At 38.3% G+C, this 138,982-nt stretch overlaps 6 protein-coding genes and 1 pseudogene across 13 annotated transcripts; 3 read left to right on the forward strand and 4 right to left on the reverse strand.

The window, feature by feature from the left end:
- Positions 1 to 9,082: 9,082 nt before the first annotated feature.
- Positions 9,083 to 23,117, forward strand: LOC149836423 (uncharacterized). Of its 2 annotated transcripts, XM_090005339.1 has the most exons (13): positions 9,083 to 9,393; positions 10,121 to 10,194; positions 10,587 to 10,670; positions 10,871 to 10,951; positions 12,955 to 13,035; positions 16,795 to 16,887; positions 17,715 to 17,894; positions 18,082 to 18,149; positions 18,274 to 18,325; positions 21,204 to 21,257; positions 21,347 to 21,439; positions 22,468 to 22,534; positions 22,804 to 23,117. In XM_090005339.1, the coding sequence occupies exons 1-13, from the start codon at positions 9,255 to 9,257 to the stop codon at positions 22,890 to 22,892; spliced, it is 1,155 nt and encodes a 384-aa protein (XP_089861465.1). In that variant the 5' UTR covers positions 9,083 to 9,254; the 3' UTR covers positions 22,893 to 23,117. The 2 variants fall into 2 exon arrangements, with proteins under 2 accessions (XP_089861465.1, XP_089861466.1); XM_090005340.1 differs by lacking the exon at positions 22,468 to 22,534.
- Positions 23,118 to 27,283: 4,166 nt separating this feature from the next.
- On the forward strand, positions 27,284 to 62,786 carry LOC149836424 (Chaperone DnaJ-domain superfamily protein). 2 transcript variants are annotated; one of them, XM_090005342.1, is made up of 3 exons: positions 27,302 to 28,088; positions 61,747 to 61,816; positions 62,567 to 62,786. In XM_090005342.1, the coding sequence occupies exons 1-3, from the start codon at positions 27,697 to 27,699 to the stop codon at positions 62,630 to 62,632; spliced, it is 528 nt and encodes a 175-aa protein (XP_089861468.1). In that variant the 5' UTR covers positions 27,302 to 27,696; the 3' UTR covers positions 62,633 to 62,786. The 2 variants fall into 2 exon arrangements, with proteins under 2 accessions (XP_089861469.1, XP_089861468.1); XM_090005343.1 differs by lacking the exon at positions 61,747 to 61,816 and having other exon boundaries at positions 27,284 to 28,088.
- LOC149836425 (uncharacterized) lies at positions 46,240 to 49,768 on the forward strand. The gene is made up of 4 exons (XM_090005333.1): positions 46,240 to 48,648; positions 48,755 to 48,873; positions 48,959 to 49,283; positions 49,375 to 49,768. Exons 1-4 carry the CDS (start codon positions 46,965 to 46,967, stop codon positions 49,542 to 49,544), a joined length of 2,298 nt encoding a protein of 765 aa, XP_089861459.1. The 5' UTR covers positions 46,240 to 46,964; the 3' UTR covers positions 49,545 to 49,768.
- A 5,508-nt stretch (positions 62,787 to 68,294) lies between the features above and the next one.
- Positions 68,295 to 70,278, reverse strand: LOC149836426 (F-box protein At4g18380 pseudogene; annotated as a pseudogene). 2 transcript variants are annotated; one of them, XR_016431792.1, is made up of 2 exons: positions 70,042 to 70,278; positions 68,295 to 69,636 (listed from the first exon to the last, which is right to left on the reverse strand). The product of XR_016431792.1 is annotated as an F-box protein At4g18380 pseudogene, transcript variant X2 (transcript). The 2 variants fall into 2 exon arrangements; XR_016431791.1 differs by having other exon boundaries at positions 69,721 to 70,278.
- Positions 70,279 to 83,056: 12,778 nt separating this feature from the next.
- Positions 83,057 to 91,810, reverse strand: LOC149836427 (membrane steroid-binding protein 2-like). The gene is made up of 2 exons (XM_090005323.1): positions 91,427 to 91,810; positions 83,057 to 83,647 (listed from the first exon to the last, which is right to left on the reverse strand). Exons 1-2 carry the CDS (start codon positions 91,726 to 91,728, stop codon positions 83,332 to 83,334), a joined length of 618 nt encoding a protein of 205 aa, XP_089861449.1. The 5' UTR covers positions 91,729 to 91,810; the 3' UTR covers positions 83,057 to 83,331.
- A 9,424-nt stretch (positions 91,811 to 101,234) lies between these two features.
- Positions 101,235 to 102,340, reverse strand: LOC149836428 (NDR1/HIN1-like protein 13). Its single transcript, XM_090006986.1, is given in 2 exon segments — positions 101,235 to 102,140; positions 102,143 to 102,340. Coding segments are annotated over 2 exon segments (810 nt in total). The 5' UTR covers positions 102,265 to 102,340; the 3' UTR covers positions 101,235 to 101,452.
- A 13,697-nt stretch (positions 102,341 to 116,037) lies between these two features.
- Positions 116,038 to 121,539, reverse strand: LOC149836429 (uncharacterized). 4 transcript variants are annotated; one of them, XM_090005327.1, is made up of 4 exons: positions 119,692 to 121,539; positions 119,440 to 119,619; positions 117,761 to 119,295; positions 116,038 to 117,664 (listed from the first exon to the last, which is right to left on the reverse strand). In XM_090005327.1, exons 1-4 carry the CDS (start codon positions 121,397 to 121,399, stop codon positions 116,510 to 116,512), a joined length of 4,578 nt encoding a protein of 1,525 aa, XP_089861453.1. In that variant the 5' UTR covers positions 121,400 to 121,539; the 3' UTR covers positions 116,038 to 116,509. The 4 variants fall into 4 exon arrangements, with proteins under 4 accessions (XP_089861453.1, XP_089861451.1, XP_089861452.1 ...); XM_090005325.1 differs by having other exon boundaries at positions 117,761 to 119,619; XM_090005326.1 differs by having other exon boundaries at positions 119,440 to 121,539.
- Between the last annotated feature and the right edge of the window lie 17,443 nt (positions 121,540 to 138,982).

Here is a 138,982-nt window from a genome sequence, read left to right on the forward strand (position 1 = left end):
AGAAAATCATCACGTTCTTCCCTCTCCGAAGCACTTGTGATTGAAAATTAGGGGAAAAGAAGGAGTAAGAGCAAAACTTCACACTATCGTGACAAATCCAGAGGTCACTCACACTCGAGTTCAAAGAAAGACGTCGAGTGTTATTATTGCTACAAGAAAGGGCACATGAAGCGGGAGTGTATGAAGCTCAAGTTCAATTAGCAGAACAGAGAGAAAAACTCAGAAGAAAAATAAAGTACCACAACCGCAGTCACAGATAGATAGCTTATGGTTATCTGTAATGGTACTCTCATCAATTTGATCAGTCAAGAGACTAATTGGGTAATTGATTATGGAGCTTCATTCCATGTTACATCGCAGGCTGATTTCTTCACTTCCTATTTGCAAGGTGATTTCGGGAATGTACGAATGAAAAACGAAGATGTGTAAAAGATTATTGGCATAAGCAACATTTGCTTGAAAATAAATATTGGCTGCAAATTGTTGCTCAAAGATGTTAGGCATGTACCAGGCATCCGACTGAATCTGATCTCTGCCAGAAAGTTGGATGATGAAGGCTACACCACCACCTTCAGTGACGAAAGATGAAAGCTAACCAAAGGCTCCTTGGTGGTAGCAAGAGGAACAAATACATGCTTCTTTTACACTTTGCAAGCAAAGATTTGCAAGAGTGTTGTGAATGCTGCGGATAATGGATTATCCACTGAATTATGACATAGAAGGCACGGGCATATGAGTGAGAAGGGGTTGCAAGTCTTGGTCAAGAAAGAGCTCCTAGCAGGGGTAGAAGGTACATCTTTGGAACCATGTATTCATTGCTTCTATGGTAAACAGAATGATGATTCTTTCCATATAAGCATTACATCTAGAAAATCTCATGTTCTAGATATTGTATATTCTGATGTGTGTGGACCTTTAAAGGTCAAGACACTTGGTGGTGCATTATATTTTATGGCTTTCATAGATGATCACTCTAGAAAAGTCTGAGCTTATACTCTGAGAACTAACGACCAAGTTCTAGATTTATTCAAGCATTTTCAGGCTATGGCTGAAAGAGAATCTGACAGACAGTTGAAATGTGTTCGCTTGAATAATGGTGGTGAATACATTGGGCCATTTAATCAATATCACATCAAGCATGAAATAACCATTAGGATGACGCCTTAATATAATGGGGTTGCTGAGAGAATGAATCACACTATTCTTGAGAGAGTCAGATGTTTGTTGTCACATTTTAAATTACCAACATCTTTCTGGGGTGAGACAATGAGGACAATAGTTGATCTTATCAACTTGTCTCCTTCTATCTTCTTGAAGGGAGATGTTCTAGAGAAAGTTTGGACTGAGAAAGAAGCTTCCTATGATCACTTAAGAGTGTTCGACTGCAAAGCTTTTGTTCATGTTCCAAAGGAAGAGAGGTTTAAGCTTGATCCAAAAGCCAAGCAGTGCATATTTCTTGGCTATGACCATGAAGAATTTGGCTACAGACTGTATGACCCTGCTGATAAGAAGGTGGTCAGAAGTCGATATGTTGTCTTCTTGGAAGATCAAACCATTGAAGACATTGGTAAGTCTGAGCCTTCAGAGTCTAGTAAAGGTGATCTTATTCACTTAGATCACCTTGATGCACCGGATGTTCATGATTTTGTGGAGGAGATGCCACCTTCTTATAATGATGCAGATGATAGAAGTGCTGAGACAAAAATTGAGGGGGAGCCAATACCCCAAGAGCCACTTCCTCAGACTCTGGTAAGGAGGTCCACTATAAAGAAACAATCATCTAGAAAATACTCATCAAATGAGTATGTGATGATTACAGATCAAGGTGAGCCATAAACTTTTCAAGAAGTTTTGGAGAATGAAAACAAGTATGAGTGACTTAAGGCAATGAAAGAGGAAATGAATTCATTGCATGAGAATCACACCTTTGATCTGGTAAAGCCACCTAAAGGGAAGAAGGTGTTGAAGAACAAGTGGGTCTTCAGGCATAAGACTGATGAGAACGTCTCTCAGCCTAGATTCAAGGCACGACTTGTCGTGAAAGATTTTGGTCAGAAAAAGGGAGTTGACTTTGATGGGATCTTCTCACCAGTTGTGAAGATATCCTCCATCCGAACTGTGCTCGATATAGAAACAATAATGAACTTAGAAGTTGAGCAGCTTGATGTAAAGACTGCATTTCTGCATAATGACTTAGAAGCAAAAATTTATATGGAGCAACATGAAGGCTTTATTGACAAGGGCAAAGAACACCTTGTCTGCAAGCTAAAGAAGAGCTTGTATGGATTGAAGCAAGCACCAAGGTAGTGGTATAAGAAGTTTGATTCTTTTATGACTGAGCATGGATATTCAAAAACCTCCACAGATCATTGTGTGTTTGTGAAGAAATTTCCAGATAGAAATTGTACCATTCTCTTGCTTTATATGGATGATATGTTGATTGTGGGCCAAAACATCAGTAGGATAAGTAAGTTGAAGTTGGAGTTGAGTGAGACCTTTGCCATGAAGGATTTAGGTCCAGCAAAACAAATTCTTGGGATGAGAATCATTTGTGACAGATCACATGGGCTGATCTGGTTATCTCAAGAGAATTATATCAAAAAGGTTCTTGAGAGGTTCAACATAGATAAAACAAAGTATGTTAATTGTTCTCTTGCAGAGCATTTCAAACTTAGCGCAAATCAATGTCCTGCAAATGATGATGAAAAAATCGAGATATAGAAAATTTCCTATGCTTCAGCAGTAGGTTCTTTAATATGTGCTATGGTTTGTACTCGACCGGATATTGCTCATGTTGTTGGAGTTGTTAGTCAATTTCTGTCAAATCTAGGGAAAGAACACTAGCCAACAATGAAATAGATTCTAAGGTATCTTCAGGGCACTTCAAAGATGAGTATGTGTTTTGAAAATGGTGAACTTATTCTCAATGGGTTCATAAATTCTGATATGGTTGGTGATGTCGATAGTAGAAAATCTACTTCTCGGTATTTGATTACTTTTGCAGGGAGAGTTGTTGCATGTCAGTCAAAATTATAGAGATGTGTATCTCTCTCCACCACAAAAGTTGAGTTCATTGCCATTATAGAAGCAAGTAAGAAATTATTGTGGCTAAAGAAATTTTTGTAAGAGTTGGGCTTGAAGCAAGAAATGTATGCTCTTCACTGTGATAACCAGAGTGCAATTCACTTGAGTAAGAATTCCTCATTTTATTCAAGATCAAAACATATTGATGTTCGATACCATTGGATTCGAGATGTCTTGAATGAAAAATTGCTGCAACTTGAGAAAGTTCACACTGATGATAATACATCAGATATGTTGATTAAAGCATTGCCCATGGACAAGCTTGCGAAGTGTTGATTACTAGTAGGAATGGTTGAAGCCTCCTCATAAGTCAGGAAGAGGGAGAATTGTTGGGTTTTCCTCCTTATGGGACCCATCTATCTTGAAAATGGATCACCTAATAACTGATCATTTATGGCATCATCAACAGTTTGATGCATATTCATTATCGCGACAGAATTCACAAGCACAATGCTTGATCTTCTCGAGGATAATTTTAGAGTATTTGCTGGATAGCGATTTGTAGAAGTCCTCACAACTGAATGACGATTCAGCTGTTCAGAGTTTTGAGGATCAGCGATTTGTTGATGGCAATTTGTGGTTAGTGCTTTAAGCTACATAATGATTTGTTTCAGTATTCGCTGAATAGCGATTTGCAGTATTCGCTGGATAGCGATTTGTGATAAGTCGATTCAGGCGCATTATAAGTTGTGCAAGACGTTTAGTCTTCCACATTAAATGTAGGTTTCATCCTGTATTTAAGGGATGGATGAGAGAGAAAGAAAACTGAAAAAGCAGGAAGAAAGTGTGAGAAACACTTTTAGAGCACCGAAAGGGTGTGAAGAGAACAACGCAAGAAGTGCTGCTACACTTCAGTGAGGACAACTTCATGAGGTTGGTTTTTTCAGAGCATTCGTTCTTTGTTCTTCAGAGATGTATATCTTATTTGTTTGTTTATTTTTTTTACACCTTCGTGTGTTTGTAAGGTTTATGCCTTTTGGCAACTTTGTTATCTCTGTTTGAAGATAGTGGAAGGTGCTGACCTATTGATCGTCATGGACGTACCTCAGTTTGAGAGGGAACCACGTAAATCTTTGTGTGCTATTTTTGTTTTCGTTGTTGGTTTACCTTTCAGTGGTTTGGACATATTCGGCGAAGGCCTAATAATGCTCCAGTTAGAAGGTTGGAGAAATGGGAAAATATATTAGTTAAAAGAGGTCGGGGTAGGCCTAGGAAGACTTGGATGAAGATGATAGGAAAGGATATGAATGCTTTGAACCTCACCAAGGACATGGCGTTGGATAGAAATGATTGGAGGAAAAGGATTCATGTGGAAGACCCAAAATGAATTTCTTTTTTGGTTCATATCGCTGACCCCAATTGTTTTGGGATGAAGGCGTAGTTGTTGTTGTTGTTGTTGTTGTTGTTGGTTTACCTTTCTTCCACCGTCATCGTTGTATTGCCTCCATCGATTCACACTTGTGGAAAAGCCAGTTTTGTTCCACAACACATTCAAGAAACTGGATGACTCAAATTTGAATCGTGTAGAGAGAGAGAGAGAGAGAGAGAGAGAGAGAGAGAGAGAGAGAGAGAGAGAGAGAGAGAGAGAGAGAGAGAGAGATTGCCAATCTTATAAATGCTTCACCTGCAGCTAGTTTGGCTAACTCCCACAACTAGGCACATACAAACTTTTGCTTAATGGAGAAGATTTGTATTTTTCAAGCAAATTGGAGCATCCCACTTTGACAACATCCCATTCATGTTCTCCTCTGAGATGCCTTTGCTCACATAACCACAAATAAACTTGCAATCACAGTTTCAGATGACAAAAATACTATCACAGTATAAGATGACAGAGGCTTGCTAGACCCTTGTCAATGACTTCACCAACAATTGGACTTTTAATCATCCAAGCATAACAATTTACAACTCAAGCATCCCAAACACATAAACTAACATAGAAAAATATAGACCATGGTAACCCACAGGGGTCTCCGAAGTGGCCAGCAGTGTGGTTGTGAAGGGTTGAGTTGAAAATGCAGGATCAAACCCCACTGGGGTGCGGGTGTGTCTGTACCTTTCAGAGATGGGCCATGTAAGGCAGGGTGATCATGGGCCCCACACAGTGTTTTCCTTGGTTTAGTGAGGGTTACTCATCATCTCTCTCTCTCTCTCTCTCTCTCTCTCTCTCTATATATATATATATATATATATATATATATATATATATATACATACAGAGAGAGAGAGAGACCATGGTAGCCCACCAAGGTCCACCAAAAGCAGATCTAAGCAAATAACTGAAACATGATTATCTCCAAGATAGTCCTACAAGAACCTCCATAGACTTTAGGTTGTAGTATTATGATCCATATTAACTCGTGCCACCAAGTTGGCGCTCAGTTAGGTTAAAGTCAAGGTCTCTAAAGGAGGTGATAATTAGAAAATTATAAATTGTTTGACCAGGTCACAACTAATAAATGCAGTTCAAGCACTTAACCTGTGAGATATTGCAGAATCTCTCTCCTCAGCCTTATGATTTTAGATTCTAATGGAACCAACAGAATACAATTACACTATAAACACTTTTAGTCCAATGATATAAACCATTAAACAGAATCCACATTATAAGAAATAGCTAACAATTACAAACTGACATTCGCAAGAAAGCTAGACAAAACCTGCTATCCCTCACTGAAGATTCTAAACTGAATCTAGTACCTAAAGCTAAAGTTGCTCAAGCTTCGGTTAAAACAAGAGGTTCCAATGAACAATTTTATCACAACATTGCACAATTACGAAAGAATCATATTCAACGTTACATCTCCTATAACATACTCTTCATTAACAGTTTCACAAAACAATGAGTAAACATAATACAACATTGCACAATTAGTCTTGTTTTCAGGAAGACAACCTTGTCAATTCTCGCAACTTGCTCTAACATGAATTTGTAGACATTAACAAAAAGATCTTCAAATCAAAACAGAGGTTCCAATCCAGGAGTCACAATCAAATCATGTGTTGCAACTACATCCGATGCTTCAACTACTTAATATTCATAATGTTTTCCATCGATTCACCAAGCCCGTTGAGATTGAATAAATTGAAGATATCCACCCTTGAAACAAGTTCAGAGTCTGACCTTTTTCTAGGACTGAACTGCATCCCCTTTTTCTGTATCAACCAATCATACAAATAAACAGATGAAAGCAGAAGCAAAATAACAGCTATCAGAGTACTTTACTACCACAAGTCAGGTGTATATTAACATTATAGTTGTTTCGTTCAAAACACAAAAATCTGTAAACAGGCTTACTTACATATAGTACAAGTCAGACACAAAACCCCGCAACTAAACACGTTCGCATATTCATTCTACATTGTCTCCGCAGCTTGACTCAAAATGTTGTAACTAGACAAAGGCACACCCAAGTAATGAACCGATATAAGGTTTGCCATTTTCTTGAGCCATAATCAAAATGCTGCACCTACACCTGTGAAAAACAATGCCACCATTGTTCTGCAACCGTTCCACTCGAACACAGAAAGCTGTAGCTAAAAGCGCTTGCATAACCATTCTGGATTTGCTTTGCAATTCTTTGTGCCAGACGCGAAGATGGACTCAAGGATGGGTTGAATTAGAAGTTAGAGGCTCCTGCATCTCCAGCAACTTACCGATGAATCAAAGAAACAAACACGGAAATAGCTAAAAGAGAAAACAATCAAACACGAAAATAAGGATTTTACGTGGTTCGATGAAAAGTGCCTACGCCCATGACCACACTGAGCCCCTTTCTTTTATTGATTGGAATATACAATATAGAGGAGGATGCCTCGTTAAACAGGAGTCTACCAATTTTACATGGAACCTATTAGTGTTGCTGAATATAGAGTTTATGGTAAAATTATAGAAAATGCCTTCAAAAAAATTTGCCTTGGAGTTATTCCCTCCAAACCGACACCTTACAAGCAGGGGGCAACCACCCTGCAACCCACATCCAACTTAACATAAAGTTGTATTTTCGAAAATTATGAATTTATATATGACTAGGAAACATACTCCACATTCCTCTAATAATCTCTCACTTGAAAACTAATTTTCTTTCAACAAAGCACACCTTGTGACTTTTTTCATTCAATCTAGAATCTCAGTGATGCCTCTCTCTCTTTCTTTTTCTTTTTTTCTCTCTCTCTCTCTCTCTCTATATATATATATATATATATATATATATATATATATATATATATATGAGGAACCATCCAAGCAAAAGGATGTCCAAAATCTACAACAATCCACGATGTTCCTTCTATAACAATTAAGTTTTTCATCAATTATCATTCATTTAGTGAGCCACAAGTATTGGATTATGAATTTTTAATGTTTAAATGTTCTGAAATCGCTAAAAATCAACCGAACATAATACTTTGTATTGTAAAGTTTTAAATGCATTGTAAGCCATCAATTTTTCATAATTAAAAAAATGTCTATATATTGGAAAGTCTCGTGTAAAACATATTTCTTACTTAACAAATATATGAAGTTCTATCAATGAGATGTTCAAGCATTGGCCAGAGAGAGAGTTGTCTCATCGTTGTTGGTTATAGATTTTAGACCTTCTTTTGATTGAATAGTCATCCTTTCCTATATATATATATAATCACAACATTCATACCCGAACCCTTTTTTTTTTTTGGGGGATTTCAGGGTCAGGGTATGGCGTGTCCCTCATGTTATGAGCAGACACTCGGACACGTACATATGGATAATGTTTTAATATTTTTAATTATTTCAAGTACTATCAGTTAAAACCTATTTTTAATATTAAAATGTCAAAAAATAGTTTTTATTGATTAAAAATTTTCTTGTCCTCATGTTCCATTTTTCAAAAAAAATTCTAAACTTGCATGTCTAGTCTGCATCACGCATCCTTGTGCCCACGTGTCATTGTGACATAGGTACCAACACACCTTGTGAGAGTCAAACCTGATACTAAGGCGACCTACCACTTGAGCGACCTAGGAGGGTGTGTCATTAGGGGTGGTCATCGGTCCGGCCCTGCCCGTTAATGGATCGAGCTGGCCTGGTCAACGACCTCACCCATTTACTAACTTGTCAGGTTTTGGCCCGGTTTTTAACGGGTTCAGGTTTGAGGAGAAGCTAATGGTCGGGCTCATTTGCTGTTTGGGCCAATGTAAAGCGGGCCAGGATGGGCTCGGCTTGGCAAGACCCAATCTTGCATAAATGATTGGTTAAAATTATAGGTTAGTGAGAGAATAGCAAGTTCTTATTCAACTAATTCTTAATTAGGGCAACTAATTAGGTAAATAATAATAATTAACAAAGAGCAAGTTTTCGTCCACCTAATTAAGTAAATAATAATAGTTATCCAAGTTTCTATGTAATAGTTAATTTTAAAAAAAATTATTATTACAAAATTAATAAATAACTCAAGCCCATCCAGCTGGCCCAAGCTTGATAGCCCACGACTGGCCTAAGCCCAGCTCACATATATAACAGATCAGGTTTCTGTTATATATGACCCAAACCTGTCCTGAGCCGGGTAGGCTTAGCCCATCAAGCTGCTGGGCCTGTGATGCCCACCCGTATGTACCATGGTCATCTCATGTCAAATGACAACTATTGTAGCCCCTGGTCAGAAAAGGATAGCCCCTGTGAACTATGTATATGGTTTTTTAATTAAAATAGTATATTTTAATACTTTTTATTTTCAATTACGTGAGACGAGTTTGAGCTGCCTTAAAGGTCTCCTCTACCCGATGTAATTCGAACCCGAATCCGAACCTTTTTTCGTGTTACCTGGGAGCTCACACCTTCCAGTGTCTGAATCGGATATCCGACCCACCAACCAAAGACAACCGTGGTCACGACCCATGGGTCCTTAGACTTGACCTTTGGATGTCATACATGGAGCCCGTCACGGGATCGTACCGTTCGGAAAAATGCCAACCCTCTTGCAGAAGGCAAATAATAAATAAACCCCCAAAATAGGAAGGTCCGTATGTAAAAAAGGACAAAAAAAAAAAAAACAGGAGAAGGAGAGTATTTCACGGTAGCTCTGCCGGCAAAATAAAGAGGGAGAGGAAGAGGGTTGTGGGGAGAGAGCGGAAACCCTAGATTTCCTCGCCGGAATTCCCAGCTTGCCTGTTTTCCGGCGGCCGGGAGGACCATGGAGATGATGAACAAGCTCCGGAATCTCGACGCCTACCCGAAGATCAACGAGGACTTCTACAGCAGGACGCTCTCGGGAGGGCTCATCACCCTCATCTCCTCCATCTTCATCTTCCTGTTGGTCCTCTCAGAATTTAGTGAGTTTTCCTTTTTTCTATCTTTTGATCGTTTTTCGCGAAAAAGTTTGGGTTTTTTATTCTTAGGGTTGTGAGCATGGATGGTTTCTTTCTTTCTTTTTTTGTTGGTGTTGATTCTGATGATCTATCTGGATTCCTTGGCCGTGTAAAACCTAGGTTTTTTTAGAGTGAAGAGTTTGGGTTTTGGCGGGATTTGTTAATTAGGTTTTTTCTTTTGGGAGTGAAGAGTTGTTTTTGTTTCCGAGCGGTTGTTAGAGAAGAGGCGGATTCGCAACTAGGTTTTTTGTTCATCGTTTTATGATCCATGGATTGATATTGGTTTTATCTTTTGTTTTCTCTTGACAATACGGTAATGGTTTTAACGTAGAACTGTTTTGGGTCCGATTCGCAGAAACCCACTTTGTGATTTTGGCTACGGAGATAAGAAAAAATTGAAATTTTACGAGATATTTGGAGTTTTATCTTCCGTCGATAATCTTTTGCTTCTTTTTCTTTGGGAATAAGATGGTATCTTTTGAAGAAGTTGAGATTCGTGGTGTTTTTAAGAAAAGAGAAGTGTGGCCCATCCTTTTTATGGACTCATTGTGTTATTTTTTATTGGAAAACAATTGAATCATGTATTTTTGCCCTCCTCTTCTGTTTTTTTCCTTTTTCTTACTTGGGAAGCGAGAAGAGTAGGTCCAGTTCGTATGATTCTCGTTGTTATTCAATCTTTGTGGTTTTGCAGGGTCTTATCTTCATCCTGTTACCGTTTCCGAGCTGACTGTCGATGTGTCAAGAGGAGGAACCCTTCGAATAAATGTTGTAACTCTGTCTTTACCATTGTTTTCTTAAGCACTGTTTTTTTTTTTTTACTCATGAATGTTGCGTCTATGACTTTTCTGCTAATATGCCGAGGGACTAGTTTTGAGGGATTTTCCACGTCCTGTATTGCATGTCATTTTGTGAACCTCAGGGATCTTATTTTTATTTTCTCCCAGCTACTGGAAGTTATTTTATACCGTTCCCTAGCTTGTTTGTTTTGTTATCTATTTACATGCACTAGTTTCAGCCTATGATATAGAAAAGGGTTTTGTCAGCTCCTGTGATATTCATTTAAATGAAAGCCTAGGTTGGTTTGACAATTTTTTGTTTCTTGTTGATTGTTGAAGATTTCTAAGTCCGATATGATGTGCATTGTTTTGTTTGTACAGTTCGATGTAACTTTTCCAGCTCTTGCATGTTCTATCCTCAGCGTCGATGCAATGGATATCAGTGGAGAGCAGCATTTTGATATTGTAAGTTGGTCTGTTGCAAATATTTGATATATATTTCTTTAATCCAGTGGAATATGCACACCTATTTCTTTAAACAACTCTTTTGAATAATGATATAGTGGGGCCTACTAATTAGTGCTTCATATTTGCACCTATTTCTAAATCGAGCTGGCTTTGGCTACTATTTAATCATCCTTTATTTCTTTTTTTTTTTCTTGCAGAAACATGACATATTTAAAAAAAGGATTGATCAGCATGGTAATGTCATTGGGACAAGGTCTGATGGAATTGGTGCGCCCAAGGTACTCATCTTACTGCTATTTTGTCAATTGAACGAATTGCATATTTGTATGCCTAATAGTGGTCATGAAATTTTAACTGTTGACTGCGAAATTGTTATTTTATCTTCAGTTTCTTTTGTTTTTGTTTTTTGTTTTTGTTTTTTGTTTTTGCATTTGGACCTTTTGGATAGAGAAGCTGGGGGGATAACCCTGGTGGGGTTCAAAACTGAGGAACCCCCAGTTCAGATAGTAGGACTCTGAATAACTTGCATATTTTAGAATTTTCATATGTATATATATGTTTCCTTTTATATGATGAATATGATATTTTAATTTGATTTGTCCAACTGATGTCTACAGACTTTGACTCTGTAAGATGCGTCAATGCATATGTGACATACCTGATCTACACAAAATGCAAAGCTGGTGCAAGTGAAAATAAGGCCATAAATAGTTAACATGCCAAGGTCATCATACTTTTACCATGTTTGGTGAAAGAACTTTTGAATACAAAGTGACTACTTCCCATTGGATCAATGGTAAGATCCTTTGACTTGAAACATTCAAGCCTAAATCAGATTAGTCCATCTTAAATTGAGGACTCCTGGTTGAGCCCGAAAATACGGAGGTGTGAGGGATTTAACAAGCTCCAATGAAAGGAGCGGGCCTTGCCCATCCCATCCCTTCCTTAGGTGTTCTAGAATCGTTTTGCATTAAACATAGATACCAGTGACCTGATAATTATGTCTGGCCGAAAACAGTCAGTTTGATTTTAACGTGTTAGCATTATTTGGGTTTATTTTTTCCTTTTTTCTTTTACTGTTGGACTGCAGATGTGATCTGATTACTATCTTATCAATGCCATTAGATTTTGACCACTCCCCATCCAAAATCACTAGTAAGACCCTCGAAAATCCCTGTACCTTCATACCTGATCCTTCACTTTACATTTTTTTTAAATTCAAAATAAAGTGGAAGGTCGTCTTCTACTTCATCATTGAGGTGTTTTCTCATAAGCAGAGGTTTTTATAAGTTGTTTTTCCCGAATTCCTCTTATTTTTATTTTAAATTTCCAAAAATGTTCAATATATGAACTGATTCAATGCTTTCTGATCAGTCAACCTTGGAAAACAATTCATTCACTGATTTGGTTTTGGCAACATTGCTATCTATGAAAATTGTGCTAATCTCTATGCACTTTCTCCTACAGATAAGAATCACAATTTGTTTATTTGAATCTCTTACGCAATTCTTATTTAAAATTATCACATTTTTCAATTCTCATTGTTGCTTTTATGGAATCTTATTCTGCATTATTTATTTAACTTTTCTCATCAAAACAGAGTTCTTTCCTCCTAAAGGATCTTGAACACTTGGACCTTGACGATTGTGCATGAGTAAACATCTCACAAAGAACACAATTCTTTGACAGCCATGTTTATATATGTTTAAGCAGAAATTCGAATATTATTAATCACAGCAGTTTTCTTAACTGCATCTTCGCATTGGACAGGCTCAAGCGATAAAAGGTCCCATTTTGGGTAATTTTAGACCAGAAGCCAATAAAATGCTTCCTTTAGTAGCACTGATCTCTGCTAAGTCCTATTCTGTTCCTTTGCTTGACGGTGGTGTTCAAAATTTCTATCTCCAACAGATTTCTCCAACGTCAAACACTGCATACATGCCTGGTTGGATATCAGATGGCTCTATGTTTTTGTTTTGGTTTCCATAAACCAGCTTATGTTGATATTTTTTTTTTCATTATGCGTTTAGGTACAATTAGATATATAAGTATGATTGCAAATCTCAAAGGGATCACAATGCTAGGTTACACACCCTTTGTTCTATTAGTCGATGCATCAGCCCATAACTTAATTATGTTTTACAAATCGAATCTCCCCTTTTCTGGTGTTTGATTATGCCAAAATCGGTCTCATTGATTTTTTGTTTTTAAAAATTTGACTCATTCTTTATGAACCATCAATTATCATGTAAGGATTGTTATTTATCTCCTCTGGTTGCAGATTGAAAAACCCCTGCAGAGACATGGAGGAAGGTTGGAGCACAACGAGACATACTGTGGCTCTTGTTATGGTGCAGAAGCGGTACGTTTCCTGTGAACATTTGTTTCAGTTTAGCCGAATCTTAATGCTCAGTTATATGCTGTCACATGGGTGCGGGTGCGGCACTTTCAAACAACTTGGGTGCGGGGGTGCGGCAATATATATATATATATATATATATATATATATATATATATATATATATATATATATATATATAAAGTCCAAAAGTTGGACATAAATGACCCTGGGTGCGGTCAACGCACCCAGGGTCAGGTTGACGGCACCGGGTGCTGCACGTGCACCGGCATCGATGCGACAGGTGCGGCACCCAGTTGGCCGAGTCCCTGTGACATAGGTTATATGTTGTAAACCAATTTAGAATTTGTGGTACTGCTGGTACTTACATATTTGAATTAGTCTTATACCTAATCACATAATTCTATATTGTTTCATCTTTCTGCCTTCCCTGTACATTTGATTGTGGTAGATTAGATAACTTTACATCTTTTGCTGAAAAATATCAATGGAGTTCATCCCTTTGTTAGAAGCTTCACAATATGACAGTAGTTGTAAAGGGTAGTAACGGTAGTATCTATTGATGCATCTACCTGTGTATGCACATAGGTGTGTGTAACAAATGCTAGCAAGCCTTCAAGCTGAGAGATTTAGGGAGCTTGAACACATGCTCTTGTCTCCCCTTTTGGAAGACCTTAGCAAAAGCATCGTAAGTATATGTGCAAAATGCAGCATTGTGAATAGTCTAGCGTCATCACATTCAATTGCTTGGGTTGTAGTTGATAGTTCTTTCTAGTGGTTGTAATGAAATATGTGGAAAATATAAACAAAGGTCTCTAAGGGCTTACAAGATCACAAACACAAAGTGCACAAGCACACATCCACTATGGGACAATACAAGAGCCAACAATAGTTTGGTGAGAGTAGCCATGTGAGCATTAGGCTCCCAAATGTGCCTTTTTGCTCCAGATCATTTAGTTTGGTGATCTGGAACTTTTACTATTTAACATGAATAATTGTAGTCCAACTTGTAGCATTGAAGATTATATAGGCTCTACCGAACCCTCTGACTGCTGAGAAGCATGCAAGTTCCCCAACTTATATATATATATATAAGTTTAGAATGGTTGACAAATCTTTTTAACAAGATTTGGCGGACAAATAAGATGCCTAATGAGTGAAGGAAGAGTACTTTGGTGCCTCTATATAAGAATAAGGGTGATATACAAGATTGCACAAACTATCGTGGTATAAAACTCATGAGTCATACTATGAAACTTTGGGAGAGGGTGATTGAGTCTAGGTTGAGGAAGGTTGCCATGATATCAGAGAATCAATTTGGTTTTATGCCTGGAAGATCTACTATGGAAGCTATACATCTTCTTAGACAACTTATTGAGAGAAATAGAGAGAGGAACAAAGATTTGCATATGGTTTTTATTGATTTGGAGAAGGCTTACGATAGAGTACCTAGGGACGTTCTCTGGTGGACAATGATGAAGAAAGGTGTTTCTCTCAAGTACATTAGTATAATTAAAGATATGTATGAAGGAGTAGTAACCAATGTTCGCACTTGTGGAGGGGTGACAAACAATTTTCCTATAACGGTTGGGTTACATCAAGGATCTGCTTTAAGCCCTTTCCTATTTGCTATAGTGATGGATGAGCTTACGAGATCAATTCAAGAAAATGTGCCGTGGTGTATGTTGTTTGCTGATGATATTGTTTTGATTGATGAGTCTAGAGCTGGGGTTCATGCTAAGTTAGAATTATAGAGACAGACATTGGAAGCAAGAGGTTTTAAGTTGAGTAAGAGTAAGACATAATACATGGAATGCCGGTTTAGTAAGCAACAAAGTAGTGATGGGAGTGTAGTGAAGCTTGGTGAGCAAAAAATACCGGTGGATGACTGTTTCAAATATTTGGGATCTATCATTCAAAAGGATGAAGAAATTGATGGAGATGTAAAACATAGGATAAAGGTTGGGTGGATGAAATGGAAAAGTGCAACTGGAGTGTTGTGCGATCGTAGAATGCCATTGCGGTTGAAGGGAAAGTTTTATAGGACGACAATTAGGCCCGCTTTACTATATGGTATGGAATGTTGGGCTGCCAAGAGACATCATATTCAAAAAATGAGTGTAGCTGAGATGTGTATGCTTCGATGGATGTGTGGAAATACAATAAAAGATAAGATTCGAAATGAGGAGATACGTAAGAAGGTAGGCGTTGCATCTATTGAAAATAAGATGAGAGAGAATCGTTTACAGTGGTTTGGACATATTCGGCGAAGGCCTAATGATGCTCCAGTTAGAAGGATGGAGAAATGGGAAAATATATTAGTTAAAAGAGGTCGGGGTAGGCCTAGGAAGACATGGATGGAGGTGATAGGAAAGGATATGAATGATTTGAACCTCATCGAGGACATGGCATTGGATAGAAATGAATGGAGGAGAAGGATTCATGTGGAAGACCCAGAATGATTTTCTTTGTTGGTTCATATCGCCGACCCCAATTGTTTTGGGATGAGGGCGTAGTTGTTGTTGTTGTTTGTTGTTTGATATATATATATATATATATATATAGGAAAGGAAAAGTGGTAGGTGCATGATCACTTTCGATCATGACCAAAACGAACTTGCGCTGAGCGTCCATCGCACACAGCAAATGGACCTTTAGCGGCGCTTTTGAAGTGCTGCTGAAGGTTTGGGCAAAAAAATTGACTTTTAGAGATGCTTTTTAAGCGTCGCTAAAGGTCATGGGTGAAAAAATGGTCTTTAGCGGTGTTTCAAAAGCGCTGCTAAAAGTCAATTTTGACATGGACGCGCGCCAGCTCTAGTTCGTTTTGGTCATGCACCTACACACTACTCTGTCTCTCTCTCTTTGCATGGAAGTGATGGAGAATTGTGGAGGCTGTGGAACATGGGTGCTTCTGGACACCTGCGGATGCCGGTGCAGCACTCGACACTAGTGGGTGCGGCTCAACAAATGTTGGGAGCAGTCAACCTTCTGAACTTTGCCTTTGTTTTTGGTTTAATTTGGTTGGGTATTAAGGGCTCCAGCAAGCACTCAACATGACTTTCAGCAGAATCTGAGCCAGCTTCCTCCTATGATTCATCTTCTGTCTTGATAAGTTTCTTTCTATTTATTGTTAGCTACTTTTGTAGAATTTCTACTTGCAGAACCTGTTTCTTCCTAAACAAACGGAAGGTGAATATTGCTGATTTCGAATTGGCTAGATTCGATTCCTCGACCTAGGCACACAAACAAGAAACCTTCCCCACAGAGCTAGGAAGATGTTCAAAGCCCTTTGAATTGAAACACTTCCCCGGACCAACAAAACAACTTGAAAGCTCAACCTCCTTTCGTAACAACTTCACTTCCCTGGTATAATCTTCCTGAAGAATAGAATGTCAATCATTTGAATCTAAACCTGAATCGGGAAACCTACCTGGAAACTTCCTCTTTTTATACACCTGCCGGTCCGGTAACAAAGCCTGTAAACCAAGAGCTGAAACATCACATTTTTCGTTCATTGTTAACCCTAGTTATTTTGTCTTTTTTTACCTCCTGTAGGAAACACTGAAATTTCTGGTTTTTATCTGTTTTCTAGGCCATTCAAAGGCTAATTATTTCAATGATGTAGGAGAAAATGTGTTCTTGCAAACAATTGCTTATGATCCTCCAAGAACTGGTTTACTGATCGATGAATGCTCAGATGTTTCATAGTAACTGTTGAATGCCTGACTGCTTGGGTTGTCGTGATTTGCTACTTGAATACAGACAGATGATGATTGTTGTAACTCATGTGAAGAAGTTCGTGAGGCTTACCGAAAGAAAGGCTGGGCAATGACAAATACTGACTTGATAGACCAGGTACTTCTGTGAATCTGTAAGTGTTATTTTTTATTGAATCATATCTTGTTAGTTTTAGGATGTTTGGCTTTACTCAAGAGTGAAGATCATGTTATCTCATGGGAATCATATCATAGCACCTCTTGTTATGGTCTGCTAGATGATTAGTTCTCAGACACCAATTGACCTTTCCACTTGATCTGAGATTCTGAATCATGCAACATTCTCGTTATGGTCTGTTAGATGATTAGTTGTCAGACACCAATTGACCTATCCACAACACTTCATAGAATAATGCTACTTCTGTTTTTTAGATGCCAGCAATATTGTTAATAATTAAAAGCATGTTTTCCACAAGCTGCAAGTAGCACTCGGTTCATTATGTGTTCTAAATTTCTAGCATTTTTTCACTTTTTATATTATTACAGTGGACATTAGTATCATTTTTCTCTTAACTGATCACCCTCCCCCCTTTTCTTCTACTTTTTTTGTATTATGTTCAAGATTCTTCCTTGGAAATTTATTGCTTTTAAATCCTCCCAAGTCCTTGTTGAAAAATTGCTAAAATAGATATTGGTGAACATGGCTGTTGCTCTTTTTTATTAAAATCCTAGAAGAGTTTCCATGTTCAATGATCTATACATGTATCAGTGGTAATTATCTTTCTCTTCTCTTCTTCACTGCTATGGTCTTGAAATCTCTTCATTACAGAGAGTTTTCTCGTGAATCTATTATTTCTCATTGTTGATTTTGTCTGTCCCTTTTTTGCCTCTTTTATGAGACCATTCTACTGTGAATCACTTATTTCCTGTATTGAACCTCTAGTCTTGTCTTTTGTTTTTGTTCAGTGCAAAAGAGAGGGTTTTCTCCAGCAGATAAAAGAAGAAGAAGGCGAAGGCTGCAACATTCAAGGTTTCCTGGAAGTTAATAAAGTTGCCGGCAATTTTCACTTTACCCCTGGAAAAAGTTTTCAGCAATCGAATGTCCATGTGCATGACTTATTGGTCTTTGAAAAAGACAATTTCAATGTAAGGGATTATTCTCTAGTAACATTTGTTCAGACATGACTATGGTAGTTTGATAAGAGGTTGTTTTAGGTTCAGAACATGGCTGAACATTAAAAAAGGAAAAGAGTAATCATATAAAGTTTGGTGCTCTGTTTTTTTCCTAATTAAATTCCACACTGTTTAAGTTTCTGCATACTTTTTAAAACAGATTAGCCACAAGATAAATAAGCTGGCTTTTGGAGATGATTTCCCAGGTGTTGTTAATCCACTTAATGGGTAAGTCTATGGGCAGTTTGATTTAACCAGTTTTGTTTGACTATTGTGATTGTGGGTAGACCACTGTGGTTCTGTCAACTGCATGATACATAAATTCCTGATTTTCTGCTTCTGGCACTTGCAGTGTGCAATGGGTACAGCAATCTTCTTCTGGGGCTTTTCAATATTTCATTAAGGTAGATTTTTGTTCTTTTATTTCCAGGTGTATAGTACTTTAAATACCTGTTGGTTACTGCAGTACCTTTTATGTTTGAACTGTTGGGCTATCATGTTGGAGTTGTATCAAAATTTTAATTATTTAAATCTTTTTGTGCTGAGACTTAGATGGAGTCTCACCTAGTAACATTTAAAAGTGGGGTTAATACGAGTCAGATAGATTTTTTCCTACTTAGAAAGAGAGATATCTTATGGAGAAAAGCTTTTCATCGGCGGTGACCTTAATGGACATGTAGGAATTAGTAGGGATGGATTTGAGAATATCCATGGAGGCTATGGTATAGGAGAAAGAAATGAAAGTGGAGAAAGGATTTTAGATTTTTGTTTGTCCTATGATATGATCTTAGCAAACACTTGGTTTAGGAAGAGGGAGTCTCACCTAGTAACATTTAAAAGTGGGGTTAATACGAGTCAGATAGATTTTTTCCTACTTAGAAAGAGAGATAGGGGTTGTTGCATCGATTGTAAGGTTATACCAGGAGAAAGTGTAGCTACACAACATAGAGTCTTAATTTTAGATCTTAGAATTAGACAATGCCGCAAAAGGGATAGACATAGGATAGATCCTAGAATTAAGTGGTGGGCACTGAAAGGAGCTAAACAAGGAATGTTTGTAGAGCAGGTAGTTAAGGAAGTTGATTGGTGTCTCGAGGAGGATTCAGAATCAATGTGGAATAAGATAGCGGGTGGTATGAGAAAAGTAGCTAAGGAGGTATTGGGTGAGTCTAAAGGCGGTGCACCACTAGGTAAGGATACATCATGGTGGAACGAGGATGTCAAATTAGCTATTAAGGTTAAAAGAGAGTGTTATAGAAATCTAAGTAAGAGTCGTGATAATGAGAATTTGGAGAAGTATATGATAGCAAAGAAGGAAGCTAAAAAAGTTGTTCGAAACGCGAGGGCTAAGGTATATAAGGAGGTTTATGACAAGTTGGATACCAAAGAAGGCGAGAAGGATATTTATAGGCTTGCAAAGATGAGAGATAGGAAATCGAAGGATTTGGGTATGGTTAGATGTATCAAAGATGAAACGCAAAGGGTTTTAGTCAAAGATGAGGAGATTAAGGAGAGATGGAAAGATTATTTTGATAAGCTATTTAATGATAGTCATGCTCAAGATCTTGGAGACTTCTCCATTCCTTTTCATGAGATAAATCGTGACTTCATGCGCAAGATTCAAAAGAAAGAAATTGCAGAGGCTTTGAAGAAAATGAAATCAAGAAGGGCAGTTGGCCCAGATGGTATACCTATCGAGGCTTGGAAATGCTTGGGAGAGAAAGGTTTAGAATGGTTGACAAATCTTTTTAACTTGATTTGGCGAACAAATAAGATGCCTAATGAGTGGAGGAAGAGTACTTTGGTGCCTTTATATAAGAATAATGGTGATATACAAGATTGCACAAACTATCGTGGTATAAAACTCATGAGTCATACTATGAAACTTTGGGAGAGGGTGATTGAGTCTAGGTTGAGGAAGGTTGTCATGATATCGGAGAATCAATTTGGTTTTATGCCTGGAAGATCAACTATGGAAGCTATACATCTTCTTAGACAACTTATTGAAAGATATAGAGAGAGGAACAAAGATTTGCATATGGTTTTTATTGATTTAGAGAAGGCATACGATAGAGTACCTAGGGACGTTCTCTGGTGGACAATGATGAAGAAAGGTGTTTCTCTCAAGTACATTAGTATAATTAAAGATATGTATGAAGGAGTAGTAACCAATGTCCGCACTTGTGGAGGGGTGACAACCAATTTTCCGATAACGGTTGGGTTACATCAAGGATCTGCTTTAAGCCCTTTCCTATTTGCGATAGTGATGGATGAGCTTACGAGATCAATTCAAGAAAATGTACCGTGGTGTATGTTGTTTGCTGATGATATTGTTTTGATTGATGAGTCTAGAGCTGGGGTTAATGCTAAGTTAGAATTATGGAGACAGACATTGGAAGCTAGAGGTTTTAAGTTGAGTAAGAGTAAGACTGAATATATGGAATGTCGGTTTAGTAAGCAACGAAGTAGTGATGGGAGTGTAGTGAAGCTTGGTGAGCAAGATATACCGGTGAATGATTATTTCAAATATTTGGGATCCATCATTCAAAAGTATGGAGAAATTGATGGAGATGTAAATCATAGGATAAAGGTTGGGTGGATGAAATGGAAAAGTGCTACTGGAGTGCTGTGCGATCGTATAATGCCATTGCGGTTGAAGGGAAAGTTTTATAGGACGACTATTAGACCCGCTTTACTATATGGTACGGAATGTTGGGCTGCCAAGAGACATCATATTCAAAAAATGAGTGTAGCTGAGATGCGGATGCTTAGATGGATGTGTGGAAATACAATAAAAGATAAGATTCGGAACGAAGAGATACGTAAGAAGGTAGGTGTTGCACCCATTGAAAATAAGATGCGAGAGAATCGTTTACGGTGGTTTGGACATATTCGGCGAAGGCCTAATGATGCTCCAGTTAGAAGGTTGGAGAAATGGGAAAATATATTAGTTAAAAGAGGTCGGGGTAGGCCTAGGAAGACTTGGATGGAGATGATAGGAAAGGATATGAATGCTTTGAACCTCACCGAGGACATGGCGTTGGATAGAAATGATTGGAGGAAAAGGATTCATGTGGAAGACCCAAAATGAATTTCTTTTTTGGTTCATATCGCTGACCCCAATTGTTTTGGGATGAAGGCGTAGTTGTTGTTGTTGTTGTTGTTTTTGTGCTGAGACTTCCGTTGATATTGTAAAACTTATGAAAGTATATTCTCTCATTGTATTTAACTTTTATAGTTACACTAAAAATCAAAACTTAAATGTGTGGTTCTTTTTTCTAGGTCGTACCTACAATGTACACTGATATGAGGGGGCACAAGATTCAGTCAAACCAGGTAATTATGTTTACAAGTTCCAACTCAAGATATACGGTTGAACTAGTATATGTAATTTAACTTTACTACAACGGTATCTGTTTTTGCAGTTCTCTGTAACTGAACACTTTAAAGAGGCAGAGTTTGGTCGGTCTCAAATCCTTCCAGGAATTTTCTTTTTCTATGATCTGTCTCCAGTTAAGGTGAGTACAAAAAAAAAATCCTATCTTGAAGCTTCGGATGTCTGTTTAAGGTCTTTACTTTCTGTCTGGAACAACCAATCTACTAAACTTGGCCATCTCCATTCTCTTGTATGGTAGACTACCTTTTATTAATGGGGAATCAGGCCTTAGGATGCCAAGTTGCAACTCTTGCTGAACTTTTCTGTTGTGGTTGGAATGGCGTTCCATATGTGATGTGGTTTCATTATCTCGTCATCGGTGGAATATGGGACAAAATAAGTCGTAGGGGGAAAGAAAAGAAACAAAAATTCCAGTGGGATGTGTGTCATCTAGTTAGCGATACACTTGGGAGTCACTTACATTAACTAATATTCATGTAATTGCTGAATCATTAGAGAAAGTAAAACAAAACGAAATTTTGAGTTGGAGATATTTGTGTGATGTTGATGGAAAGTTCCAATTGATTATATGGCATCAAGACAATCCTTGTGCCGTGGTCATGAAATTAGTAGAAGCTTTTGGTTGTATTCTATTCATCGACCTCTTTATCAGCAGTAGGGGTTCGATAGGGAAAAAAATCTTGAAGGTAAGAAATAAAGATCCTGCCTCAATGGCCAGTTCTGGTAAGAGGGGTTGGAGAATACACTATTTTAGTCGTCGGCTTACCAGGATTGGGGGGTCAGCAGGGAAAACTACCTTCAAGTACTTAACTTGTCCATGGCAGCTAATAAAATTTCAAAAGGTAAAAATAGGTGGGCCCTACTGGAGCTAATAGCTATAGAAACTTGTTTGTCAGATATCCTGGCTTACCTTTATTTTAGTCTGCAAATTGTCACAGAATTTTCTCAACCAGTTGAGCCACAGCTATGCTGCATTGTTAATGACACTCAAAGATGCAGTTGTTGCATAGTTAGAATTCAAGATTTCCTTTTACTGTTGGTTTTTGCCATTCAATTCCCTTCATGCTCAATTTTGATCCCAAAGTTTCATGTGAGGCATTGAGTTTGTAATTTATTAACCTATTTTGTGATTCTCCATCACAATTGCAGGTGATTTTCACGGAGTCTAAAACATCATTTCTACATTTTCTGACAAATGTTTGTGCCATAGTTGGAGGTACTGAATTCTTAAATCAAATTCGTCACTATAGTTTATTGCAGTAAAATTAGAAAGCTTGTGCCTTTATGCAACCAATGTTTGCACAAGTTTTTTTTGATATTTACATGGAGAAACCGCCCCCAGGAACAGACCTAGCCGTGCTGGCTTTGCCTGCCGTACTTACGTTAACTGTCCTGGCAGCGTAAAACTCTGTGAGCTTACCCCAATGTCTGCACAAGTTGCAAGTAGCAAATTGAAGGTTTTTGTTTTGCTGTCCAAAATTTCAGGGATTTTCACTGTTGCTGGGATCTTGGATGCCTTCATATATCATGGACAAAAGATCAAGAAGAAGATGGAATTAGGCAAGTACAGTTGATGTGGTCAGACAACGTTCTAGCTGGTGAGACATTCTGATTGCAATTGGTCAGGGGGGCGTTTTTACCCAAGGACGAGGGTTGAGTTGAACGCTGAGGCAGGGGAAAGCCCTCGGTCTCAGTTTCTTTCTTGTTTCCATTGTAATTTATCAACTCAAAATTTCCAGTTGTGCTTACTGATTTTTTGACAGATTTTTATATATTTATATGAGCTCTTGGAAAGTCAACTGGTCTCTCTCTCTCTCTCTCGTATGAACAATATACTTGCCAAAATTCATCTTTGATGTTGCTAAACTAAAACTCTTTTAGTATGCCAACTTGATGGATTTAGTTTGACCCCTCAAGTTACTTGATTGCTTTAAGCATTCGTTGGTCCAGTTTAAATCTCTCCATATCATGTTGGTGTTCTGCTCTGGTTTAGATGTCTAGCACAACATTCTTCTTTTGGTCTCTCTGGGTGTTCTAATCTCGTTGTGGCTTGTCAGTGTCAGAATTGCTCTAGGTTTTGGTTCGAATGGCTGTTTGACAGAAAGTACGTTTGTGTTCTTTTGGTTCAGAAATGCATTTTGTCTCTTCTCTTTTGCTCCTCGTTTTTTGTTACTGTGGCCATTTAATCATGAATTTTGAACTTTAAAAACTTGGTCACTTAATAGTGTTCTATTTGATGAGGTGTTTCTCCTAACATGGAAGCAAGCCTCGACTAATTGCACCAAGTGGTTTAAAGTTGGTTCTCTCAGCTCATCCACATTTTATAGGCTGTGTAGTTGCTGTCTGCCAAAAGCTGGGCATTGTAGCGAATGCATCTCTCTCTCTCTAGGTTATGCCAAGGGAAACACCAAACCCCTTCCCATCACCAACCTCAAATTGACAGGCCCCCAATTGTTAAAAGTTGAAACTCTTGAGGTCTCTTAAACCTATCGGGGAGTACAGCTAGATTTGCTCTTGCAGCAAGGGATGTTTCCTGTGGCTTTCAAACCATGATGATCATCTCATGTCCATTGATAAACTAAGGTGGCCCTTGGCAATGTGTGGGCATGAGTCTACTTATTTGGAAGAGTAGAAGCCATCGATTCTTGTAGTTGTCAGTTCAGGGCTTCAGTGCAAATACAAAATGAACTGTCTCACCTCCTTTCTCATTTTCATTAACTACCTTTCTAACGATCATTCTCTCATATGATCTTTGCCGGAGTAGTTTGGCTAAATTTAGACCCCAAATACAACTTCCATTCCAGCTACCAGTTCTTGCACGCAGCCAAAGAGCTGCGTTGATTTCGACTACCCAAAAGATTCTTCTAAAGTTTATGCCAATCTGTGCTCCCCTTTAGAGGTAAAATTGGAAAGTACGACTTTCTGGAATCACGACACGTTGAATATTGTAATTTTTTCCTTCCTTTAATTTGGTTTTCCTACTGTTTGTAAACTTTTTATCTACTTCATGGGACATGGTCACAGAAAATCCATTGGTTACTTTGTTGAATGCCACCGACTTGTCGACATTACATGCTATCAAATCGGTAGGTTGGCTTGCTCTAGAACCAAGTCGCCTAACCGTCAACCCACTTGATAGGGTGCAATTTGGATTTTAGGGTTTTTACATAAATGTGATTGTTTTTTTTTTTTTGAAGTTTTATCTATTCATGCTTTATAAACTTGGCAATTAATTAGCATCTTTGTAGAGTTTTAATATTTGGTAATAATGAAGGTACAGAACTAGGGCTGGTAAATGAACCAAGCTGTTAGTAGCGGTTCGGGCCGTGTAATGTTAGCAAGCCAAGTATGATCAAGGGTTGTTCGTCTCCGCTAAGCTCCTTTACATGAGTTTATTTAAAAATTTATGTAACGTCTTTTAAATAATAGCATGGTAAAGGACCTTTAAGGCAATATTATCATTCAAGGACTTTCCAGGCTAGTTTCTCTAACCCTATTGGACTCAAGGTTAGCCAAGATGAAAAGACCACAAAGCCCGCGATTATCAATGACTTGGGCTAGAAGAGTTCATATGACTGCATGCATTTTGGTTAGAGGGACTGAAAATTCCGACGGGTGGCTTCCCTTGCCGTCGAAGCTGGGTGTACTCCTCGGTGAAACGGGGGGGACCTTAAGGGTTTTACCAATCGGAAGCCAGCCAAGGTGCGGTCGGTGATGGTTTTTTTCCCTTGGATTATCCAACAACAACAAAAAAAAAGACATTTCTTCTGTTAATTATGAGAATTACGTGAAATACGCGGTCTTTTTCAAGGTCCATAACCTCACAGATCAGATGCAACAAGTTTACTTGATCCTCTCTAACCGGTCCATATTCTATTATAACCGGGTCTGAATAGGATCAAATGTGTAAGAGCATGTATAGATTTATTCATCACCAACCTCACCCACCAAAGAAAAAGGAAAACTATTTGGCAATTCCTTCATAAAAGAACACAAAATACTCAACATTGACAGAGAAATAATAAGTTTTAAAAAACGAGGTCTGAAAAAAGAAGAAGAAAGAGCTGTCTACCCGAATAAATGATTGGATTTTTTTGGTATTATGTAAGGGGTGGATATCCGCCAGCGGCTCGGCCGATCCATGCCCTAACCAGCCAAAAGCACAACCTAGACCTTGTTGGGTTTGGGCTTCAGTCCAGGGATTCATTGGGCTGTGTTCAGCTAGCTCATGTCAGGTTGGGTCCTTTAAGCTCAATCGGTAAACGGGCTGAGCCGAAACAGCTTCAATATTAAAGTATTGTTTCAGCCTCCAAGTTCTATCAGGTTTTCGGCTACCTAGAGAGCAGAGACCCACCAACCGGGGTTACGCATGGTTGATAGGAGTTGTCAGTGCATGTCTCCTTGTGGTGGGACGTTGCAAGTTCAAAACCCGGTGGTACATTCAATAACTGGTAGGGGTCTGCCTAACCCCATATTGCCTTTAAAAAAAAAGAAAAAGAAGGAAAGAAGAGACCCAGACCATCTCAGGTTGGGTACCCAACTGATGTCCAACCATTATGGTTGGACGTCACTTGGTGTAACATAAACAGAGACTAGGCATGCTACAGTGATCGGACCGAGTACCCTACAACATGTTAAGTCCAATTATCGACCGCCATGCTCCCATCCCCTTTGGATGGAGGAGAGAAGGTCTGAGGCATGGCTGCCAATGATTGGATCCAGTACATTTTGCAAGGTACTTGGCCGATCACTGAATCTGATCGTTGAGACTCGCCCTTAGGCACATGGGATTGATGCACATGTCCAACCAAGACAAGGACCCCCTACCGGATATATCCAACTATGAGTGTTGAATCGGTCCATGACAAGCTAATGCTGGTCTCGGGTCTGGTCAGGAACTCGGTTATGATTGCACTATTAACTAATCATTTGGAAGATCCATCCAGATTTTGCTTGGTTGCATTCAAGTGATTTGAAATCTCATGCAAATAAGAGAATGAATATCATATTTTCATCTCTTCGCACAATTATATATGAGATGTTATAAAATAGGCAGATTTCTATATGAGCATAGTATAAAAGCAAAGCTTGGGTTTCATAGAAACTAGGGTTTTTATGGTCTCCAACAAGTAAAAATTTATAACTATTTTTGCAAGGCCAAACATCGATGGTGAGAAGATCGACAATAAATTATGGTCGATGAGTTTTTCTAGTAAGCACATCTTATGGTACAAGTGAGATAAAAAACAAAAGTCTGTAAGCTGTTCTTGAGTGCTGTAGTTGATCATTTGAAAACCTGTTGAGAACATGAGTGATGATAATGTAGAATCGATGAGGGGTTTGTGGTTTAACAAATGGTAATAGTTAGATAGATGTGGTCAGCAGGGGCCGTGTGTCAAGCTGCTGGCACATAGCGGCTACTGTTGCTTTGTCACAGTTGGGTACGTGAGTAAGGCTGAATGGTTGTGACAGAGGCGAGCCCCTTAAGTGACTTGGTTAGGTTCCTCATAAAAAAAATGATCTTCAAGCATCTAAATAATGAAAAGCTTACTTTTTCAATATGAAACCATTCTTCTTTGATGTTGGAAGTAAAAGCACAAGATTCATCTGCTTCTGTTTATATTAATATACGTTGTCATCACTTCTTAATTGTCTCTACTTATGCTAATAAAAAGCTTCATACTTCACAATTCACACATTAAGACATCTTTTCAAACATTTTGTTTATGCTGTTTGCGTCATTTCCTGCACTTCTCAATTTTCTGACTCAAGGCCATATTTGCAAATGGGAAAAGAAATCTCATATGGAAAGAATTCTCTTTTTGTTTGCATGACATGCGAAAAACGAAGAAAGGGAGAGAAGCTTGTCATTTGAAATTTAGATTCTTAAAAACATTGTAAGGTGAAATTTTTTCTCTTGTTTGGAATAATTAAGTAAATTATACCTTTTTCTTTTTCATACATTTTTTCTATCTTTTCCCACTTCCGAAGGTGCTCCTTTTTGCTCTATCAAATCCATATCCCCCCTCGCTATGGCCAGATCCAAATCCAAGCAAAGATCTACGAAATTTTTGGACACCAAGGTCCAAACCCGACTTGCCCATAGCCCTGTTGAGCGCACCATTGGCCGACGCGTTGCAAGTTATGAGGACACACGTAATCCATCTTTTCTAGGGACCAGATTTAGCCACGTGTGAGTTTCTCAGGCACCAACAGGTAACTTTGTCCCCAGAGAAGAAGAACACCCTTCTTTGTCAGCTCAACACCAACATCTCAAACAAAAGAAAGAAGGAAGAAAACCACAATCCTCAGAATTGGGGAATCCCCAAAGACCATGAAATCCGATTCCTTCCTTCATTCCCTCCCTTTGTGCAGGAGATGGATTACTATGAAATCCTTGGTCTGAAGAGGAACGCAACCAAGAAAGAGATCAAGGAATCTTTCAGGAAATTGGCCCTGAAACTGCACCCAGATAGGCACGTCCAGTCCTCCAGAGAGGTCAGGGACAGGGCAACTCACAGATTCAAGCAGGTATCGGAGGCCTACGACGTGTTGATCGACGACCGCAAGCGCGCGAGCTACAATTTGAGAAGTGGGGGATCCTTCTATGATGGTGGGCCTTATTCGGGAGGTGGGTATGGTGCAACATACAGTAAGGAGTATAGGCCAAGAAGCGGACGGAGTTCTGGGAGAAACCCTTGGTTTGATTTGGACTTCCTGTTTCGGTTCGCGACGAGGCGCGGTTTCCTGCTTAACGTCGCATTTGCCAGGTGAATTCTTGATGAGTTTTGGTGTTTCGGTTAATAATGGGAGTCTGGCAGTTGTTTTTTTCCGGTTTTATCTTCCTTTTCCTGAAATGGGTGACTCGTTTCATTGATCTTGAGAAGTATGCTTGCTGCGACTATGCAAGACTGGATTGGCAACGAGCTATGTGGCACTGACGTTGTTACACCATAGGATTGGTGGCTTCTTGATAGGAACTCCCAATTCTTGGAATAAAGACTAAACCCACGATACCTCGCAGTATCATTGACAACGGCACTATACTAGGCCTCGGTGCTTGACCGAGCAACAACATGTTGTTTCTTGGAGCTCCATCCTTCTGTCTCACCAAACCTACCAACTCTTCCTCCACCGTCCCCTCACCGAACTCCTCCTATGGTGACACGTGCCCAAGATGACACATTTAACCTCATTTGTTTCAAGTCACTAAGTATCCTCTTCTGATTGCTCTCCTAACTGAACTGTGTACCAATGTTGAACCCACTTCCTTTAAGCAAGCCCACTACTGGTGTGATGCTATGCAAGTGGAGTTCATGGCCCTGCATCAGAATCATACATGGTCCCTCGTACCCCTCACCCGTCTCAAAATATTATTGGTTGCAAATGGATTTATCTTATTAAAAGACAGGTAGATGGCCCTCTTGAACGGTATAAAGTCTGCTTAGTTGCCAAGGGATTTCATCAGGAGGAAGGAATTAACTATTTTGAAACGTTTAGTCCTGTTGTCAAACCTCGAACCATTCAGTTGTGTTGACTGTTACTCTTAGCCAAAATTGGTCTATCTATCAATTGGATGAAAACAATGCTTTTCTACATGGGTCCCTTAGTGAAGAGGTCTATATGTTGGCGATACCCTATAAAATCAACATGGACAGGGAGCGTGTTAAAATATGTGTACTCCTACACATATTTGTTGAAATATAATCCTTAATTGTACATATATATATAAAGATACGTATACATATATATATATATGTATACGTATCTCTCTCTCTCTCTATATATATATATATATATATATTATCTTCCTAAAATACCCTCAAAGGTATTCTTGTAATTTATCATTTTACGCATATTCCAATTGGAATATTCATTGTAATTTTTCCTTTAAATTTCTGTTTTTTATTTTTTATTTTTCGTATTCATACCACATTGGGGGCCTCCCAATAGAGACGTTGGGAGCCCCCAACGGTCACAAATGTGACCGTTGGGGGCTCTCCAACGTCTCCCTTGGGAGCCCCCAAGGTGGTCCCTTTTGTGCTTATAAATAGGGGCTTGCTCCCTTTGTATTCTTCACTCCTTGGAGGAGCTTATGCTCCATTGTATAGGGTTTTTATCTCCTTTTTCCTTTTTCTTCAATAATATTCAACTTATGACTTTATGTCATATTTACCCCTTTTATGGGTTTATGTATTAGCACATGATGTGCTTGTGTTGTTCCCTTGAGTGGGTATATTTGCACTTAATGTGCATGTGTATGGGTTCATTATCGAACCTAAAGTATTTAAAGCCACTTTCTAACATGGTATCAAAGCTCAGTTACGATGAGGTTGTCTCTTGGCGCAACGGAAAGCGTGGTGCTCAAGAAATGATGAAGTATTCATTGTTCCTCTCTTTTTTTAGAAGTTTTCGGTATGTATCTCTTTTCTTAACATATTTTGCATTATGAAACTATTTTTCTTGCACATTTAGTGTTTTTGATAAGTTGAATCATTTCCTTTCTCATTTCGCGTGTTCGTATATTTTAAAATATCTACTTTTAAATTTGGTAAACTTGTTTATTGTTCAAATATATAATTCTTGGCTATATATTTATCGATTCCTCATCACATATAATAATAATTTATGTTGTTAAAATTGTTTTCAATTATGTGGGATTTATGATGTTTACATAAGTATTTCATGATTAACCTATAAATTAACTTTTAAATTATATATGATGTCTTGATTAATGATCTTTGTTTAAAACTCTTTTCTCTCGTATAAAGCCTAATTTGTTTTAAGTTCCTCTCTTGTTTATGGATTTTAGTGCATGTTTTTTTTTGAAAATCTTGATATAATTCTTGTATAAGAATCTCTCACATCTAAATCTTTGTTATGAATCCTAAGTAGTTCTTGTTAATGATAACTATTTATGAGAACTCCTAAAAGATATTTCAATGTTTTTGGTTTATTTAAAGGATTTTTGATAAATAGGTTGTTCGAACCATTGTAAAAGATTTTTTAAAGGGAATTTCCCACACTATATAGAATGAATAGTGTATCTATTGCATCCTTTGGTATAAAAGATTTCATTTATTTTTTGATTTTTCTTCTAATGATGCAACTTTATAAACGGATTTTGTATTTTTCACATAAGGTTTCAAAAACCTCTTGATTGTATCTCTAAGGATGCCTACATTGACCATAATATGGTCTTCTTTGCCTTAAATTACATTAAAGCTTGAGAGTCTCAAGCATTTGCATCTTTTATGAAATACATGCATTATTGCATGTTTGATGTTATTACGTTTTTTTTTCGTATTTTGTTCAAGTGTTGTGAGAGTGTCTTCGTACACTTCTTTTATAAAGTATTCATGCTTGTATGCGTATTGTCTATTCATAGACATTTTCTCATGATACTATCTTTTCAATAAAGAGATGTTTTTATTGCCTTCTTTAGGGCTTGTGTTTGTCTTTTTAATGGACTTGTAAGATTGTTTATTTTATCATTCCGCAATATCTTGGTACATGTTGTCATAAATTTGCACTTTTAAGATTATTACCATTTTACATCTTGGTATACGTATAATTGCAAATTATAAAGGGCTGATTTGTTTTTTGGATTATTCCAATTCCTTTCTCACACATGACATAGCTTAAATATTTCATGTTGTGTTTATTAAAGTCCTTTTTTTATATAATGATCATGATTGAACATAATTTCGTATATATGCAACATTATTGTTATATGACATATTATTGTGATTAATTTGGACCTTTGAATTGGCCCTCTTTGTAAAAATCACATATTTGGAAAATGTTTTCCCTAAGAGTTCATTGTCTTTTTATGGCATTTTATCTTCTATCCATCAATGTTATATGATGCATCAATCTTTTTCTTATGGCCTTATTATTATATTAAAGATGGTTGTTGAGGTGAGTTATGGGCACCTTGTGTTATGTCATTTTAGATTGTCCACTTGCCATATTATAGATGGTGATTGAGGTGAGTTATGGGTACCTTGGGACTCTAAATTAATTTGGTATATGATCTCTAATTATGAGTGTGTCACTCGTTTGTTTTTGGCCATTGATTTTATGGATGCTCTTATTTATATATAAATGTAATGGATATATGATGTTTGAAACCTTAAATGTTTTAAGGTATATTAAAATCAAGGTTTTTGGGATTATTGCCCAACCTTTTATTGTTTATAAATCTTATGAGTGCATTTGCACATTTGTGTTTTGTGCTTTTGTGCACAAGTATTCTTGGTGTGTGTATATTCACACATTTATTCCAAAACATTGTTGTTACGGGTATTCTTCTTATTGTTCTATTAATTCAAGGTTTTATTTATATGTTTGTCATTACAAGTTTTATTGCCTCAAAAGTCTTCTCCTTTTATAACCCTTATCTAAGTGTCATCATATGTAGACAAGAATTTTATTACACCTTTGTGTGTTGATAGCCCTTTGTTGGCTTTATTTCTCGTGTTCTAGTAGCTAAACACACTTGTCTTGAGTGTTATCATATGTAGACAAGGCACGTTGATTCACACCATGGTGTGTGATCTTTAGTCCATGTTGTCATTTGTGTCCTTGTTCTAGTCGCTGAGATGTATGCCCATTGTTGGCTTCTTTCACTCAATTCAAGTGCCATTTTATGTAGACAAGAGATGTATTATGTTTTTAGCCCATGGTTAGCTTGTTACTCTTGTTCTACTAGCTGAACATACTTGGTCTTGAGTGTATTTTTACATAGACAAGAGATGCTTTTAGTCCATGTTGGCGTGTATTCTCTTGTTCTTATCGTTGATACACTCATTTCAAGTATTATTACATGTAGACAAGAGGTTCTTTTGCACACCTTTGTGTGTGTTATTTGGCCTTTAATGACATTATATTTATATTCTTGATCTAGTAGCTTATACACTTGATTTGTGGGTTTTAGAGGACTAATGAGGTAGTTGCTTGTAGTTGATGAACTATTATTGAAAATTGCAAAAATTTCATTCATAACTTGGGTTTTTAAGTAAATCATATCCATGATATGTTTTTAAATCAAATTGATATTGTAGCATTTAATCTATATATTAAGTGCTTTCAGTTTTTCGACGACTTTTTGATATGCACAATGAGTCTTTTGTCTCAAATGATATTCATTTTTGAATCTAGGGTGAACATTTTAATATACTTAGTCAAATCATGCTTCTTATTTATGACATTTGTTTGACATAAATCTTCTCCCTAAAGATGTGAAAAACTCTATTATGCGTGTTAAATATACCTTTATAAAGCCCCTCTTATTGAAAATCATATTCGTCATGCCTTTAAACATTTATATCCGTGTTCTTTTAAAAACCTTTTGAACTATTGTGTTCATTTTAACTAAAGTATGTTTGGAGCATGGTCATTAATGATTTCTTTAAGTGTTAATTCATTTTATGATAGTATATGATATGCTCATTATGGCCTTTTAGGCCCTCATTCAATAAAGCATATGTAGCCTATGCCTCTTCGTAGGCTTATTGTGGTGTCCCTTAGTGAACCATTTTGTTATTCCCCATTATGGGGTTGTGTTTGTCCAATGTTGGACCTTATGAATGCATTATGCATTCTTGCATTCTTGCAATTCGTTTCCGCTCACTCTTTAACATGATATTTGATTTTTGAAACTTTGGTTTTCTAAATTTTCTTTTCATGCTAAAGTAATTATCCTATTATGCATACATTTTTGCACCTTGTTAGGAATGTTCCATTTGAGTAAAGTGCAAAGATATTTTTTACTTGTTCTTTGTTGTTATTCCACAAGAACTTAGAGATAGGACAAAGAGAAGTACCCTGGATGGTTCGGGAAATGTGTTCACCATTTGAAGACTATTGGAGGAAGGCATTTTCAAGTTTCAATTGCATCATTGCCGAAGCCTCTTGGAGTCTTGCCCTTTTTTCAATCTTTTCGTTTCCCCGCAAGATTGAGGGGGGTGTTAAAATATGTGTACTCCTACACATATTTGTTGAAATATAATCCTTAATTGTACATATATATATATATATATATATATATATATAAAGATACGTATACATATATATATATGTATACGTATCTCTATTTATATATATATATAAATATATATATTTTATCTTTCTAAAATACCCTCAAGGGTATTCTTGTAATTTGTCATTTTATGCATATTCCAATTGGAATATGCATTGTAATTTTTCCTTTAAATTTTTGTTTTTTATTTTTTATTTTTCGTATTCATACCACATTGGGGGCCTCCCAATAGAGACGTTGAGAGCCCCCAACGGTCACAAATATGACCGTTGGGGGCTCTCCAACGTCTCCCTTGGGAGCCCCCAAGGTGGTCCCTTTTGTGCTTATAAATAGGGGCTTGCCCCCTTTGTATTCTTCACTCCTTGGAGGAGCTTATGCTCCATTGTATAGGGTTTTTACCCCCTTCTTCCTTTTTCTTCAATAATATTCAACTTATGACTTTATGTCATATTTACCCTTTTTATGGGTTTATGTATTAGCACATGATGTGCTTGTGTTGTTCCCTTGAGTGAGTATATTTGCACTTAATGTGCATGTGTATGGGTTCATTATCGAACCTAAAGTATTCAAAGCCACTTTCTAACAGAGCGTACCTGAATTCGCCATAGTTCGTGTAGGAAGTTCGGCGTTTTCCTTAGCCGGTCGACGCCCACAATGAGCCCAGGCCTTAAGTTGACGGTGAGCAGGACCCTTTCCGCAGCGTTCGAATGCGGAACAGTATTTTGGCAGGTTAATGCTACGAACACTCATCATCTTCGCAGCCTCCTAACCCTTTATATAATGGGGAAATAAGGCAGTTACGTGAATGTGGTCTCTCTACATTCACGTAACTCCCACCCACTAACCCCATTATTTGGCCACTAATGTGACCCACTAATGGCTGTGTCAAACCGAGTCAGACTATGGGTTGGACCCTTAACCCATAATGTTCAACATTCTCCCACTTGACCCATTGACACCAAAAGTGTACTAAATCGAGGTGTATACCGTTATCTCGATTTAATTCTTTATGTGGATTCACATGCCACCCTTTATCACAAGGATGAATCGTATGAGTCAAGGATATGAACACTCCTTTATGAAATGTCATATTTCCTTGACTCATACGATTCATCCTTTTGATAAAGGGTGACATGTGAACCCACATAAAGAATTAAATCGAGATAACGGTATACACCTCGATTTAGTACACTTTTGGTGTCAATGGGTCAAGTGGGAGAATGTTGGACATTATGGGTTAAGGGTCCAACCCGGTTTGACACAACCATTAGTGGGTCACAAACAAGGATTTTGGCATACGGTTATAGGGTTTTATGAACTTTTGTTCATATTAAGTATCGGTTTATAAGGTTTAGAACCGGTTCAGACCCATAGATGACCGGTTCGGGGCGGTTTCAGACCGGTTCAGAGTGTTTTTAGATCGGTTCCTACTTGAGGACCTTGGGTTTTACCCATATGAACATGTTTTTGTTATTTTTCATGCTTTATAAAATATTTATTTTGAATAATGCATGACTTATGCATGTTAATTCATGTATTTTGCGTTGGTTAAGTTATGCATGATGATTTTAAGCATGAATTGTAACTAAATTTATGACAATTAGTTTATGCATTTTTGTTGAAGTATGAACTGATATTATGTCATGAATATACATGCATTAAAATGTGTGCATGAGCGTGCTTCATAATACGAATAAGATTTTCGGTAAAAGATCTTGATTGATCGATTCATGTAATCACCAAAGTGATCTGAGTCGTATTAATTAAGGATTCTTTGGACCGTATTAAGATTCGTTAATTATGATTGTGTGTGAATTTATGAAACATCGATTCTACCCAAAGGTAGGTCGTTGTGTTCCAAATTTACACAGGGTGTGATAGTAGATGTGTATTCCAGCTCATGAAGCATGTTCGTACCCAAAGGTACAGTGCTGAATTGCCTCTGGTTACATGATCTGCTAGTTTCACCAACTGAAGTCAATTCTTTGAGAATTGAAGAGACAGAGCAATTATGAGTATTATCGTTTTCACCAAAGTGGAACGATAATGACTCAACTATGCTTGTCTGAGAAAAGGTGAATAATAAGTGGGCCCATAACCTAATGTTGGCGATACCCTGTAAAATCAACATTGACAGGGAGCGTACCTGAATTCGCCATAGTTTGTGTAGGAAGTTCGGCGTTCTCCTCAGCCGGTCGACGCCCACAATGAGCCCAGGCCTTAAGTCGACGGTGAGCAGGACCCTTTCCGCAACGTCCGAATGCGGAACAGTATTTTGGCAGGGAAATGCTACGAACACTCATCATCTTCGCAGCCTCCTAACCCTTTATATAATGGGGAAATAAGGCAGTTACGTGAATGTGGTCTCTCCACATTCACGTAACTCCCACCCACTAACCCCATTATTTGGCCACTAATGTGACCCACTAATGGCTGTGTCAAACCGGGTCAGACTATGGGTTGGACCCTTAACCCATAATGTCCAACACTATATGGATCAACCTTTAGGGTTTCGGGATCCAAAGTTTTTCAACTATGTGTGTCGTCTAAATAAGGCTCTTTCCAGGCTTAAACAAGCACTCTGTGCTTGGTATCAAACCTTAAGTACCACTCTCCTCTCATACGGATTTACAGAGTCTCATACTGATGCCTCCTTGTTCATTCTGATGACACCAACAGTTGTTGCTTATGTTCTTGTTTATGATGATGACAATTTTGTTATTGACAACTCCAACACTTGTGTCCAGACTTTAACAAGCAAGCTCAATCAATGCTTTGTGTTGAAGGACCTTGGGCCTCTTTACTATTTTTGGGGTATTGAAGTTGTTTGTAATCGAAAAGGACTTCTTCTCTCTCAAAGAAAATATATCTTGGACTTATTATATCGGACATGCTTGGTGCTAAACCCATCAACACTCCTATGGCATCTACAAGTCAATTATCGGCTGTTGGCACTACTTTTCATGATCCAACACTCTATCACAGTGTTGTGGGGGCCCTACGGTATGTTACTCTTACACAACCAGACTTGTCATTTGCAGTCAATTGCGTTTGCCAATACATGAACAAGCCCATTACTGATCACTGGGGTGCTGTCAAGCATATCCTTTATTATTTGAAGGATACTATCAATTTGGGTCTCCTAATACAACCTTCTCAATCTACCATTCTTTCGATGTTTTCAGATTGATGCTGGAGGAGGAAGTTGGAGAAAGAGGGAATTTGTACTAGGGGAAAGCGGGTCTGGAGTGGTAGTAACAGAAGGTTTCAATGATGGTTTAGAAATTAGACACGGAACATCTATGGTCACGGTTGGAGAAGAGATGAACAACTGCAATGGTTTAGCTATTGTGTCCCTAACATTGTTGAAAGGGAAGGTCTGTTCATCAAACACTTTTTGTGTAGCCAAGAAAGATGTGAAAGGAAGATTTGAAATCCAATTTATGTTTGTGGTAAGGTTTGAAGTAAGGATAACAGGCACACCCAAAGACACAAAAATTCATAGTTGGGTTTTTTATTGAATAAGCTAAGGGAGATTTTTGGTTAATATTGGGTGTTGGCAAATGATTGATAAGGTAAACGGCAGTGGAAAAGGCATGGGGCCAATATTGGGTAGGAACATGACCGTGAGCCATGAGCGAGAGTCCGGTTTCAACAATGTGTAGATGTTTTCTCTCGGCAGTCACATTTTGCTCCTGTGTATGGGGACAAGACACTCTGTGGCGAATGCCTGCATTTTTCAAAAAAGAGTAAGGCTTTAAATTCACCCCTCCATTAGTTTGCAAGAACTTAATTTTCTTTCCCACAATATTTTCAACATGCACCTTGAATTTTTGGAAAATATCACATTCATCATAAAAATCCATGTGAACTTTGAAAAACCATCAACAAAATTTATATAGTATCTAAAACCATTCACAACAGAGATTGGGGCTGGCCCCCAAACATCAGCAAATATCAACTTAAGTGGTTCAGAAACTTCACGAACACCATAAAAAAAAACAGTTTATGATTTTCCCCATCATGCAAGCATCACACACATATGAATCTACTTTGTCAAAATATGGCAAACTAAATTTACGAAGAACTTGACGAACTATCCGAATGGCCTAGACGATAATGTCATTGTTTAATAGTGGTTCTCTCACTTACATGAGTCTCCTTGTTACTGCTATTCAAATTGCCTTGATAAAGTCCATTCCTACTCATTCCTCGTAGAAGTTTTTTCCCCTTTGCCGGATCCTTAACAAAACAAAAAGAACGATAAAATTCAAAAATTACGTCATTATCATGGGTAGATTTCTGAGCCGAGAGTAATTGCTTCTTAATGTGAGGAACGTGTAAAGTTTTTCTCAAAGCAAATTTAGATCCATCATAAGAAAAGATGGAGTCACTGATGTGGGAAATAGCCAAACCTGTACCATTACCCACTTTCACTGTGTCGCTGCCCTGATATTCTGAATGATTGGTGAGAGAATTTAAGTCTGGTGTCATGTGATGAGACACACCAGAATCTGGAAACCAACTGTCATCGGAGTAATTAAAGGCTGATGCATGATACGAGAGGGGGATTATCAGCTGCTGAATTTTCTCTTTGTAAGAGACTTCACTAACATGCAGAGTGGCTTGATTTCTCGCAATATTGACACAACAGTTTGGTTGTTGTTATTAGGTTCCCTGCTGATTATAAAAAAATCCTCCTTGACGTCCACGTCCTCTACCTCTGAACCAACCTTGATTGAAGTTTCTGTTGTAACCACGACCATGGTTGAAGTTATTTGTGGACGCTGGTTTGCATTAGCTTCAGGAGAAATATCGTGTTTGATCATAGTGGATTCAGCAAGGTGCACCTCTTGAGTTAATAATAAACTGTGTAATTCAAACACTGAAGTAGGCTCTCTACAAGTGGTTATGTTGATTCTAAACACATCATATTCATAAGGTAAAGCTCTAAGAATATAGTCTTCATGCTGGTTTCCCAGCCATAAACAATTGATGTGAAATAGACTTGGCTTTCTGAAAAAGATCATCAATAGATTTTTCACCCTTTTTCAAAGAGTGCAGCTAATCTTTGAGTTGTAACACTCAGGAACGAGAGTGGGCTTCAATGCAGCCCAGACTTCAAAGGAAGTCTTCAAGCCAACTACTTGTGTATGAACAGTTTCTATTAATGACGAGATAATCCAGCTTAGTAAATGCTGGTCCTGACGCTTCCATGATATAAAATCAGGATTGACAATTTGTTTTCCTTCATAAGTAATAAACTTTTCAGGACATGGTTTTGATCCATCGACGAAACAGTACGAGTCATATGAGATGAGCAAGGAAATGAATTGCGATTCCCATAGAAGATAGTTGTCGATGACAACTTGGTGCTCAAAAAATGTTGTAATGTAGTCAGTGCAGGTAACAGAGGGAGAAGAGAAGATAAACTTAGCTCTGATATGGCTGCTGATGCACTGGACTGTGAACTCAATGAGGTTGAATGCGCCATGTTGGCCCAGGGACGTGATTTGATACCATAAACGAGCATCAGACCAAGATGGAAGACAAATAAAGAAGAAAAACACAGAACAGTTTACGTGGTTCGTATCAGTGTGATCCTATGTCCACGGTAAACCTCACCAGTTCTCTCTTGATGAGGATTTGTTTCTATTGCACTCTTTATAAACATGCTACATGGCCTCATACATACGCTTCCCAAGCCTTAGACCAAGGCATTGGAGAAGATAAAATACAATAGGAAACGTTAGCTGCACTTTCTCATTTGTGGACTCCTTTTCCTTGTAGACTTTTCTTTGATGGAAAGACATTCTATTCTCAGTCTTTCCTCTGTGAGACGACCTTTGTAGACATTTATCTTCTAGAGGCTTCTCATTTGAGCTTGAGTCTAGACTCTAGAGTCTTCTTATCAACAACGGTTCCAGGAACTGTAGCTACTTCCAACATTCTTATTAACAATGAATCCTGGATCTGGAGCTACTCTAATACTTCCTTTAGATGGCTTAACCTTGTTGATCTTCCAAACTGATTCGCAAGAATGTGGGACCATCCATATATTATCTATAGTATTGTGTACATACTTTTGGTTGTTTGAGCCACTAAACTTGAACCTGCTTATATTCAGACAAAAGTGTTCCAAAAACTCTAGCTTGTCTCTATCAATGCTCCCCTAGCACTCTGCTGAATGTCCTTTTGGATTGAAGGAATCATCATGGTGCAATTTGACCCAATTGGCTTGAGGGTGTTTTCCATCAATACCTGCCTTCATTTGTATCTCTATTGATCATTTTCATGCCTCAAATCCACAATAGTTCTTCACGATGAGTCAGTGTGTTGGATGTCGTAACATGGAAGTAGTGTCATTCCTTATCAAGATTATGGCATTCTGCACTGTGGTCTTTCAACAAGTATGGACTATTATTCTGCCTGCATAGCTAGATCCAAGATGCCACACTGAGTTTTCCTTTGGTATCTGGATAAATCGCAGCTTTTACCTTGTGGGTGAGTTTGGCACTGGGAATTTGAAAGCATTTTCCATTGTGTGTATCCTGGCAGGAATTCCATAAACACCTCCTCTAACGGTAACCTGATTCTGGATTTGGGCAGAGCTACAACATTAGTTATGCAATTTGCTGTGAAATTTGTTATGGTCAAATTGTAGAGGCTACTTACGCCTAACACCAGTTACAAATACGGGATTTGATAGGAATTGAGATTTCCATAATGCATTAGAGAACTTTTATTTGCTCAGCTTCTCTAATCAGATTTGTAAAACTAATCCTGTGGTAAATACTTCATGCTTAGGACTATTTCATGCTTAGGGCTTAATAGATGATGAGGCTTCATACTTTTAATCATTGTGCCTTATCTATTCTGATGCCCACAATATTTTCTTTGGTAATCAACCTAACCACACCTTCTGCTCTGAAAATTCTCAATTGATGTGGAACTTAGACATGCATGTCATGCCATGAGGTACTCCTACTATGTTAGCAGTTGCAGAAAGATATGCATCTGGATATCAGCAGGAACTTTATATTGTAGTAGGGAAACTTGTTCTGGAAATAAAGAAGTAAATGCTGGTACCTCCCATCCTTTTCTGACAACTCTAGTTTGTTTTCAACTCTGAATGATATATAACAGGTTGAATCATTTAACATATTTGGCCTGAGCCTTCCTAAGCTAAGGATGCTACGATATATTTGGGTTTCCAGTTGGAAAAAGCGTGATGGAATGGATGCAAGTCATCTAAGATCACACTAGACCTGCCATATGTCATGTAATGCATACATGTTTTCTGAGAACTAGGGCTGTCAACAGGTCCAGTTTGTATTGGGTACCCGACCCGACCTGAACCCGAATTCCCGGGTATGGGCATGGAAAGTGCTGACCCGAGCAATATGCGGGTCCGGTTTGGTTCATGATTTTTGCCGGGTACCCGATCTGACCCGGATTTTTTACCGAGTATCTGACCCGACCTGAGTAATATATATATATATATATGATAAAAATAAATTTCTAAAATTATGCAGGTTCGGGTTTGGGATTCTATTTTTGTGATCCGACAAAACCCGAACTGAAACCCAGTTATTAGTTATATGGGCGGGTCGGGCTTAGCCCTGACTCATCCCTGACCCGACCCATTGTTAGTGGTCTATAGTGCCCTTGATATTTAAGGAGAACTAGAGTGTTTGATTAAGTGATGGGGATCTGTAGGTTCCTGTTATAGCTTGGAAGCAGAGTCTAGTGGTTGGGTATGCAGCTATGTCACAGGGGTTTGGCTAACCAGGTGCCGCACCCGCATCAACGCAATGCGATGCGGGTGTGGCACCTGGTTAGCCAAACCCGATATGTAAAAAAAAAGAAACCCCATCGAGGGAGGCTCGCCTGAAGAAGAAGAAGAAGACAACAAGGAAAGAGAGAGGCGAGAGGGAGCTCACCTGAAAGGGGGCCGGAGGCCGCATCGCTGGCACATGAAGGACTGACGTCGGGTGGCCGGAAATCCAAGGCTTGCCGGCATCAGGTGGCCGGAAAATGAACGAGAGAGAGGGAGCCTGCGGCGGGGGGAGAAGGCGAGCGAGGAGAGAGAGTGAGCAGCTTGGGGAGGTTCAGAAGGAAGGAAAATTTGGTTTTTTTTAGAGGCAGACAGACCCACCTGAACGAAGGCACAGTCGATCAATTTCTCGAGATCCCCCAACCAGATGATGTCGTGGTAGACGTATCGCCGCACCTGATAAGTTTCAAAGAAGACAATTAGCTCAAAATTAAGTGCAGAAGGAAGGACAATTGTCAATTGAGTGGTAGGGATTCGAAGTAGGGACCTGGAGGAGACAGTGGGAGCGGTGCTGGGAGAAGCAATGAGGGCAGATGGTGGTGATGCAGTCGAGGTAGAAGATGTTCTTCTCATTCTTCTTGGAGCGCTCGTGAAGAAAACACGGTGTGAAGAATTTCTCCGAGAGGAGGGAGTAGAGCCAGGCGGGGTTCTGAGTTGGAGTCGGCATCGAAAGAGAGAGAGAGAAAAAGCAGCGCCCTGATGGGTGAAAGGGTGTGTTATTTCTCTTGAGAATTGGCCTTTGAGAGAGAGGCAGGAGAGGTGAGGGCGTATCAAAGTATTTGAAGCGTGGGATTCGGCATGTGTGAGGGAGAGAGAGAGAGTGAGGGAGGGAAAAGAGGATGACCAAAATGTGTAGCTCAGAGCTTTTGTTTTTATCAATGTCTGCTGTTGTGGCTGCTCACCACATGTGTCCCCTTTGCACACTTCGAGAAACCCTACCCTGGGTATGTTTTATTGGGTTTGGATGCGGGTCGGATCCAAATCAGACCCAGGTTTGATTTTTTTTTGCTGCACCCCCCCGCACCCATGTTTTTTTAAAGTGCCGCATCCCCGCACCCGCACCCATGTGACATAAGTATGCAGGTAAGAGGATAGAGAATAAGATTTGTACAATGTATCATTATTATGACATTCACACAAAAATCATAATAAACATCCTTTGCATTTTTGGGTAACTATCATTTGATAGGCCAGTTAAATGCTCCCGGTTCCACACCTCCAGATGGTCTCCACTGTTCCCACTGCTTCTTCTATTTCCTCACTATTGATAAAGGAAGCATGCCAGGATTTATTTATCTGCACAAAATGGTGATTGGAAATTGCACCAACCTCCATGCTTTAGTTGTTTGTGAATTGATAACCATATAATATACATGCATGTAAGTGTTGATGCTCTTGTTTCCTCTAACTTTTGGAAATGTCAAATGACTTGCTCATAAATGTTTTCACTTATTTCCATATTCATTATTATGGTTGTTTTTTCTTAGGGCACGTTTGGAAGTGGGAAAATAGTAGGAAAAGTGAAGGTAGGAAAGAAAAATTATAACTTTTCTATCCGTTCCAAACGAGAGAAAATTTTTGAAAGGAAAGATTTCTAAAAAGTCTGGTTTTTGATAGGAAAAATTCCTCCACTGGGGGGGGGTGGAGGAATTTTTCCTATAAAAAATTCTTTTTGCTTTAGGGCAATCATTCACCTATAACACATCTCATTCCATGGGCTGCCATAGAAAGAACTTCCTCTATCTTCATCTTTCTCCCACCCACCGCCATTTTCAAGTCTCTCTCTCTCATTTTTCTCATGCTACACAAACAAGGGAAAATTTTTATTTAGAAAAGTTATCATATCAACACTTGTCATAGGAAAAAAAATATTTTCCTATGAAACCTTTTCTTGCTTCCAAACATGCCCTTAATGTAACTGAAAAAGGATCATCTCAAACTATCCTTTGCAACCTTTCTTTTTTGTAATCTATTGCAAATTGATTGATGCTAGCAATAAGGGTTCTAATCGTAGTCATGCAAGCAACAGGGGCAAATGTCTCATCATAGTCAATCCCATATTCTTGATTATATCCCTTGGCCACTAATCTAGCCTTATATCTTTCTAATGTTCCATCGTACTTGGTTTTTACCTTGTAAAACCATATGCATCCTATAGTTTTTTTTCTTTTAGGTAATGTTTGAATCTCCCAAGTTTTTGCTCTTTCTAATGCATCTAATTCGTCATTCATGGCCTTAATCCATTCATGACAATGTTTAGCCTCATGATATGATTGAGATTCAGAATACGAGTGAATGACCATTAGGCAAGATCTATACCTTGGTTCAAAAGAATCATATGATACAAATCTACTAGGAGCTTTTGAAATTCTTATGGATTTTCTAAGGATAGAAGGATCTTCTTCTTGGTTTTGGGAGTATCTTTCTAGTGCACATGGTGGGTGACCTTCAGTACGTCGAGCATAAGTTTGTAAATTATTATGAGATAGGTCTATACTATCAAGACTCCTCACATTCTCATTTGCCTCATGTATGTCTTGGCTCTCATAAATATTTTCACAACTTTCTTGGATATTGTATTTGATAAACCCATTTTCATTTTCAATAAACGTAACATTTCTAGAAACATATAATTTGTTTCTTTCAATGTCATAACACCTATATTTTTTTGGTTTTCGGCATAACCCAAAAAACACACAAGGAATGACTTTAGGGGAGAGTTTATCATTTTTGTTGGTAAGAACAAAGCATTTGCACCAAAAGATTCTCAACCTTTTGTAATTGGGAGATGTTTTCCAAAGTTTTTTAATAGAAGAAATGTTTTCAATATTTTTTGAAGGCATTCTATTTATCAAATAGACCGCCGTAAGGGCGGCTTTGGCCCAAAAATCTTTTGGAATATTTCTAGATACTAGAAGTGTTCTTGTGGTTTCAATAATGTGCCTATGCTTTCTTTCGGCAAGTCCATTTTGTTGAGGGGTGTATGAACATGATTTTTGGTGTATAATCCCAGTTAAGCCATGATAGTTTTCAAATTCTTTTGACACAAATTCTCCCTCGGAGTCAGTTCTAAAGATTTGAATATTGGTTTTGAATTGATTTTTTATACGATTCTAATTTTTTTTTAAACAATCAAATACTCTCAATTTGTGTTTTAAAAAGAATATCCAAGAGTGTCTACTATAATCGTCTACAAATACAACATAATAAGAAACACCTCCTTTGGATATGACCAGTGCGGGTCCCCATACATCCGAATGCACTAATTCAAATGGATTCTTAGTTATAAGATGTCTTGTTCCAAAAGGTAAAGACTTCATTTTGCTAAGAATGCAATCTTCACGTACAAAATTTTCTCTTTTACAATTTGAAAGAAATAAAAACAGTTGTAATTTGGTTACACTAAGATGTCCTAGTCTTTTTTTGTGCCAAATTTTTATATCTTTCTTTTCCACAAAATTACAAAAACGTTGTTTTGGCAATTCTAGATTGTCCATAATATAGAGGTCTCTTCTTCTATGACCTTGCCCAATCGGCTTCCCTAACTGAAGATCCTGTATTAGATAATCATTAGATGAGAAAATTATTTTGCAACTATAATCCGTAATTTGAGAAACCGATAAGAGGTTTAAATTTAATTTTGGTACTACTCTAATATTTGATATGTGAAAGATAGGTATTTTTTGATAAATACCAAAACTTTTGATTTTCAAAGATGTGTCATTGGCAGTTGAAACACAAGAATAATTTGAGTTAAACTTGCATTCGGTTAATATGAAATCATTAGGAGTCATATGAAATGAAACACCGGAACAGTGTTGTTAAAAGCGCGCCTCAAGGCGCAAAAAGCGCGCCTCGCCTCGAGGCGAGACCCTTTTCGCCTTGAGGCGCACGTAAAAAGCGCAACAACCTCAAGGCGTACGCCTCATGCGCCTTGAGGCGTACGCCTTGAGGCGAGGCGCGCCTCAAAGTGAGGCGCGCATTAAACATCGGATGGCCCGGACCCGAGTTCGACCCGGATCCGGGCCCGTATTCTCGAAAGATCGAGAACCTGTGTCTTTAAAAAAGACACAGGTGCTTCGGGGCGAGGGAAAGCCCTCGCCCCTTCTCTCTCCACTCCGTCCCCTTTCGTCCACCGCCACTGCTCGCCGCCGGCCACCACTCGCCGCCGGCCACCACTCGTCGTCGGCCACCACTCGCCGCCGGCCACCACTCGCCGATCACCGCCTCTGCTGAGAAGGGATCACTCGCAGTGCGACCACTCGCCGTGCGACCACTCGCCGCCGCCACTGCTGTCGCCGACCACCACTCGCCGCCTCTGCTGTCGCCGACCACCACTCGCCGCCGCCACTACTGTCGCCGACCACCACTCGCCGATCACCGCCTCTGCTGAGAAGGGACCACTCGCAGTGCAACCACTCGCCGTGCGACCACTCGCCGCCGGCACTGCTGTTGCCGGCCACCACTCGCCGCCGGCCACCACTCGTCGCCGATCATCGTTTTCCTTCAGGTATGGCTTTTTCATTTTTTTTTTATTAACCAGGGGCGTATCTAGGGGGGGGGGCAGGACTGGGCTGTAGCCCAGTCCTGCCTCCCGAAACAGTTAAATATTTTTTTTTTTTAAAAGCCCAGTCTTACCCCAACCCTGATTCCATATGAAATAGATTTTTATCCATTTTTGTAGCTCAGCCCAGTCCTAGCCCAGCCCTAACTGCAGCAAATAGTTTGATTTGTCCATATGAAATAGATTTTTATTAATAATTGTAGTCATTTTTTATCCATATGACTGCGGTCCCTTGGTTTCCTTTTTTGTCCATATAACTGTAGCGATGATGATTTCTTGGTGTGCAATCAAATATACGATGTCCTGAATTGTTTAAGCATGCATTGAATTGGTTTTTCGTCAATAATGCTCTTATGGAACTGAAAAGGCTCTTATGGAACTTGTATCCCTTGTCATGTTGGTGGTCACTTCAGCGCAACTTCTCTTGAAGATAAAAGTTGGACATAAAGGAGCAGTTATATGGTTATTTCAATCAGTTTCTGATGTATAGGAGCCCACCCGACCTACATTTTGGAAATAAATTTGTTGAATGAAACAATAAAAAGCAACTTTTTCTTCAAACTGACTATTTAAGGATCTCTCAAGATGCTATTAGGTCTATCTAGATGTTGATCCATAGGATATTTTACACTATAACCCATTTTAATTGAATTAATTTGTGATTTTTATTGGCTCACATCTTTGAGTATGAAAACAGTCTCAGTTTTGAGTGCTTTTACAATAGGATAATGAAGCAAACTAAAACAGATTGTGGGGTTGTAGGTTTCTTTTCACTACTGTGTAAACTGAGATAGAACACACAATTGAAATATTCAAACATAATGGTGACCTCTGTTTAGCATATTCAATATATGTTTTTTTTTCCGGCATTTTCACAATTTCTTGGGGTTGATCTCCGGAGTTGGTTGGTGTTTTCTTTTTGTTTTTGAGAAGAAATCTGGGATCCAAACCACCTCCACTCTATCTCTACTATGTGTGTGTGTGGCTATAAGTGTGCATTATTGAATGAACTTTGAGACCCAATTAAAAAACTGACCTAATTATATTTATTATTTTTTTCTCGTCAATTATGTTTTTTTCTAGGATTCGTATATAGCTTATACACCAAGATTGTTTATTTTGCATTTGTTTTCATGTAATGTGGTCAGCAGAATGCATGATGTTAATATATATTTTGTGTTATGTATTTTTGCAGTTGAAAAATGGCAAAAGATGTAGGATGGGATCATGGAGTTAAAGTTCCAAATCCTACTAAAGATCCTAAACTTGTAGGACATGTAATTTGCAATTACTGTCATAAACAGACTACAGGAGGCATCTATAGGCTAAAACATCACTTAGCTGGCACAAAGCATGGTGTAAGCATGTGCGAAGCGGTTCCACATGACGTGAAAAGATTTTTTCAGAATCATCTAAAGGATCAGAGGCTAAAGAAAGAAGAGTTAGAGCAAACCAAGTTGGATATCGGGAGAAGTGTTTATTTTGGATCATCAACCGGCGATAATGTGAATAAAGAAGCTAGTAGATCAGGTAGTGATGCAAAAACAAGTGCAGCTGGTCCTATGGACCTTTTTGTGAACAAAGAAGCACGGCAAACCACAATAAACACTGCTTTCAAAAGGGATGAAAGAAAAAATGCATGTCGTGCCATTGGTAGATTTTTTTATGCAAATGCCTTATCATTTAATCTTTGCAACAGTCCATATTTTGGTGCAATGGTAGAAGCTATTGCAAATTATGGGCGAGGGTTCAAACCACCTTCTTATCATGAGATCAGAACGTGGATTTTGAAGGACGAGGTAGATTGTACTCATGAAATTTTGAAAGAGTTCAAAAAAGAGTGGCCAAAGGTTGGTTGCAGTATTATGGCAGATGGTTGGACAGATGGGAAAGGAAGAAACTTAATTAATTTTCTTGTGAACAGCTCATCTGGGACAGTATTTTTGAAGTCTGTTGACATCAGCGACATGAAAAAAACTGGTGCAAATTTGTGTCAGTTGTTTGAAGAAGTTGTTAAAGAAGTTGGTGAAAGTAATGTGGTGCAATTCATTACAGATAATGCACCAAATTATGTGGCAGCTGGAAATATGTTAACAGCAGGAAAAACATGTTTTTGGACACCATGTGCAGCCCACTGCTTGGATCTTATGTTAGAAGATATTGGAAAGATATCAATTTTTAAAGATACAGTGGAAAAGGCAAAAAAAATTACAAGATACATTTATAGTCATGCATGGGTATTAAATTTAATGAGAAAATTCACAAAGAAGAAAGAACTTCTGCGTCCAGCCGTCACTCGTTTTGCCACAACATATCTTACACTTCATAGTATTGGATGTTATAAGAAAGAGTTAAAGTCGATGTTCTTATCTTCAAATTTTAGAACATCTAATTACTATAAGAAATCTGATGCTAAGAACATTTCTTGTATTGTTCTTAATGATCATAAGTTTTGGGCTGCCATATCATATGCAATTAAAGCTACACTACCTCTCGTCAAAGTGTTGCGACTCGTTGATGCAGATGAACCTGCTATGGGATTTTTGTATGAGGCAATGGATAGAGCGAAGGAGGAAATTGCTTCAAACCTTGACAATGTCCAAAGAAAATATAAACCTATTTGGGATATCATTGATAGACGATGGGACTTGCAACTTCATAAGCCTTTGCATGCAGCTGCCTATTATTTAAATCCACATTTTCATTATGCTGACAACTTCAACCCTGATGGAGAAGTTATGGGTGGCTTTTATGATTGTGTTGAAAAATTAGTTTCTGATGCAAATATTCGGTTGAAAATTACAACACAAATCGATGCATTTAAAAAGGCAAATGGCTTGTTTGGCAGAGAGGCAGCTGTTACAACAAGAAAATTAAAAAGTCCTGGTAAGTTTGCAATTATGTTGTTATTTGTCAATATTTTTTTATGTTTTTGTTAATTATGACATTCTTAATGTTTTTATCAATTTTTTATTATTTTATTTGAATGCAGCTGATTGGTGGAGTTCATTTGGGCACGAAAATCCTGAGTTGATGAATTTTGCAATTCGAATTTTAAGTTTGACATGCAGTGCATCGGGCTGTGAGAGGAATTGGAGTACTTTCTCATTGGTTTGTGACTTTGTATTTTATTTTTGAAATACATTTTTATATTTTAATTATCTTATATTTGATTATCAATGATTTGAAATTATAGGTGCATACAAAACGAAGGAATAGACTTGAACAAGAGAAGATGAATGCATTGGTTTTTGTAATGTACAATATGAAATTAAGAGAGAGAAATATGAAGAGGAGGGCTACCAAAGACCCTATATGTCTAGATCATATAGACTCAGACGATGAGTGGATTGTGGAGAAGGAAGATCCAGTGTTGCCAAGTGATCCCAATTGGTTGGAGGATTCATGGTTGGATCCGAACTTCGACATAAATGCCATTGAGCATGTTCCTATTGAAAAAGTCACTTCACCTCATGTTTCACAAAGTGGTTTTAGGCAAGACATGTCTTCAAGAGATCGAGGTAAAGTTATATTCCTTTTACCTAGCTATGAATATAAATGTATTTTTTTAATTACATAACCTAAATATTTAATACATTTTTTTTATTGAAGGAAAAAGAAAAGCAAAAGAAGTAATTGAGGACGTGGATGAAGAAAGTGTAGATGATGAAGAGTCAGAGAATGAAGATGAAGAAGAACCTATTTATATGGATTCTTCAGATGATGATATTGAAGACTTAAATATTGATGATGACGAGACACAACAAGAGCCTAGGCCCTAATTCATATCATAGAGCTATTGGCCATTTATATGTTTTTTGGGACTTTCAGTTGTAATTGTGAATGTTAACACTCTTATTTTAAAGAATTCTGGACAAATACATTAACATTTGGTTGTTAATGTTAACATGCATTTTTTAATTATGACATGATGTTGTTAGTGCTAATATGCATTTTGTTGTTAATGTTAGTTTTTTATTGAATGAATGCTCATATTTATGCAATTAGATACTTATATAGATCAAGTTGTTGCATTAATGCTACTTTTACATGTTAATCTCATATTTTTTTCGTATTTATTTGAGATTTTTTATTTCGTGTTGGTTGGCGCTTCATCAATAAAGCATTTCTTATTTATTTATAATTTTAGATCATTTTTATAGTTTTTTTTAAGTTTAAAAATATTTTTTTTTTGAGGCTTACGCTTTGCGCCTCGAGGCTTACGCCTCGCCTCAGATTTTGGTGGAGCGCCTCGCTACGCCTCAACGCTTTTAACAACACTGCACCGGAATCTAGGATCCAAGAGGTCTTACCATGGTTGTCACTTGTTGATATGGCCGCTCCCGAATATGAAGGAGATTGAGTTTAAGTATAGGTTGCAATGCCTCCATTAATTGAGTTAAAGAGAGCGAACCGATGTACTTGGAGTCGTCCACTTCACTCCTTTTAACTGAAGTCACTCTTTTGTCTTCTTTATAGTCCTCTTTCTTTCTTTTGAGACAAAAAGGTTTGATGTGTCCCGGTTCATAACAATGATATCAAATAATTTTTTCACCTTTTTTTGAATCATGATCACCCCTCTTTTCATAGTTGGGGTTTCTACCATTCTCATTTCTTACAAAATGAGGTGGTTTATAATTCTTCGTATGATTTTCGGGCTTTGACATAGCAAGCATAGATTCTTCATCCTTAGAAGTGGATGGTCTTTTCAATCTATTTTCTTCCATAGTTAATTCTTCAAGGGTTTCAACTATGGAAGAAACCCCTCCTCTATGAAGAATAGCGGATTTAGTTCCTTTAAATTCGGGCCTAAGCCCATTTATGAATTGATAAAAATGCTTCGTTTTGATTTGATTTTCGTGGAGCTCAACATCTTGTGGGCAATGCCACTTGGCTCAAGAAGAGCCAATTCATCCCATAGGAGAGAGAGTGCATTATAGTACTCCCTTATGCTCATCTCCCCTTGAGTCATCGTCCTTACTTTATTTTGGACATTACATATATACGCAATATCCTTAAGACTATACATGTCTTTAAGGTATTTTCATGCATAACTAGCGAAATCAAACTTCGCTAAACTAAAACATTTATGAATGTCCACACTATTGATGAACCATCCATTAATTTTGGAATGACCCATCCTCCCTTCCTTCCATATTTTCTAAAACATTTATGAATGTCCACACTATTGATGAGCCATCTATTAATTTTGGAATGACCCATCCTCTATTCCTTCCATATTTTCTCATATTCGGAAACAACTTTAGCCATTTTCTTTCCTTGAAGCGCAACTTTTTTTTCATTTTTCAATTTGGTAAGAACGAGTTTAGGCTCTTTTTCGGTGCCATCAACCAACCCCCAAAGTCCCTTTTCTCATATTTTATGTTTAACTATGGATGCCCATATTACATAGTTAGTGTCATTTAGGCGTACAGGAATGGAGACTATCACTTCCCTCTTATTCTCCATTTACAACGAGTGAAAATGAAAGAGAAAGGAGGAAGAGAGAAAAAGAATGCGATACAAGACTTTTTTTTTGGAGATGATCCGCTTCCCGATGCAACAATCAAGTTTTTGATGTATTGTGCCACCAAATCCACGATCCTCCTCTTGATCACGATCTTTTTTTGAACAAACGCCCTTTGGAACACCAAAGCTCTGATACCATGTAATCAAATGGATAGAATTCAATACACATGCAAGAACACACTTTCAATCAAATAGAATACTTGACTGAGTCACCGATCCACCCACACAAGGGTCTAAAGAATTGTTATTGCATACAACAACAACAACAACAACGCCTTCATCCCAAAACAATTGGGGTCGGCGATATGAACCAAAAAAGAAAATCATTCTGGGTCTTCTACATGAATCCTTCTCCTCCAATCATTTCTATCCAATTGTTATTGCATATAGATACGCATAAAAATGAGTTGAGTTTACAAGGGCTGATAAGGTCTATTTATACTACATTGAGGAGCTATAGGGTGCAACTCCATATGACTCTTGGGGTTGCACCCAACTATCACATATGTGACTGTTGGGGCAGCTCCAACAACTATATGGAGTTGTCCTTTTCACGGTCAGTCAAGAAAGACTGTAAAAAGCAGAAATACAGTGCAGAAATAAAAGACTGTAAAAAGCAGAAATAAAGTACACAAAAAAGATAAAAATGTCAGCCCATTAGGGGCTGATGCCTATTAGGTAAAAGGACCGAAATACCCCTGCTGGGTATTTCAGTTTAAAGCAGAATATAAACATATACATACGTATATGTATATATACATATACATATACATATATGTATATCATATCTTAACCGTTTCTCACCGGAACTTATAATAGGAAATTCTTAAGCATTTTCAATCTATAAAAATTTAGGCCTTGTGCATCATCATGACTCATAAGATGTTCATCGACAAGGTTTCATCCATATATGGGTAGCACCTTCATGTTTCTCCAACAATCTTTTTTTCAGGGCTATCGCTTTAATCGAAACAATTTCTCAAACTTGAGCATTTGGCAAGGACAAGATTGTCATTAGTGTTTTTTCTGCAGGTTATATTCCACGAGCTCCTTCAAGGATGTTCACTAAATCACCAACAATGAACACTCAAAATAACCACAATAGGGGTTCATACACAAATACCCACTAAATGGGTTTCAAGAACAAGAGGAAAAATAATAATTTTATTGATTTAAAACATGAAAAGACTTCATGCTTGTGTTTAAGGAAGTATATCCAACAATATCGAGAAAAATCATCCACAAAAATCACATAATAGGCAAAGCCTCCCTTGAATATGACGGGTGCCGGTCCCCAAACATCCGAATGAATAATTTCAAAAGGTTTTGTGGTGAACATAAATCTTTGTTCAAAAAACATACTTCTCATTTTTTCAAGAATGCAATCATTACAAGAGAATGTATTTTTATAAATATTTTTAACAAAATGCAAATAGGATAACTTGGTAATGTTGGGATGACAAAGTCTTTTGTGCCACACATTTATGTCTTTATGTTGGACCACATTACAAAAATGAGTTTTAGGAATTTGAAGATAGTCCACATAGTACAAGTCTACCTTCCTAGCCCAATCAACCTCTCAGACAGGTGATCCTGTATTAAACATTTATTATATGAGAATTGAATGCCACATCCAAGGCCCGAGAGTTGAGAAACGGAAAGTAAGTTCAAATTTAATTTTGGTATAAATCTAATTTTAAGAATAAAGAATTTTTGGGTTTCAAAGTTTCCAATCTCCTTAATTTCAAGAGAAGTGCCATCCGCGGTTGAAACAAACGATGGTAACGAATTTTTAGAATATTCGGAAAGAGAAGAAGTGTTTGGAGACATGAAATGAAGCACCCGAGTCTAAAAGCTAAGAAGTTTTATTTGAAGGGGAAGGAGTAGATACGGCGGCACCAGAAATGACTCCCTTAAGAAAATGTTGAAGAACTTCCATATTTTAATTTAGAGAGGTAACTTCATTTGTAGAAGTAGATGCACTTTCTTCTTTTTGAGGTTGGGATGTAGTTGCCATAGCCAATAATTTCTTTCATTTGAGACAAACCGGTTTGATGTGTCTCGGTTCCTTGCAAAAGTGACACAATTTTACTATAGTCCCTTCTTTCACCTTGTCCACCATTGGATCCTTGATTTTGATTTTTAAAATGAGGAGGTTTATATGTCCTCAAGTTGTTCCCGGGCCTAGAAACGGCATTTGCTCCATCATACTCTTCTTGATTTGTAGGCATTGCAAGAAGACTTGAATTTTGCTTGCTAATGCTCATATGAGTTTCCTCTCCACTTAATTTTGTAATGACGTCTTCAAGAGAGGGGAAAGTGAAGGAGGATAGAAGAGAAGATATAATTTGCTCAAACTTGGGTCTTAGTACATTCAAAAAATTAAAAAAACGATCTTCTAATTGTTTATGAGGAAGCTCTATGGCTTCTCCACTCCACTTTGGTTCGAGCATAGCAAGCTCATCCCAAATGGAAGAGAGTTCGGCAAAATACTCCCTTATAGTCATTTTTCCTTGAAGAAGGGTTAACGCCCTTTTTTGGAGGTAATACTTATGGGACAAGTCCCTAGAAGTGTACATCTTCTCAAAATACTCCCATGCTTGAGATGCCTTTTTGAACTTTATAATATTGGTGTTGATTTTTGTCTCAACGAAGAAGAAGATCCATGACAAGATCTTGAAGTTCTTCATTTCCCACTCATGATTTTTGCTATATTCCTCAAGAGTCTTAGTTCTTTCATCTCCCTCAAGAATTTTGATTTCCCATCTTTCAACCAAAGTGATTTTAGGCTCCGGTTTCGGAATCGAGCCTTGAACGTAACCCCAAAGCCCTTTTTCTTTAATATAGGCTTCCATATTTCCGGCCCACAAGTGATAATTGGAGCCATTAAGCTTAAAGCTAAGAGAGAAATGAGAGTTTTTTCACTCATTAGAGAGATAAGATGAGAGAAAAGAATACATACCACAATAAGATTTTAAATCTTACTTGTTGTAGTAATCTTCTAAAATATTGGATGGAAAAGAGTATTCACGCCAATCACTAAAAAGTTGAAGGCATGCTTTTCGAGGCACTCAATATTGTGAAGAACTGCAAGATTTTCTTTCTCCAAGCAACCTTGCTCTGATACCATATGAAAATCTCTATTAAAAAGAGTATTTGTGTATGAACACAATGCTAGAAACACAAAGTGTGCACAAAGGCACAAGGAGAACTTTCACAAGTGCACAAAGGCACGGATACACATGCACAAAAGCATAAAAAATATGAACTTCAATATATTGAGTCCCAAATGGGCTTTACAAAAACATTAAATGCGCTAGAGGGGGATCACCCCTATATATACAAAAAGGAGAAGTGGGGGGGCTCCAACATACGCGTTGGAGTCCCTCCAAAGGTTATAAATATAACCATTGGAGGGGGCTCCAATGTATATGTTGTGGGCCTCCCGTGTTACAATAATGAAAAAACAAAAAACAAAAAATAAAAAGAAAGAAAAAAATAAAAAGGAAAATATAATCATATTCTCAAATGAAAATATGCGTAAAATAGGAAAATGACCGAAATACCCTTATTGGATTATGAATATATATATATATATACTTAGATAGATACATATACATATATATACTATATATATGTATATGTATCTCTCTCTCTATATATAAAAAGATCATTACATTTTAACAAAATTCTCCCCTTGAATCAGTGCGAAATATAAAAATATCATTCATAAATTGATTTTTGACTAGATTATGAAATATCTAGAAGTGTGAAAAAACTTTAGACTTATGTTTGAGAAAATAAATCCAAGTGTCTCATAAAATCATTCAAAAAAATTACGTAATATATAAAGTCACCCTTTGATATAACATGCGTAGGTCTCCACACATCCGAATGTATTAACTCAAGTGGTTGAGAAAAAACAAAGGTTCTTTCTTAAAAAGTTAATCTCTTCAATTTACCAAGAATACACTTTTTACATGTAAAATTTTCAAAATTACAAAAAAAATTCATCTTTGGAAAAAACTGGATCTTGGATACACTAGGATGACCAAGTCTCTTATGGCATAGATCCAAATTCACTTTTTGAACATTACAAAAAAATATATTCTTGGGTATTTCTAAAAAATCTATGTAGTATAAGCCTCATTCTCTATGGCCTTCCCCAATCAGCTTTCCTGACTGACGATCCTGCACTCAACAATCACGAGAGAAGAAGAAAACATTACATCTATGGTCAGATAATTGAGAAACAAATAAAATATTTAAGTTAAATTTAGAAATATATCTAATTTGTAGAATACAAAATCTTTTTGAGTTTTGAGAGATATTTTCAAAATTTTCTATTCCTTTTATCTCAAGAGATATTCCATCAATGATGAAAACATTTGACCCACTTGAATTATGACATTCAGATAACATATCACTATTTGGTGTAATATGAAAAGAGACACCTGATTCAAGAAGCCAAAGAGATTTACCGAGATCAGATACGCTGAAGGAAGAGACCGCGTCTCCAGTGGATGAAGATGCTCCTTTGAGTAGAGGTTGAAGCGCCTCCACTAATTGTGTTAAGGACATGTTTCCAATGGATGGTTCACTTAATTCCTGTGGAGGTCCAACAGAGGCAACCTTCTTCTCATAGAGTTTCTTCAATTTAGGACAATATGTTTTTATGTCTCGATTTATGACAATAGTAGCAAATAAATTTTTTTTCATACTCATTGCCTTGCTTCTCATCATTTGTCCTTTTATAGTGTGGGGGTTTGTAGGTACGAACATAGTTTTTCAGTCTAGATACGACTAGAACCGAGTCATCATTACATTTTGAGATTCTCCTTTCAAGCCTATTTTCCTTCATACTTAATTCTTCTATCGTATATTCTATTGAAGGGAATTTCTCTCAATGAAGAAGAGCGAATTTGGTGGATTCAAACTTTGATCTCAATACAACAACAACAACAACAACAACAACTACGCCTTCATCCCAAAACAATTGGGGTCAGCGATATGAACCAAAAAAGAAATTCATTTTGGGTCTTCCACATTAATCCTTTTCCTCCAATCATTTCTATCCAACGCCATGTCCTCGGTGAGGTTCAAAGCATTCATATCCTTTCCTATCATCTCCATCCAAGTCTTCCTAGGCCTACCCCGACCTCTTTTAACTAATATATTTTCCCATTTCTCCAACCTTCTAACTGGAGCATCATTAGGCCTTCGCCGAATATGTCCAAACCACCGTAAACGATTCTCTCGCATCTTATTTTCAATGGGTGCAACACTTACCTTCTTACGTATCTCTTCGTTCCGAATCTTATCTTTTATTGTATTTCCACACATCCATCTAAGCATCCGCATCTCAGCTACACTCATTTTTTGAATATGATGTCTCTTGGCAGCCCAACATTCCGTACCATATAGTAAAGCGGGTCTAATAGTCGTCCTATAAAACTTTCCCTTCAACCGCAATGGCATTCTACGATCGCACAGCACTCCAGTAGCACTTTTCCATTTCATCCACCCAACCTTTATCCTATGATTTACATCTCCATCAATTTCTCCATACTTTTGAATGATGGATCCCAAATATTTGAAATAATCATTCACCGGTATATCTTGCTCACCAAGCTTCACTACACTCCCATCACTACTTCGTTGCTTACTAAACCGACATTCCATATATTCAGTCTTACTCTTACTCAACTTAAAACCTCTAGCTTCCAATGTCTGTCTCCATAATTCTAACTTAGCATTAACCCCAGCTCTAGACTCATCAATCAAAACAATATCATCAGCAAACAACATACACCACGGTACATTTTCTTGAATTGATCTCGTAAGCTCATCCATCACTATCGCAAATAGGAAAGGGCTTAAAGCAGATCCTTGATGTAACCCAACCGTTATCGGGAAATTGGTTGTCACCCCTCCACAAGTGCGGACATTGGTTACTACTCCTTCATACATATCTTTAATTATACTAATGTACTTGAGAGAAACACCTTTCTTCATCATTGTCCACCAGAGAACGTCCCTAGGTACTCTATCGTATGCCTTCTCTAAATCAATAAAAACCATATGCAAATCTTTGTTCCTCTCTCTATATCTTTCAATAAGTTGTCTAAGAAGATGTATAGCTTCCATAGTTGATCTTCCAGGCATAAAACCAAATTGATTCTCCGATATCATGACAACCTTCCTCAACCTAGACTCAATCACCCTCTCCCAAAGTTTCATAGTATGACTCATGAGTTTTATACCACGATAGTTTGTGCAATCTTGTATATCACCCTTATTCTTATATAAAGGCACCAAAGTACTCTTCCTCCACTCATTAGGCATCTTATTTGTTCGCCAAATCAAGTTAAAAAGATTTGTCAACCATTCTAAACCTTTCTCTCCCAAGCATTTCCAAGCCTCGATAGGTATACCATCTGGGCCAACTGCCCTTCTTGATTTCATTTTCTTCAAAGCCTCTGCAATTTCTTTCTTTTGAATCTTGCGCATGAAGTCATGATTTATCTCATGAAAAGGAATGGAGAAGTCTCCAAGATCTTGAGCATGACTATCATTAAATAGCTTATCAAAATAATCTTTCCATCTCTCCTTAATCTCCTCATCTTTGACTAAAACCCTTTGCGTTTCATCTTTGATACATCTAACCATACCCAAATCCTTCGATTTCCTATCTCTCATCTTTGCAAGCCTATAAATATCCTTCTCGCCTTCTTTGGTATCCAACTTGTCATAAACCTCCTTATATACCTTAGCCCTCGCGTTTCGAACAACTTTTTTAGCTTCCTTCTTTGCTATCATATACTTCTCCAAATTCTCATTATCACGACTCTTACTTAGATTTCTATAACACTCTCTTTTAACCTTAATAGCTAATTTGACATCCTCGTTCCACCATGATGTATCCTTACCTAGTGGTGCACCGCCTTTAGACTCACCCAATACCTCCTTAGCTACTTTTCTCATACCACCCGCTATCTTATTCCACATTGATTCTGAATCCTCCTCGAGACACCAATCAACTTCCTTAACTACCTGCTCTACAAACATTCCTTGTTTAGCTCCTTTCAGTGCCCACCACTTAATTCTAGGATCTATCCTATGTCTATCCCTTTTGCGGCATTGTCTAATTCTAAGATCTAAAATTAAGACTCTATGTTGTGTAGCTACACTTTCTCCTGGTATAACCTTACAATCGATGCAACAACCCCTATCTCTCTTTCTAAGTAGGAAAAAATCTATCTGACTCGTATTAACCCCACTTTTAAATGTTACTAGGTGAGACTCCCTCTTCCTAAACCAAGTGTTTGCTAAGATCATATCATAGGACAAACAAAAATCTAAAATCCTTTCTCCACTTTCATTTCTTTCTCCTATACCATAGCCTCCATGGATATTCTCAAATCCATCCCTACTAATGCCTACATGTCCATTAAGGTCACCGCCGATGAAAAGCTTTTCTCCATAAGATGTCTCTTGTACTACTCCATCTAAATCTTCTCAAAATTGATGCTTAATGGAATCATCTAAACCTACTTGAGGTGCATAAACACTAATAATATTAATAATATCCGTACCTAATACTAATTTAATAAGTAAAATTCTATCACCCTTCCTACGGACCTCAACTACATTATCTATAAACTGACGACTCATAACAATCCCTACTCCATTCCTATTCCTATTTATTCCTGTATACCAAATCTTATATCCCCAAGGTTCTATCACTTTAGCTTTCTCACCTACCCATTTGGTCTCTTGAAGACATAAAATATCAATCTTTCTCCTACACATAACATCTACTAACTCTACCAACTTACCAGTTAAAGACCCTATGTTCCAAGTGGCTAACCTAATTTTATGGTCTTGGACTAACTTCTTTACCCCCACCCGTCCAACAAAGTGAGGGAACCCTTGCCTATTTGACACCACACCCGGGCGCCGGTGTGACGCGTCGCTTCTGGGCGACGACCTAGCAACCCTTGCACATTTATCACTGCCTCCGGGCCTAGAGAGTACAGCGCGTCGCTCAGTAGGGAACGCCCCAACGAAATTCTCATATTGGTTCATTTTCATAGGATATGACAAAGTTTTTATGCTGGCTGTCACAGGCCTACCGCAACCCTCCTCCTTTATCCGGGCTTGGGACCGGCAGTGTATAACTACACAGGCGGAGTTAAATTGAAAACAATGCTCCGTATCTATTTGATTTTGACGGAGTTCTCTGTCTTCCGGATAATGCCACTTTGGTTCAAGAAGCGCAAACTCTTCTCATAATTAGGACAAATTATTATAGCATTCTTTAATGCTTTTGTCCCCTTGAACCATATTTCGTACCTTATCTTGTAAGTTGCACACATGTGCAATATATTTAAGAGAGTACATTCTCTTAAGATAATCTCATGCATTGTTTGCATGTTCAAATTTTGTAAGACTTGAACATTTCTTGATGTCGATACTACTATTGAGCCAAGACATAATCTTGCCATGTCTCATTCTCCATTCCTTTCACTTTTTTTCATAAGTGTTTATTGTCTTATTTTTCTCAACCTCCGTAAGAGGTATTTCTTTTTCACTTTCTACTTTGGTAACGATTAATTTAGGTTCTGGATCAGTCTCATCCACTAATCCTCACAACCCTTTTCCCCATATAAGATTCTTCATAATTGAAGCCCATGTTACATAGTTGGAGTCATAATGGGTTTTATGGTGACATTATCATTGCCATCCATTTTTACAAGGTTTAAAAAAAGAGAGAAAATAATAGAGAAGGAGAAGAGAAAAGAATAAGAGTAACGGTGGAAGTCACGAGCATTTTACCACCACGGAAATGCTACCAATCACGAACACTTTGAATAGAAAATATAAGAGAGCTCCAACACTTTCAAATTTGGAGTGGCACACTTCCCAATGTTCCAAACACAATTTTCAGCTTGATCACCTAGCTTTGATACCATGTAAGAACACAAGCTCCTTCAAAGATGTTCACTAAATCACCAACAATAGACACTCAAAGAGTTCCACTAAAAATTACCGAAATGAACAATCAAAAGAACCGCAATATGGGTTCAAATGCCCACTAAATGGGTTTCAAGAAGAAGAGAAAAAATAATAATTTTATTGATTGTAATCCACACAAAATTCATACATTGAGTGGGGGAAAATGCCCCATATTTATACACAAAAAGAAAGGTGGGAAGAGAGAGCGTTGGCCTCCCAATGGCTCTATTTAGAGCCGTTGGGAGTCCAACGACTCTTTTTTGTATTGACTAGTCAATGCTTTGACTAGTCAATGCTTTGACTAGTTCAATACAAACCAAACTAAAAAATTAAAAATTAAACTAAAAAACCTAGTTACTATACATTATTTTTAACAAAAGCTTCTAAGAATTCAATTGGATCTAGCATTTTATAGATATGGGAGGAAAGAAAAAAGGGAGAAAATATTGTCCTCTCTGCCGATCACCAAAGCATAAACTTTGTAGCATGCCATTTTAAGTGAATTTCATCTTGCTTCGAGTTTTCCCCTGTTTGGTTTAATAGTTAAGAACACTTGTATAAAATCTATTTACAAAATAAGTATCCCCAAGTATCACAATCTATGACTTCTGTGAAACAATACATTATTTTCTGTGGCAAAATTACAGTTTCCATGTTAAGAAACGAAGTTTTAATTTAAATACAAGATCACTAAAGTGACCCTGTTGGAAGTCACGTGACAATTTTAGTGTGCTTTAGTTGTCAGCAGATACGTTAGATTGTGACTGATTGAAGCAAACATAGAGAAGACGTAGACTACAGTTTTGAATACCCTTCTTTATATATGTTTTAATTTGTTGTTTGCATTGTTTGATCCATGGTTATCGGAAGCTGCTTGCTACATGGGGAAACCCACTCCCCCAGAGGCACGCTTCAGAAGCGGAAAACTCGTCACTTTTCTAAAAGGAGGGGAAGCTTTGGGAAACCAGCTTCTGAAATATGGGAAACTTGTTTCCCTTTAGTGCGAAGCCTGCTTCCCCCTCGTTTCCCTAGTCAATTCTCCCTCTCTTCCTTAATGTTTCTCTCTTGCTTCTTGTCGCTTCCCACTTGTTTTTCACTTCCTATGTTTTTCATATTAAAGAATAATAATTTTTTTATGACAAGTTTGCTTGTTGATTGTACATCATTTTGTACTTATTTTCACCTCATTTCTTATTTGCTTTAGTTCGTGCTTCATATTGCTTCTTATGTGTTTCTTTTTCATTTGTCATGTGCTTGTATGATAGCTTCACAACCGTATCCAGCTTCTCGCTTCATGTTACTTTTTAGCACTTGTTTCTCCGCTTTCTTCCGAAAAAGCACCCCTATGTAATTAACCACACAACTATTGAGCCCTTTCTTTATAATGTAAAGGAACCTATTTAAAGAGCTGATGATAATTACCCTCTCCCACTCTAGTGTCCTCGTAGGTGGTGCAGTTATTGTTGAAAGGAGTGGAGAGGCAATCTGGAGGATCAATAATTCAGGGGTATGTTGTCTTTTCTCCTTTTTTTGCTTTTTTCCAATTCAAATTTATATACAGGAATATATTTTATTTGAGGAAATGTAAAGGAACAAAGTCTTATAATGAGCCTGTGTGGAGAGGGGTTTCCTTGGCCTTGCTACAAAAAAAAAAGTCATTTGGTTGGAGAGTAAGCTAGAGTTTTATTTTCAGCATAAGAGAAATGTCATTGCTAGGATCGATGCCTTTACACGAACTGCACATTATCTTCCAACTGCCTAGGGCTTACCTTCATGTGGGCTTTGTATGAGCGGTCTAGTGACTGTTAACCTTACTCGTTGTTCCCTGCCTAGAAGTCATGGGTCTCTATTTAGTTCTAAATATTTTTCATTGTGCCTACTATAGCAAGGTTCTATAATAAGGTTAAGGTCTGTAGTTGGGTAATTGTTTTTTTTTAATTCGCTAGATGTACCTTCAGCATGCAGAAACATGAAATTTAAGAGGTCAGTGCGATAAAAAATGCTTGATAATGATAACGATCATGTCTTCATCGTATTTTCTTGCATTGGCATGAATATGTACCATGATTTTATGGTGCAAACTCTGCCTTTATTAAAATAATATTGAAAAAAGTAATTGATGTAAATTCTACCTGTAAACCGAATAAGTCGGCTATACTTTATGATATGTGGTATACCTTCGTTTCTAGCAGCCATGTCTATATAGAATTTGTGGTTTTTTTCCTGGCCCTGAAGTATGATTTGGTTAATGATGCAGAAATCATTCGAAGAAGCAATGGAGTCGATTGAAAAAATCAAAACTCACAAAGATGGTAAACCTTGAAGGATTTTCTAACCGACAACTTTTTAGAGATATGATCTACATTTTATTCTAGTAATTTTTTATTTTACTTTTATACGTGTATCTAATCATCTTCTCTTCCATAAAAATAATTGAATGCTTTTGTCTGACTAGTCCACATTGTAAACTTGGGAAATAATATATAGCAGTTTTTTAAACTGAAACTCCGTAGACTTGAATTTTAACTTAACTCTGTTTTTTTTTTTTTGCTTTTTGGTGCCTATGAGCATCAATTTTCAAAATGTTAAACTGTTAAAGTGTTTAAGTTGGTTCTAGTGCACATTATATACACTCGACGGGGTGGATGGTGTTCCTCATTCACAGCAAATATGATTGACAAGCTCATTGAATCACCACATTGAACGAGTGCATTTTGTTTAGGTGCATTTCTCCATACCTAAACGGCATTTAGGTGCTGAGCTTATTCTTCATTGGTATGGTATTATACAAAGCTTGCTCAACAGTATTGTACTCTGAGGTTAAAGAAATATTACCTGCTGTTGCACCTAAATCCAATGTTGTCAGAATTGGTTTCTAAACCAAATCATTTTTCAGAATGATTTAGAGAATCGGCTGATTCAGAATCGAATCAAATTGTTTCCAATTGGCATTGTTAAAATTTCAATTTTTTGAAAAAGTTTAAAAATAAAAAACAGGAAAATTATGAAAATACAGAAATAAAGTAAATGATTACGTACAGGGTCCAATCAAATTCTAAAATATGAATCTAATTAAACAATCAAATAGCCAATAAACATTATGATTATCATAAAAACTAAAAAATAAAAGGAAAAGCAATTCAGCTTATTTTCAAGAAAATCTGTGTAGAACCAATTTGATTTGAAGTTCGAACTGGCTGGTTCCGGACAATTCGATTCCATTATACCGACATTGGCCAAATCACTACCAGCCCCCCCATCATCTTAGGACCATAGCAAATTGGGAATGATTCTCGAGTCAACTATGATCAAGACATATTCATGGCTGTTGCTTTAGGAGCCTTCTATTTGGACCATTGCAACTAAGTCCTATAATTCAGTTTAAGGACCACGCTATCTGCAATCAATGATCGTGTTTCATGTTGTTAAGATGACCACATCACCAATGCTGGTATTGTACTTGTGAGTAATGATATGTTTATCATGTGCTTGAGGTCACCCCTTGTGCATGTGCTACATGGACAGTTGGTCTCATAGGTGATCATGAATGCTTGTCCTGATAATGTTTGGTAAGCAAGTTATGGCGTAGCATGCATGAAATTTCAAAAACCTCTTTTATGTCAAAAATCTGGCCATCACACTCTAGAAATGTCACAGGTCTGGTTCTCAAGAAATCTCCACGAGAAGAGTCTCGCTGAAAATTTTAAAAGATCCTGTTTGAAAATTTCAAGACAATACCTTTATATGAAAAAATAGAGAATATTTTAAAAATAGGAATGATTTTCAAAATATTGGCGATGTTTGTTACATAGAACTCAACTGCTCTAAGCATCTGCAATGTTTCTTGAGAAATACAAGAATATGGCATGCTGAACAATGGTCCACTTGAGTTTGATCCCACCAGGCATTGTTCCTTTCAAAGATGGAACTGGTGATGACCACTGACCGATACAAAGGGGTGGTTGCCGGAGGTTGGTTCTTCAATTATCTCCCTATTTTTAACTATTAATGTACCCCAGATTGGCATCAATGTGCTGGCCGGTATTAGATGACAAAAGGGCCCTGAGAGAGCTGACCAGTGTGTGTGAAACAGATCTTTTTTTTTTCTACAGAGAAAGCTGATGGTTAGGCAGACTCCTACCAGTTATACAACCATATCATTGGGATTCGAACTTGCAATGTCCCAACACAAGGTGACATGCACTAACTGTTCCTGCCAGACAAGCGGGCCCCCCTTTGGTGTGTGAAACAGACCTTAGTGATGGGTGAGTCCATGCAATAAGCATCAAGGCCAGAGCAAACACAGAATTTGTGTGTTTGTTTCCAATCAGGAGTAAAGTTAAGAGGTCATATGCATTGAAAAGGAGGGAAACCATTGTTGTCTAAAGGGACCACTAGGCTTAATTTAAAGCACCTGCTGCATGTGGGTGGTACGTCCATGTCGATGGGTCCACAGAGCAGGCTCCTCCTGATCATCATCTTTGGGTCCCACTCTGCAAAGATAAGGGCAATAGGGCAAGGTGCATTAGTCCACCATGGATGAGACTGCTGTTAGCTGGAGCTCTCCATTAACAGATATTTTGCCAAAACAGGAAGTCTTGTTAGGCGAGACATTCTACTCGTCTACCTGTTGGAAAGGTCAGATTCATGAAGAGACTCGAGACCAGGCTTGCTTAAACAAACGTGCCCAAACAGCTCAAATAGAGGCAAGGGAACTTAAGGGCAAAGTGCTACTGGACCATCTGAATATTTGACATTTCCACAATACCAGCAAGGCTTGTGGCTTGATGCATAACTAAATCAGTTTGGTCGTGTGTGTGTGTGAGTATAGAATCACTAGAATATGAGAACTAATTGTGAACAGATTTTTTGTTCTTTTCTCTTGAATCTAACTACATGCTTGAATTTATAACAACCCGCTCATGAATCATCCAATTTCGATGCATAAACTTAATTTTTTAAGGTTTTAAAATCAATGGCTCATAATCTTCATAAATATTCAAGCATTAAAAAATCATATTCTAGTTCTCATATTTAAATGCCCATATTTCTAGTTCTCATATTATATTATATTATATTCTAGTTCTCATATTTCAGTTCTCATATATATATATATATATATATATATATATATATATATATATATATATATATATATATATATATATATATATATATTTGGCACCTTCATGGGTAAGGAACCCCCGATTGAAACTCATAGTAGAAGGGTGTTCTTGTCAAATTTAACCTCATGGTTTTGTTAATCATCGTCAAAATAATAGGAACATTCTCTTGGATCTTTTTTTTTTCTGACGTAAAAATAAAATCTTACAACGGTTGAAATTTTGGAACATTGTACTCTATTGATTTTTTACTTCTCCAAAATATTAAGTACACATTGGAATAACATCATCCAAGCACTGATTTCTACTAATCCAAACATGTAGATCACTAATAGAGTATTAGATGTGCAAAAAATATTGCAGTTTTTTACTAAGAGGTTCGTTACCCACAAGGGTAACACATTAACCTTATATATATATATATATATATATATATATATATATATATATATATATATATATATATATATATATATATATATATAGAGAGAGAGAGAGAGAGAGAGAGAGAGAGAGAGAGAGAGAGAGAGAGAGAGAGAGAGACACGAAATGAAGCATCAACATTAAAGAGAGAATGAAGGGTCAACAAACATTGAGCCTAAAAACCAAAGCAAAAAACAAGCCCGAAGGCCAAGAGCAAGAACAAAATCAGAAATACAGGAGAAGTAAACGAAAAACATGAAAGATTCAGCCCGCTTCAGGAGGCGTCCATGGTGGCAGAAAGCACTGAAGGTCAGGAAACGAGAACCGCAAAATAGTGTGCACGTCTCCTAAGATGCAATGCGCATTCCCGAAAGATGACATTATTGCAGGTCATCCAGACAGCCCACCAGGACGAGAGAAGCCACGCTCTCGAGATAAGCCGCCATCATGCATTTATAATTTCAGCTCAATAGTACTCTCTCTCTCTCTCTCTCTCACGGAGAGAGAGAGAGTACTATTGAGCTGAAATTATAAATGCATGATGTATTTATCCAGTTTAAACCCACGGATGTGTTCAACAAATTTTTTTATTATTAGGGATTGTGTTTTTTCAATGCAAAATTATGTTTTTTTAGCATGCAATTTTGATACATTGTGTACCATTGATTTTTGAAACCCTTGAAAAGCATGCATGGGTGGGCAATGGGCTGACCCGGCCCGCTAATGGACCGAGCTGACCAGGCTGTTGACCAGGCCAGCCTGGTCAAAGCCCAGCCCATTGGAAAACCCCAGCCCACAGTCTGCCTACTTGGTATATATATTCGAGCCCGACCCTGCTGGCCCATAACCCACCTCCACGCATGTCAGTCTTATGGTTCAAAAGCCCAGTTTTTTACTAAGCAAACTACGTGATGGCAACTGTAGAGTCAGACCCACAGAAGAACTCTAAAATTTGTGAAAAAAGAAATAGTATTTCCAATTAGATGGTATGTATAGTCGGATGTATTCAGCATATATTCGCTCCATGGAACACATAATGATCAAGCCTGATTTCAGAACTCGGGATTAGAAGTCACCTGAAAGCCGAAGAGCAAGTTCCCCTAAAACTCATAGGGTGTTGCCACATGGTCTCCGGCAGTGACTCTCCTCGGGAGGAACTAGTGAAATAGTTGAAACAGTCGAATGTAGCATACCATCTGGTAAGTTATCAGATGGCGTTTCGGCATGGCTCCTTCCCTACGTAGCACACAGCCTTAGCGAACCGCACCTACCAGGTGAGTGATACCCTCACGAGGCAAAAAATAAAAAAACAATGGTCCTTGTCATATTTTGCAAATTGATCCTACGTTAGTGCAAAATAGTCCTTTTGTTAAGCTGCTGGCAACTTAACTGTGATCAGGGTTAAAAATACGACAAACCTAAAATTCCCCTCAACACACCAAATACGACCTATCCCTATCCCTCATCTCCTATTTCCCTAAATTATCCATCTCCCCACCCAACAACTCTCACGCAGCATCCAGCAGCTTTCAGGCATCATTTTCCGGCAGTCTCGACCTCTGATGTTATGATAATAACCGGAATATGCACAATGGGCTCGAAAACCAACGATGTAAAACTTAGGCATCGGTTGAGAAGTTGGCACGGGAATGAACAAGGAAACGGTAAGTGGCATCCGAACTGAAGGTAACTTTGGAAATGCTGGCTTTTGCATGTGTCAACTGGGCCACTCGATTCTGGCTTTTGCACGGTTGGATCCCCAGAAGATAAAATGGATGACAGGTGGCAGTGAAGAAGGATGAAGAGCACGTTCGGGTTGCCACAAGTCCCCGTGTGGTTCTTGCCTTGGTGATGTGGTTTAACGGTTTCCGTCAGTGGAGAAGAACGACTGTTAACCTGGGGGACTAATTCGCAAGGGTTAACAAAAAGGCTGGGACCAATTTGCAAAAAACTGATAAGGGAGGGACTGGTGCAAATGGCCAATAAGGCAGAGGGACCATTTTGCCAAAAAAAGCCCATAAAAATAGACACTCTTATCATCATATTTTTATTTTTGACAAAACAAGAGATATTTGTCGCAAAGGAATCGGATCGTTGGAGATGATCACGGACCACCCAAGGCTTGAGAATGAAATGAGTCCAAAATGAAGCGCGGGGACACACAAAACACAGAAAATCACTTTCTGTGTAAAACACAGACAAAAAAACACTGCATGTGCAGCGATTTTCTGTATAAAACACAATACAGAACGTCCCCTACACGCAAATTTTCTGTGTTTTGTGTGGCCTGAGTATTTTCTACCCGCCCTCGATCACTGGATCTTCTCCGAAAGTTATGGCTGTTAGGACTCTCTCTCTCTCTGATCAACATAGGCACACACCAGGTAAAACTCTTAAAACGATTACACTATTGGTAATAAAAAACCAGGACCCAAAAAGTAAGGCAGGAATTCCTTTTTTTTTGTACATCAATGCAATATATTTCACACACAGATAACAAATAACAGGAAACATACACTACTATAATCTACGGACTCGATCACTAGAGAGCTCAACTCACTGCATTTCTCCGACTGCACGAGACCGATAGTCCTTCAACCCTGAGTCGAAGCTCAACCCGGCATCAAAAAGAGTTCATCTCCAGCAAGTATGTCCGCCTCTTCACAAGAGCCCTAACAGCGGCCTCAAACGGCCCATCAAAGGCCGCACACACGAACGCCTCCGCCTCCTTCCGACTCACAGCGCCACCACCCTCAGAAGACGGCCTGATCGACATTAACGTTGCCCCCTGCATCCCCATTCCTCCCGGCAACTCCAGATACGGTGCGTACGTTAGCTTCATGTTCAATGCCGGCACCTGCGTCCTGTTCGCAGAAGCAGACGCCGCGAGCGGCTTCTCTCTGAACTCCCTGAGCTGCCCTTCCGCCATGATCAACGTCCCGTGCCCGTCGGCATCCGTCAACACCAAGTTCTTCAGCGTGGGGTGCTCCCTGATGATCTGCTGTAACAGGAAATGCCGCGAAGATGCCGCGATTAGCGAAGTGATCGTCCACACCACCCTCAATTTCAAGCCACCGTTTGTATAGAACGATTCGGGTATGCTCCCGTTGTCGTCTGTTGCTGCCTCGGGATCGCTCGGGGGTTTCCGGTCGATTTTCGTGCCCCCCAGAATGACGCAGCGGTGGAGGGTGCTACCGAACTCTGCCTTCCATTTGAGGAGGACGCCGTCCTCGGCACCGTAGTCGCTGGTGGGGAGAACGATGCGCAGATTCTGTATGTGGTGGAAATTCTTGAGAACCTGAGCAGGGGAGTGGTGGGAGAGTTGGGGGAAGAGCGGTTTGTTGTTGCCGGAACTGCTGTTGTTGCTGCGGAGGTATTGCAAGGGCTTGAGAAGGGAGAATAGCATGGACTTGAGCAGATAGGAGAGGAGGCTCCGGGTCTTCGAGGCCGGCGACGGATCCACGTCTCCGGCATCGCTCCCGCCGGTGACGATGCAGTCAATCTTGAGAAGGACGTCGTGAACCTGCGGGACGAGGGAATTGAAGCGCTTGGAGACAACAGAGCACCGCCCTAGCGACTTCACGTCTTCAATCTTGTTCAAGATCAGCAGTAGAATGGAGTCCGGGATCCAATCGAAGTGGTCCTCGAGTGGAGGATATATGCCGGAGAACGATTCCGATTCCATCAGAAACCTCTAATTCCTTAGTAGATATGAAACCCTTAATCCTTCAGGACCACAAAAATTCTCAAATCACACCAAGAACCCAAACGAATCTTCAAGCTAGGGCAGCGAAAAAAGGGAAAAATTTAGAATAAATATCCAATTACTTTCAAGTACAAGGAAATATCTATCTATCTATCAAACCTCCACGAAAACCATAAACTTCACCAACAAACGCGTCCAGAGCTCCCCAAATCTCACCCCCTCGCAAAACCCCCAGGCACAATTTCCACCCTTTCGCGGAACCAGATAACCCTCGATTCCTTCACGACGACCTCGCAATCGAAACTCGAAAACCCAAACAGAACCTTCACATTCCCAAAACCCTAGATCGAAGACCAAGTAAACGACTCACGAAATTCGCTGACGTTCTCAGCCAGCGAAACCGCGCCCGAAAACTTTCCGGCATCCAAGTTCGACACAAATCGCCGGAAGCAAAGAAGGAAGACGCAGTCGGAAAATTACCAAAGGAGAGAGAACCGAATACCCGACGGATCTCAACAGGAAACCCCGGAAACGGCAAGACTCCAAGAGCATGAAGCGCGCAACATGACGGATTCCGGCCGTCGCCGACCTGGACTCACGGAGAAACCGGAAATCGTGTCCGGAGAAGAGGGGAGGAAACCCTAAAATCGATCTGAAAATCGTTCCTAGGATTTTTTTTCCCTATTTTCCTTTTTTCTTTTTCTTTTCCTTTTACCGGACCACAAAACCCCCCACTCTGGCATCCCTGTTTTATAGAGGGGGGTGACGATGGTGACAGCACCGTTAGAATTACCGTCAGACACGTCCACCTGTTTTATCTGCAAGAGACGGAGTAACGTTGACGGCGTTAGCGGACGCGGGAACGGCTGGTGGGCGGACACGTGACCGCTTTCTTTGCCGCCTTAAGGAGAAGCGACGGCGTAGCCGGTCGGTCTAAACGAATTTACTCTTATACCCTTAGTGAAACGGGAAGCCGGATGCTTCTATTGTGGACCCGATCCCTGCTTAAAAGGATCCATGTCTAGATTTGGATCTGATGGGTCACGAGCTGGGGGTTAGACTAGGGCTGCAAACCGATGGGATATGATCGGATATCCGATTCAGTCCCACATGTTATTTGCAGATGTAGATCCTTCAAGTAAAATCCGAATGTGAAATCAGATAAGATTCAAATCTGTTCAATCGATTACTTTTGGATTCGGGTCAGATTTCGATCAGCACTTTAAGTCAGGAATCAAAATCTGACTTGATTGCATCTTTCACATGGAAATAGCTTGTTTTGTTCCTTTTTTTTTTCGGATCCAGTATTACCACGTGTATTATGTATTCGGTTTCAACTTTAATTCCTAAGATCTGATTCAGATCCAGAACAGAATTCGGATCTACAGTTTATATTTCGGATTCATATTTAGATCTAGCTGGATCCAGCCCGAATCCGACCCATTTGAGTTTAAAGCTGGGGCTTTCAATGGGTCGGACCTGATACGACCTGATGGGCTAGATGTTGAAGTGGACCTAATATAGATAGACCCAAATCCACTTTTCCCACCTAGGGACCGATCGTTCGCTGGTTTGGGCTTTTTCCTGTTTATGATAGACCCGGTTTTGTAGGACTTATCCTGTAACCAAAAAAAAAAAAGTGTAACTAAGTCAGATTAGAATATCTTAGGCATTAAGAAAACAAGCGTAGTTGCTTGGTCGATGGAAGAAGGTTGAGGGTTTGAACAAATCAAATTGACCGTCCATCTGAATTGAATTTGCTATAACCAGCCCATCACCACAATGGTAAAAAGCTTAAGAATAGGCATTGAGTCAATCTTCACTCAAACTTGGAAAATCGGCTGAATCAGTTCTTCATTTTATTAATTTTTAGTTTTATAATAACTATAATATTTATTAGATGTTTGATTGACCAGGCATTAAATGCATATCTTGGAACTTGATTGGACCTTAGGTGCAAACGGGTCGGATGTTGCCAGATCTGAATTTAAATCCTGATCTGAATCAGATCCGAGGAGGTAAGGTTAAATCTTAATCCCAAATACATAACACGATACTTAGATCAAGGAAAAAATAGAACAAAACAAGCCATTTACATGTAAAAAAAATGAAAAGGGGTATCTGACAAATCATGTAGCACTGGGATCACATATCTGACTAGATCATATCTGTTTGCAGCCCTACCTATAAGTAGGGGTCTCAACGGGTCAGGTTTGGTTCCGACCCAGGTGGAACTAGACCTGGCCCCAATTTTTTGGTATGATATCGGGTCCAACCCAGGTCTAATCTGACCCACCATAGGAGAAATCATACCTGAACCCGATAAGAACTACATGAACCAGACTCGGGCCATACCCGATAAAATACTAATTTTTATCATTCTTACATTAAAAAATTGCAGGTCTTAATCGGAATTCAGGTCGGGCCCAAGTCTGGTATAGAATTTCACAAACTATACTCAGATCCATGTATTAATCGGATCATCAGGTCCAAATCCGGGTCTTCTTATTCATCACCATACCCTGACCCTATAGGGTTTGGTACGGACCCGTTGACGCCCCCTACCTATAAGTCATCGGTTTACTTCATTTTTGTATTTTCATAAATTTTTTATTTTTTATTGTTATGATATTTGAACTTTTTCTAAAAAAATCAAAAGTTTTAGACGACTGATTCGTCATGAATCAACAGTATTCTTTACATCGTTTTGAAAAAAGGATTCAGTTCATAAACCAATTCTGACAACATTGCAATAATAATCAGTGTAGATGCAAGAATCACTATTCCTTATTACTTGGCTTAGTTGTTTGTTTGATCCAAAGTGGATAGTTTGGATCAAATAGAGATAGTCCATCAGTAAAAAGCTAGATATGAATTGCTTTGTAATGGTTTGCCCCAATTAAGTCCACTACAACAACAGTTAAGGGTTGAGCGTAGGGGTGTCAACGGATCAGGTTTGGTTCAGACCCAGGTGGAACCAGACTTGGACCCGATCTTTTGGATGGTATTGGGTCCGCACCCAAGTCTAATCAGGTCTACTATAGGAGAATTCATACCCGGACCCTATAAGAACTACATGTTCCAAACCCCAGGTTCATACCTGGTAAAATAATATTTTTTATCATTTTTACATTGAAAAATTGCGGGTCTTACTCGAAACTCAGGATGAGCCCGGGTATGATATAAAATTTCATAAACTATACCCGGATCCATGTATTAATCAAACATTCGAGTCTGGACCCGGGTCTTAATCGTGTCTTCTTACTTATCACCATACCCGGACCCTATAGGGTTTGGTTCGGGTCGGGTCCCAGTAAACCAAACCTATTGACACCCTAGTTGAGAAGAGTAGGCAACATTAATAATAGGCCATTAAAATATGAGAACTATAGTGTGAACTGAGATTTTCATACTTCTTTTTGGTTTTTTCTTAAATCTGACAGCAGGATGTGATCTACGTGCTAGGTTTAAAGGGACCAGCTCTTGAATCATCCTATTTTGATGCAAGCACGATTTTTTTTTTTCAGGCTTAAAAAATCAACAGCTCAAAATTTTTATGAATATTCAAGCATCCAAAAATCTCATATTCTAGTGGCTGCAACATGCATATAATATAAATAAAGAATCATCACTTTTCTACAAACGCTTGATTTTGCAAACGTGTTTGCTAGTAGAACCTTTTTATATAGATAATGTTAATTATAAATTATCTTATAACAAAATAAATTGAAACCGATATTAATTATAAATTATCTTAGTTGTAAAAAAAAAAAACATCACTCGAAACCAACTAGCATTTAAGTTGCTTTTGCTTTAAATAAAATAGATCATGAGTGAAAAGTTAGACATGAATTGCTTAGTAGTGCATTACCACAACCACTCCCCTAACATAACAATGAAAGGTTGAGAGTAAACAACGAGCATAAAAATGTAGACCAAGAATCATTACTTCTAAGCAAGAGATTGATATTGCAAGTGAGTTTGTGAGTGGAGTGGGAGGGAAAACATCAGGTGCAATATGATTGCACAAATACTTATGCATTAAGCACCTGATCACCCTCCATCTTGGGGACAGGGGATGTCAGTTGTGGGGCCCAAGGGCAAGGGCTGATGGAGGGCAATCAGGTGCTTAATGCACAAATATTTGTGCAATCATATTGCACCCGATCTGGACTCAGAGTGGGAAGCATCTTTCTGGATATAAAGAACATAAACCAGATCCAGTAAAAATCATGATTTTTAGTATTTTTTTTTCATAAAATAGGCAGATTTTAATTGCATAAGTGAATGGCCTCAGATCTGGTATAGAATTTCATAAATAACACCCAGGTCCATATACTACTTGGATCCTATGGATCTGGCACAATTAACTAACTAAACTTATTTCATTATACCCAGATTCGTCTTATCAGATTCGATTTGGGTCACAGTGGGTCGTACCCGGACCATTGCCAAACCTACTTTAATTTTTTTACCTTCTCCTTTCTAATATGGGTAGGATTTTTTTTTTGAATTACCAACCAGCGGAGGTTCAAATGGACCTTGGATCTGTCTGACCCGAGATTACACACATCTGGTTCTATACCTTCCTCTTTTTGCTTGAGAGTTAGTCCTTGTGGAAAGGGCTTTTATTGTATCTAGACCTTGAATCGGACTTCATTTCTCCAACTGTGACCAGATGCAATGTGTTCGGATCTGGATTGAGTCATGTAGTCCAAAAGAGTTTGGATAACATTTTCTGAGAACTATTAGTAATGAGTATACTGGAGTTCAAGTCCCACTAGGGACCAAACCTAAGCTTGTCCATAAAAGAAATGCATCCGTTTTTCCACGATCCAGAACAACAACCAGCCAGTAAGTTGTCGCAAAATATGATGAATAGTTTGCAAGCCATCACATTGAATCAAAAGGCCCACCATCTTGCCACGAGTCTTTGGATCTCGGATTGCTCTGCTCCAGGATCCGGGTCCATGCAATCCTGCCACCTGTATTTGGATCTTGGACCACCTTCTCTCTCGGATCTGGGTCTGTGTGTGACTGCATCTGACCCGCAGTCTCCCCTACTGCTTGTCTGGTGGATCTAGGTCAGCTCCACTATACAATCCACGTCCACGTCCTTGGATGTGAATCACAGTCTCCATGCTGATTGATTTGGGTCAGCTTCGCTCCACGATCCGAGTTCACATCCTTGGATCTGACCCGCAATCTCCCCTATTGCATGTCTGGTGGATTCAGGTTAGCTCCGCTCCATGATCTGGGTCCATGTCCTTAGATTCAACCCGCAGTCTCCTTGTTGCATGTTTGGTGGATCCGGTTCAGCTCCGCTATATGATTCAGGTCCATGTTCTTGGATCCGCCCCACATTCTCCTTTACTGCGTGTCTAGTGGATCCAGGTCAACTCTGCTCTACGATCCGAGTTCTTGAATCTGGGTCGCAGTCTCTCTACTGCATGTCTGGTGGATCAAGGTTAGCTTCGCTGCACGATCTGGGTCCATGTCCTTGGATTCGACCTGCAGTCTCCCTGTTGTGTGACAGGTTAATCCGGGTCAGTTTGGCTTCACGATCCAAGTCTACATCCTTGGATCCGGCCCGTAGTCTCCTGCTACCTTTCTAGTGGATTCGGGTCACCCCTACTCCACAATTCGAGCCCATGTCCTTGGATCCGACCTACAGTCTTCCCTAATGCGTGTTTGGTGAACCCAAGTGCACCCTTTCTGCTGGACCTTGGGTGCGCCCAGACCGAACCCACCTAGTTGTGGGGTGACACCGTCTTGGCACTTGGCTCAGTCATGGTATCCTGCCTCAACCAAAACGTCCTTGACTTGGGCCAAGTATTGCACATCTTTTCTTACTAATACTTAAAGATGAAAGAGGGATAATAGTTTGTTTTATAAAACTTTTAGAAAATCACAGTGGTTTTATTGGGTGGTATATCTCAGAGAGAGAGAGTATGAAAAATTATTTACAAAAAGGACGTTACTGAGAGAATTCGATAGGATCTTTACTTATCAAAGAAAGAAAGAATAGAAAAATCCTATCTAAATTACTAACGTTAAATTCGTATTATATTAAGTTACCTACAGTTAAATTACAATAATCTTTAAAGTTACCGCACATAGAGAGGCTAGAAAATCCTACGGATGTGGGAATATATATATATTATTTATTAAAAATAGTCAATTTAAATAAATTACATATTGTTTTTGAAGTTACCGAATTCCAATGTTCAAAAAGCATGAGATACATTTGGCTTCTTCTAACTCCTCTTTTTTAATAAGTCATATCCATAATCCATTCCATAGGTTTATTACTTTTTTTTTTAAGGATTTCATGTCTTGGGTCATCAAGGTAGGGGTTCTATGGGTCAGCCATTAAAGGAGGAGGCGGGTGTGCTCTTTTTTTGTTTTGTTTTGTTTTCGGAAGCCCGAATAAAGGAGGAGGGTTGCGGTAGGCCTGTGATAGCCAGCATAAAAACTTAGTCATACCCTATGAATATGAGCCAATATGGGATGTGTGGAAATACAATAAAAAGATAAGATTCAGAACGAGGAGATACATAAAAAGGTAGTCATTGCACCCAAGAGAGAATTATTTACGGTGGTTTGGGCATATTCGGCGAAGGCCTAATGATGCTCCAGTTAGAAGGATGGAGAAATGAGAAAATATCCTAAGAAGACATGGATGAAGGTGATAAGAAAGGATATGAATGCTTTGAACCTCACCGAGGACATGGCATTGGATATAAATGATTGGAGGAGAAGGATTCATGTGGAAGACTCAGAATGATTTTCTTTTTTTATTCATATCGCCGACCCCAATTGTTTTGGGATGAAGGCGTAGTTGTTTTTGTTGTTGGAAACTGGGGTTAGGAAGACCCTACCAGTCATACAACTATACCATTGGGTTTTGAACCTGCAACGTCCCAACACAAGGTGACCTGCACTAGTTGCTCCTACCAGACAAGCAAATCCTCCGTTGGTGAGGCGGGTGTGCTCTTGCTGTAGTCAGTTAAGTAAGCTTCTTATACCCTGAACTATATGATTAGATTTTGGTGCATGGAAGAGCATGAAAGTATTATTTTCTCTTTTTCCTTAAATTTTGTATATAGCAAATATAATTTTGGACTCTATAATCATCTCTCTTGATCTCTTTATTGCCCCCTGTATGAAGATGGGTCGTTGATCTAGTATGAATTAACTTGTTAGATCGTATTACATTAAATTGAGTCCTTATTTTCCTATCAAGTCTTCACAAGCACCACATATTTGAGCCTACTCTTGGCACTGACCATGCCCTGAGTCTTTGCATCCGATTTGCAATCAGTCAATTGATTGTGGGCTCACAAGGTATCTAGGTTTCTTGTTAGAGGCAACCGTGGTTTGTCACCTGACATGTGATGGTCACGGTTCAAAACCCATACTTGGTGTATCCTTCGTAGGGTTTGGGAGACCTTCAAGGGGTTTTCTAAATGGAGCCCTGCACCAACGGGGATTCGCGTGGTTGGTAGGAGCTGTCAGTGCATCCCTCTCTCTCTTGTGCAACAACGTTCGATGGAGGGGGAGGTGAGGGTGCTCATCGGGGGTGAGGTGGCGATGGGGGTCTTCGGCACCAGTGTTGTGAGAGGCATACGCCTCAGTACCTGAAGCGTACGCCTCAAAGGTGAGGCGCACGCTCAAGGTACTGAGGCATTGCTGTGATGCGCCCCTCATCAAACTCCGACCAGTTGTGACCACCGACCACCAGAGTTGCTGTGCTGCAGCTGCTGCTCAGTCTTCTCCGACCACCGGACGACCGACATATCCCTTGCTTCCGTACCAGCTGGGCATGTGGTCCTTCTCTTACTGCCTCCCCTCCCACCGCTTCACTTTCATTTCAGTTGTGAGAGGAGGTGAAGCGCAGGCTCAACGCCTCGCTTCGCCTCATTGCATTTAACAACCTTGTTCAGCACTGGTCTCTGACACTGGAGTTCTCCTTCTCTATTCCAAGATCATGAGGAACACTCTCCTTGCTCTTTCTTGTTTCTTTTATTGTAACGCCCAGATTTTCAAAACAAAACTTGGTAAAAAAATCATGATTTTTTTTCTTTGCAACAAATTTAGAAAATGTCTTTAGCAGCGAAAATAAATGATAGTTAGTCATCGATTTTAGAAGATGTCGAGCAAGTCATAGATATACGATGAAGCACTCATTGACCACCAAAATATTTCATTTACGCAAACCAAAATGAGTTATTTATTACAACAACATTGCTTGGTAAAACAATATTCTATAAAAATGGTTTTATAAATGAAATGTCCAACATAGTCTGAATAAACCCTGAAACTTGATGTCGCCCTGCTCCGCATATCATATTACAAGTTTAGTACATGCATCCCCAATAAAACAGAGTCAGAACCATCGCTGGTCTGGTAGGAAAGCATTCCAATTCTAATAAGTATAAAATTTGAAAACATAAAGAGCATCTTCAAGCCATAGTTGAAAATAACGTAGCTCAAGTCTTCACGACTTAGCGTATAAATATGAAAAGCCTCTTCAGGGCTGTAGTTGAAACATCGTATCTCAAGTCTCCACGACTTAGCATATAAACACGAAAAACCTCTTTAGGATCGTAATTGGAATATCGTAGCTCAAGTCTCCATGACTTAGTGTACTGGTATCCCACAAATCAAAGCAAGAGCTCTTTGAGCTTAGCATAACTATGCAGACACAATTTGAGTCATTTGCCTGATCGGCCCAGCAGTGTACCGATATCAATATCTTATACAAGGTGATGCATGAGTAACACGAACACACATTCATTCATTTATTCATCATTGTACCTATAACAAATGCATTGTTTTAATATTTATTCATTCATCTCTTGGTACACGAGAGAACTTAGCTTCAATGCCAAACAAATCCATATGAGAGTTTATTATGCTATGTATTTTGTATACCCCAGAGGCCTGAGTGACCCTGTCCGTAGTGGGGCAACAATTTTCATGCCCTAAGACCCCCACTAGGTTGTTTCAGATGCATCCTTCTACTGCACTAGCGGGGTTCAATATCTAGATCTTAAGGATAACTCGACCTCCTAACCTCCAAGTGACGGGAAGTCACCTGAACTCTTTAGTCCATAACATTATATAGGTCACTCGAGGTGGTACCATCATTGTTATGCCATGGTGAGCGTATGTCCTGAAGGAGTTCAACAATATAATCTTTCTTATTAGAACGTTGAGCGCCACATAGGCAGCTCAGTGCATTCTGCACCAAGAGAACATGTATCCCAAACCCCAATTAGTTTTTTGAAGCACGGGCTAGTTCCCGTGTAGCCACGGACTACCGTTATGTTTTATTCATATACATACATGACCTCGCTCTCGGCATCTACGACCTTCATGAGCGCTTCAACCCTTGCGGGTGGACAACCAACTTTGGTACAACAACCCTTATAAGTCTTGTTGTAGTACAATGTTTCACATGGGCATCCATAGACAACGATCACTTTGGATCAACTACTTGGCATATATAGCTGCATCGAGCACTAGCCTAACACGACACAATGACTACTCTAGTGTATCGACCCTTATGAGTACGATGCCCTTGAAGGCGAAAGTGAAATGAGTCATCTAGACAGGGTTTCGATAACAGAGACATCATCATATCATTCATACTATCTCAAGCAGGTATTTTGCCAAAAATGTTGACAACACTTCCTCTATTTGACGGAGAAAGCGTGACATTCCTTTTTACTATGGAAGGTATCTTGTCAGAAATTTTGGCAGCACCTCCTATGTTTAACAGAGAAAGTGTTACGCTCCTTTAAGCTCGGTGAACATCTTGTCAGAAAATTTAGTAGCACCTCCTCTCTTTGACAGAAAAAGCGTTACGCTCGTTTATGCTCAGTGAACATCTGTTAAAAATTTTGGCAGCATCTCCTCTCTTTGATGGAGGAAGTGCTACGTTCATTCAGAGATAGATGTGCATCGTTGTACGTACTTTGAATCTTTCATAGTTTATTGAAAACCCAGGCCTTAGTTAGGTCATACGCTAGTGACTTAGATGTTTACGTAAAAATAGTTTTACATAAATTGCAAAACCTTTCCAATAGAGGTCTCTTTGCCAAACATCTTGAATGTGGAAGGGTATTTGGAATCGCTTTAGCGACATGGAGCAGTCTTCATTTGTATGCTTATTTATGTGCAGTTATATTTAGTAAAAGAGGGAGCTTGTACACATAACAACACGACGACAATGTAAAAAGCATATGTAAGGTCTGATGGGTAAAACCAAACTAAATAACTTGCAAAAAGCAGAAACCATGGCACTGTTAAGCACGACGATAATACTAAATGCATAAGCAAAATACATATATATTACGAAAAGTAGGAGCCTTGGTATCGTTTAACGCTATGACAATATGAAATGCATAAGTAAAGTACATATATATTGCAAAAAGCAGGTGCCTTGGCACTGTTCAACGCGACGACAAAACAAAATGCATAAGCAAAGCATCTATCAAGAAAAGTAGGAGTCTCAACACTATTCGGTGCTCAAACCTACCAAGAATCGATGATGGTGTCTCAACGCAGCATTTGAGGTACTCCTAGGTCATGACTGACACGTCCATTATGTTCAGTACGGTCACAACTAAGAGTGTCTCTTATAGAACTCGACGGTGAGGTGATACAATGAGGTTTAGACAAAAATCGAATTTGACCTAGTTCAGGTTCAGTTGGGTTCAAACCTACCTCAAGTGGGCTAGGCTAGGTTAGATGAGTTGGACCTAGTCAAGAAAATGGTAGAGGAGGTCAAGCAGTAAGGGCTAAGAGGTTTTCTTTCAACTGGGTTCGATCTAGGTCAGGTGGGTCCAAGCTCACCTCAAGTAGGCTCAGTCTAGGCCAAGTGGGCTTGACCTAGGCTAAGACCAAAATAAAGCTAAAGTGAGAAAGGCTAACCTGGTAGGTCAAGTTGACATGATTTAACTAGGCTCAGGCTAAGCCAGGCAAGTCCAAACTCACTTCAAGTGGGCCTGATCTAAGTCAACTAGGCTTAACCTAGGCTAGAACCAAGAGAAAGAAGAGAAAAAGAGGAGAGAGAAAATGCTGAACTTTATTCTAAAAGGATGAGGGGTCACCTCTTATTTATAGGCAAAAAAGTTGAGCCTGAATCCACATAGAGTTTGGTTTTGATCCAGATGGCCCACTTGATCTAAGACCCAAACTTAAGAGCAAAGTAACTAAATGACATCTATGTCCATGTAGGGTCCACTTAATAATTTCATGAGATATTTATATGGGACCTATAAGATATTTTTGGTTGAGATATTTTTGTTGAGGCTTGCCAAATATTATTGTGGAGCCCGCATATTTTTGGGGTTTCATCGATATTTTTCATGAAAAATGTGAGCACCATTTTATTCGTCTCAACGAGAGAAAGCGGATTGGCTTTGTGAAATCTCTTAATTTTGTTCAGAAAGAGAGTTATGGTTTCTTGACTGTTTGAGCATATATCTTCGATGTTATATACGTCTTAAGTATAATTGGCTTGTTGAAATTTGTTTGTTTTGCACTCCGGATCAATATGATAAATTTATATAAAATACATCTTAGTTTTATTCTAATTTTTTACTAAAAAATTATGGGCTTACCTCTATCCTCTCATCGTCAAAAGAAAGATAGCCCCCAACTTATAATTTTTTACTAAAAAATTATAAGTTGTCTAAGGTTCATGCCCACTTTATGCGATCTAATTCGGTTGGGTCATATGTTATCTCATATGGTATGATATTGTTATGTGAAGAGATCTCTTATGCTCTTATTTGTCATTTTCTAATTTTATGATGGGTTTATTCGAAAATAGATTATCAGGTAGTTACAATTAGGTTATGATCCCCAAACCTTATATAGTGGCCTTTTCTTCATACTCCCCATTAACAATAAGAGAAATTCGTTCTTCTCATAAGGTTTAGAGAAAGGAAAATGACCACATATACACGTTCTGAAAGATCATACCAGTCAACAATCTATCAAAGCACCAATGGATTCAGGTACGCTTCTGCATCAAGATTTGGTTTCTGTTTTGCTTTCAATGATTTAGCGTGAACATGCTTGACAGTCATTTTAGTTTTTCAATGGATTCTAAATCCAACATTAAGAAGAAAGGCTACATTGTTTCTTTGACTTCAAAATGTTTCCAAGATCTGTTGGCGGGCCCATCAGCTGATCAGACCTCTCACATTCCATGAAATCATCCTCATCACCTCTCAGATTCCATGAAATCATCTTCATGAGTTATTGCTTGGAATGTAATCCGTGTTCTACTGAGGCTCCATTGGGTGGTCCCTCTTTCATATGAATGATTTCTGCTTCTCACAAGAGCTGAAACGAACACACTCGTGAAAACTAGCAAGTTTGAGAGCTAGCAATTTTCACTCTCAACTCCTGTTCAACATGTTCTGGATAATGAGATGCCGTTGGAACACTGTTGGCCATATTTGTGACATAGGTTTTGGATACTAAGATGCCGTCGGAACACTATGTAGTAGAGGATGTAATGCACCGATAGTTGCCTATCAGAAAAAATAGTATGTAATACACCAGTAGTTGCCTTCCTTGATGACAACGTTCACCAAGTGTAGTAAGCACCCTTCATGATGCCAACTGTTATTAGCGACTTGTTTAGATTGGTTGTTTGAGAGCTAGCAGTTGGCAAAAAGATAGTTCAACAGGTCTAACGATACCAACTCCCAAACAGCGGTGGTTGTTGGGTGTTGCCAAATCTCAAAGCACCCAAATCCTGGATTTGAGATATCGAAGATTTGACACTTCATTGCCAAATTGGCTCACAAAGAGAGACGTACTGATCATTGAAAATACACGCTCTTTCTATCCTCCTAAAACAGAATTGCACCAGACCCAAGCGGTTTGACGTAGTGGGATGGGGCCTATAGAGTTTGACGGGCAGTCTAGGTTCAAATCCTATGGGCGTCACCCCCGACTAAGCAGAAGCTTGGTGACTCCTTGTGGTCGAGGGATAAGCCCTCATAGTGTCACGCTGACAGGACAGCTACAGTAAGTAAGGCAAGCTGAGCAGCGCAGCTAGGTCTCTGCGCGCCTGGGGCAGTTTATCCGAGGAAAAAAAACAGAAGTGCACCTCAAACCGTAATGGCTGTCCTTGCAAACAATAAAGGTAAGAGATTAATTGTAAAAGAATAGCACAAGAAAGGAATCATTTTGCCAGGACCCACTTTCTCGAGGCCTGGATCCACTCTCGTAGTTATTCTTCTAGAGCATTAATGATGACGCAGGCTTTTGTTCATTGCTTGTCCTTTTATCCAGCGTGTTAAATCTCGGATCATTTTCTTTCTTTAATAGGTGCAAGTGAGACAAATGATGATGCGAGGAATGAATCTTTGTACTACCGTCTCTCTCTCTCTCTCTCTCTCTCACAGACACACACACACACTGTGTTGCCTGGCCCAACAGAGCAGCTAAAATTCACCAGCCAAAATTTTCTAACACCAAGAAGAGTTTCTTAATATATCACATAAGGATACATTAACAGCTGAAGGAATGAAACAAAACCCAGGTAAGTGAAATACGAAATTCGATTTTCAGACAGTACAATAACAGTGGACACCAAAACCCCACGGGGGCAGAAGCAATGATGGTGCCATTCTCTAGTAGGGAGTGCCCTGCAAATGGCATAGGGGAAGTGCTGGTGCAATGTGGATGCACCAACAGAATCGCTTTCAGCCATTTGGAACTGTTTCCAACAACTCTTTATCAGGTCTCTGCAGCAATGCCCGCCGTGTCTCCTTTCACATCCTTGATATCTACATTGCTGCCGCCTTCTTGAGCTGCTTTCTCTCCATTCAGGTGCGTCTCTGGGGTTGTCGATTTTGCTGAAACAATCTGCCCAACCTTGACATACTTTTCCATGAATTTGTATTCCCAGTCCTCTAAAACTTCTAGCTCAGAAGGCTCAAGGCCTTCTATATTCCCAGTGAGATCTTTTGGATCAAAAGACATTAGGGCCAAGGCACGGCTTGCATCCCTTCCCGCAAAAAGCGCATAAGGTCCACCAGGACCATAGAACATTCTGTTAACATACAAACATAAGAATAAAAGCTCAGCTGGTGAAAGAAAGATGATATGGTCAGAGGGCCACATGACAGGAATAAACAAGATTGAAAAAATCACACTCTAGTTCCAAGAGAAAGAAATACAGGCCCCGCTAGTCCACAGTTTTCACATGTTAGCAGCAAGATCATATGTTACTTGAAAACTAATAGCAGGAGACAAAAAAGAGAAAAATTTGGATATTGGGGCACCATGACCAAGTTTCTTGAGCAATTCAATCAACATAGGAGGTTCAGCAAGACCACGTGCCATGTTAATGTCAACTTCTCTACCTCAAGGAAAGCAAATTAGCCTGAATTCCAGATTCTCAACACCAAGGAAAAGTGAGACGTAAAATTTTAGTAACGTGATCCCCACATTGTGCGACCAGTAACTATGCATTTTCAGATGCTTATAGCGCTGTTCCTATGCATATACCAGCTAAAAGTTCAAAAAGGAACCTGAAATCAGTTCTGAAGGTTTTTGGAACTCAGTGTGAAGAATCTCACAAATAATCAAGTTCTTATAAAAACATGCCAAGAACATTCACTCATCAAATGCACTAAGGCGTAAACATTACAAAGTGCACTAAGAAACAAATATCACAAAGTGCACAAGGCACAAAACACATGAGAAATACCGAATATTATTGAGAGAAAAACCTCACTTCAAAGATGCATTACAAAGGAAAAATAGTCCCTTATTTATAGATATTAGAGAAGGCTATAGCGGTTGGGCTACTTCCCAACAGCTCCAGCCCAACGGCTGGTCAAATATTCAAATGTTAACTATTGTCTTTGACAAAAAAAACAAAAAATAAAAATACATATTACAAAATTGTATTTCATACATATATACTATATATATATATATACATTTCAAGTATATACGTATATATGTGACTTTCTAACCGTCCTCCTCAAACTTATGGTGCAATCACCGAAAGTTTGTCAAGTAGAAAATTGAATCTTGGTGAGCACAGGTATATATATAAAATATATATGTAGGAAATACAATTTTGTAATATGTATTTTTATATTTCTTATTTTATTTTGTGTCTTTTTTGTTTTTTAGTCAAAGTTAATAGTCAACATTTGACTATTTGACCAGCCGTTGGGATGATCCCAACGGCTCTAATTAGAGCTGTGGGGAAGTAGCCCAATGGCTATAGCCTTCTCTAATATCTATAAATAAGGGATTATTTTCTCTTTGTAATGCATCTTTCAAGTGAGTTTTTTCTTTCAATAATATTTAGAATTTCTTATGTGTTTTGAGCTTTAGTGCACTTTGTGATATTTGTGCCTTAGTGCACTTTGTAATATTTACACCTTAGTGCATTTGATGAGTGAATGTTCTCATCAAGTTTTTATAAAACTTGATTATTTGTGAGATTTTTTACATGGTATCAGAGCTTGGTTTATACTCACTCATAAAGGCTGTCTCCTAAAGCGTACATTGGTGGGCTGCCTCATGAAACATATTTGTAATTCTTCCTTTGTCGTGGTTCTCATCTTATCCTTTTCATCATGTGTGAATTCTTCCCGCACAATTCATGCAACTTCAATTTTATTTCACCATTCAAGCTTGATGGAAGCAATTACATCATTTGGGTCGGACACTTAGAGACATTCATAAAAGGTCAAAGTTTGTGGGGATACGTAAGAAGTACTATTTTTGAAGAACAACAACAACAACAACAACAACAACGACTACGCCTTCATCCCAAAACAAGTACTATTTTTGAACCCACTCTTAAAATTACAATATGTGAAAATGGTGTCCAGACAAGTCTCGAAGAAAAAGACAAAGCAATAGAAGAATATTACAAAAAATTAGATGAATGGAACATGAAAATTGCCAAGATTCTTTCATGGATGCTAAGTGGAGTCAAAACAAAAATTACCTCAAATCTCTTGTGTTACAAAAAGGCAAGCAAAGCATGGGAGTAGTGTTATCAAAAATGCGCCTTGAGGCGCAAAAGGCGTGGCCCTCTGTGCCTCAAGGCGCAAGCCTGAGGCGATTTTTTTTTTTTTTTTACAACAAGATTTCTGAGGCATAATCTTCTTGAAACTGGTTATGGCACTTAGGGATTTGCATTTCTTTAGTTTTTATGAGTAATTATTGGTATTGTTCTTGTAAATGAAATGTTGACTGCTTCGTTTATGAGTAGGGAATCTATCATGCTCCATTGGAATTAATTTCTTTTCACAGAGCCCAATAACTGACATTGATTTTGATTTACAGTAGTTTGAATTATTTCTTATGAACCCAGTAGTTGACGATGATTTTGATTTCAACAGCTTGAACTATTTGCAGTTGAATTTTTTGTATTATTTATTTTATAAATCCAAGCATGTTAACGTTAATGTTGTTAAATTTACAACATCTTGATTCTTATTCAGTTGGAATTTCTTTTCATAAAACCCAACATCTTAGTGCTAATGCTGTTTGTATTTTTCTTTTTCATACAGTTTGGATGGGTTGTCAAAAACCCCAGTAGTTAGCGTTAATGCTAGTTTTGATTTCAGCAGCTTGATGTCCTTTTTAAAACTGAATATATATATATATATATATATATATGTACAGTAGTTTTATCTTTATTTTATTTGTGGGTGTTGGTTTTAATCATAACACAATATATAGATGTTTGCTATAAAAGTTATGTTGCTAGAATTTCTGTTGATAAATTCATTATCGATAAAGTGTATCTCTGCTGGAATTTCTGTGGATATAAATCCCTATGGTTAACATGATTGTTGCTGGGATTTCGGTTGAGAAAATCTCTAGTGTCAACGTGTGTTTTTGTTGAGATTTGCCTTGAAAAAGTCTCTATTGTTTAATTCTGTTGAGATTTTTTGTTGAGAAATCCCTGCTATAACATAAATTACTGCTGAGATTTTTGGTTGAGAAAATCCCTATAGTCAATGTTACATTCTGTGAGATTTATGTCGAGAAAACCTTAATCTCATGTATTTCCAGTTATTTCAGTTATGTAATCAGTTTCGTAGTATATTACTATATTTTAACTTTTGTTGGTTAATCTCGTATATTTTTCAGTTATTTCAGTTATGTAATTAGTTTCTTAGTATATTTTAACTTTTGTTGGCTAATCTCATATATTTTTCAGTTATGTAATCAGTTTTTTAGTTACTTTTATATGTTAATCTCATATATTTTAACTTTTGTTGGTTAATCTCATATATTTTTCAGTTAGGTAATAGGTTTCTTAGTATATTTTAACTTTTGTTGGTTAATCTCATATATTTTCCAGTTATGTAATCAGTTTTTTAGTTACTTTTATATGTTAATCTCATATATTTTAACTTTTGTTGGTTAATCTCATATATTTTTCAGTTATGTAATCGGTTTCTTAGTATATTTTATCTTTTGTTGGTTAATCTCATATATTTTCCAGTTATGTAATCATTTTTTTAGTTACTTTTATATGTTAATCTCATAATTTTTAGAATAATCCAGAGTTACCGGAAGCACATAAGTGTATGGGGAAGCGTGCTTCCCGGATACGCGCTTCGGAAGCATGAAACGTCGCGCTTCCGAAACGCGTGGGGAAGCGTCCCCCTTTTTTAGGAAGCGCGCTTCCCCCTCGCTTCCCCATTTTTTTCATTTTTTCGCTTCCCCCTCGCTTCCGGTTCGCTTCCTAGGTCGCTTCCGAGATGGTTCATAATTTTCTTCTAAGTGGTCCCATGCTTCCCCGCTTCCTAAATTTTTGAAAGTGCCTCGCTTCCCGCTCCGCTTCCTCGACTGGTAACTCTGGAATAATCTCATATATTTTAACTTTTGTAGGTTAATCTTATATATTTTCCAGTTGTTTCAGATATGTAATCAGTTTCTTAGTATATTTTAACTTTTTTTTGTTAATCTCATATATTTTTCAGTTATGTAATCAGTTTTTAGTTACTTTTATATATTAATCTCATATTTTTTAGTACTTATTTGAGATTTTCTATTTCTTATTGGTTGTTATTTCATCAATAAAACATTTCTTTACTTATTTGTATTTTTAGATATTCTTTTTTTTATAATTTTTTAAAGTTTTCAAAAAAAAAATTGAGGCTTACGCTTTACGCCTCGCCTCGGTTTTTGGTGGAGCGCCTCGCTACGCCTCAACGCTTTTCACAACATTGCATGGGAGTATCTTAGAAGTATGTTTACCGAAAAAAATATGGCCCATAAGAATTATCTCCAAGAAAAGACAAAAAATATTAAACAAGGAGATAAAAATGTTAGAGATTGTTTTATGGAGTTATCATCCATTTAGACTCAACTTGCTCAATTTGAACCCGAATGGGAAGGTAAGTGTATTGAGATGCGGAGAGATCAAGTTGAAAAAAATAGACTCTTTGATTTCTTTATGGATTGAGACCCTAGTTTAAACAAACTATGGCTTCCTTGCTATCATCCTCATCGCCCCCCCCCCCCCTATTCATGAGATTCTCACTAAACTTAGTGGAGAAGAGACTAGACTAAACATGAGTAAGAGTGAGTGTTCTTGCTACTTCTAGCAATAGTCAAGAAGAAGATTGTGCACTTGCCACCTCCAAACCGGGACATTATATCAAACCATATAGACCTTATTTTAATAAGAATAGAGGACAGTAAAAAATCATTTGTCATAATTGTCATGAGCTCGGTCATATTAGACCTCAATGTCCTAGATTCAAGGACTATAGACCTCAAGAAAAAATGGTTATTGCGGCTCCATCAAAACAAGAAGATGATACTCTAAACCTCAAATACCTCACCAAATCATTATCCCAATTGCCGGAGGCATTACAACCATTACTTAAAGGATCTACATCAAGAGCGGTCATTGCATCATCTTCTACTCCTAGTATATGCTCTTGGCTTCTTGATTCAGGAGCTTCATTTCATATGACCCTACACAAGTCTATTTTATCCGAGTATCAACCTAACTCAAATGCATCATTTGTTTCTACTGTCGATGGAACTTCCTTGAAAATAAAGAGTATTGGGATTTTTAAAAATGATTTGACCAAACACAAGTTTTATATTCCAAAAGTAAGACTTGTACCAAAACTACATCTTAATTTACTTTCGGTTTCTTAAATCTCGAATCATGGATGTAATGTCATATTCTCATTAAACAAATGTTGGGTGCAGGATCGCCAGTACGAAAAATTGATTGAAGGTTCTAAGCAAGGAGATCTTTATTATATGAACTTCTTTTGTATTCCAAACAAATCATTTTGTAATATTGCCAAAAAAAAATAAAATAAGAAATATAAAAATACATATTACAAAATTATATTTCATATATATATATATATATATATATATATATTCAAGTATATATGTATATATGTGACTTTCTAACACCCAGAAGCAATTCATAGTGTTTGCAACTAATTTGAACTATAAAGGTTATCGGAAGCTTCTTAGGTAGGTGGGAAGCTCGCTTCCCGGAAACTCGCTTCCGAAACTTCATCGGAAGCTCGATTCCCCCACGCTTCTTCTGTACTTCTCATATACATGGTCTATGCATACTATATACTTTTCTCACGTTTCTTTTCATCTTTTTCATGTATTTTCTCTCACGCTTTCACTCACTTTTCATGTACTTTCTTTAAATTGGTAACCATCATTGTTAGATTTTAACAAAAATTTTAACTCTTTTACAGAAAAATCATGAAATATAAGAATGATCAATTTTATTTTAGTTTTTATTTGTTTTTTGTTTGATTCCATATAGCTTCATTTTTTATTCATATTTTGCTTTTAAATTGAAACTTCACTTCCCGCTTCGTATAAATTTTAAAATGCCTCGCTTCTCGCTTCCCGTATCGTTTCCCGCTTCCGCTTCCTAGTTTGGCAACCTTGGGTTGAACTGCACCAGTGGATAAGGGATCAAGTTCAAAAGTTGACAGGCCCACTACTTAATGCATTTCTATTCTCTGCATCACAGCTTGACCAACTTAACAAGGGACTCATCAACCTTAAGCATCCCTTCTGAACTTGCTAGTTCACCATTTGTACTAATGAGGAAAATCAAGTCATCTCAACGAGTTTTCCTCAGGATTTAAATACCTTGGTTCCAATCCCTTTTTTCCCATACCCACGCGGTGCAATTTCCAACTAATATAGTTCTAATTTCTGATGTATATAGGCACAGGCGTCAGAGAATTAAATAGATAGCACATTCTGAAACCTATACTGCTCATACGAAATGGGAGATCATCAATAAGTTGATTCAGAAGCTGCCACAGCACGGAATATTTATTCTGAGCTTATAATTCTGCAAGTCGCAACTGTATACAATAGCACAACCATAAGGGAAATTATTGTAGGAACATCATCATCTGTGGTTCACGGCCAAAGATCTGCAATCGGTATGCTGCAAAAGTGTCATACAATGGATGTAGAACTCGGCATGTACACTATCAAACCCACAGATGCATACAATCACAGCCCATGATGAAGAAATTGTTCAACATGCTCACAACACTAATTGCCCATTCGCGGCTCTGCAGCTAGTTTGGTTGCTTCATCAAAATAAGAAATGCAAACTACTTACTCAGGAACATATGCTAATCTTAATAACATGAAGAAATATACCTATTGCCTGAAATGACTGGGCCTCAAAATTCCACTTTTTTGCTTACTTCATCCAATTAATAACTAAAACTGAAAACAAAATTAACCAGCCACTGTCATAGTTTTTGGCGTTACAGATTTGCAAGTTTTCATGTGATTCACCATGAGTTGATTAAGCTCTGAATGTGAACTGCGTATTCCCAGGCGAAGCATAGCACAGTAACCAAAAACTCACGTCATTCTAGAACTAGGAGACATTAGATAAACTTGAACCCTCTAACAGTTTACAGAGCATCCCCATTGTCGCAAATATTCTTCTGGGTAGTCCCTTTCACCGTGACCAGGAAGAATTTGCAAATTTAATCTGTAGTTTAGATTATTCCACTTAGGTCCAACACCTTTAATACGCCTTCGTACCACTCTTAATCCCCATACTTCTAGACAGAAGACTAAGCATCTTAATTCCAACTTATGACCCAAAGACTTCTTTCACAAATCGATTGATTCAGATCATAGTATTCCGTAATTTGTAAGAAACTGAGGTCCTTTTGCAGTGGGGTTCGTCAAACAAGAATACCATAGGAGAACCACATCACATGACCATGATAGCATCCTTCCTAGATCGCGATTCCAAACTCATACTCTGCAAAAAGAGAAAGCAACCATCCCAGAAGATAATTCGACTAAAACCCTGAAACCCCAAAATGAAAAAGCTTAGTGAAAACCCCAAAACTCAAGAAACTAAATACCACTATCTATCTCTACTTTCCTTTATCTACGAACTTCACTCAGAGGCTAAAACCCTAAACCCAGAAAATGAGGGAAAAAAACAAAAAGACCAACCTAAAACCCGAAAATATCATGATCTTTTCATCCAAACGAACAAAAAATTCACCGCAATCAAGAGAACCATCGATTATCAGCCGAAAAATCCATCTTTTTCCTTCAATTAAGTACTAAAAACACACCGCGCGAAATCCCCACCAAAACCAAGATATTAAACCATTAATACCAAGAAAACCCTAACCAAAAAACGCAACAATTTTCACGACCACGATTTCCATTCATCCCTTTTACACAAGAACTCGGACTAAAAAAACAAGAAAAAACTAGAATTGGAAATTCTGAAAAACCAATTAAATCTGGAAATTAAAACAACAGAAATAAGAAGGGAAACCGATCAAACCTCGAGCGGGAGACGTCATAGACCTGGCTTTTGATGGCCATAAGCAAGGGATTCTTGGGGTCGGAGCCGTCGTAGGCCCTCAGCTCCTCCTCAGTGATGTCGCCTAGCTGAACCGGGGCGGGAGGGACCGCCTGGGTGGGACTCGGACCGCCACTGCTGCCGTGGAGACTCTGCGGGTCGACGAACATGCTGCAGACGAGACGGTAGACGGCGACCATAAGGGCGAGGATGGTGAAGAAGGCAGCCGGAGAGAGGCCGGTGTACGACGGAATAGCCTCCATCAACGCCCCGTAGAACGCCATGGCCCCCCTTGAGAGAGAGAAGATGGCTGGTGACAGAGAGAGAGAGAGAGAAGATGGCTGGTGGGGTAGAGAGAGAGAGAGGGCGTCGTTGATGGAGTTGCCTTGGTAGTTGCCTGGTTGGTGTTACGTAGAACTGGTGGCCCCACCAAGTTGGTGGTGCCAGAGGACTGGGACCAGGCTAGCCCAGCACAGTTGGCGGGTGTAACTGGGTCGGCTTGGGTCGGGTTTGGTTCATGTTTTATCAGACCCGATTTGGAATCGAGTCTAAAAGTTGGACCCAAACTCGACCTAATTTATTTGGGTTTGGATTCGAGTGCGGATATAGCTGAAAATTGTAGACCCATATGTGTTAATGGATTCCAGTATGCATCGGTTCAGGCATTTAATAGACTCTCGTTTTTTAATCGGGAATAAGAATTAGACACAGACCATGCCCATTTTGATTCGAGTGGTTCGAGTTTGGGTGTGGATGAAAATTATAAACCCATGTGAGTTAACGAGTTCGGGTATGATCATTTCGGGTCTTAAAAAGTTCAGGTTTCAACTAGGGTCTCCATATGATTGGTATTCTAGACCCAATTGCCTGCCCATCAAAACATATGTAAGTTCTTGAAATCATCTGTTCGTAAAAAGTATTATACAAATGATAAGCTTAGTAACTATTCTAAACAATACTATGTCGCGTTTCAACCGATACAGTGCGGGTAGGTTCATATAAAACGAGTTCAAATACGAAGCGGATTTGGGTTTGGTTTGGTTCAATTATAAAATGGGTATAGTTTGGGTCAGTTCGGTTTTACATTATTTGGAACCATTTAGGTTGGCTATAAAACGTGGGTCGAGTCTAAGCGGGTTCATGTCTTAGTTTGTAATACCCAAGACCCAACCTGTTTTGGTTACTTTTGGAACCAATCCAAACCCACAGGTGTACCAAAATCGGGTTGGGTTGAGCACAATTGGTTGGAGACATCATGTTGGGTCGGATATACCCGACCCAGTTACACACCTAGCCACGGTTGACTTCAGCCATAGACTAAGTTAGCTCGCTTAGACCATGCTGCAGCAGACCAATTGGGCTGCCCTAGCTTAGTTAAGGAAAAAATGACTGTTAGGGATTCGCACATTTAGGTCAAACCATGTCCAATTAAGTTTGCCCGACAAATCTGTGTAAATAACTAAAATATATAAACCAGCAAAATATGTAAACTACGCACTGAGATTTTTGTAGTTTTTTTTTTCTAAAATTTTACCGTATGGATATGATCTAGATTCTTGGTTTTATATAAACAGACTGTTAAATCATCTGACTACTATGTATAAGAAGGATCTTTTAAGGCTTGAAAATCAACGGTTCAGAATTTTCGTAAATATTTAAGTATATAAAATCACATTTCTTGATCCGATTACAACGATTTAATAGGCGATTCCAAGCAAATGGATCACACAGAATGCATCTGCACGGTTAGATTTTCAAAAAAAACTAGAAAATCTCAGTTCATACTAGTTTACATGTTTTGTTGGTTTACATATTCCAGCTCCCCTGTACATGAAGTCTTGATATAAACATTTGAACTTGGATTTTGCCTGAGAAAGATATCGGCATGCATACCCGATAGGAAACTATATTGCTAATTTACCAAGAAATATGGCCGGATTAGGTATAGGAGTTTCCAAATTAGAATTGGTAAAAGCTCAACTAATATCCAGATTTCTTCATGTCATTTCTGCCCACGTAATCCTTAAAATATATCAATGCCTTTCAAAATATATGCTTTTCGTTTAGACATTTACTAGACAAGAATACAAAAGATCACAAATTTTAAAAAAAAATGAGGGTGGTTATTGACTTTGTGGGAATGAGGAACTCTTTCTCACCTAAAGATCTTAGGGCATGTTTCCATGATATGGGGTAAAACCCGGTTTTTACCAAACTAGATTTTGCCTAAAAACTAGGTTTTAGCACACTTGGTTTGCCAGAAACCAAGATTTTAAGGTTGTTTGGTTGTTCAGGGATTTGGTTACCAAAACTAAAAAAAGAAGAAAATAAGAAACCAGTAACCAAACTACGTCGAGAAATGGTCTGGCCTGGCCAGTGGCCAGTGTCTCCTGGCAAGGGTGAAACCGACTTCCCAGCCGAAAAATGGTCACTTAATCCATAAACCAAAAAAAAAAAAACTATAAAAAAAAGCCATACAGGTTGGCCATTTTGCAGCCAATCAAATGACCGGCCGAGATCTTTTTGAAGAAAACATTTAAAAATAAATGTTTTCCAGTCATTTTCTTACTGGTCATTGCCAGGAAACTGGCCAAACTTGTTCTGCTCATGCCAGGCAGAACCAGTCCGGTCATCTCCAAATTAAGGGGTATGGTGAGAGAGTGGGGACAAGAGGTGGTCAAGGGTTGGGGAACAGCCCACTCCTAGTAAACTTGATTAAAAGACAAGGGGTGAGCTGCTTTGCAAAATTGGGTTTTCAATCCAGTTTTGCTACTAAAAACCAGGTTTACCAAAACCTAGTTCGGTGGCATCTAAACAGCCAGTAAACCAGGTTTTAGGTGTCATTCAGACAGCATCTTACTCTGTTCATATGTATGTGCATATGATTTAGACAATTTCCTGTTCATATGTATGTGTAGAGATAGCCCATGAGAGCTCTGCTCATTAGGTTAGGGTGTGACTTTCAGCATCTTGTCCCAACTTGAAAGGGCATCACTAGTTTGAAACATAGGGTGTGCATTCCTTGCTACAAGAGTGAAGCTAGGCAGAGGTGTAGCCAGAAATCCAAATTAAGGTGGACACAAACGTGTCTGTGTACCCAAACACGCATGTGTGTGAGGACATTTTACATGTGAAAATTGACGGTTTTTCCATGATATGTGGTGAAATAAACAGGCCCTAAATGTTAAATCTGTCAATCCCATGTTTGAGGCTATGACGGCATCTGACTGGCTGTTCGTACTATTTATAGCTTGCCACAAGACTCACAACCACATTTGAACTTTATCAACAATAAAAAAAAAAGGAATGCCCCTAATCTTAGTATTAAGAAAACAATCATTTGGTTTTGTTCTTAATGCAGAAACTGCTACTTATTTAATTATTTTTAGTTGCCTTGTTTCATTGTCACATACATGAGGAAATTAAAAAAATATGTGTGATATTCTCACTGACAGGTTCACGAAATTCTAAGGTGTCTCTTTCATGTTTCCTGTCTACATCTCATATTTTGATTTTTGAATCTTTGCTCCAATGGTATTGAAGAAATTCCCGTTGCAAGTTTCTATTAGATAAGACTACCAAGTCCATGGGCATCATGACAGGAGGTGATGCTTGAATGTTTCCACCCCTTTGCTTCCCTTGTAAGTGAAAGAGACGCACATCATCAGTTTCATCTATTAACAAGAAACAGTCCTTTCAAGAAAACAACCAAGTGATAAACAATTCTTAGGAAAAGACATTGGTTGTGAATAGGTAAACGGTAAACCTAGAACACTAACAATTGTGAGACAAGATAACGCTTTTTTTTTTTTCTGAAATTTTCATTTAGAGGCCAATCTTTTGCCAAAATTTTCAAAAAAAAGTTTCATGTTTTCTGAAAAAACATTTTAAGTCCAAGTTTTAACTAAATTTGACAAAAAGTTTTGTTTCTGGTTAAGCTAGGACAAAAAGAATAACTCATCACCTGCACATTGGTAGGCTTTCAGTTGGTAAAACTCTCTCTCTCTCTCTCTCTCTCTCTCTCTCTCTCTCTCTCTCTCTATATATATATATATATATATATATATATATATATATATATATATATATATATATATATAGGTTTCTCAAGTGAGGAAAACCAAAGGCGATTGAAATACTTCATATTTGAGAAGCTGCAAGTGTTATGTGTTGAAAACTTAATCAATATCATGATATAAATCATATTTTCATATAACATGATATGCAAATAAAACATTTGATTCAAATCGTAACAAGGCTCAAGCATGTCATATTCGGTTTTAAACCAAAATTCATACGAAGGCAACAAATCAAACATATGCACGAAACAAAATAAGAACACCACAATCATGTTAGTATTCTATAACAGGCTAAGGCGTATAAAAATATTTCTCTTAGAAAAGATTCGCCCTCACATACGGTGCAAAAAGAATCCGACATCCTTCCCAAAGAATACAATAGTCTCGAAGATCTGAGTCGGTGCACTTCGATGATAGATCGCCCTTCGAAAACAACCTCAACTAACGACTGCTGCAAAACTCTTCTTTTCGAGAAACACCTACAGAGAAGCAAAAGAGAGCAGAGAAAGAGAGAAAACCGACACTACAAGAAAATTGTTAATTAGCGACGGAAATTAGCGACGGATTTTTCCCGTCGCTACTTAGCGACAGATTAGCTAGAGATAGAATCTGTCGCTAATTTGCGACGGATTAGCGAGGAAACGACTTTTATCGCTAATCTGTCGCTACTTAGCGACGGATTAGCGACTGCATGTTTTTGTCGCTACTTTTGATTACAAGAACACCATTTTAGCGACGGATTTAGAGAGGGAACTCTGTCGTCGCTACTCCGTCGCTAATTAGCGATGGAGTAGCGACAGAATATATTCTGTCGCTTTTTTGGTATTTGGGTTTCGCGACGGCTTCGCGACGGAATTTTTCCGTCGCTAAGCCGTCGCTAAATGTCGCGTAAATCCCTAATCCCATCCCTCTTTCTCTTTTCCCTGTTTCGCTGTACTGCACCCTCCCGCCGCCCGTCGGCCCTCGCCACCGTCCGGCCACCGCCGCTCGCCAGCCGCCGCTCCCCGTCCACCGCTCGCCAGCCGGCGCTCGCCAGCTGCCGCTCCCCGTCAACCTCCCGCCACCGTCCGGCGAAGCGCAGGTTCTTCTTCTTCTTCTTCTTCTTCTTCTTCTTCTTCTTCTAAACGCAGGGGGTACGCCCCTTCCCTGCCGGAAACGGAGGGGGTTTAACCCCCTGCCGTGCTTTCCGGCAGGGGGGGTCGACCCCCTGCGTTTTCGGCAAGGGGGGTCGACCCCCTGTCGGAAAGGCATGAACACTTCACCAGTTATTGGTTCTTCCAGTTACGGCTCACCAACTTCTTGCGCCGACATAAGCTCCAAGCAGCCGACTATTCTTTCCGGTGATGATGTACGCGAGATCATTAATGAATCACTGAATAACTACTTCCAATACACCGTCGCCCCCTTTCTCCGAAATGAGATCAAGGCCGTTGTTCAGGATAGGGGATCTTCGATTCCAGGTCCCTCTCAGGTATAATCACATATATAGTTTTTTTGACTATCTTAAAGCACATCTGAGCATGGTAGAATCACATATAGAGTTTTTCTAGATGCCTTAGAACACATATGAACATGCTATAATCACATATTCAATTTTTTTACTGCCTTAGCACACATATGAGCATGATAGAATCACATATATATATATTTAACTTTTTGTCTGTCTTAGAGCACATATGAGCATGATAGAATCACATATAAAGTTTTTTTGATTGCATTAGAACACATAAGCATGCTATAATCACATATTCAGTTTTTTTACTGCCTAAGAACACATATGAGCATATTATAATCACATATTCTGTTTTTTGACTGCCTTAGCACACATATGAACATGCTATAATAACATATAGAGTTTTTTAACTGCCTTAGAACACATATGAACATGTTATATATCATTTATGATAGAATCACATATAAAATTTTTTGCTTTGCCTGCCTTAGAGCACATATGAGCATGCTATATTCACATATTCAATTTTTTTACTGCCTTAGCACACATACGAGCATGATCGAATCACATATATAGTTTTTTGCTTGCCTTAAAGCACATCTGAGCATGGTAGAATCACATATAGAGTTTTTTTATATGCCTTAGAACACATATGAACATGCTATAATCACATATTCAATTTTTTGACTGCCTTAGCACACATATGAGCATGATAGAATCACATATAGAGTTTTTTTATTGCCTTAGATCACACATGAGCACATGATAGAATCACATATAGTGTGTAATTTATTTCATTATATTTTGTTTATCAATACTGACTGTTCTTTTCTTGTGTAGGCTGCTAGCGATAATCAGGGTAGTGGAGCTGAAGGGACAGATAAAGACAATGAACAAGAAGACGCACAAAATCTTGGCGATGATTAGAGGACTGTGTTGAAGAAGTTCTATTTTTTTTATTTTTCCTAATTGTAATTGTTGAATTGTAAATAATTAAACTTCTTAGTTTTAAGGTGGAACGATTAATTATTATAGATACTTGTTATATGAATTTTTTTGTGTGGTTTGTTTTTTATTTACAGGAAATATAAATTGTACAGTTCTCCGTAATTAATTTTTAAATAAAATTTTTTTGATTTTTTTTCGTTTTTGCGACGGATGATTCCGTCGCTATTCATATTAATCTAGCGACGGCTTAGCGACGGAATTAAATCCGTCGCCACGCCGTGGTCGCCGTTTAGTACCGGCAGATTGGCGACGGAATATAGCGCTCGTTATTCCGTCGCAATTAGCGACGGACTTGGCGACGGAATAATTCCGTCGCCAGTTAGCGTCGAAATATTCGCGACGTAAGCATACTGTCGCCGCGTTGTCGCTAATCCGTCGCTAACATGGTTAGCGACGGATTAGCGACGGATTAGCGACGAAAGGTGGTCGTCGCTAATCTACTGCTCTGTTGTAGTGCGAGAGTCACTTGCGTCTGTATGTGTGTCTGTAACTGCAGCCCTCTAACCACGTTTTATAACCCCTGAACGGGTACCAAAACGTGGAAGAGACATGTTACTATTTACGAAGTAACGTGACCCGTTAACGGAATGATCCGTTTCTCATTATTTAATCTAAATAAAAACAATAAATGCGGGACAAAAAGAACATTGAACTTATGGATATGGCCCTAAAGAATCCGAACCTGAACCCAAACCCGAGTTCGACACAGCATGGCGGGCGAGCATGCATGTGTGTGTGTTAGCCATCATATCCCTTTGTTCTTTGGAACACGTGATAGAATTTCTATGTAAGTTATAAACCCAACAACCTTTTTGAGATTTTTCAATATGAGACTATTTCACATCATCAAAGTCCAAAAGTACTTCATAAAGGAGTGGTCCTCAAATTGTTTTCTCCTTTGAATTAACTCCGCATCTCTTCTTACATCCAACATTATAGACTATGATTCTGGGGTGTTTTGATTGCGAGAAACGTTTGTTAAGTTCTGCCCAAACTTCGAATGCAGACTCCCCATAAATAACACTCAATGCAAGGTCTTTACTTAAGAAATTGAGAATCCATGATAAGACTGCCAGCTAGGCTTGATGAGCATCCCATCAACAAAGCCTAATTTGTTTTTAGAAATCAAAGCGGTACAAATAGCTCGACACCACGTACGGGTGATTGTCTCCTGTGAGTGGTTGAGATACAACCGTTAATATAAGTATTGTTGCTGCTGTTATTGTAGGAGGCCATGATATCAGTTGAAGGTGGCGAGTTATCAACGATCTCTGCAGTGATCAATGTCGGGAAGGTGTTGACCAGATGCTTTGAAGATGAGCAGCAGGGATAGAAGGCAACAATTTATCAGCGATCTCTGCAATGACCAGCGTCAGGGATCACTTCGACCAGATCTGCAAGACGAGTTGGAATATCACATTGGGAATGGATTGGCTGAGTGTGATATGGAAAAACAACAAACGGTTTGGATCGATCTCAGCTCTGATACCATGAAAAAAAACAGAAGGCTGGTGGAGAAGACAAATAAATTTTTTTTTTTATCGTTTTCTGATTACTTGTATGATGGAAACACTATTACAGAATGTACAAAAATGAGGACGATTACACGTCTCTTGATAACGTTTTCTCCATAAAAAATCCCAAATTCTATCTAAACAGACCTAATGAAGTGCGATATTTCAGGTAATGAATGGAACCGTTACCTTTACTTTCACGTGAATGTGATACATCAGGAAATGTATATTCCTGTTATACAACAAATGAATGAAACTGTTACCTTCACGTGATTGGTAATTTTATGTGAATTGTTAACTTTCCAATAATATCTTAGGCAAAGTAGAAGTGGGAAATGGTTTCGTTTTCGTTTGTTGTTTGTCGAAGGCTAGCAAGCGTTGGTTGTGTGGAGTTATATCTTGAAGACGTGCTTTTGACATCACGTTCGGATGGATCATTCTGATTTACTTTCTCACTGGAATGAGAAAGTGAATCGGATTTGTATAATTAAGCAGCCTAACATAAAAAGTGAAAGTTGTGAGAAAGTGAATCTCATTTGCCTTTGCAAATGAGAGTCACTTTCCAATTTGCTTGAAATTCAAAATCACATGAGACCCCAGAATCTCAAGCAAAATAGAAAGTGATTCTGAATCATGCTTTTTTTTTTAAAGGATCTGCCGAAAGGATGAATCAGATCATCCCTAAAGCCCAATGGAATGATGTGAACCCGTCACTTCAGGTTGCATCCCTCCTATTCAGCCTCACTGAATTAGAATTTTGGCGTTTTTGGAGGGACCGGCCTCCGAACTGGAAGCCGTTTTATGAATGTATTCCCTTTGGAATCTAATCTTTTTGCATCAATTTTTGCTTGTATATAATCAATATATAATATGTAGGGCAGGGATCCTACCCCCAGCGTTTTCCTGGTGAAAAAAAAAAAACTCATAGTTGGTTACTCGGTTCCTTTAATTGAAGTTTCTATTTGACAGATTCAATGAAAACGTTAGGTCTTCCAAACGTCATTTTCATATGACATGGAATTATTTTTAGAATTCTAGGAAAAAAGTGATATTGTGAATTTTCTTTTGTTTTCCTAGTTTTTTTCCCATTGGTTGAATAGAAAATTTTCTTCTCTTTTTAATTCCTATTATAAAACAAAAACGGGTTGTGCTTCTAAAGAAAAACTAGCAGCCTAGCAGCTGCTATATTAGTATTTGTTCTTAGGGTAATGTATCGAGGATTTGACCAATACTTTTATCAACGTCATGAAATCATGTATTCTAGGGTACTGGGGGAGGGGCGATCTAGGGATGACCTCAACCTTTTGCTTTTGCATGAAGTGGCCACTCTCATGACCCATACTATTTTTTTCATTTCATATTAAGAATAAGAACGTGGTCTTTCCTAAATAAATGAGTTGACCAATTATACAAAACCCACATGAGTGACTGGAGTCTCATCACTCTAGTAAAAAATACACATTTGTGGCATGGATGGGATTGAAATCCATGCCACAAATATAATTATTGTTTTTTTTATCCGTGATGTCATTGTGATATTAAACACCATAAAGGAACCGTCCATCTGGAATATCACTGGTGCAAGTTGTTTACAAATCTGACCCCGTCAAATGTGATCAAAACAACTTGAAATCTCAAGATGTGGTATGAAATATGGGATAAGAGGATGCCATCTTAATTGATTAACGCAAAATCTATTGATGCATTAAAAAACTACAGCCATGATTACATCAAGATAAAACATAACCATCCAAACAAATAAGGCATTTTTTAAACCAAAACAAGAACAACCATTTAAAAAAAAACTCAAACAAATAATACATAAGAAAAAGAGAGAAAATATTGAAGTTGGAGAGCACTATATTAAGTACGTATATTGTCAGCTTCATTTTTCATCTACACAAAAGAAAACCCCGAAAAAAACCGGCAACGGAAAGCCACATTAACGGAAACGTCACATCTTAACGGAGAACTCGCACTGCTTGCTGACGATCTTCGAGTTCACTGTTAGCTTGTCAACGGCGACGTCACAACGGACCTTGACGGTGAACGTCCACGTCTTAACGGAACCAACCTTGAGCTTAACGGGAACGTCAAGCAAGACGAACAGTGGCACCTGGCCGTCGTTGTGCGCTTGGATCAACGCTAGATGGACTGCGCTCGACAGCTGGACGTTCGATCCCGCCAGCACCATCGGGAAGACCGACACGTTCCGTGTTCCCTGATAGAACGCCGGAATTTCTCCGGAGACCAGCCGATCGCCAGAAAAAGAGACGGAAACGTCGCTTCCTCTCTCGTAGAAGATCCCGATCTTCTTGTTAGGATTTTCTGCACGAACGTAAAGGTCGAACTCCGGCGAGGAGAGTAGGGCTTTGGAGATGTCGAAGCCCTTGACGGAGAGGGAATCGATGGAGAAGGAAGGAGTTTTCGGCCGGAAAACGAGGTAAAAGACGGCGCCGGCGATGGCGATCACGCCGGCGAGAAGGAGGAGGATGCCGATGAGCCAGCAGATGACGCGGCAGCAGGAACAGGAGCGCCGGGGCCGGGAGAGCTTCTTGTAGCGCCGGGCGTTCTCCGGCGGGGGGACTCTTAAGATCGCGTCCTTGGGAACCTGGACCACGTAGCTCGGAGGCGGAAGCGGGGGAGGAGACGAGCGAGGGAGAGAGGGAGAGAATACTCGCCAGAGTCGAACGTCAGCTTTCGCTCCGATGGCGGAGGGTGGGGCTCCGGCGCCACGAGATCGGCAGGGTGGACGCGCTTCGCCATGGACGGCGATGGAATCGTTTCTTCTTCTTCCCTCTGCAAATTGGGCCCGAAATCAGAGAGGAAGGCAACATTACTTCCAGGATTCTTATACAAAAGAGAGAGAGAGAGAGAGAGAGAGAGAGAGAGAGAGGGGAAAACGAGGCGAACAAGTCAAGTTCAAGAGAGAGAGAGAGAGAGAGAGAGAATGCGTCAAGCGCGTGGGGGGTGATATTTTCAGACTTGCGACATCGGAGAGTGGACTAGGGAGCGGGGGAGCCCGTTTACTGAGCTTCTTACAAATCTGACCCTAATGAATTTATATAACATCGGATATACCCTTGTGGCGGTGAAATGTCCGAGACGTCGGTACGGAAAAAGTAACCCGGTTCTTGGTGAGGGTTCCTTAATCATAAAAAATAAAAGGTTCTATTTGAGTAATCAGATCTGGTTAAACGGATTCAAATTTCGAATTTTTTTATTAGGAATTGGATGATGAAAAGCTCACACCAAATATGTTTTTCAACCGTAAACAGATTTCAATGTTTGTCAAATTTTAAATATAAAAAGAAACCAAAATTATATCCCACAATCTGTTTATAATAATTGAATATGATTTTGGCTTACCAAATGCAACTAAATGGAATCAACTATGGTTCATGTAAGGGTGCTGAGATGAAGACACCGGATCAAATCCTGTTGGGCGCACGGGTGTGCTCGTAGTTTTTATAGGTGGGCCACATAAGGCAAGGTGGCTGTGAAGCCCTACACGGGGTTCTCCTTGCTTTGGTGAGGTGAGGGTTCCTCGTTATAAAAAGGGACATATTCTTTGGGTTGGGTATAATTTAATTATGACTTTGGGCATCGATCTTAAAAACTGAATATCAAGAAACTTTTGTTAAATTTGAGTTGGTTTAAACTCATCTTTTGTTTCAAATAAATGGTATAATTTTTTTTTTATACGAGGACATGGCATTGGATAGAAATGATTGAAGGAGAAGGATTCATGTGGAAGACCCGGAATGATTTTCTTTTTTGGTTTATATCGCCGACCCCAATTGTTGTATACGAGATTATTTTTCTCACGTCAAGAGTAATTGAATTGTGGATTGGATCTAATCTATGATTTTGGATATGGGTCATACTTTTGTGGGACCGAGTTGGTTCACTCAAGTTTTAATTGAATTAATAGTATATAAAATTGATTACCCTTTAGATTTTTTAAATGGACTTAACAGTACTAGAGGGTTTTGGAACTACTGCACAAGTTACTGAAAGAAAATATATAATTATGATGGGTGCTTTTCACTCAACTTGCAAGAAAGTATATTACGTGCAAACTCTTACATCATATATCAGTATCATGAACATTGGGTGTCATGGGCTTGTGGTCCCACTAACCCTAGCTAGTTACCAACATATTTTAAAATTAATGATATTTTCATAAAATGATGAAATCCCAATACAATCGTTAACGTTTTTGCAAATATCATCCATTTTTTAATATCAGAATATTACTTTGATATTAATATCTAATTTTGTTGATTTTTACTTTTCAAACCCTTTTTTATATATGCTTATATATGTTCCTTAAAACTCTAAACTTTATGCAAAAGATATTGCATAGATACACCCATGCATGGTGACAAATATCGTTCATGAGTTATTTGAGGCAAGGTAAAGAATCAGCAGATTTTTTTTTTTGGTTTTTTGATAACTGAGAAAAACTACTTTGTTCGCACTAGAAAGTACACCTAGCTAGGTATGTTTGTTTGGTTGTGTTTCATAAAAGTGAAAATGTTCTACGTTAATTCATTTTTTATAAGGTTTGCTTAGAGTAATTATGTCACAAAAGTTTTATTTTTTTATTGCTTTTAAAGTATTTTTTTTAAAATATATTAGAAAGTGAATCTCATGTAACCAATGCAAACGTAACCTTAGTTTTGATATTATGGTAAAAAGACTTGATGGGATTGTAATTTGTGACGTCCCTTGCTAAACATGCAAAGCGATGGTGGGCAAAAAATTAATAAAAAAAAAGTAAAAACAACATTTAGATAAAAAAGAAACACTTTGTTAGGTAAATATTTAAACACTAAAAATATTAAATTTTTTTGTTTTGTTAGTGAAACCTGGGGTGAGGCAGAACCCCTACCAGTTAAATAAGAAATACCATTTGGGTTTGGAACTTGCAACGTCTCGCGATACAAGGTAACGTGTGCTAACTGCTCCTGCCGACCCCGTTGGTATAAACTAAAATGTTATTAGTAAGATTTTAGAGATATCGTGACGTTATGAGGATTTTCACTGATTTATTGATGCATCATTCAAAATCTTGGCGATATTTGTGCTCATGGACCAAAGTGGAGCATTGTGAATCCAACATAGGGCTGCATAGCCTAGTCCAATGTCCATCCGGAGCCAAGGTATGTCTGGGCAAGCTGCGTGGTTGCTCAGCAGGAACAGTATCCAAATCCAGATCCATAAAAAGTAGAGGTGCAAATGGATCAGGTATGGGACTGATCATGCCATACGCTAATGTGAATTTAAAATGCAAATAGCGGATCTAAATTCGAATCTGAAGTCGAAACTTGCCTGATCAGCTAGGGCTAAAGTTGAAACCTAAATACACTGAATAAAACTGGGCTGGATTTTGATTCGAATCCATAAAAAAAGATCCAGCCTAAAAGAGTAATCTGAATCTAACCCGAACCTGTAAATAAACCGAGTAAGCAAATTTTTAATACGATCGGAATGCACATTCGGATCTCATTTTAAGGATCTAAATCCGAAAATAATATGCTAAACTCGGTTCGGATATCTGATTATGTCTGATTCGTTTGCACCCATGGGTCCGAAACCATCCGGAACCGACTCGTTTGCAGCCACCGTGAGCGCTCACTTCCAGAGAGCGCCTATTTAAAAGCCTCTTTGAGTTTGGTTTGGCGGGAAATCGATCGCAACGTTTCTTTGCAGAATCTTGGAGCCAAAATTAGGGGCGGACGATCGATTTCTTTCCCGAGCCCTCACAAGTAAGGGATTCTAGGGTTTCGTTGCCTCCCTCTCATGCATTCGGATGCTCAAGTAGGGCTAAATTCGATCCAGAATTGGGGCGCGCTCGATTTTTAGGGTTTCCTTCCCGACGAAGTGACTCTGCGGAATGGCGGACGACGGAAGGAGCGTAGGCGATCTAAGATCTCGCGTGAGTCCGAAATATTTTCTTCTTTAATTCACTTCTCCTTTTTCATTTCAGTCGAAAGTTGATCGGTTTCTCGTTTATTAGTCCGTTACTCTTCCAATCTATAAAGAAATTCCTCTATTGTTTACTCAAAATTATTTTATCTACGGATATTGAAATTCATTAATCGATGTAATTCAGGGGTGGTAATGTGCATAATCGATGTTTTGATGAACTGCATTGGTTGATCTTCGGGTATTCTTTGCTATGCAACATGTGTGTGTGTGTGTGTGTTTAATCATCTCGAATTGATTGATGTATTCAAGTCACGGGTTTCATTGATGATGGCAATAAATTGGATAATTTATATGGGGTCTTTGATGATGGCATTAAATTGGATAATTTATAGAGAATTTTTGGTGAAGCTTGTTCATGCCAGATGATTGTAGATTTCTCAGCGATGAATTGGCAAAATCGCCGTCTAATCAAGTTCGTGTCTCAAGATGATCTTCCTTTGCTGATAATTTTTAAAAATATCACTCTATGGTCTCATCTATGAACCTGAAGTTCAAGATGAATCGACGACTTATGCACTGCATGAACCAGCTCACCAGCTCTAGAAAGATGTCAATGGCTGGGTCGTCCCCAACAACTTCGTCTCTTTGATGAAGTCCTAAACATGCAATGTTTTGTGTGTCTTTCACTGCCATCAAGAAATCCTTCAATTTCCTTTTGGCTAAAGGTAAGGTTTATTTCACGGCAGATTGCAGTTTTCTTTGATCATTAGATTTTAAGATTTTGCAGTTTTCTTTGATCATTAAGTAGGTTTTAAGATTGGGGCTCATTTTCATTTCATTCCTCTTTGCTGTGGCTGAGCTGCCTTTAGCGTGCACGCGCGCACACACACACATTATCTCTCTCTCTCTCTCACACACACATGGTGACACTACAAGGAAAATGTTAATTAGCGACGGAAATTTGCGACGGATTTTTTCCGTTGCAAATTTGCGACTGATTAGTTAGAGAAAACTTTCTTCATGAATCCGTCGCTAAGTAGCGACAGGTTAGCGATAAAAGTTTTCTCTAGCTAATCTGTCGCTAATTAGCGACGGATTAACGACAACAATTGTTTCGTCGCTAATTCTCAATGCAAGAAAAACATTTTAGCGAGGGAAAAATTCTTTCGCTAATCCGTCGCTACTTCTTCGGAGGACAACGACGTTGAAGAGCGCGTTGGAGAGTGGAGGACGACGACGCCGGAGGACAGTCGGCGATCGCTGGAAGACGTCGGCGCCGGTTCACGGAGGACGACGACGCCGGTTCACGGAGGACGGCGATGCTGGTTCACAGAGGATGACGGCGACGCCGGTTCACGGAAGATGACGGTGCCGGTTCATGGAGGACGGCGACGCCGGAGAGCACCGGTTCACGGTTCACGGAGGACGGTCGGCGATCGCTGGAGGACGTCGGCGCCGGTTCATGAAGGACGACGACGCCGATTCACGGAGGACGGCGATGCTGGTTCACGGAAGATGACGGCGACGCTGGTTCACGGAAGATGACGGTGCCGGTTCACGGAGGACGACGACGCCGGTTCACGGAGGACGACGACGCCGGTTCACGGAGGACGACGATGCCGGAGAGCACCGGTTCACGGAGGACGATACAAGTCCGGCGACGAGGCAAAGCGATCATTCTGTGCAATGCCTGTCGGGTGCGGTATAAGTCCAGCTTATTCCTGTCGGAATACCGCCCGATAGGGATCATTTTTTTTTATTTTTTTTAAATTTAGCGACGGATAATGTCCGTCGCTAATCTGTCGCAAATTAACGACGAAATTAACGACATATAAGTTTTTCCGCTAATTAGCGAGCAAAAATTCGCGATAGCCTCTATCCATCGCTAAACAGTTTAGCGCCGGATTAACGATGGATATGAGCCGTCACTAATCCACGATTTTCTTATAGTGTGATTGGATTTGGTGTTAAGGGCTTTTATCAATAAATCACTGAATAAAATGGCATGCATATTAGGTGCTATTGTAAGTAATAAGTACTGTGATCTTTAATTCTTTCCAATTGGGAGAGATGTTAAAATATATGTATGTATATATATACATATTCATGTATTTTACATGTTCTCAGTTTTGTAATAGTTAATGCCCTATAGGGACATTTTTGTCTTTTCACTTGTAATAACAATAATTGTTTATTAGAATGAGCCATTGTTTTTATTTTCTTTTGTTTTGTACCAAGTCATTGGGGGGCTCCCACCCATAGAGTTATAACCGTTGGGAGCTCCCCAACAACTCTATGTGGGGAGCTCTTAATGGCTTTCCTTCTTTGTTTTGTGTATAAATAGGGGATGTACCTCTTATTTTTCAACGCTTTCCAAAGCATCTTATCAATAAAAGTGCCTGTTATTTTACTTGTTTGCCTAGCCCTTTGTTGACTCTTTGTGTTGTCCCATATTGGACTTGTGCTTATGCACTTTTGTCCTTGTATCTTGCCTTGTTTTGTTCACTTTTGGACTCGTATGTTTTTTTGCACATTGTTCTTATAATTTTGCATACTTCATTACATGGTATTAGAGTCATAGGACTCTTGGCCCTTTGAAAGGTGGTCATTGAAAGATCATGATTCTTGGGATCATGGTGCTTGTGGTATCTTTAGTGGAATGACTCTTCCATGTTATTTTATTATCCTTCTTTCTTCTTCTATCTAGCCAAATATGGATAAAGAACAAGAGATTGATCTCTCTTTCAAATTGAATGTTTCAAGTACATGATGTGGACGTCCGCAATGAAAAATAACCTCAAAGGCAAGAAGCTTTAGGGATATGTGATGAGCTCTATTCCGAAACAATTACTCAAACTCACTAAGTTAGAAGGAGATTAAGAAAAAGCTTTGGAAGAAAATGCTCGCATTAAAGCCATTGAAGATCATCAATCCAAGATAGAAGATTGGGAAAACAAATATGTAAAAATTCTTGCATGGTTTATACACAATATTGAGCTAAAAATATGTGCCAACATTGCTAAGTTTCGCAAGGCGAATGGAGCTTGGTTCTTTATGAAATGTATGTACGTTCAAAAAGACCTTGCTAGGCAATTCTTTCTAAAAAAAAATATACCATTAAACAAGGGCACATGAGTATCTGTGATTACTTTAGTACTCTTGATCCCTTATAAGATGAATTATCTCTTTTTGAACCCAAGTGGGTTGATAGTGAAGATGTTAAACTAAGAAAAGAGCAAACGAAAAAATAACATATTTTCTAATTTTTACACGGGCTTAGACCCGAATATGAACAAGTTAGTTCTTCTCTCTTTTATAGATCTAAGTGTCTTCTCTTGGAAGATGTCATTGCTAAAATATGTCAAGAAGAAACTCGTCTTGGTATTGGGGATGGAGTGTTGGTCGTGTCCAAACTCGGCAATCATGTGAAAACTTACAAGCCTCCATACTTTGGGATGCAAAATAGCTATAATGGTGGGTATAAAAAGGCTATTTGTCATCATTGTCATGAACAGAGACATATTCGACCAAATTGTCCCAAGTTATATGACTTCTCCAAGAACAAGGTAGCCTCCGTTGAAGAATTCACACCAAGAAAGAAAGAACCAATTAAGGAAATAAATTCTTTTTTACTTGTGCAATTATCGGAGGAACTTCGACAGTTACTCAAATCTTCATCTACATCAGGTGCCATAATAGCCTCATCTTCTCCTCGAGGTATGTCTTCCTGGATCCTTGATTCGAGAGGCCTCCTTTCATATAACATCTCATGAGAATGGTCTATTCGATTTGTACATTAACTTGAAAACTATCTATGTTTCAAATGTTGATGGAATGTCTTTGCAAATTAAAAGTATTGAAAGTTTAAATCATTTTCAAAGCTTTTTTGTGTCAAAAGTAAGGGTTGTTGCTCAACAAAATTTAAACCTCCTTTTTGTTTCTCAAATTTTCGATCATGGATATGAAATCTCATTTGCATTTAAGGGTTGCTCTGTGCAGGATCTTTGGTTCGGAAAGCAGCCTGGGCAAGGCCATAGGAAGAAAGATCTCTATTTCATGAACAATTTGAATCTTCCTTCAAAATTATTTTGTAATTATGTTCAAGATAATGATATATAAACTTGGCATAAAAGACTTGGACAATAAAGCTACTTAAAAATGTACTTTTTTCTTTTGGGAAAAATTTTTGTAATAAAAAGATTTAACTTGCAAAGTTTGCATTTTTGGAAATATGAAATCCATCTCATTTTTTAATAGAATTTTTGTTTCTAAATGACCTTTTGAATTAGTGCATACAGATGTTTGAGGACCTTCTTTCGTCGTATCAAAAGGAGGGTATTCATATTATATTATATTTATTGATGACTTCACTAGATATGTATGGATCTACTTTCTCAACCTTAAATCTGATGTTTTCTGATTCTTTAAAAAATTTCATATGATTGTTAAAAATCAATTTCTAAGTAATATTTCTATTCTTATATCTTATTCGGGTGGATAATATTTTTTAAATGAATTTTAAAATTATTTAAAATTAAATGAGATTTGTCATTAAAAGTCATGTTCTACAACTCCTCAACAAAATGGTTTAGCCGGAAGAAAACATAGGCATATTATAGAAACCACTAGGACACTACTTATTTTTAAAGATATTATAAAAAAAATTTAGGTCGAGACCACTATAACATCAACTTATTTGATTAATAGGATGCTCTCATCATCCTTACAAAATATATCTCTATATGAAAAATCATTCAAAAGAACAATTGATTTCAATCAGTTACGTATTTTTGGTTGTAAATGTTTTGTTATTTTACATAAAAGAGATAAATTGTCTTCAAAAACCATTGAATGTGCATTCATGGGTTATGGAGAAAATAAAAAAGGATATAGTTGTTTTGACCTTAAAAATAACAAAATTATATGTTTTCAAGGATATAACCTTTTTGGAAAATAAAAATGGGCTTGAGAAAACTAAAGAGAAAGAAGACGTAGATTATGCTTTTCTATTTGATCTCTTACTTCAAGAAGAGTTTGAAAGTTTTTCATCTTGTACCTGTATTGAGAGAGAGAGAGAGAGAGAGAGAGAGAGAGAGAAACCCAAAGTAGCGATTGTGGTTGTCATAATTTCTTCATTCAGAAATCGTGACCTAATGGCTGTATTAATATACTTAAGTTTACATTGTGGGTCGGGTCAGGTCTGGTGTAATATCCGAACCCGGATACAAGTGAAAATACAGAGGACTTATGCATGAATGTTTCGGGTCTGGTACATGATCCAGATCCGAAACACTGTTCACCTTTTTCACCCTCCCTCAAGTTGATCATGGTTATGGACCATGAACAACTTGCCTTTAAGCATCCAAAAATGATCCTTTGTTAACCTTTTCGTAAATAGATCTGCAACTTGTCTTTCAGTATTGACGAACTCTAGCTCAATCTCTTTTTCTTCAACTTTTTGTCTCACAAAGTGTTGGTCAATCTCAATGTGCTTAGCACGACTGTGATGTACTGGATTGAATGACATGTTTATAGCACTTTGGTTGTCACATAGCAAGATAGTGTGGGAGATCTTTTCTCCTACTTCAGTTAGTAGATGTCTGATCCATATGGCTTCGGCAGTAGCAGCAACCATAGATCTATACTCAGCCTCAGTACTTGATCTAGCGATAGCCTTTTGTTTTCTACCGCTCCAAGAGACTAAATTTCTTCCAATGAAAGCACAATATCCTGATGTAGATCTTCGTTCATCAGGATCTTCTGCCCAGTCTGCATCACAATAGACAGTGAGTATGTGTTCATCTTTGCCATGTGACTGTGGTGAGTATATCAATCCATCCCCAATAGTCCCTTTCAGATATCTAAGGATCCTCTTGGCGGCTTTCATATATCCAGTACGTGGCACATGCAGAAATTAAGACACTTGATTGACTGAATAAACAATATCAGGTCTAGTGAATGTGAGGTACTGTAACATTCCTATTATGTTTCGATACCTGGTGGGGTCATCACACAGATCTCCATCATGAGCGCTAAGTTTTTGATGAAGCACACTCGGAGTTCCCAGAGGTTTGCAGTCTTTCATGCCTGCCTTGCTGAGAACATCTACGGTGTGCTTGTGTTGAGTGAGTGTCAAGCCACGAGCTTGATTATCAACTTCTACTCCAAGAAAATAGCATAGAGCTCCAAGATCTTTCATTTTGAACCTCTGACCTAGTAAGTCTTTTACTTCTTGGATGTGGGCCACAGTGTTTCCTGTGATAACAATATCATCGACATAAATTAATAACAGAGTGGTCACAGTCTGACTTCTGAAAATAAATAATGAGTGGTCCAGCATGGAACGTGAAAATCCATGTTTCTGAATCTCTAGTGAGAAGCTATCAAACCAAGAGCGAGATGCTTGCTTCAGACCATAGATAGCTCTTTTTAACCTGCACACATGAGTTTTACAATTTTGTTCTTGATATTCAGGGGGTTGCTCTATGTACACTTCCTCCAAGTCCCCATGCAAGAAAGCATTTTTAACATCAAGATGACTCAACTTCCATCTATGTTCAACAGCCAGATAAATAATAATTTGAATGGTTCCCATTCTTACAACCGGACTAAAAGTCTCATCATAGTCTTGCCCTGCTTCTTAAGTGAATCCTTTTGCCACGAGCCTTGACATGTATCGTTCAATGGTTCCATATGGCTTGTACTTTATCTTGTAGACCCATTTACATCCGACAACATTTTTGTCAGGTGGTTTGGGAACAACTTCCCAGGTTCCACATTCATGCAATGCTTGCATTTCATCATTCATGGCTTCTACCCACGTGGTAGAAGTGGCTGCCTAGTAGTACATAGTGGGCTCATCTTCCTTATTTAGAGCAGTAAAAAGAAGTTGAAGATCCAAAGAGAAGTTGTTATAGCTAACCCACCTGTCAATGAGATGTCGTATGCGGTTTGATTTTCTGACCTCAAGAGTATGGGAAGGAGTCAGATTGCTGACTGAGACATGATCTGAATGGCTTGATGTTGTCAGTCTCTATTTAGAATAGACAATGCCTTTGTATATGCCCGATACTTTCTATGAATTTTGTGGCCTTGACGTCTCAGTGTTCTCAAACATCTCTTCTTCTTGCTGCACCCAATCTGATGAACATGCTTCATTAGAGCCAGCAAAAAGTTCTGAACTCAACCAAGGATAGTAAACTTCAGTTGGTGTATTCGTTGCATCAGCTCTGTCATTAAAATTTTGTTCATCAAAGACAACATTTCTTGAGATTCTGATACGTTTGTTGGTGGGATCAAAATACCTATATCCTTTGTAGTCATCTGCGTATCCCACAAACCTACACTTCTAGGTCTTGTCCTGAAATTTGTTTCTCAGGGACTGATCAATATGCACATAGCAAACACATCCAAAAACACGCAAATCGTGATAACTAGGATGAGCTCCAAAGAGACAGTGATAAGGAGACTTATTTTCCAGAATAACCATGGGCAATCTATTTATCACATGCACGACAGAATGAAAAGCTTTTGTCCATAGGTTGATGAGAAGATTACTGTCATGAAGCATACTCATGGCACTTTCAACGATATGTCTATGTTTTCGTTCAGCAATCCCATTTTGTTGAGGGGTGTGAGGGCAGGACACCCTTCTTCCTATTCCGTTATTTCGAAGAAAAGAAATAAAATCACGGGATGAGAATTCCCCACCTCCATCACATTAGAAAAATTGAATAGACTCAGAAAATAGATTTTTGACCAAGGAAAGAAAATTTTGAAACAAAAAGAAGACTTCTGACTTATTTTTTATGAAATATATCCAAGTGTATTGATAGTAACTATCAACAAAGATTAGATAATATCTGCTTCCAAACCCAGAGACAATTGGGGTGGGTCCCCACACATCAGAACAAATAATCTCAAAAGGTTTTGAAGCTCTCTTATTAATAGAATAGAAAGGCAATACATGACTCTTGCATGAAAGACAACTGGAACATTTATGGCTGCTCTCATCCCCATTAAGACTTTTTTTTGGAATGAGATTATTAGAAACAAGTTTCTCAATAAAATGACTCCCACAATGTCCTAACCGACTATGCCATAAGAATGACTTATTACATTCAGAGATGCTAAAAACACTGGCAGAAGAGGATGAACACGACTCTAATGAAGGCTTCAAAAATCAGGTGGGCATGACGAACAACATGACATGGAGCTTCTTTAAAGACATACATGTTGCCTCATCTTTTTCCTTCAGCGAATATTTCTCTCGTGCGTAGGTCCTTGACCTGCACAGAGAAGAGAGTGAATTCAACTGAAGCATTATTATCATCAATAAGTTTGGAGACAGAGACAATATTTTTCTTAATGTCAGGAGCATGAAGAACGTCAGAAAGAGTAAAAGTGGAATGTGACATGAGAATGAGTCTTTCCAACATGAAAAACAGGATGGTGGGATCCATCTTCGGTGACAATCTTACTTTTTTTCGAAATAAGGAATAGGGTTAGAAATTTTACCTGCATCGCCGGTTACATGAGTTGCTGCCCTTGAATCGACAAACCATGTGCCTTCATCACTCTGCTTCAATTTTAACTCTGACAAGGCAGATATCAGCAAATCTTTAATCTCTCAACTGTCTCTGGTATTTGTGAACTTTCTTTTGGTTTCTGTCTGTGGACCATTTCCTTTATTCTCTGGATTATGCCAGCAATTCACCTTGATATGCCCCTTCTTGTTACAAAGGAAGCAAGTAGGATTGGATTTTGGTCCCTTAAGCTAACATGTTTCAGGGGATCATTCGGGAAGTAGTGGGTGACTAATGAATGAGATTACCTTATAAGCTAATGCTTTGCTTCTACTGTCGTTCTATTTATCAGCATGTACTTGAAAAGATTTTTCTTCTTCCTTTTCCTTTTGGCAGCCTTTTCAAGAATGTAGCTGCCAACATTTGATGTATCCTGTAAAAAGACTGAAGAAATAGGCTTTCTTTCTTTCTTTCTTTTAATAAGCTAATTTAGATCGTTGGTTCCATTCCAGAGCAACTACATTGATTTTGCACGTTAAGCTTTGTGATTGTATGGGTTTTTGTCGTAGTCACCTATATTGATATCCAAAGTTGACGTGGAGCAAGAAAATTTGATCTAGAAAGACAAGCACAATGCAATGACCACAAGATTTGTTCTTTTTTTTTTACTTAATCAATTTGAAAATATCAAATTTCTTTATTCTTTCAGTTGGCGAAGAGAAAAGTGTACGAGAAAAGAAAAGAAAAAAAATTAGGATGAGAAATTGATCGGGAGGCTTGCTATTTCCTCAATCTGTTTTTAATACAATAGGACACACTAAAATAAGCTATTTGAAGTCATAAAAGAAAGAAATGTTTTTTAGAAACAGATTTTTCCTTGGAACAGTCACAGCAGAAACCTCCGAATTGTGCCAAATAAGTAACGAAACATATTAGAAATCTACATTTTGAAGAGCCAGAGAATTGGTAATTAGAAGTGCAAAAGGAAGAAGATTTTCGGCAGTGGATCTGCACGAAACTACGAAATTTCAACTCGAGTCAACTAAAATCTTTGCAAAAACCAATCAGACCACAAAGGATCGCTGGAAGTAGAAAAAACAATAAAAATCATTAGTTTTGACGAGTTCAATTATGGACCAAATATCGAACAAGAAAAGGAAAAATTAGAGAGAAAAAGTTCGGAGTTTCGGGAGAACACTTTCTGATAGTCGCTCCCTGGGGCTTCACTCTCATAGCAGAGATTGCATATCACAAAGTGTCAGACAACTAAAATTTCTCTATAAATGTTTTTCACCATTTACACCTTGATCAGCACTAACCCCACAACAAACTACAATGCAATTTTAATTTATAATTGCCTACCATGAAAAAATACGGGGGTTCTTTTGGTAGTTCTAAGATTTCTCTCTCTTCACAGCAAGTAACCATACGCATATGAAAGTATAACGATAAGGATGTCCATTAAGACACCAGATATATCGATTTGTCTGTAAACTTGAAACAGCAATGTACAAAACAGGCCAATGCATTGTCTTCCAAGACAACAGTTTGGTCTGCAAGGTTAAAGCAACACTGACCAAGACACGCGCTTCAACTTCTGAAAATAAAAACCGAGAAAGCAAGATGGAACAAATCTGGACTATAATATGAGATTTATATAATGATCACACATGCTGCTTCACAATAGCTGATAGCAATATTAGATGCATATATGGTTTGCTGGTCCTTTGCGAGTAACCTCTATAATTGAAAAAGACCCATGAACAATTTATTAATTTCTCATTAAGAATATAGCCATATCAGTGGTCCCTTTGAGTTTGTGGACAGGTCATGTAATGATAAATATTGCATCTTAGACAAGTTAAAGCTTGGGGTATTGGTGCCTTCTTCTCAATTAAGAACATGTCCATGAAGCTGATGGCTATCTGCAAGCCCTCAATCATCTTTATTGCGTGAATTGTTGTTATGAGCTTACATGATTCAAAAATAGAATTAATGTTCATAAAAGTGGAAAGAAGAAACAAATGCAGTGGACAAAAAGATGGATATAGATGCCACATTCTGCTTTGGAGAGAGAGAGAGAGGGAGCTGACACTCAACCCTTATACCATTACACGCAAGAAACTGAACTATACATTGTGAGCATGAAATGATCCAAGACAACAAACCTGACAGAGAATTAAATGAAATGAACCGACAATTTCACTCTTGCAGGGAATAAAAAAATACCACCCTAATAAGCACATAATAAAAACTCATGCTACTCGAAAGAATACATATAAAGACCAAAATACAACTGCCACTACAAAAAATCCTCTGATACTCATGCAGACTTCCACACCCATGAAATCTTCAAACTATATAACAAACTGCAAAATCCAATTATACAACCAATATTTTCAACTCCACACTAAATCTAAATCATTCGAATTCGAGCGGGAGGTGGAGCTAAAGCTAGAATACTGCTCATGCTTTGATTTCCTGTCTTTTCCTTTATACTCACTGCACTTGAATTATATAAACCATTGCTTTCTTTAGCCTTCAAAACTTCAGGATTTTACGTCAAAACTATGGTGGTTCTCTTCTTTACCATCTCCACCAGATTCTCTTTCTTTGATTGAATGCACCTCAAGAACAACAGACTGGAGACCTGTTTCAACTGATTCAGGTTCAGATTTCTCAATGCCAGAGCCTACTTGTTTCTCTTGGTCTTCAATGGGTTCACTAAAAGTGGTTTCCCCAAGATCCTGTTTGCTGAATTGCTTCAGTGCCAAATCAATATCCCCAAGAGATTTTGCTTCAAGAACTTCCATCACTGCATGGTTATCATGAACCTTTGGAAGCTGTGTGATTTTCCCCTGGGAACCATGTTTTTCAGAGTCTCCAGAAAATTGCTTCAATACCGGCTCAATGTCATCAAGAGATCTGGCTTCAACAACTTCCACCTCTGACTGACCATGCCTCATTTCCAAATGCTCTTGTGCAGATCCAACTTCATACTCCGCAAAATATCTTTCATGTTCAATCAATTGATGACTGCTTGATTTGCTAGATTCTCCTTCACGGAACTGCTTCAAATCAAGACTAAGGTCTTCTGCCGACTTTGCTTCAAGAATCGACATTTCTGCCAAATAACTTGTTTCAGAATCTTCTTTTGATTCTCCACCAACAAGCATTTCCAGTTTCTTTTCTGATTCGTGTATGGAAGGCATCACTTCTGCAACTCTGAAATCACCAATAGTGTCTAATTCAGATAGCAGGTCTTCATCAAGACCTTTGATGCATTCAACCTCCTCTTTTCCCATCACCCAGACGTCATGGTCAGCTCCCTGGTACGGCTTGGAAATTTCTATAGTACTCAGATTCATCTCATTATGCCCATTTAAAGAATCTGAAGTAGATAACACAGTCTCTGAAACTATTGACGGTTGCATGTAGTTTTTTTCTGCAACGTCCTGCTCAGTTGTTTCTGATGAGAAGATATGTATATGCTTCGGTGATTCATCATGGCATCCATTTTGTAGTAGCTCAGAAATGACATGTTCCACACCTGATGGCCCTGATGATTCAGGTAGTTCCGTAGACTCCAACAGCTGTGAACCATTTAACGCATTAAAATCAACAGAAGTTTGATTCACAGAAACAGCATCAGCACTTTGCACATAACCCACATGCACATTTCCAGACTCGCATGTCTCTGTCACCTGAAAATCAATTATACCCGTATTCATTATTTCATGCTGCTTTTCATGTTGAAAATATTTGAGAACAATAGAAAATGGCATGTTTAAGGAACTAACCTCTGAAACTTGTTGACGACCAACCAAGGACAGATGAACAACTGATTCGTCTCCTTTGAGAAGTATTCTTTCTGATGTTATTACAGTTTGATCAACAACTGAAACAGCATCAGCATCTGATCTCTCCTCAGCATCAGAAGGATGGGCATAAACATGGACAAAATCCTCATCATCCTTATTCACTGACCTTAGAGACGATTCAGCAGCATGGATGATCTTGGCATATTCTTCATGGCAGCTGGATCGGATTGTTTGAATCTCATCAACATGCTGTCCAGCATCCTCCAAAATGAGATTATCTTCCCTTGTTGAGGGGTTTATCCATGAAGATGAATCAGCAACATGCAGAGTCTGTGTTGCAATATTTTCTGGTACAACAGAAGCTGGTTCTTTTTGAATTGTCTGAATGTTTTGATCTTGGAGAGCTGCTGATAAGCGAACTTGCATGTCATGAACTTCTGAGACTTCACGTGACCTCGACTCAATCTCCTCTGCTCTGGACAAGCTTGCTGATGACTTCCATGAGTGTTCTTCACTTGAATGGATCTCTTCATTAGCTTCATCTTCCTTCAGTTCCGGTAGCTCTTTTCCACAGTGGGATTGATAATTCCCATCTGACTGGCTTTGATCATCTCTAACTGATGCAGAAACGGCATCTGGCAAAAGATCTTCAACAACCAAAACATTTTTCGAAGCAGCCACAGCAGGTGCATTCACTGCTTTGCCTCGTCCATCAACAATCTCTTCTCTGAAACCATTCACGATGTTTTTCTCGACCACCATACCAGGAGAACCTGATTCTGAGATCTCCACAGGAGCATCATCAGAGGCTACTGAAGGAGACCGGAAAATGCCCTTCTCCATAAAGAGATCAGATTCAGCTATTGATGCCAAACCTGAGTGAGATTTTTCGAGTGCGGATGGGCTTGAATCAAAAACTGGCTCTCCGACCCGGCTGTCATCTGCCTCCTTTCTCAGAATATCAGATTCCTTGGACTCTGGTTGTGCAATTTCAGTAGAGCCTGTTGAAGAACCACTCCAGGACCTGAGGTTATCATTTCCTTTATTAATGTTTGCACCAAACGTTGTCTCATCTCCATCTGATGAGGCAGAGGAACTTGAATCATCAAAATTTTCTTCAACAACATCTGATCCTGCATACTGCTTACTTGGAGACTCATCAAGAGGAAGTATAAGATGCTCAGGTGAACCCAGAGTTGCATACTCCATGCGGACATTCTTCATCTTCATCCCTTCAGATGGCGCATCTGATTCCTCTGGCGTAAATTTATCGAAACCACTATCTGAACCCGAAACATGTGAGCTAGATCCTATGTGGTGGTGAAAAGATTCAGTTTCCTGAACGGGCTCCTCTGTAATATCAGAAGCAACCGATTCAATATCAGGAGCAAGCTCTGCCTCACAATTGCTTTGTTCTTGCCTGACTTCCATGTGGTCCACTTCTTCTGAGGACTGACTTTCCGTCTCTGATGACGATGGATCACTCTCAGCTGGTTCAACAGAAGCATAAGTTACTGCATGAACAATTTCAGCTTCATTAGTTTCACCATGCAGTGTTTCATGATCTTGTTGTGCCTCAACAGAAGAAACTAATTCAGTCTGTAACAAGCTGTTTATGTTAGAATCTTCAGTTGCCTTCTGAATATTGGAAAATATACCTTTTTCCAACTGATTTGCATTGTGAGTACCAACTTGTTGGATATCTTCATCCACTGCTCCAGCAACATGGCCATGAAAAGACCTCAAAGAATGAGAACCATCATTGTTGCCCTGCTGTTTCTGGGGTTCCACATAGCTCATGCTAGAAGGCGAATTTACATGGGAAAACCCTTGAAAACCTGCAACAGAATTCACAACTGTCATATCATAAACAGAACCCATATCGACATCAATCTTCTCTTGACCAATACCTCCAAAGTGTGAACCACCCAGCAAATTAGTTTCGTTTGTATACAATCCCTTCTGATGAATAGTCGTGAATTCTCCATGGGTTGAAGTTTCTCCTGTAAGCATATCATCTGTGTCAGCCTGATCATATGGAAGATCAAAAGGGTTTCGTTTTGCTGATAGGGTTGAGGCCGCCCTGGCTGATGCAGGTGCTGATAGGTCTAGCATTTCTTCCTCTCCATCACAGGGTAAATCAAAAGGATTTCGTCTGATAGCAGGAAGTGTTACAGACCGACCAAAAACAAGTGGAGCTTGAACAGGAACAGGATCCAGGAGAAAATTGAATGAAGGATCATCAATATCCAACAGTGATATCTTCTCGTCTGATTGTAGGTCTATAAGGTCCTTCTCTAACTCGATCTTTTTGTTTCTCCTAGCACGACGTTTTGCCATCAGATTCTCCAGACGTTGATTCCTCTCCAATTCAGAACTGCCCAGATCCATGACATTCTTTATGTCATCATCAGTCCAGGTGACCCCAGTCATCTCCTTGTGACCTCCATCTCCTTCACGAGTCTCGGCACCTACCTTCCTCAACTCAACACTATCATCATCATCATCATCATCATCATCATCATCATCATCAGAATCTTGGTTTTCGGAAGATTCCTCAGAATTTCCATCAGATACTTCAACAGAAGTTGGTTGAGGAGTTTCAGAATCCAGAAGAGGGTGAAGCTCATCAAGCATGGGCATTATATCAGCCATGGAGGCATCAGGAGAAGAACTCTCAGCATGCTCTGAGTCTAAGCTAGAGTGAGAGAACTGGTCATCATGATCAATCCGTGATAACTTCTCATGATGATCAACCGGCGAACCCAAAGAGGAAGCAAAAGAATCCTCAACATGGGCATCAGGAATTTTCACCTGATCTTTGGGATCCTCGACTTTAGGTTTAATCACCTCAACCTGATCCTCCTGAATCTTCTTCTCCTCTTTGGCCCTTTCCTCATCATTCATCACGAAACGAACAGTTCGTCTACTGTTAGAACGACAATAAAATTTGCTCTTGTTTGTTGAATCCTCTTGGGTTTCACCAGCTTTCAAGTCTTCAACCATTTTAGCACCATGAATTCCTGGTTCTTCCCTTCTCAAAGCACGTCTGGGAGTAAATATCATATCCACCTCACCTGCGTCGTCTCCAGACACAACCTTGTCCGCCTTACCTTTCTCCACATGGAACTCACCTCCCCCTTTCTCTTCATGGGGTGGCAAGGGCTCCCCACCTTTAATCCCTCCTCCATTATCACCCAAACTTCTATAATTGATTTCCTCTTCTTTGATCGTCTCGATCGCGTGTGTTTCGATCCCAAGTAGGGGAGTCTCCATCTCAGAATTCCCATCTTTCTCAATAACACCACGATCAACACTACCACCAGCTTTAAGAGAAGAGATCTCTTGGTCTCTCTCTTCTTTCTCCTCAATGATCTCAGGAATATGGGGCTGCCCAAAACTCAAAAGGGTTCCCAGAAGAACGGCGGTACATACGACCACTGGAGAACTCGAAAGCACGAAATAGAACACAGCAGGGGAAAATGCATACAACAACACAAAGAAAACCAATATACCCACAACAAAAGGGTGTGCACGTGCAGATCTACAACAAGTCTTAGTGAAATAGATCAAACCTTTCTTAGTGTGGGAACCAACCTTCTTGCAATCGATACCCATCTTCAATTTTTTTTATGTTAATCTTCTACAACGTGATACCACCCAAAGACAACTAAAGGATACTAACATAAACTAATCTAAGGAACCATTAACGGGCTTCTATATCAGAAATCTGATAGACACCCATATGGGTCTCTCCCAAAAGCATAAAAATCAGAGAGAGAGAGAAGAAGAAGAAGAAGAAGAAGAACCAACAAAGGAAAAATGAGAAGAAAAACAGATTGGAGCCAAAAAATAGCTTCTTTTCTTGATAGGTGTATCCAGAAATCACAGATTTGATGATAATAATAGCAATGGGAGGAAGAGATTGACTTACTTGAATTGAAGGAGGTTGTTTTATGGTTTTGAAACGGTCAATCTCTGTTGTTGTCGATCTCTACCTCTCTCTTTCTTGTGTCTCTGAATTTTTTCTCTTTTTTTTTTGGTTTGTTCGGCTTTGGACGGCAGAGATAATTATAAGGGAGGGTGGTGGGTGTTCTTGTTAAAAACCCAAGGCACGGATCCACTTATGTAGGGACCAACCACTGCCTTGCGTTTTGCTCCTCCTCTCGTGGGGCCCAATAAATCGCCGATTTTCTTTTGAAAAACTCGTGAGCTTTTCATCTTTCATCTCTGAATTCCCCCTCATTCCCTTGTTACAATTTAGTATGGCAATTCTATCCTTTCTGCTTAAAGAGGTCTCATATTTCAATTGAAATTTATGCATTTCCATCATGGTTGGGTGTGTGCGTGTGTGGAGTGTTTGGTATCTTTAATCCTCAGATCAATCAAACACACCCTATTATTTTTTTGGGGTAGTTAAGCTGAGGGATAACCTCTGTGGGATCCGAACTTGAGACTAGGGCAAGGAAACGAGATGAGCTGGCTGTGGCTTGGCTCATGCTTGGATAGTAAAGAGCTTGTTCGAACTAGTGAAATAGGCTCTACAAGCTCGAGACTGAACAACCAATGTTTGCCTCGACTCGGCTCGTTAATTGATAATAAATCTACTTTATATCATATAGTGAAGGTGGTTGAAGTGTTTGGATTTCAAGCAATAAGTGTAGAGTTTAAATCTTGTTGCTTACAAGTTTAAACAATCACTTATTTTGTAAATGAGCCTGTTTGAGCTTAACTTAGTAGGTTTAGGGTTCAAATTCTACTATTTTCAACTATGAAAAATATGTATATTTTTTTGTAAATCATCTAGCCCGTGCTTGGCTCTTTTATTGATTGGGCAATACCAGCCTTTGACTGTCTTAGATCTGACCAAACTTGCACATATACAAAAATATGTCAGATCAGGTTTTGGATTTCACCTCACAATAGACCCATTAATTCAAGTGAAAAAATGGGTCTTATTAGACCAAAATTTTACAAACCCAACTTTAATACTTATCTGATTCTAACATAGATCTGAACAAGTCCAAATGTATACGTTAACTATCCAGTCCAATTTTGTATATATGCTGTCCAGTATGAAAATATGGGTCATGATAAAATTTTAAATCCAGTTAGAAAATTGGACCCTATGATACCACATTTTGTAAAAAAAGATATATACTCAATGAATTCATGTGAAAAGTGGGTGGTTTTAGCCTGATTCTAATTTAACTTGCATGATAGTTTAGGTTCAAGCCAAGCCCAAATAATCTTAAATATATTTATCATGGATCTGGCCCAAATTAAAACAAATGTTACCCTCAACTCAAAATAGGTGGAGGTAAGTTTATGACGTAATAAGGGTAGGTGTTTAGAAGGGCATTCATGTATTTTTAATGAAAAGGGATAGAAAGGAAATTTTGGAGCACTTCAAAGCTTTTCCCTTACGGTTACGTGTGACAGAGGTTAATCCAAGGTCTTTATTTGAGCATTGTCAGAAAAATGTATCCATATCAGGAAATTTCAGAAAGTGTAGTGCCTGACCTAGAATTTCAGATAAAACGTGGGTTCTATCAGGAAATTATCCTAAAAAACAAAAAAGCAAAGGACTTTTCCGTAAATTTCTGGAAAGAAGGGAAACATTCCCCGTATCCTCGTGGACAGTCGCGCCTGGGAAAGCATAGTTCGCCGATTTTTTCCCATACGAGGAACCGGTACCGTTAAAATGTCTCGGCGGGCCCCACAGTTTCAACCCCCCTCTCCTCGCGGGACCCACCCAGCCGGAGCTCCACGAGCCGATAGCAGATCAGGTGATCTATCAAATCACTTTAAGGAAGTGATTTGAAATCTTCACCGTCCATTGATATATTGTAGACGGTGAGGATGCCAAATCACTTTGGAAGTGATTTGGCAGATCACCTGATCTGCTATCCCACGAGCCATGCCGGAAAGTATTAAGCAAGGGAGATTAGTGGCCTTATTATATTAATATAATTAAACCCATAAATAATGACCTCCATTATCCCAACCATAATCAAACATAAGAAGTTTGGCTAGCACAAGGAGGTAAGGACCCGTCTCTGAGTTGGGCGACTCGTTGTCATCTAGACCCGATCCAAACCGTAATTTCATAAATCTCATTGTCTGGATTTTCTCCGCAAGGAAAATCTTGCGAGAAATTAAAAAATTTGTTTTCTTTTAAGAAGATCTCAAAAAATATTGGTGTATTCAAATTTTAAAAATGTACAAGGCTATAAGCAAAATATGTAAAATATAAGAAAAACATGAAATATATAAAAAATAAATATCCCCTTAGTAACATGATGATTTCTTCATAAAAACATGATATTCTCAAAATATGCGATATTTGGAAAATACCATGTTTTTTTGGGGGATTATATTGTTTTTAGAGAATCTTTCAACAAAATCACAAGATTTTTTAAAAAAAAACCAATATTTGTGACTATGATCCAAATGAAGTGCTTAGGTCAGGGATTGAGCCAGGAATCCGAATGGGTCTGATTTTGAGGGTCCAGATCAGGTCCAAATTGGGGAACGTGGACCCACAGTCTGGGTCCAAGGCAAGTTCTAGTTGAATATTTCATAACTAAATGACGAGTTTTTTTCCTGGTTATGTTCGAAGCAGATCTGATCTGAATACTGGATATGAGCAACTCGTATTGGAATATAGTCAAATCAGGAACATATGTGCTTGGGTCCATTCGGATCTGAATGTGGACCCAAAATCGATTTAACAATGGATCCATATTAAATGGGCGTAACTCGATCGGCCTATTTTACATCTTCTATGTCAAAAAAGTAGAGGATTCCCTTTTCAGCAGATCTGGTATCAGGGAAGTCCGTATCATTATCTAGGGTTTCTGTATGACCCGAGTTAGATCCAAAACTACAACAGGATATGAATTGGTAAAAAACAATACAGTGTTGGGTCAAGCATGTGCTGACCCATACCCGACCCGTTTGGAGCTCTGGTGATTAGGGGTGTCAACGGGTCGGGTTTTGTTCTGACCCAGGTGAAAGCAGACTTGGACCCAATTTCTGGGTATGGTATCAGGTCCTGACCTAGATCTAATCGGGTCCATTATAAGAAAAAACATACTTGAAGCCGATAAGAACTAAATGAACCAGACCCGGTAAAATAATATTTTTTTATCATTTTTACATTGAAAAATTACGGGTCTTAATCATTTTTATATTGAAAAAACTACATGAACCAGCCCCGGATCATTTTTACATTTACAATAAAATAATACTTTTTTTTTATTGAAAGATCAAGAAGATGACCGAGTCAGAGGACCGAGACGCAACAAAGGACAAATAATTCACATGAAAGAGACAAAATTGTATATGACACTTAGGGGTGTCAATGGGTCGGGTTTCACCGGGACCGGACCTGTACCAAACCCTACAACCAGAGTTCCGATTAAGATATGCAATTTTGCAATAAAAATAAAAATAAAAATAAAAAATGTTATTATATCTCAGTCTAGTTCATATAATCCTTATAGGATCCGGGTATAGTTTCTCTTATGGTAGGTCTGATTGGAGCTGAGTCCGGACCCGGTACCAGCATCTCAAATCAGATCTGGGTTTGGTCTCAGATGGGTCCTAACCAAACCCAACACGTTGGCACCCCTAAATTAGGCACTCACTTGAACCTGCTTCTCTTTGGTTATTGCCTCAAATCAAAAAATTGGTTGGTTAACCTCTTCATCAGGACAAAATAAATAAATAAATAAACAAAATGAGAGTATGTTATTGTACTTATCACCATGATCTTTGGTAGATTAGAGCCATGCCCACATTCTACTCTAGGGCATGTATGACATTGACAACCAAAAAATTGAATGGTTAATAATCTCATATCGTTTGAGTGTTAAAGGCTTATAAACTTTAAAATAAGATTGTGGAGTCACCGTCCTGCTTGCGTATGGGACAATTGCTTTTTGCTCCTTTTTCCCCCTCTGGCCGGTGGGACAGAGAAAGCAAAGAAAAGGAGAGATATTGGGGGTACAGTACAGAATAGTCGGTTGGGGGTGTGGCCATCACTCACTTTATTGGATTATTGATGGACAAAAGTTTCGCTTCTCTTTTCTTTTTTCTTTTTCTTTTTTTTATGAAAGTGAGCTTTTCAGATGATGGGAATGCTTTTAACATTGGAAAATTTGTATTTTTTTTCTTAAAACATGTTTTATAAACATGACGAGTACTTTAGGATAGAAGAGTTACAAGATGCATTTAACCAATTGCTTTTGTATCACTTTCTAATGGTTTTAAATAATGCTTCTTACTCGTTCTCACTATGTTTCTTAACATTAGTTTAAATACGAGGCATATTGGTAAAAAACTGCATTAATTTATGCATAAGTTTTGAGTTTTGGCACTCAAAGCTTAACAACATAACATTTTCGAACAATTAACAGGTGACAGCAGAGATAATCACAAGATAAAGCCCAATTTTAAGTGCCGAGTAATGAAAAAAGAAAAACAGATCAGGCCAAGGAAGCACATGATTTGAATCAATGCATATTGACGGCATTTTAATTATATTTTGTTTCTGACCTTAAATCATAAAAAAAAATGCAATTCATTCCTTCATTGCTTTATATTTGTCCCCATAAACAATGACATACTTCAGTGCCCAAGTCTCTTCTTGACAATGTCACAAACCTAAACCTAAAGGAGAAATAAAAGGAAAGTAAACCAAAGTTGTCAGAATCAGTTTCGGACATGAATCGATTTTTCAAAACGATTCAGAGAATCGCTGGTTCAGGCTCTAACCTGAGCTAAATCGGTCAAATTTATTTTTTTTTTAATTTAAGAAAACATAAAAAAAAATGGAAGTTTGTATGTATTTCTATTTTGATCAATTTTCTCATGCACTGAATATTCAATGGAGGTAACATGCTAGCCATAAAGCCTCTCTCTCTCTCTCTATATATATATATATATATATATACATATATATATATTCTTCTTCTAATAATGTAACTCCACTTTTCATTTGTTTAATATTTATTTTTGGCACCCAGTTCTCTACCTGTTATGATTTTGGTGTTAGTTTCTCTACTCACCTAGATACTGAAATGTGCTCCCCATTTTTATGAGGTGTGAAGGTCAAATTGGGGATGCTTGCATGAGAGTAGTGCTCAGCTGCATGGTAGTGGACCCAAGCAGGGGACAAGGTCTCCAGCTGCGTCCCATCTCAAAATCCTAGCCTTCATCCCTGCACGGGTTTTGATTTTAACCTCCATCCTCGCTTTCATCCCGGTTTCATGTTTTTTATTCTCAGTTCAAACGGGGCAAGGCGGGGCGGGACCCCATTTTTCCTCGGTCCACTGTCATTGCTAAAGAAGGACCGACGATGGAGCGGGGTGGGGATCAAAATGGTGACGAGACAGGGCAGAGAAAAGCGTAAGTCCATTCCCACCTTCATCCCCACACGGGTTTTGATTTTAACCTTCATCCCCGTTTCATGTCCTTCATCCCTGCTCCAAACGGGGTGAGGCAGGGTAGGACCAGCACCCTTTTCCCCCGGTTCACTGCCATCCGTAGCTGGTTTTGGACCAACCCTTCTCTGGATAAACAAGGTAACCACAATAAAATATATCGCCAACATAAATCATGACTATATGGATTTAAGGTTAAAGGACTTACCATGGGTTAATTCAAGATGAACGATACTGTTGCTCATTTTACTAATTAAGCAATTTTTTTGAAAGGCAAGCTACCAGTTATACAATTATATCATTGGTTGGGTTCACACCCAAGACCACCGCAGCCAACCAAAACCACGTTTTCACTTGGCTTAAATAAAGAAGTATGACATTTCAAAGGTGAGCCATGTAAGGCAGAGTGGTCGTGGGCTCCACCCAGGGTTAGCCTTGCTGGGAGGCGGTCCATTAACTGGTCCGGTTCTCAGCGAGTCATAAAAAAAGAAAAAGAAAAGCATGACATATTATATCAAGCAATGTTCGTGCACGACTCCTCCAAGCTTCAATTAAATTAGGGTTTTTTTTTTTTTGTGGTTGAAAGAATTCAATTAAATTGCGTCAATGGGACGGTTGTGGTCAAAATCATGCATACGAAATAATATGAAATTGATTTTCATATATAAAGTCCCTGTCTTATTAATTTAAGTTTCATGCATCTACCAAATCAGACTAAACACAATTTCATATCATGTGATACAATAGATAAAAGGAGATGCAAGGTAATGGTGTCCAAAAATTTCGCTCTACAATATCTTATCTAAAATTACACCTTTGTCCCATGTAGCTCTAAACTTTGTTATGGCGATTTAAACTTTTTTTTTTGACGGAAAAAAACTGGGGTTAGGCAGACCCCTACCAGTTATACAACCATACCATTGGGATTCGAACCTGCAACGTCCCAACACAAGGTGACGTTCACTAACTGCTCCTGCCAGACAAGCTGAGCCCCGTTGGTGTCAGTGTTGATGATTACCAGAGCAACATGAAGCTTTTAGTTCTTGATATTTTTTATTGATCGAGGAAGAAGTAGGAGAAGGTTGGAATTAAAATGAACTTCATATATATATATTTGATAGACAAGCTCGGGTTAGGCAGACCCCTACCAGATATCTCTTAAGCCCAATGTGTCTGACGGATTCGAACCTGGGCCTTCAGCTTGGCACGGGACCCCGCTTGCCACATGGGATACCACCTCGGTAACTTCAGAAATATTTGTGAGGGTAGAATTTTCAAAATATAAATTTAGTAGTAGATAACTCTCAGATTTATTTGGTTTTGAAGGGTATGTGAAAAATGAAAAACTTTAGTGGATATATTAAAGATCTTAGTAGCCAAACTCGTCCTCAGCAATTCCTCGGGGTGTGTCAGTATAGACAAATCGTGATTAATCGGCAAAAAAAATCGGTCAACCTTAGCAGTTGCACTCCTCAACAAATTGCGAAAAATTGTGATTTGGCGGATAAAAAATCACCAATTCACGTTTTTACTATAAAAAAGCTAGAACTAGAATCATAAATTCTAAAATAATTTTTAAAAATCTTAACAAAATTGGCAGAATATATTCAATAACATTTTCATAAAATTGCATAAGGAGAGAGAGGGAGGAACACAATAAATTATCAATCTTATTCAATTGCATAGTTCAATAATAAGAAAAAAAACTCTAAAAAATATGATATGCATTCATAATATTTCCACTCACCTATTCTTTATGTGATAGATGGGCATTGGTAGGTCAAATTAAAAAAAAAAAGTGATTACTGTTGAGAAGTGTAACCAGGATATAAAAAAAAATCCAGTAAATCTAACATAAAATTTTGCTCCATCTGATGTGCTTGGTTTTATTTCCTTAAAGCAGATTTATAGAGATGAATCAAATCATTTAAATAGATTACAATTTGCTGGTTGTGGCAGCTTCATGAACTGTTTTTCTCACAATTCAATAACCTTGGGATGAAGCTATTTCTTTACTATCATCTTAAATTTTCTTTATATGATTGAATATTTAGTTGGGGTTTAGTTTTTAAGTGGTCATCCTAATTCACTGGTCTCTATGCATTAGTTCTTCATATTCATTAAGAACACGTTTCATGTCGCATCGCACACACCGCGTGGGATGAAAATCACAAAAAAAACTTCAATTTTAACAAACGTCGGACGCGGCGGATGTGCGGAATGCTATATGCCGCATCCATAAAAGTGTGTTATTTTCATTTCACCCAACTGTTACGAAAAGAACATGAATGAGAGAAAAAATTAAAAACAAAATCGTATGGACCGGCGCACCCGACTCTCTCTCTCTCTCTCTCTCTCTCTCTCTCTCTCTCTTGTGCAGTTGCTAGAGGGACTAAGGGGCGGTGGTCAGGACAAGGGGCCGACAATGGTGAGGGCGGTCAAGCCGAGGGAACGATGGATGTGAGGACAGCTAGGTAGAGGGGCGGAGGTGAGGACGACCATACCGAGGAGCTTCTTCTCTTCTTCTTATGGTTTTTTTTTCTTTGATTTTTTTTATTTCTTCTTCTTCTTTTTTTTTTGTTGTTATTGTTGTTGTTTTTCTTTTTTTGAACATTTTCTTGATTAAATTGTTTTTTAATTAGATTTTTCTTTGATTTTCATCGATTATGGTTTTTTTTGTTTTTTTTTTATTTTCATTGATTAGGGTTTTCTTTATTGATTAGGGGTTTGAATCAAATATCTTTAAATAGGCCTTTTTATATTTAATTTGATTAGGGCTTTCCTTTGATTTGATTAGGGCTTTGAATCAAATATCTTTAATTAGAGTTTTAGATATTTAATTTATGACTTGTTTTTCTTGTAGTTTAGGGGTTTTTGGTTTATTTAGGATATATTTTCTTGCATTTTAGGGTTTTACAATTTATTTATGGTTTTTAGTTTGCATATAAAAAAATATGAATTCTTATTTTTTTTTCAAATTATCCAAAATTTAAATAATTTTTCGTACTTGAATCTAGTTTAAGATCTATATTTGGAGCAAAAATCCAATATTTTTTAATAGGCATTTATATTAGATCTAATAAGACAATGATTAAAGTATATATATATATAATATCATTTTTTATTTTTTTAAATTATACAAATTTAAAACATTTTTTAGTTTTTAGATTCAATATGATATCTATATCTGAAGTTAAAATTCATAATAAAAATGTTAAAACACTCATATGGTTGGGGGGATCGATTATACGATTCAAAACAAAGTAATCCAACCCATTATACATGACTGTCCAAGTTGTCCGCACATTGTCATCAAACAACGGATATTTGAAACACAATATACGAGTACGGTCCAAACAAATATTGACCTTGGTACAGTTGTTACGGAACGAATAGAACTAGTGTTCTGTTCTTTCTTTTTTGCTCATTTCGTCAGTTAAATAAAATAAACGTAATACATGTTTTGTCTAAAACAGAATAACTGTACTTGTTTGACTAGACAAGGACACATATTAATTATCTCCACCGTTTGATTGCTTGTTGTGCAGACAACTTGGACACATATGGATAATGAGTCAAATAACTTCATTTCATATCACATGACTTGATTTGCCCCGCCATATGAGTGTTTGAACATGTGTTGCAGGTAGCGGATGGAGGGAACCCTCCCCTTTTGCAAGGTTTTGTTTTTCTACGACTGCATCTGGTGGCAGACGGTTAAAGTTGACGATAGCTGGCTACCATTGTTCGACTATCACCATCAACAGCTATGGATGGCTGTTGGTGGTCGTTTCAGGTGGCAGAGGAAGGGAACCCTCACCCTTCTTTTTTATTTTTTTTATGAGTTTTTGTTCCCAGCGCTACAACCACCAGTGGATGGCTGAGGCCGACGATGGTGGCTGCCAACGTCAGAATACAGTGAAGGGAAGGTATAAACCCTCATAAAAAAAAAATTGTTTCAAGGGAGGAAGGGGTCAGATTGCACTGTAGCAGCTACACTGGATCCCGACCAGGGCAGTGACTCGATTCAAACCTGGAACTACTTTCTGGTTTTGGGTGGATCGGGTCTGCGACCCTCTATGGGGTGACTTAGATCCTGACTTGAAATAGATTTTCGGGTGGATCAGGTCTACACCTCACCTGACGGGACCCAATTTGGGCCCAAAAATGGGTTTTTGAGTGGACTAGGTTTGCTCAGCTCGATCCGGGCTTGAAAATCCATTAGATGGTTTATGAGTGGATCAGGTCTGCGCTGACCTGATTCAGACCTAGACCCGTTGGGGATTCTGGGTGGACTGGATCTGAGTTACCCGGTCTGGGAACCCCCAACGAGCCCGGGTGGACCAGGTCTAACCCTGACCCATTGGCTCAATCCAGGACCCATATGGGTTTCAGATGGACTAGGTTTGTGCTTGACTCGATGGGACTCATGAGTTTTGAACCTGGGACCAGGTTTTCAGCTAAACTCGTCTAGACCTTGTTAATTGTATGGCACCAAATCGGTCTAGGAACTGATTTGGTCCTTTTGGGACCGGTTATGTTCCCTTTCAGGATCAATTCATTAGATTCTAAGGTTTTCAAAACCTATTTAAGGCACTTCAAGACCGTTTTAATGGTTTTTAGGACCATTTTATGCTTTCTGAAATCGGTTCGGGGTTTTCCTAATTGATTCAGTGATTTTCTAGATTGATTTATGGATTTTGTGATCGGTTTAGGGCCTTTAGTGACCAGTTCATGCCATTTTAAGACCCTTGTAAATGCATGTCTTTCTCGTAACTCTCATACTTTTTTGTGATTTTAGCATGATATAAGGTATGTTTCATGTTGTTTTTTGAGTTATCCATGATTATTTAAGCATGAGATTCTAATGTATGTACTTTTTTATGTGACATGATTTACATATACTCACAGTAAATGATCTCGATCAACTCACTCTTTGATTCACTAAAGTGATCCGAATAGTGTTGATTGAGGGTTTTTTTGATCGTATTGAAATTGATATTCGGTATTATGATTGTGTGTGATTTTATGAAATAATAATTCTACCCAAAAATAGGTCATTGTGTTCCAGATGTAATACTAGGTGTATACACTAGCCCATGAAGCATGATTATACCCTAAGGTACAATGTTGAATTATCTTTGGTTATATGATCTACTAGTTTTACCAATTGAAGTTAATTCCTTGAGAATTGAGAATATAAAGCAATTTTGATTGTTATTGTTTTCACTGAAGTAAAACGATAATAACTATTATGCTTGTCTTAGAAAAATGTCTCACATTTACTTTTCAAAATAAATCTCGTATAAAACAATTATCCCACTCATACAAAGAATAAAATCGTCAATTAGAAGGTTGTCTATGACAAGTGACAATACTCAAATACTCTTAGTTTGTTGCTTTTATAATCACGAGTGGCTAAGAATATTAGAGGCACTTCCCTTACTGTAGGATAATGAAGAAAATTTTAAAAGCCATTAAGGCAAAAAATATTGCTTTATATGAGACTTTGTCTCATGTTATATGGATAAGAAACTTCATTACGAGTCTTGGTATTATGCACTATATTGAGAGGTTATTGAAAATCTTTTGTGATAATAAAATTGTTGTTCTTTACTTTATTGCTAAAGAAAGAACAAAAAATTATTTAGTGCGTATTGATACAATCGGTACGAAGAAAATGACTATGAATCCTCTTACTAAAGGGTTAACACATGAATTATATTCTTAACATCTAATGATGATGAGTCTATTTGATTCCTTCTGATGGTAATACATTATGGTTATATGTGATTATATCTATAAAACTAAATTGATTATCTATTGTTTTGTGCATTGTTGATTCTATATAAAATGTCACTCATTTGTGAAGAGAGTAACATAATAACAATATTAAAAGTTTCAATAGAATGAGTCAGAAACCAACCCATACATAAATGTAATCTTAACATACTAAAAACTTAAAATGAATAATATTATATTGCATAAAAATATAGCATCTCATACAGAGATGTATCTCCATGACTCGTATGATTCATTCTGGTGATACATGATAGAATATAAATCCAAATGAAAATTAAATCGAGATAATGGTAAATAACCTCGATAAAGTAATTTTTCATGTCAATGGGTCAAGTGGGTGAATGTTGAATTTTAAATCGTATAAGATCCAACCTAGATGTAACCCATATTTAGATTTTAGATAGGATCGGATCCGACCCAGATGTAACCCATATTGACATGGGCACATTAAGAGATACATGAGAAAGACTCCTTGGTTTTGGAGATTACACGATAATTATGTAGCCTTGTAACTATCCATGTATGCCCATTAAGACCTCCATCGAATGTCTTTATAAATAAGAGACCCGTAGTGGTGTGATGAGGGCTATCTCTCACTGTTTCTAGGGGTCAAGGGCCCTGCTCACCTCTCAGCATTCTGGCCTAAGCTCATTGAAAGCATCGATTGGCTGAAGAAAGCATTGACCACCCACCTCCAGTGAAGCACCGTTTGGATAGTGAGGATGCTCATATACAATCCCAAAAGCACACTTAGAAAAAGCATTCACTTAATGCAGTTATTAGTTTTGGTAGAGAAACAATATACTATAGTTATTTAGCATAAAGAAGATGACCCTACCACAATGCAACAGCTGCGAGAGATTTGCAGACTTCAAATAGACGTACCGATGGAAGAGGTCGGAAAACGCTTAGATGAAGAATAGAGAATGGATCAATCCTCCACCTTTGCAAAGCATCAAAGATTGAGAACATGGGTTTGCAACCTTAAAACCCTAAGAATCACTTGCCAAACGAATAGAAAAGAATTCACAAAGAGCAAAATAAAAAACAACGAAAAAGCACACCCATATTTTCTTTGTAAAGATGGTATTTTCCAAAAACCCCAAACCAAAAAACGGATTATTTTAGGAAAAAAATATAGTTTCCACACCCATCCAATGATTTAAAAGAAAACCCTAGAAACCTGATCTTCAAGCATTTTTTTTTATTTTTTCATGATTTTCTTACATTGTCTGGAGAAAACTTACATTTTTCGGGGCAACAGCAAAAAATCCTGACTTTTTGCACTTGATTTATTGCAGAGTTGACGCCCAGGCAATTTCTGCTGTAAATTACTAGTTTTCCTCGGCTGGACCCTCGTGATTTCTTGGTGATTTGGGCGGTGAATCACCGATAACAGCTACTATGTTCTCGCCGAAGAGAGGAAAACCCCGGGTGCCACCCTGGCCCACCTCTAAAAGCTATAGACACACCTATGCACCAGCAGGGTTTGATCTGGTGCCTTCATCTCAGCACCCTCGTAACCACCCTGCTGGCCACGCGGGCGACCCCCATGGTGGTATGTTAAGCATGACTAAACGTTTGGCGGCCACTTAAAAATTTGGCCAAGATGTTTATATGACATAAACGCAATAACTTATAAATTGATAGTCAATACCAAACTGAAATGGCATAAGTTCATATTAGATAACCCTTTAATATAAGTCATCAAAATGATCTCAGATGATCTCTTAGAAAATTGAGAACTATTGGAAGAGTGTATAGTCATATGCTCCTAACTTAGGAGCATACCTTCTGCATACGTTATGACAAAACAAGACACGTGCACAACAAAATCAAATTGGTTCCATATGCCAGAAAAAGGGTGAGAACAAAGTGGATGTTCAATAGTTTCTGCCTCTTACCACCGTGGGGTTGCCCGCGTGGCCAGTGGGGTGGTTTTGAAGGTGTTGAATTGAAGATCCCGGATCAAACCCTGCTGGCACACGGTTGTGTCCGTAGCTTTCAGAGGCGGGCCATGTAAGGCAGGGTGATTGTGGTTTTCCCTCACTTCGACAAGGGTTCGTCGTCATAATAGGACACTAAAAAAGAGAGCTATTATAAGATTAAAACTCTCTCTCTCTCTCTCTCTCTCTCTCTCTATATATATATATATATATATATATATATATATATATATATATATATACTCCGCCTGTGTATAATTGTTTAATTATACACCGCCGGTCTCAAGCCCGGATAACGGAGGAGGGTTGCGGTAGGCCAGTGACAACCAACATAAAAACTTGGTCACACCCTATAAATATGAACCAATATGAGAATTTCGTTGGGGGTGTTTCCTACTGAGCGACGCATTGTACTCTATAGGCCCGGAGGCAGTGATAAATGGGCAAGGGTTGCTAGGTCGTCGCCTAGAAGCGACGCGTCACACCGACGCTCGGGTGTGGTGTCAAATAGGCAAGGGTTCCCTTACTTTATTGGACGAGTGGGGGTAAAGAAGATAGTTCAAGACCATAAAATTAAGTTAGCCACTTGAAACATAGGGTCTTTAACTGGTAAGTTGGTAGAGTTAGTAGATGTTATGTGTAAGAGAAAGATGAATGTTTTATGTCTACAAGAGACCAAATGGGTTGGTGAGAAAGCAAAAGTGATAGAACCTTGGGGATATAAGATTTGGTATACATGAATAAATAAGAATAGGAATGGAGTAGGGATTGTTATTGGTCGTGAGTTTATAGATAATGTAGTTGAGGTCTGTAGGAAGGGTGATAGGATTTTACTTATTAAATTAGTATTAGGTACGTATATTATTAATATTATTAGTGTTTATGCACCTCAAGTAGGTTTAGATGATTTCATTAAGCAACAAATTTAGGAAGATTTAGATGGAGTAGTACAAGGGATATCTTATGGAGAAAAGCTTTTCATCGGCGGTGACCTTAATGGACATGTAGGGATTAATAGGGATGGATTTGAGAGTATCCATGGAGGGTATGGTATAGGAAAAAGAAACGAAAGTAGAGAAAGGATTTTAGATTTTGGTTTGTCCTATGATATGATCTTAGCCAAGACTTGGTTTAGGAAGAGAGAGTCTCACCTAGTAACATTTAAAAGTGGGGTTAATACGAGTCATATAGATTTTTTCCTACTTAGAAAGAGAGAAAGGGGTTGTTGCATCGATTGTAAAGTTATACCGGAAGAAAGTGTAGCTACACAACATAGAGTCTTAATTTTAGATCTTAGAATTAGAAAATGCCGCAAAAGGGATAAACATAGGATAGATTCAAGAATTAAGTGGTGGGCACTGAAAGAAGCTAAACAAGAAATATTTGTAGAGCAGGTAGTTAAGGAAGCTTATTGGTGTCTCTAGGGGGATTCTAAATTAATGTAGAATAAGATAGCGGGTGGCATGAGAAAGGTGGCTAAGGAGGTATTGAGTGAGTCTAAAGGCGGTGCATCGCTAGGTAAGGATACATCATGGTGGAACGAGGATCTCAAATTAGCTATTAAGGTTAAAAAAGAGTATTATAAAAATCTAAGTAAGAGTCATGATAATGAGAATTTAGAGAAGTATATGATAGCAAAGAAGAAAGCTAAAAAAATAGTTCGAAACATGAGAGATAAGGTATATAAGGAGGTTTATGACAAGTTGAATACCAAAGAGGGCGAGAAGGATATTTATAGGCTTGCAAAGATGAGAGAGGAAATCGAGGGATTTGGGTATGGTTAGATGTATCAAAGATGAAACACAAAGGGTTTTAGTCAAAGATGAGGAGATTAAGGAGATATGAAAAGATTATTTTGATAAGCTATTTAATGGAAGTCATGCTCAGGATCTTGGAGACTTCTTCATTCCTTTTCATGAGATGAATTGTGACTTCATGCGTAAGATTCAAAAGAAATAAATTGCAGAGGCTTTGAAGAAAATAAAATCAAGAAGGGCAGTTGGCCCAGATGATATATCTATCGAGGCTTGGAAATGCTTGGGTGAGAAAGGTTTAGAATGATTGACAAATCTTTTTAACAAGATTTGGCAAACAAATAAGATTCCTAATGAGTGGAGGAATAGTACTTTGGTGCCTCTATATAAGAATAAGGGTGATATATAAGATTACACAAACTATCATGGTATAAAACTCATGAGCCATACTATAAAACTTTGAGAGAGGATGATTGAGTATAGGTTAAGGAAGGTTGTCATGATATTGGAGAATCAATTTGGTTTTATGCTTGGAAGATCAACTATGGAAGCTATGCATCTTCTTAGACAACTTTTTGAGAGATATAAAGAGAGGAACAAAGATTTGCATATAGTTTTTATTGATTTGGAGAAGGCATACGATAGAGTACCTAGGGATGTTCTCTGGTGGACAATGATGAAGAAAGGTGTTTCTCTCAAGTACATTAGTATAATTAAAGATATGTACGAAAGAGTAGTAACCAATGTTCACACTTGTGGAGCGGCAACAACCAATTTTCCTATAGCGGTTGGGTTACATTAAGGATTTGCATTAAGCTCTTTCCTATTTGCTATAGTGATGGATGAGCTTACGAGATCAATTCAAGAAAATGTGTTATAGTGTATGTTATTTGCTGATGATATTGTTTTGATTGATGAGTCTAGAGTTGGGGTTAATGCTAAGTTAGAATTATGGAGACAGACATTGGAAGCAAGAGGTTCTAAGTTGAGTAAAAGTAAGACAGAATATATGGAATGTCGGTTTAGTAAGCAACGAAGCAATGATGGGAGTGTAGTGAAGCTTGGTGAGCAAGAAATATCGGTGGATGACTGTTTTAAATATTTGGGATCTATCATTCTAAAGTATGAAGAAATTGATGGAGATGTAAATCATAGGATAAAGGTTGGGTGGATGAAATGGAAAAGTGCAACTGAAGTGTTGTGCGATCGTAAAATGTCATTGCGGTTGAAGGAAAAGTTTTATAGGACGACAATTAGGCCCGCTTTACTATATGGTACAGAATGTTGAGCTGCCAAAATACATCATATTCAAAAAATGAGTGTAGCTGAGATGCGTATGCTTAGATGGATGTGTGAAAATACAATAAAAGATAAGATTTGAAACAAGGAGATACGTAAGACGGTAGGCGTTGCATCCATTGAAAATAAGATGAGAGAGAATCGTTTACGGTGGTTTGGACATATTTGGCGAAGGCCTGATGATGCTCCAGTTAGAAGGATGGAGAAATGAGAAAATATATTAGTTAAAAGAGGTCGGGGTAGGCCTAAGAAGACTTGGATGGAGATGATAGGAAAGGATATGAATGCTTTGAACCTCACTGAGGACATGACATTGGATACAAATGATTGGAGGAGAAGGATTCATGTGGGAGACCCAGAATGATTTTCTTTTTTGGTTCATATCGCCGACCATTATTGTTTTGGGATGAAGGCGTAGTTGTTGTTGTATATATATATATATATATATATATATATATATATATATATATATATATATATATATATATATATATATATATATATATAGCAATTGAAGGGTCAGATTTGAACAAGATGGTCCAGGTTATCTGATGCAAATTTACATAGAAAGGCATTTATTTGTTTTAGTTTTTTGTTTTTTCAGGAAATACGTTTTTATGTCATTCACTTGCTTTATTTTCTATTTTCATTGAAGTTACTATGAAATTGTTATCCATGGATATGCATGCTCTTTTTATTATTTCCAGTTTTTTTATCTGAAAGCCCATACATATGGATAAGCCAATAATCCAATAATAAGTAAATATAACGAGCAGGGATCTAAACCCTGATTACCTTACCAATAGGGGCGTAAAATGGGTCAGGTTGGCCTGGGATAAGGTCCAGGTCTGCCTTTTTACTTCATACCCTTACGGGTTGCTCATTTTTTTATTATTATATTGATCAGATATAAACAAGTTGGATATATGATGGTTCAGATTGGAATCAATT

This window comes from Nuphar pumila, chromosome 5, assembly GCF_984573655.1.
Source record: "Nuphar pumila chromosome 5, dmNupPumi1.hap1.1, whole genome shotgun sequence".
Taxonomy (NCBI): Eukaryota; Viridiplantae; Streptophyta; class Magnoliopsida; order Nymphaeales; family Nymphaeaceae; genus Nuphar; species Nuphar pumila.

Bases quoted from the DNA above. Each gene is read 5' to 3' on its own strand.
- LOC149836423 (XM_090005339.1), top strand. From the start codon at position 9,255: ATGGAGATGATGAACAAGCTCCGGAATCTCGACGCCTACCCGAAGATC. The intron at 10,195-10,586 runs GTTGTAACTCTG...TTGTTTGTACAG, and splicing joins GAGGAACCCTTCGAATAAAT to TTCGATGTAACTTTTCCAGC. The intron at 13,036-16,794 runs GTACGTTTCCTG...ACTTGAATACAG, and splicing joins CTTGTTATGGTGCAGAAGCG to ACAGATGATGATTGTTGTAA.
- LOC149836424 (XM_090005342.1), top strand. From the start codon at position 27,697: ATGGATTACTATGAAATCCTTGGTCTGAAGAGGAACGCAACCAAGAAA. The intron at 28,089-61,746 runs GTGAATTCTTGA...CTCCCACTCTAG, and splicing joins CTTAACGTCGCATTTGCCAG to TGTCCTCGTAGGTGGTGCAG. The intron at 61,817-62,566 runs GTATGTTGTCTT...TTAATGATGCAG, and splicing joins GGAGGATCAATAATTCAGGG to AAATCATTCGAAGAAGCAAT.
- LOC149836425 (XM_090005333.1), top strand. From the start codon at position 46,965: ATGGCAAAAGATGTAGGATGGGATCATGGAGTTAAAGTTCCAAATCCT. The intron at 48,649-48,754 runs GTAAGTTTGCAA...ATTTGAATGCAG, and splicing joins AAGAAAATTAAAAAGTCCTG to CTGATTGGTGGAGTTCATTT. The intron at 49,284-49,374 runs GTAAAGTTATAT...TTTTTATTGAAG, and splicing joins CATGTCTTCAAGAGATCGAG to GAAAAAGAAAAGCAAAAGAA.
- LOC149836427 (XM_090005323.1), bottom strand. From the start codon at position 91,728: ATGGCGTTCTACGGGGCGTTGATGGAGGCTATTCCGTCGTACACCGGC. The intron at 83,648-91,426 runs GTTTGATCGGTT...GTATGTTAACAG, and splicing joins TATGACGTCTCCCGCTCGAG to AATGTTCTATGGTCCTGGTG.
- LOC149836429 (XM_090005324.1), bottom strand. From the start codon at position 121,399: ATGGGTATCGATTGCAAGAAGGTTGGTTCCCACACTAAGAAAGGTTTG. The intron at 117,665-117,760 runs GTTAGTTCCTTA...ATTGATTTTCAG, and splicing joins GTCGTCAACAAGTTTCAGAG to GTGACAGAGACATGCGAGTC.